The sequence below is a fragment of the Phyllostomus discolor genome, chromosome 7, assembly GCF_004126475.2.
Source record: "Phyllostomus discolor isolate MPI-MPIP mPhyDis1 chromosome 7, mPhyDis1.pri.v3, whole genome shotgun sequence".
Lineage (NCBI taxonomy): Eukaryota > Metazoa > Chordata > Mammalia > Chiroptera > Phyllostomidae > Phyllostomus > Phyllostomus discolor.
Window position 1 is genome coordinate 69,802,651 of NC_040909.2, and position 144,179 is coordinate 69,946,829.

A 144,179-nucleotide genomic window follows, 5' to 3' on the forward strand; every position below is an offset into this window, starting at 1 on the left:
GAGAGTTGCAGCTTCTAGATCAAAGGAGCTCCCATGCCTAGAGCAATTTTTAAATAGAAACCCATGTTTATAGCTTTATATCTTCATTACTTTTTGACCAAAGTCTTTTTTCCTAAGTGGTTTCACATGTAACTAATTGAATCGTGCACTATATTGTCAATACAGCCCTTAACAATTTTATTATCTAAATTTTAACATTCAGGAACCAAAGAGTCTATTTTGCACATAATAATTAAGAGTCAAATCATGTCTTTTCTTCATGATGTGACAAGAACAATATTCTGTTCTAATAGAACACTTTAATTGACTTATTAAAATATTAATATTAAAGATAGGCAATACTAAAAATTTCTAAATATCAATTAAATCTAAAATATGTAAAATGTCCAATACTGGCTATAGTCTACAGTGAGCCTGTATAGTTCTACAAGTCTAATTAATTGAGTTTTTAAAATCTTTGTCTCTACTGAAACATGAAATTACAAGTTTTTGCTTTGGAATAAAAAAATGTTAATATATTTTTCCTGCTAAGGAAAACCTTTGTGTGTGTGTGTGTGTGTGTGTGTGTGTGTGTCTCTATAGGGTACATGCCCTGCTGAGGGAACATAAATTGCTACAGTTCCCCTGAGTGTTCATTTTCAGTAACAACTGAGTCTGCTACAAGTCCCAGCATGTGAAAATGACTCACTCCTAAAACCAATGAATAGCCACACACATTTAAGCTTTTAAAGTATATTTTGCAAGAACATTTTTAACACCTAAATATTTGATACAATTTTCTTTATGCATTACTGTACCAACCAAGACCACTTAAATCTCCATATTTTAAGCAGTTATTGATTAATAACACTTGTAAGAGCTTAGAAAGTTATAGCAATTTAATAAACCCATACATGAAAACAAATTTCCTCTCTTTCGGAAAACAAACAATTTTATCTCAAATCTCTAGAACACTACTTGAATACCAAATATGATTCAACAATTTGTGTTAGCTAGGAAATTGATTTCAACTTTGATCTTTTAAATTTTTGTGATATTGGTTTTCATGCTTTGACACTGAAACATAATATAGCTATATCTTGCTGGAAAAGTTCAAGAAGAGTGGCAACTGATATCAGTGTAATATTAATGAAAACATACACACTTTGGAATCCTGAAAAAGTATTTTCATGTATCATTCTTCTTTGTAAAACAAAAAATACTTTTCTGAAATTAAGGATGCTATAAAAATACCTAAATGACCTTTAATTTCTCTAAATTCTTACTTTTTGTATAGTATCTCCCAAGTTGTTTTAGTAGCAGTTTATCATTATTATTGTCAGTAACTGTTTTTTACTATGATAGTTATAATGAATTAATTGCTCTTGTTAACCTTATACATTCTCCCTTTTACCTATGTTTGCTGACAGAAGAAAATAAAATCTTTACAAACTACTAGATACAATAATTTGTGTGCAAATCCTCCAAGAACACTCACATAATTTTCTAAGTTAATATGTAATGTTATATTTTAAATGCTTTATTACATGCATTAAATTTAAGATGATTTAAGTAGGAGCTATGTACAATTCTTCCTGTATTTAGTCTTTTCCTAGCTGACAGTCTGAAACATAGTACATGCTCCATCAAGGTTAGTTAAAATTAATTAAACTCCTTTTCCACAGAGTGACCATTCCTAGTTTCATTTCATAGTTGCTATTCCATATCTACCTATTTCTCCAGCACTCACCATAGTTCAACATTACAGCATGTCTGCTATTCAAGCTTCTTCTCACATATTTTAACATATCTAGCATCTCATATTTTTGCCTCTTTCTACTACTAACCCAAATAAAGATTCATGCCAAGGCATTGCACATGGTAGAAATTCAATTAATGTGAGCCAGTTTACATCAAATTGCCCTGAATGAAATGCTCTTTACACACTCATGTGCTCAGTAAGAGGCTTTAATATTATTTGACATTTAGCCCTACTTTCATCTCTTTCCAAATGCCTTCTAAATTCCTAATTTATTATTGTTGCCACAGTATAAAGCCTATAGAAGCAGTAGTCAAGGTAATAAATAAGAAACCTGCATCAAGGTGATGAAAGTATAGATTGACTATTAAAATCTGGCTATTTTGGATATTAGTTGACATTGGTTTATATAAGGTGAGGTAGGATAAATAATGGGCCCCCCCCAAATATTTATGTCTTGATCACAGCAATCCGTGATTGTTACCTTACATGTTAAAAGGAACTTTGTAGATAAGATGAACTTAAGGATTTGAAATGAGGAGGTTATTATATTATCTATGTAGGCTCAATATAATCACAAAAGTCTTTAGAAGAAGAAGGTAAAATGGATAGAATCACTAGTAGAAAATGTGACACTAAAAACAAGAGATTCTAGTAAGGCAAGAGCAGTGGGCCAAACAATGTAGGTCGTCTCTAAAAACAAAAAATCAAGGAAAATTCTCCAAAGCCTTAGAAAGAAACACAGCCTTTGAACATGTTGATTTTAGGCAGCTGACTTTCAGAACTGTAAGAAAATAAATGTGTGCTGGATTAAGCCACTAAATGTATGGTAATTTGTTACAGCAACAATAGCAATGTGATATTGGGAAAAAATGGGACAAAGCAAAGAATCAAAGATATCAATCAAACATTACTGAGGTTTCCCCTTCCCACTTACCAATGATGTATTGAAGGCTAGGTGTGAAGACTGGACTTCCACCACTGCCTAGTAGTAATGAAGTTCCCATTGCCATCTGTGTTTGATGATATCAGAGGATACTCACAACTTTCACCATTATTCAGCAGTAATGAGACCAACTCTTTTTTGGTTTCAGTGAAGGCCAGGATCTGGGGAGCAGTAATTAAGTACTCCTCCCTCCCTTAGGCAGTGAAGTATCAGTGAGAGCTGCTGGAACTCCCACTTTTGCCCAACAATAGCAAGGATGTTCCCCACTCATGTGTCAATGTAGGCCAAGTAGAAGCTTGGACTTCTATTTTCACCTGGCAGTAATAAGAAACACCTCTATTTCTCTGTTGGAGCAATATTAGAGGAAAACAACTAAAACAAAAGGTGTAGTTCCAAAGCCTTATAAACCAATGCTAAAAATTTCCAGATTTCACCCTGGTAGTGGCCAAGTTGGTTGGAGCACCATCCCATACAACAAAACATTGGGGGTTCAATTCCTGGTCAGGGTACATACGTAGGTTGTGGGTTTAATTTCCAGCTGAGAAATGTATGGGAGGCAACCAATCGATGTTTCTCTCTCACACTGATGTTTCTCTCTCTCTCCCTTCCTATCTCTAAAATCAATAAATATAGTTTTTTGAATATACAGGTTTTAGTGGAAAATAACTCATACTATAACTAAACAACCAGTGGGGTCCTACCACTCACTGCCACAGACAAAAACTCTGGTGCAGAGCTTGATGGAAAGGAAAATGAATCATTTATTCAAAGGCCATATAGCTTGAAATAATGGCAGACTTCTGCCTCAAAGCCCATTTTCTCTAAAATAACCAAAGAAAACACCCTACTACCCTTTGCTGGCTCAGTCCAAGTCTATACCAGGAACCTCTTCTCCCACCTGAAAGTACTATCCTTTAAGAAACAGGTGGTTTAACTGGTTTCTAGAAACTGCTGCTTCAGGTATCTTTCAAAGTCTTCATGTCCAGTGTCCTACTCATGGCCTAATAACCTCTTCTTCCAGCCATTGCCCTCCAGTTCATCTGTGTGTCCTGCCTGGGCAAGACTGTGCAGTGCACTTCCATTTGCCAGCACCTCCTCAGCTTCTCACGTGGGAGATGGACACAGGGCTTGTTGCCTGGTCCACATGGCTTCCAGGGCCTGCAAGCACAGGCTTCCTCCCCTTCTGCCTTAACAGCCCAGCATCTGCTATGTTGCTAGCTAGGCAAGCCCATGAATTGCTCAGGACAGGGCACTGGGGATGTTGCAGGACCATATGTTCTCCAGAGCCTGCCATCTCAGGATCTCAAAACCCCAGCCTCCAGAAAATAGGGGAGAACAAAAAGGATAGCATTTCCACACTCTGTTTTATATAGTTCAGCCCAAAATTCTTCATGTGGCAGAAGTGTGTAGAAAAGTAGTTCCCTCTATTATGTATGCCACACTGCCAAGTTGCCAAGGCAACTGCTCACCCACAGTCCTCAGTGCTTCCCAACCCCTCCCCCATCTACGGGGGTTATTGCAAACTTTCTCACTGCTCCGGGGGTCGCCACACCCCTCTGCTCAGAAATCTAGCCAGACTCCCCCTTACTACAATACCAGGTACCAGGAGAATTTAAACTTAAGTAAGAAAAGATAATATCTAACTATCAATACCAAGATGAAAGAGATGTTAGAATTACCATTGACTTTCAAGCAGCCATTATTAAAATGTTTCAATGAGAAATTATAAATGAAAAGTCTCAGCAAAGAAAGAGTAGAACAAAATACAAATTTATGAAACTAAAATCACAATTGCTAAAGTAAAAGCCTCAATATATGTATACAGCAGCTGGGATTGTGGGGGAAAATAAGAAGGCTTGAACTGGAAGATAGAACATTCAAAATTACACAGTTTAAAAAACAGAGAAAATAGACTAAAAAAAGTGAATAGAAATTTTAAAAAATGAGGTCATAATACAGCTTCTGACATTCATATCAGATTACTGCAAGGAAAGGAGAAAAATGCATGGACCAATGCAACAGAATAGAGAGCCCAGAAATAAACCCAAGTCTCTACGGTCAATTAATATTTGACAAAGGGGACAGCAGACCAAAATGGAGCAAAGATAGCCTCTTCAACAAATGGTGTTGGGAGAGGTGGACAGCTACATGCAAAAAAAAAAATGAGATTCGACCACCAACTTACACCATACACAAAAATAAATTCAAAGTGGATGAAAGATTTAAATATAAGTTATGACACCATTAAAGTTCTAGAGGAGAACATAGGCAGGAGAATTTCAGATATTCCATGCAGCAATATTTTCACTGATATGTCCCCTAGAGCAAGGGATATAAAGGAAAGAATAAACAAATGAGATCTCATAAAAATAAAAAACTTCTGCACAGTTAAAGAAAACAATATTAAAATAAAAAGAGAACAAACTGTATGGGAAAATGTATTTGCAAATGATACCTCAGAAAAGGGTTTTATCTCCAAAATATATAAGAACTCACAACTCCACTCTAAGACAAGCAACCCAATTAAAAAATGGTCAAAGGACTTGAACAGACACTTCCCCAAGGAGGACATATGGGACATCCAGAGACACATGAAAAGATACTCAATATCTCTAGCTATCAGAGAGATGCAAATTAAAACCACAATGAGATACCACCTTACACTTGTCAGAATGGCCGTCATAAACAAAGCAACAAACAACAAATGTTGGAGAGGGTGTGGAGGAAAGGGAACCTTAGTGCACTGTTGGTGGGAATGCAGATTGGTGCAGCCACTATGGAAAACAGTATGGAATTTCCTCAGAAAACTAAAAATGGAAATTTCTTTTCACCTGGCAATTCCACTGCTAGGATTATATCCTGAGAACTCTGAAACACCAATCCAAAAGAATATGCACCCCAATCTTCATAGCAGCACAAATTACAATAGCCAAGTGCTGGAAGCAACCCAAGTGGCCGTCAGTAAATGAATGGACCAAAAAACTATGGTACAGCTACACAGTGGAGTTCTATGCATCAGAAAGAAAGAAGGAGCCCCTGCCCTTTGCAACAGCATGGATGGAGCTGGAAAGCATTATGCTACTTGAAATAAGCCAGGCAAGGAAAGACAAATACCATATGATCTCACCATTAACAGGAACCTAATCAACAAAACAAACTAGCAAGCAAAGTATAGCCAAAGACATTGAAATTGAGAACAGGCTGACAGTAATCAGAAGGGAGAGGGGAGGGGATAAAGGGGGAAAAGGGTGAAGGGTTTACAGGGACAACTATAAAGGACATATGGACAACAACCAGGGGTGTGGAAATGGGGGAGGAAGGCTGGAAGGCCTGGGGTGGTGGGGAGGGGTGGGGGAAAAGGCAGAAAACTGTATTTGAAAAACAATAAAAAAATTAAAAATAAAATATTGAAGCAGGAAAAAAAGCAAGTACTATAAGAAATAATGATTGAGAATGTCACAAATTTTCCAAGATATATATACCTACAGATCCAAGAATCTGAGTGAACACTTAACATATTAAAGACCAAGACATATCATATTAAAATTACTAAAAACAAAGACAAAGGAAAACTCTTGAATGCAGTGATATAAAAAAAGTTATTTTAAGTAAAAACAATAAAATGGGAAGATTTTTCTTCAAAGCCCCTGAGATCAGAAGGAAGTAATACAACATTTTTCATGTATGTAAAGAAATGTACTATAAACCTAAAATTTGGTTCCAGTAAAAATATTCTTCAGGAGTAAATTAGAAGTCAAGACTTTTCAGAACATGGAAAGTAATAGAATTTGCCACCAACAGACAAATCCTAAAAGAATGACTACAAGAAATTCCCTAAACAGAATAATTGAGGCAAGTTCTCTAAACAGGATAATCAATGTTCTTTGAAAATACACATACACACAGAGATGTTATATTGGACTTTGTTTCAATTTTTCAAAATTTGTTTGCCCTACTCTGTGTGGCTCAGTTGGTTTGGTGTCATCTCACAAAGCAAAAGGTTATTTGTTCCATTCTGGGTCAGGGCACATGCCTGTGTTGTAGGTTTGGTGCCCAGTCAGGGTACATAGAAGAGGCAACTGATTGATGTTTCTCTCTTACATCGATGTTTTCTCCCTCTCTTTCTCCCTCCCTTCACCTCTTTCTAAAAATAAATAACTTTAAAAATTTGTTTCTGTAGAAGGCTTTTAAGAAAATAGAGGACAAACTACAGGCTAGAAAGTAATATTTGTAAACCACCTCTCTGACAAAGGACTAAAATCTAGAATATATAAAATTTTATCAACACTAAACAAATTTTAAAAATTCAGTTACAAATTTGGCAAAGGACATGAAGAAATATTTCATTGAATAGGGTATATGAATGTAAGGTAAGCACATGAAATGATGCTCAATAACAGTAGCCATCAGCAAAATGCTAATTAAAACTACAATGTGATAAGTGTCCTGTAGAATCCAGTGGCACAATCTCCCCTATCACCCAGGCTGGGTAACAGAGGTACACCCTTCATGTGAGCTGAGTACACCCTCCTCTTTAGTTGAGCCTAGATTGCTGTTGGCAGGTCAATGCGAGAGATTTACCCAGGCCAGTCAGCTAGGTGTTGAGGCTTTCATATTTCCTGGGTAGTATAGGCCAAAGTCAGCTCTCACCTAGATTTTTTCCAGAGCCACCCTGCCAGGTCTATAAAGCAATCTGAGATGGGTGCTACTTATGCTGGACTTGGAGATTCCCTGGAGAAGCCATGCTACATTACGCCACACTACCAAGACAGAGAGTCATGGAGGCTCTACCTAATAGATAGAAACAAACAGGGAGGCTGAAAAAATAAAGACACAAATAAACATGGCCCAAATGAACAAACAGGTCAAAACTCCAGAAAAAGAACTAAGCACAATGGAGATAAGTGATCTATCAGATGCGGAGTTCAAAACATTAGTTATAAGAATGCTCAAGGAACTTAGCAAGGACCTCAACAGAATAAAAAAGGATCTAGTCAGAAATGAATGATACACTAATTGAAATAAAGAATAATTTACAGGGAAACAACAGTAGAGTGGATGAAGCCAAGAATCAAATCAATGACTTGGAACATAAGAAAGCAAAAAACAACCAATGACAACAACAAAAAGAAAAGGAAATAAAAAAAAATGAGAATAGTGTAAGCAGCCTGTGGGACAACTTTAAGCATTCCAACATTCACATTATACAGGTACTGAAAGGAGAAGAGAAAGAACAAGAAATTGAAAATTTATTTGAAAAAATAATGAAGGAAAACTTCCTTATTTTGGTGAAGGAAATAAGCATGCAAGTCCAGGAAGCACAGAGTCCCAAACAAGATGGATGCAAAGAGACCCACTCCAAGACACATCATAATTAAAATGACAAACGTTAAAGATAAAGAATCTTAAAAGTGATAAGAAAAAAGCAGTTCATTACTTATAGGAAAAATCCCACAAGCCTGTTAGCAAATTTAAAAAAATAATCACTTTGCATGCTAGGAGGGATTGGCTAGAAATATTCAAAGTCATGAATGGCAGGGATCTACAGCCAAGATTGCTCTACCCAACAAAGGTATCATTTAGAAAACTTAGAGGGTGTAAGAGGGCATAAGTGTCCTGCCAAATGTAACAGAGCCAGGAAGACTGCAGTCGATCCCCTAGTCTTTGTTAAACCCATGACTTCTTTTAGCAAGAGGCATAATGGAGTCATATATGAAACTTGGAAGTTGGTCCAACTCCATGTTTCACCTTTTAAACTTGATCCTTTTAATCCAAGAATTTTCTAATAAAGTATTAGGAGCTTTGTGGAAAAGTACTTGTTTTAAAATAATATATTTTTGTACCAGTTTTGATTAGTAATTCTTCTTGTAATTGTAACTTTTCTATCACATAAAGCTTTTACTATTCAAAGTGATTTACAGGAGATACCATTGAGATTTTTTTTTTGCTTTCTTCATTTTGTTTTTATATGTCAGTTATTTCTGTAACATTTAAGGATTTTAAACATTTGCTAAGAGAACCTGACCTTAGCGGAAACTTTTTTAAAGACATTAAGTTATCTAGAAGGTGAAAGTGAAGTTGCTACACTGCCATACTTTCACTAGGTTCAAGAAGAAATGGCTTTAACATCTTAAAGAAATGAATGTCCATAAAATAAGGAAAATTTCAAGTTAAGTGTTTATAAGTTACCTATGAAATATTCTTCTATAACTTCAAACTGAATTTTTAATAAACTGTAACATACATATAGAAAATTGCATAATTATAAATTAATATCTACAAAATAAACACCCTTATATCCATTGTGGATACTGAGGACACATTGCCAGCACACCAGAAGACTCCAAGAGAGTTCCAGTCAAGATGAAGACATTGATAGAAATGTTTCACTTCCTCGCACAGCCAAAAGAAAGATAACAGCCAATTTAAAAACAACCAGAACTGCCAGAAGACCAAACTGCATGGAAGTGTGACAACCAAAGAGTTAACAAAGAAATATTCATCCAGATTGGTAGGAGGGGTGGAAATGGAGAGCCAGGGCAGACAGGATGTGTGGTAAGGCAGCAACAGTCTGGGGTGGGTGAGGCAGAGGCTGGTGGACTGGAATATCCCACATTCACTTGCAGATAAGCCTGGGGGAAACAACTGGGGAGCAAGACAAGCTGTGAAACCCAGAGTTCCAGCACAGGGAAATAGCCTCAAAATCTTTGGCTATAAAAACCAGTGGGGAGCCCTGGCTGGTGTAGCTCAGTGGATTGAGTGTGGGCTGTGAACCAAAGCATCTCAGGTTTGATTCTCAGTCAGGGCACATGCCTGGGTTGCAGGCCATGGCCCCCAGCAACCGCACATTTGATGTGTCTCTCTCTCTTTCTCCCTCCCTTCCCTTTCTAAAAATAAATAAATAAAATCTCAAAAAAGTATTAAAATAAAAACAGTGGGGGTTGAAGCAGTAGGAGAAACTCCCAGCCTCATAGAGAGTTAGCTGGAGTGTCCCATGTAGCCCTAGAACATACAAGCCCACACTTGTATGGGAATCCGCACCTGAAAGGATACAATCCACTTCTGGGAACCAAGGGAAGTGACAGAAAGTGGGGTGAGAGCCAAGCAAGTGGCATTGTTCCCTCTCAGAACTCTCCCACACATACAGCACAAAAAATGGATTGCACACTAAGGCTTTGCCTCTTACAATGTAACAGGTGTGCTGAGACAAAGAAATATGGCCCAAATGAAAGACAAGGTCAAAACTAGAAAAACAACTAAGCGACGAGGAGATAGCCAACCTATCAGATGCAGAGTTAAAAATACTGGTAATCAGGATGCTCACAGAAATGGTTGAGTATGGTTGCAAAATAGAGGAAGAAATGAGGGCTATACAAAGTGAAATAAAGGAAAATATACAGGGAACCAACAGTGAGTGGAAGGAAACTGGGACTCAAATCAATGATTTGGAACAGATGGAAGAAAGAAACATCCAATTAGAACAGAATGAAGAAGCAAGAATTTAAAAAAAAAATGAAGAGAGACTGAGGAACCTCTGGGACAACTTTAAACATTCCAACATCCAAATCATACAGGTGCCAAAACAAGAGGAAGAGCAAGGAATTGAAAACATATTTGAACAAATAATGAAGAAAAACTTCCCCAATCTGGCAAAGGAATTCAACATGCAAGTCCAGGATGCTCAGAGAGTCCCAAAGAAGTTGGACCCTAGGAGGAACACACTAAGGCACAACATGATTAAGTTAGCCAATATTAAAGATAAAGAGAGAATCTTAAGAGCAGCAAGAGAAAAGGAGACAGTTACCTACAAAGGAGTTACCATTAGACTATCAGCTGATTTCTCAAAAGAAATCTTACAGGTAAGCAGGGGCTGGAAAGAAGTATCCAAAGTCATGAAAGGCAAGGACCTACATCCAAGATTACTCTATCCAACAAAGCTATCATTTAGAATGGAAGTGCAGATAAAGTGCTTCCCAGATAAAATCAAGCCAAAGGAGTTCATCATCACCAAGCCCTTATTCTATGAAATGTTAAAGGTACTTAGAAAAAAAAAGAAGATAAAAAACTATGAACAGTAAAATAACAATAAACCTGCAACAATCAACAACTGAACCTAAAAAAACAAAAATGAAAACTAAGCAAACAACTAGAACAGGAACAGAATCACAGAAATGGAGATCACATGAAAGGTACAGGTATAGGAACCATAAGTGGTAGGCACAAAATAGACAGACAGGGGGTTAAGAATAGTATATGAAGTGGAGAAGCCAAGGAAGTTATATAAAGAACCCATGGACATGAACGTTGGACAGTGTGGGTAGTGAAGGGCAGGGGGGAATAAGAGGGATGAAAAAAATGAGACAACTGTAATAGCATAATCAATAAAATATACAAGAAAGAAAGAAAGAAAGAAAGAAAGAAAGAAAGAAAGAAAGAAAGAAAGAAAGAAAGAAGAAAGAAAGAAACGCACGCTCCAAGAGCCTCTTCCAAGTCGCTATTATCACCAAACACAACCACTATCCAGACTTGCAGGCCACAAATTAATCAGGTCCTTGTATTGGCTTTATACAAGTAGATTACCTTGTATAAGTAGATTAACACAAATTTACATTTTGTTTTTGGCTTTTGTCTCTCAACACTATATTTGAGAGTTTTTTTTTTAAGTTTCATGTAATTGTCCTTTGTTCATTCTTGTTGATATACCATATTTTATTTTTATTTATAGCTTATTCTTTATTCATTTCATTGTTGAAGATTTGGTGTGTGGGTTTTTAAAAATATTTTGAGGCTTTTATTAAAAGTCATGCTCTGACATTCTTTGGCATGTCTTTCAGTGAATACATGTTTCTATTTTAGCTTACATAGAAGTGTGGAATTGTAGAGCTACAAAGCATACCTGTGTTTGAAAATAATAGATTGGCAAACAGTTTTCTGATATGGTAGTACTAATTTACAGTTTCACTAGCAATATATCAATGTTTTACTTGTTCCACATCATTTACACTTGAATTGTCATCTTCCTTTTAACATTACTGTAAAAGCTAAATGTTTTGTGGCTTTGCAATGTGGTTTTAATGTGCATTTTTCAGATGGTAAATAAAGATAAAAAGCATTTCATGTGTTTATTGAACATTTGGACATTCTTTTATTTGAAGTGTCTATTTAAGACTTTTTGTTCATTTTATGTCAAATTGTATTGCTTCATTATTGATTTGTTAGTGTTCTTTATATATTCTGGATATGAGTGTGTCATCACACGTATATTTTATGGTTATCTTCTATGTCCCTCATATGTCTTCTATGCCCTTCTATTTTTAACTCAGTTCATGATGCCTTGAGGATATGCAGATACCATTTATAAATCAAGGCAGTTCAGCAATTTGTTTTGTGACTAGGGCTTTTTGTTCCTTCTTTAAAAACTGTTGCCTACCTTAATATCATAAAAATATTTTTCTTGTATGTCTAAAGATTTTATTGTTCCATTCTTCACATTCATATACATAATTAATCTAAGATTGATTTTTGTATATGGCATAAGGTAGCATCAAGAGTTAGCTTTATATATTCTATTATATTCACAGCCATTTATTTAAGATCACCTTTTCATCACAAAATAACAGTGTTACTTTTCTTTATTAGCAGGTTAATTGCCTCTATTTCAGGATCCAATTCTTGATTCATTTCCACACTACCTTATCTACTAATTTATATTATAGTGTATAAGCTTATTATATTTTAATTATTCAAATTATAGATAATGGTTAAAGAAAATATAATTAATGGAATAGCTATAGGTGCTAATTTAATATGATTTATGATAGTAATGATCAAAAGCATGTATTCTGAGTTTAGATTGTCTCATTATATATACCTCAGTTTTCCAACTGGTAAAATTTAGTATAATATTAGGACCTGCATCAGGGATAGTATAAGATTTAAATAAATGAACAAATATCAATCATCTTGGAAAATATATAGCACACGGTGCAAACTTTATGTCTGTTAATAATTATCAACATACATGCATACATAAAGAAAGTTCAATGAGGTAATTATAGAAGGCTTGTTTTTATTTAGGACTTAATCATATAACAACATAATTTCTTTTGAGTGCAATGAACACACATTGTTTGCAAATCAAACAATGGCTTTGGCATGTAAATTTGGATGCATTTACTCGTTTGGCCAGAGCACAATCTTATGAATTTTTTCCAGAAAATTGGAGCACATTATTCTAAATATTCACATGATCATTTTACATCAAAGTCCTTATTCAGTAATTTAAATTCCATGAATATTTCTCCAGTAAAAGGATTGTGGTATAAAATATGCTATACCAAAAATATATGCTTCCCAATGTCCAGAAAGCTGTACACAGAAGTATATTTGGTGATTGATTAAATTAATTATAGATTATATTTCTCTTGGTACAAGTGCTGCAAACATGTAAAATGTTGAAAATCAACATGACTTCCTCTAGAAACAACTAATCAGCTTACCAACCTTTTATAAGAGAACATTGAAGAGTTTGAATAAATGGTTATTTATATTATCTATTGAAGAAAAAATCCATCTTTATTCTTTCAATTTTTAAAATGATATTGTTCGTGTAACTCTTAACAGTTAAAATTTATTGGTAACAAATGAAATTCCCCATGTGATTTGTTTTATTTGTTAATATATGATAGCTGAACAACTCTAATTATAACACCGTTTATAAATAAACTTACATTTTAAATATAAATTAAACTATTCATTTCTGCATATGTATACATGCATATCCAAGTATATCCAAGTATTTGTGCAAGTAAGGCCCATACTATTCTATAAATATCAAAATTTTGGTGAAGTTTATACTGTTTAATAAACTTTTATAAGTTTTTAATAACCTTTAAATCCTAATTCTAAAAAAATTAAGAATATATAAAACACATTTTTAATTTTTCCCTACACTCTACCTAGAAGGTTCTACCTCAGTCATGTGACTAATTACTGATCACCTTGGGTGATTTATGACTTCAAGACTATCTATGAGATTTACTATCAAGGATTCTTGTTCTAGACATAGATACATTTTTTGTCTACTAATTTGGTGTAGGTGATTGACAACAATTTGTAAGAAGCTAAGAGCTGAATCAGTGTAAAAATATGAATCAGCCATGGATATAGATATAAAACCATAAATAAGTAATATATGGAGTTGTTGAGAGTATCTCCTTATCTCTACAGCACAGCTATGTTGGATTCTTATTGTAGGCTACCAATGATAGAAGGAAAAAGTTGATGAATAGAGCCACAACATTCACAAATAGAATTAGATATTTTCCCTTCTTTACTTTCAACAAGTCTATTAACCTCTAAGAAGTCTTTCTATATTTTGTAAGATAAGAATCTTCTCCTTCAGTACTATATTAAACTGCTAAGATATTATGTGTGCTATACAAGTACCTAACATAAATTTTATAATTTTTGATGGTGAAGATTTTGCCTAAAATTTTATTTGATTGACTTTAATATAACTCCAAAGGTATTATTTATGTTTTTATGAAAGGGCCAATTTTTAACTAAGATAGTATTAAATAAAATGGCATGCAGAAATAAGGAAAAGCAAACAAAACTTTTACTAAAGTCTTGATATGCAGGAGTGAAGAAAAGCACCCAAAAGCCAATTCAGAACCAAAAGCCACTATAAGTAGCTAAGTAATCACTAGAGAATATCCAGCTATTAAAATAATTCCATATTGCCAGGAAAATACCTTCAATGATAAGTTTTAGACAGCACTACAGAAAAAGAAATAACTAATTACTTTTTTTTCAGCAGCACTGTACAGATGACCTGCTTTTTTACATGAGTGAGATTGAGACCAGGAGAACCAACCAGTTAAACCACAGACTTGTGAATTGAACACAATCTATTAAATAGAGTCTATTTGAAGCCACTGGGTTTTCTGTTTAATATATAGCATTATTGTGATAAGAGATGAGTGACATACCCTATTCTAACCTCCAAAATCAAAGTTTTGCATATTCAAACACTCTTTTAAGAAGCTCAACTAATAGCCAAACTTTAATTCTCAGCTAGAGTATCCTGCTTTCCTTTCAAAAAATGGTGAGAGGGATACTGCAGTAAGATGTAGATATTTTCATGGAGTAGATGTCCAGGAGCCCTGTGGAAAATCTAGTCAGCCTGCTAGGAGAGACACACCTGAAGAGTAAGTGTGCAAGTGTTAGCAGTGAACAGCACCAGATGTTAGAGCTTATTCCTTGAGTTTCAGCTAAGAAAGAATTCAGAATCAGACTCAAAATCCGTCAACAGTTATTTAGAAAGTCACAGGGATAGAAGTGAGCTGAGGAACAACTGACCCAGCTGGGCTCCGTGGGCTAAGGAAACAAGTTACAGAGGCAAAAAAAGAGCCCTTGCAGCTTAGGAGAAAGAAAGGCAAAGGAAACACAACTAGGAGAAAGAGGAAAAAAGACTCCAGTGTGCTCCAGGGAGAGTGTGCCTAAGGAAAGAAGGTGGTGGGGAAAGGAGTGGGGGAGAGAGAGAGAGGGAGAAAGGGAGAGGGAGAGAGAGGGAGAGATGGGACCTTCCTCTTAAGAGTTTTAAAGATGGGGATTTTCAGGAGAACTCTCAAGGGAAACTCTCAATAGAATACTCATCAGCTTTCCAGGTGTGCCTTTTCAGGGTCCTGGTCTCTACTTATTGGTTTGCACCAGAGATGGGGGTCATTAGTCATCAAAGCTGGTCCTGACATCAGCCATAGTATCTCACTGCCTGACCTTTCCACTTTTCTGTACCTAGAGCTGAAATATAACTGAGACCTAGATGTTATCTCTCAGGCTTAATGCGTAAATGAGTAGTCATGCAAGAATGTATATGGGCATTGTATGAGGCTATCCTCTAGCCCTCTTGTTCCTCCTTTAAGGAGGTCAACCACATGATTAGGGACATGCCAGATAAGAAAAGGTTCTGGGGATAGCCCACACCCCATGATTAGCAATATGAAAGGTCATAGGGGTCTAAAGCGCATGATCAGTGAAATGCTAGGGGAGGAAAGGTCACCCTAGGAACAAGGTCCAAGAACAGTTTTGCCTATTGCTGAGCACCTGGGGCTTTCCACCCTGGGGACTTTTTGTACCTGGCTTATTGTTCCTACTCTACTCATGTCTGTCTGACTGCCTACTATATCATTCTCTCCTCAAGCATTCTTGGCTCTGAATTCTCTAACAGAAAGGGATGTAGGATCTCTTCTGCAGCTAATTCCTGCTGAAGAGGGAAGAGGATTTCCTTCAGAGCCAAGTGATCCTGGCTGTCTGTCAGAGGGATGATGAGGCCTGGGCACACAGGAGGTTGTGATGAGGTCTAGAGCCGGTAAGGGGCAGCGATACCAGAGTATGAGTAAGGCCTGAAACCTGGTGGAGACAAGCTGTGTTACAAACTCATTCTTAATATCTGAGTGACAGAAATGTCAGGCCTTTCCTAAGGTGTTAACTTTTTACATGGGTGTAGACAGAAGAGTAAATGTTATGTACCAAGGACAAGGAGCCTAATTTTCTTATAATTATTTACAAAAGTTTTAGATTTTTCTGCAATTGCATCAATCCTTTCATATTAATATGTAGTAAGTTTACAACTGTTGTTGAATTAGCAATATAATTCAAAGAGTTTGATTCATTTCAAAACCAAAGCAATCCTACTCACCTCAATTAATATACAATCTAGTTTTTCATACAACAATTATTTTACTCTGAGGCAATGAACATTTCTAGTTTTCTTTGGAGTACCATTTATGTCTAAGCTGCGATTACAAATATAAAAACAATTCTTAATATCTCTAAGTTGTTTGTCTTATACACTACTTATTGATAAAACAAACATATTGTAAACTCTCTTTTCAGGGGCCACTTCCATTACAGAGAGTGAAAAAATAACGTTTGACTCATATTGTCACTAGACACATGAAAGAAATTGAGGTCAAACCATAATATAAATCCACAAATAAAGAGCTGAAACAAATGTAATTTTGTAGATAATAGTAAAAGATGTAATGATTACACATTATTTTTTCTGTTTTTTTTTTTTTTCAGTTTTTCTTCACCAGTTTAAACAAAGATGTTCTCCCCCTGGCTGGTGCAGCTCAGTGGATTGGGTACCAGTCTGTGAACCAAAGGGTCATCAGTTCAATTCCCTATCAGGACATATGCCTGGGTTGCAGGCCTAGTCTCCAGTTGGGGGCATGTGAGAGGCAACCACACATTGACGTTTCTCTTCCTCCCTCCCTTCCCCCTCTCTAAAAATAAATAAAATATTTTAAAAATAAAAAAAATAAACAGAGATTTGAATTAGTAATTTTTAAATTTCTCACCAAGAAAAACCTAGGATCAGATGGTTCCATTGATGAATTCTACCAAATATTTTGTGAAAAATTAATATTAGTCCTTCATATTGTTATAGAACAGACCCAGGGGAGGGTGAACAATATACTATTACTGAACGGACCCCCCACTTCTGCTCCAAGGGTCCCACCCCCATACTAGAATCACCTTACCTTCTGCTAGGGAAAGACGTCTCTCAATGACAGAGATTGGTGGAAAGGAAAGGAATTACTTATTCAAAAAGTTATACAGACTTAGAGTAATGACTTAATGTCTTCATTAAAATACTAAAGTCTTTTAGAATACCCACAAACACACATAGTCCTTCCTTCTCCCTCTGCACAGTCTAGGGTACAGTATCTCAGGAAAAGAAATAGAAGTCTGTGGCTCAGGTAGCTGTTAGGAACTGCCCTGCCTGGTATCAGAGGCTGTAACCCCTGCCAAGGCTAAAGCTGAGGGAACAATCTTGGACTGTAAGCCAGCAAGGAGACAAAAGCTTATCTCCATGGCAGGACCACTGCTTCTGCTACTTCATCCATAACTGGCCCCCAATGCTTGGTCGGTTAGCCAATGATGGGTAAGATTCCCCAAGGGGGGAACAACCTAAGACAGGCATGATCACATGGGAGGCCCCCAAGGAAGGACTTTGGGGGGTACAGCAAAAGAAGGTGATGGACCCTGGCCCCTCAGCTTTGACATAGCCTGAGTTCTCATTGTCTGTGAGAAAATCTCCTTATCTCTTGGTTTCCTTAGTTCCCTTGCTCCACCTAAGCCTGAAACAATGGCAGAGGGTGGTGCAGCCCTGTGCTGGAAAGGGTGGGTTCCCTGGGTGATCAGGCCTAAGAAAGAATCTGTAAAATCCTGTGAAACCTGCTTTGTTTAGAATGCTCTCAATTAAATAAGTATCCAAGCAAGAAGTAAGTTTGTTCCTCAAAGTTTTACAGCTCTTTAGCTATCTGACCCTGACTCAAAATAGTTCTCAGAGTTCAGAGTTCTTTGTTATCTATTATTTGATCCTTACTTCCTGGCAATGAGTAATGAGCTTTACCTGAATTCTTATGCAAACAAACCCAATAAAAGCCTGCTTGGGTGGGAGAATGAGGCGCTGTCCCCTAGGGGAGGTTGGCCATGATGTTCCCCACTAGACAGAGTGGCCATTCCATCCCTATTTCCCCACAGGACCTGGTTGTCTCTGTGTATGTTTTTCTCATGTTTCGACAAGCCATCTGCAGCATTCTGCAGTCGCTGCCGGTCGGTGGCTGTGACAGGTAGCCCCTCAATTCCCAGCACTACCAGCTGCATTGTGACTGCAATCTCCAGTTATTCAAAACCATGTGGCACCTTCTCAAGGCCCACCAGCAAAAGTCCTTTCACCACTTTTCTTCTCAGCAAGGTCTCTTCTGCTTCTTAAGCCATGTGGCAAAAGGAAGCACCCCAAAGCTGATTCTGACCAAAGCCACATGGTCCCCAACTACTCCAAAGTCATATGAGCCCCAAGCTTCCTTCTTTTCTCTCTCATGCAGGTGCTGTAACCAGAGGGAGTTATCTCCCATTTACATCCTGGGTTGAAGGCATTCCCATCTCCCTAGCTCAAAGCATGACCACAGCTTTTTAACATATCCATAAAACCAGCTAAAAGTTATAGATATATTAAATAACTACACCAGAGGTTAGCTGCAAAACTTGCTATGCAAAACAGCTCTCAATGGCCCTGCTCCATGTGTTCCATTCCCCAATTCAGACTTGTGAGGGTGAGGACATCCTATATTTTAATATTTCCTGAACACCTTGAGTTTTGGACCCCATTAAAAATCCCTATTTGTGGGCCCCCTGGCCTGTACCCTGTTTCAAAAGGACCAAAGACAGATCTAGAAAGAGATCAGAAGGCTAACACCCAACAGCTGAGACAAATTTCTCTTTGATATCTTATAGAATTTATATTTTATTTTTTATTTTTATTATCTGTTTCTGCTATTTTTATTTTTTATTTTATTTTTTTATTTCTCCTTTTTCTGTTTAGTTTTTTTGTTTTGTTTGTTGATTTGATTTCATCATTTGACTGGTTCTCTTTGTTCTCCCTTACATAGTGCATTTTAATATTTCTTCTTTCACTTCACTCATATTCTAATAATACACTACTCCTGGCCTTTTACCTTTTATTCTTTTTATTCAAATCATATATTTCTTGTCATATTATTGTTCCAAATCCCACACAGCATCCACCCTGGCCTTGGTCCATTTCACTATCATCCCGAACTTTAACTACTGTTGTAGGTTAACTTCATTCTCTTACACACTATGCCAAGTTTCACTTACTCCCACTATATCTCACCATCTAACCTTGCATGAACACTCTGCTTTCTGGAGTCAGTTCACATTCTTTTTCCCCTATAATAAGAGTCTTATCTCTTTTCCACCTTTTATAAAAAGTGGCTGGTTAGGTGAAATATCACAGTTATTGTTGTACTTCTCCAAAGGATCTCCTATCTGTTCTCTACTCATTGGTACTTTAAATCCTATAGAATACTCTCCTGCTATCAAAATCCATTTCACCTTCACCCTGCCCCTGATCACCTACAAGATATGTTGGGAGATGTGAATACCAGTAAACACACTGGAGGAAAGAACCAACCCTCAGTGGAGCCAACAATAGGTTAAACCCAAGTACAGCAAGAGAGCTCACATGAACAGAAGAAATGGCAACCCTAGAGCGTCCAGACAAGAAGATCAAGGTACTACACCACTGAGTCTCACAGAACTCCTACCACAGAAGTTCAATCTACAAAGAAAGCTAGCAAAGCATGGTACTGGGATTCGCAGAAACAAACAAATAGAGTCACCTAAATGGGAAGACAATGAAAGAAAACCTGGAATCAAAAAGAATGGAAGCCTCCCCATTAAAAGAGTTAAATGAAATGGAGGTAAGTAAACTATTAGATATAGAATTCTAAAGAATGGTTATAAGGATGCTGAAGGAACTCACAGACAACTACAAGCAACTGAGTGAGAACTACGATAGATGGAAAAGGAAATAGAAACTATAAATGAGAGCCAGGAAGAAATAAAGAATAAAATTTCTGAAATAAAAAACACACTAGAAGGGTTTACAAGCAGGCTGTATGAAGCAGAGGACTACATTAGTGAGATGGAATACAAAGTAGAAATAAATACCCAGGTAAAGCAGCTGCATGAAAAAAAAGACTCAAAAAATATCAAAATAGCTTAAGGGAATGGCAAGACAAAATGAAAGACAATATTTGGATCATAGGGATACCAGAATGTGAAGAAAAGGAGCTAGGGACAGAAACCCTGTTTGAAAAAATAATGACAGGAAACTTTCTGAACCTGGAAAGGGGAAAAACCAGCAAGTTCAGAAAGCACAGAGGGTCTCAATCAAGATGAACCCAAAGACACCTACTTAAGACACATCAGAATTAAAAAGCCAAGTTCTAATGACAAAGAAAGAATCTTAAAAGCAGCAAAGGGGAAACAAGAGAAAACATACAAGGGAGCTTCAATAAGGCTATCCACAGATTTCTCAACAGAAATACTACAAACCAGAAGAGAATTGTGAGAAATATTCCATGTAATGAAAAGCAAAAGCTTGCAACCAAGACTACTCTACTCAGCAAGGCTCTCAATTAAAATGGAAGACAAATAAGGAAATTCTCAGACAAAAGAAGGGTGAAAGAATACAGCTCCACTAAACCAACTACTTAAGATATGCTAAAGGGGCTGCTATAAGAAGAGGAAGATAAAGAGCAAGAGAGGAACACAGGTACAAAGTGGGTAAAATGAATAAGTATCTATCAATAATAAGTTTAAATATTAATGGATAAAATGCTCAATCAAAAGACATAGGGTAACTGAATGAATAAAACATGACCTGCATATATGCTGTCTATAAGAGACCCACCTCAGAACAAAAGACCTACACAGACTGAAAGTGAAGGGTTAGACAAAATTATTCTAAGTAAATGCGCAGGAAAAAAAAAAAGCTGGGGTAGCAATACTTATATCAGACATAATAGACTTCAAAACAAAAGCATAAAAGGAGACACTGAAGGACACTTCATAATACTCAAGGGAAGAATCCATCAAGAAGATATAAACATTGTAAAAACATATGGACCCAACATAGGAGCATCCAAATATATAAGGAAAATCTTGGAAGACTTCAGGAAAAATACAGACAGCAACACATTTACACTAGGGGATTTTAATACCCCACTGACAAAAATGTATAGGTCTCCAAAACAAAATATCAACAAGGATATTGTGCCACTCAACAACACTCTACATCAATTGGACTTCACTGATATATATAACCTTTCATCCCAAAGAATCAAAATACACATTCTTTTCAAACGCATATGGAACATTTTCAGACAGACCACATGATAGGATACAAAACAAGCCTTAACAAATTCAAGAAAATTGAAATCACATCAAGCATTTTTTTGACCACAAGGGCTTGAAAGGAGAAACCAATCATAAGGAAAAAAACTCAAAACACTCAAATTCATAGAGATTAAATAACATGTTGTTAAACATTGAATAGGTAAATAATAAGATAAAGGAAGAAGTCAAAGTTTCTAGAAGCAAATGAAAATGAACACACTATAGTCCAAAACTTATGGGAGAAAGCAAAGGCAGTCAGTTCCTGAGAGGGAAATTTATAACAATACAGTCCTACCTAAAAAAGAAAGAATTCAAATAAACAACCTAAACCTACATCTATAAGAACTGAAGGAACAACAACAAACAAAGGACAGAGCAAGTAGAAGGAAGGAAATAACCAAGATCAGATAAGAATTAAATTACATAAAGACTAAAAGAATAATCCAAAGGATCAATAAATCCAGCTATGTCTTTGAAAAGACAAAAATCAATAAGCCTTCAAGCAGGCTCATGAAGGCAAAAAAGGAGAAGACCCAAATAAACACTATCAGAAATAAAAGAGGAGAGATTACAACTCATACCACAGAAGTGCAAAGGATTGTAAGAAATTACTACAAAAAACTATATGCAAAGGAATTTGAAAATCTGGATGAAATGGACAAATTTCTGGAAATATATCTCCTAAAACTGAATGAGAAGAAGCAGAAAGCAGTGAACAAATGGATAACAGCTGATGAAATCAAAGAAGTAATCAAAAAACTCCCAGCCCACAAAAGCCCTGGACTAGATGGTTTCACAGGAGAATTTTACAAAACATTTAAGGAAGAACTAACCCCTATCCTTCTCAGACTATTCCAAGAAATCCAAGAAGAGGAAAGACTCCTAAACTCTTTTTATGAAGCCAGCATCATCCTAATCCCAAAACCACATAAAGACACAACACAGAAAGAAAACTATAGGCCAATATCACTGATTAACATAAATTCTAAAATCCTCAACAAAGTATTGGCAAACCACATCCAGCAATACATTAAAAAGATCATACACCATGATCAAGTGGGATTCATCCCATGGATGAAAGAGGTGGTACAATATTCTCAAATCAATAAACATAATGCATCACATAAACAAAACAAAAGACAAAAGTCACATGATTATATCAATAGATGCAGACAAAGCATTTGATAAGGTACAACACCCATTTATGAAAAAAAACACTCAGCAAAGTAGGAGTAGAGGAATTATAACTCAACATAATAAAGGCCATATAAGAGAAACCTAAAGCCATCATTATACCCAATGGGCAAAAACTAAAAGCATTTCCACTAAGATCAAGAATAAGATAAGGATGTCCACTTTCACCACTTCTATTCAATATAGTATTGGAAATCCTAGCCACACTGATCAGAAAAGAAATAGAAATAAAAGGCATTCCAATTGGAAAGGAGGAAGTAAAACTCTTACTGTTTGCAGATGATATGATAGTGTACATAGAAATCTCTATAGACTCCACCAGAAAACTATTTGACCTACTAAATTAATTTGGCAAAACAGCAGGATTCAAAGTCAATATTCAGAAATCAAAGGCATTTTTTTATATCAGCAATGAAGTATCAGAATCAGAAACCAGGGGAAAAAAATCCATTTTCTATAATAACAAGAAAAGTAAAGTACCTAGGAATAAACCTTACAAAGAAGTTAAAAGGCATGTACTCAAAAAATTATACAACACTGAGAAAAGAAATTAAGGAAGACACAAATAAATGGAAGCATATACCATGTTCATGGACTGGAAGCATTAACATCATTAAAATGTCCATACTACCCAAGGCAATTTATAGATTCAATGCACTCTGTATTAAATACCAATAACATATTTCACAGATATAAAACAAACATTTTAAAAATCTATATGGAACCATAAATAACTCCAAATAGCTTCAGCAATTTTGAGAAAGCAGAACAAAGTAGGAGGGATCACAATACCTGATATAAAACTATATTACAAAGCCACTGTAATCAGAACAGTCTGGTACTGCCATAAGAACAGACACATAGACCAATGGAACAGAACAGAGAGCCCGGAAATAAACCCATGTCTCTATGGTCAATTAATATTTGCCAAAGGGAACAGAAGCATAAAATGGGGTAAAAATAACCTCTTTAACAAATGGCATAAGGAAATCTGGACAGGTACATGCAAAAAAAATATGAAACTTAACCACCAATTTACACAACACACAAAAATAAATTCAAGATAGATACAAGATTTAAATAAAGTTAAATATCGTCATGACACTATAAAGTCCTAGAGGAGAACATAGGCAGGAAAATCTCAGATATTGCATACTGTAATATTTACACTGATATATCCCCTAGAGTAAGGAACATGAAGGAAAGAATAAACAAATGGGACTTCATCAAAATAAAAAATTTCTGCAAGGCTAAAGAAAATATCAACAAAATGAAGAAGAAACCAACTGTGCATGAAAAAATATTTGCCAATGATACCTCAGACAAGGGTTTGATCTCCAAAATATATAAAGAACTCACATGACTCCACTCCAGGAAGACAAACAACCCAATTAAAATCTGGGCAATAGACCTAAATAGACACTTTTCCTAGGAGGACATGCAGAGGACCTGGAGTCATATGAAAGGATGCTCAGCATCTTTAGCCATCAAAGAGTTGCAAATTAAAACTGCAGTGAGAATACACTTCACACTGGTCAGAATGGCCATCATAAACAAATCAACAAACAAGTTCTGGCAGTGCTGTGAAGAAAAGGGAACTCTAGTGCATTGTTGATGGGAATGCTAACTGGTGCATGGATGGAACTGGAGAGCATTATGCTAAGTGAAATAAGCCAGGCAATGAAAGACAAATACCATATGATCTCACCATTAACAGGAACCTAATCAACAAAACCAACAAGCAGGCGAAGTATAGCCAAAGACATTGAAATTGAGAACAGGCTGACACTGATCAGAAAGGAGAGAGGAGGGGATAAAGGAGGAAAAGAGTGAAAGGTTTACAGGAACAATTATAAAGAACATATGGACAACAAGGTGGGGTGGAAATGGGGCAGGGAGGCGGAGAGGGGTTGGGGAAAAGGCAGAAAACTGTACTTGAAAAACAATAATAAAAAAAAACAGTATGGAATTTCCTCAGACAACTAAAAATAGAAATGCCTTTGACCTGGCAATTCCACTGCTGGGACTATATTCCAAGAATCCTGAAACACCACTTCAAAAGAACCTATGCATCCCAATATTCACAGCAGCACAACTTACAATAGCTAAATGCTGGAAGCAACCTAAGTGCCCATTAGTAAGTGAATGGATCAAAAAAGTGTGGTACATCTGGACAATGGAATACTATGCAGCAGAAAGAAAGGAGCTTCTACCCTTTACAACAGCATGGATGGACCTATAGAGCATTATGCTCAATGAAATACCATCTGATTTTACCTATAAGTGGAACCTAATCAACAAAACAAATAAGCAAGCAAAATTAACCAGAGATATTGAAATAAAGAACAAACTGACAGTAAACAGAGTGGAGGGGGAAGAGGGTAATGGGGGAAAATATGAGAAAGGCCATCAAGGAAGGACACATGAACAAAGCCAAAAGGGGTAGGTTCCAGAGGGCAGAAGTGAGGATGGTTGAGGCAGGAGACTATGGTTAGGGGAAAACGGAGACAACTGTACTTGAAGAACAATTTTAAAAATGGAAAAAATATTGATAAAATAAGAAAAAGAAACAAAGACAAATATATGCCCTAAAGCAGAATCTTAAAAATCTTCTTATCTATTGCTTGATTGATTAAATAATTAATTGGTTAGTTAATATGAGCAATGTATTCAGATAGCAGGTGATCTTAAAAATGATGGGTTTGTACCTTAACAAACCTTAAGTTCCATTTTTAACTGATCCTTTTTATAAGGAGAAGAAAAGTGTAGGTAAGGGAAAAAGTTAATCAGATAACTGTAGCATTCTTTCATCTGTGTCCTGAGCGGTGATCTTTATCTGTGCCTTGGGCAGTGGGCATCTCACCCTGGAGCACAATGGCTCAGATACTGTCGTGACTGCTTGCAGTCTTCCTGAGACAAGGCAGAAAGGTGAAACTGCTTATGGTCTCCTGGAATCAAGGTGGGTCATGCATTTAAATCCTGAAACAAGAGCTTTTTAACATACATTAATCACTAAGCTTATTAGCTATTATCTGAAACTAAAATTTTTCTAACATTTGAGTCCCCCATCATTCCCCTACTGTTTAAGCTGTCTTATTTCTATGAGATCAGTTTCATATGGAAGTACTCATTTTGTTGTTGAGCACATATCTTAATATTAGACCATTTGGTAGGGGGCTTAGGAATACATGTAACTGCAGATCCACATAAAGAGGCATATTGTATGCAACAACAAGCTATGATTAAGCACAAACCAGTTTTTATCACAGTTGACAAAAATTTCTCTCTCCAGCTGGGGCTACGTTAGTGACTTTTAAGGAAAACATTTCCCTGTCCTTTAGAGTAACCACAGATGCCTAATTATAGATATCAGAATAGGTTATTTTCTTATTGATGTGCTGAAACAAAGTATAATTTTTAAGGCTTTTCAGGGGAGTACAGCATCTATAAGACATGTAGAGAAACTTTTTTCAATGTAAGTTCCTCCTCCAAGACAAAATTCAGAAATGTTTTATAATATTTTTTACTAAATATATCCAAATATTTTTATCTCATTTGAAAGGCACAAGTTCTCCAAAACATGGGGTTAAGCAAGAAGTAAGGAAAAGAATATGTCATTGTTTGAGAAAGATGACTTTCAAGTCTTCTTCAGGTTTGGCAGTCCATTTTTCTTCTGGTGATTTCTTTAGTCTGGTGTGATGAATCCAAAGTTTTATTTCTGCCAACTTTACCACAGTGGGGATTGGTGAGGAGTATGCCCCAAGGTTCAGTCCACCTTTCTTATAGTTGGATTTCTGAAGATGCTATCATCCAAGTCTTGAGTAGCACCTTATCTCCAGGCTCAAAGGAAGGTAGCAAACCTGTAGGGGAGAGGTTTCTAATAGAAGCAAGGGCATTAATTATACCTAAGGATCTCACTTAAATATTGTACATTTTCTTTACCTCCACTTCTTTATCTATATACATATCTCCAACCCCAATCACAGCCTGAAATGGTCTCCTGTACACAATTTATAAGGACTCAGTTGACTCCCACTTTGAGGAGTCACCCTTATCCTGAGCAAGGCAATAGGATAAAACATGATCCCAATGGAGATGAGTTTCTTGGCACTGCTTGGCTATAATTTTCTTCAAGGATGTAATTCATATTCTCTACCTTCCCAGAAACCTGAGGTCTCCATGCTGTGGGGAGACTCCACTTCATTCCTAAAAATTTACTAAGCTTCTGTGTAATTTCTGATACAAAAGCAGGTCCATTATCACTTTGGATGCTACTAGGTAGACCAAAGTGAGGAATTATTTCCTTAAGTAAGTCTTTCATTTCCTCAAGGATTTCTCTGTTTTCATAGAATAGATTATCCATCCTGAAAAGGTGTCAGCAAAGACTAGTAATGGATACCATGGACCCTTGGCATCTGGGTAAAGTCTCTTGCTAGTCCTCAAGTGGGCCCTGTCCTTGGTAATCTTTCCCTTCTTTCTTTTGATGGGGATCTGTCTTAGGGTTGTTCTTTTGACACACAGCACATCTAGTAATTACTTTTCATGTGGCTTTAGAAATTCCAGGACTTGTGAGCCACAGTTTAATATATGTGGCTAATGAGTCCCTTACATAGTGATTGGCCTCATGCAAATGCTTCATGACTGGCTCTACTAAATGTTCAGGAAGCAACAAAACTCTTTTGTTATTCTTTCTCCAACCACTGTCAGCTTCTTCATCAAAACCCCAGCTCCAAGCTTTCTCCAAGTCTATAGTCAAATACTCAGGGTCAGATTGTGACAAGTCTAGAACAGGTACCAAAGTTATACTGCTTCCTGAACATTTAGTAGAGCCAGTCATGAAGCATTTGCATGAGGCCACTTACCATGTAAGGGACTCATTATAAATATTCCTTTAGCAACTTCTTTTACTGTTCAATCATCCAGATTGTTTCTTCTAGCCACTTTAGTTACCTCTTTCTGATTCCCCAGGCAGTATATAACTGTCACCTATAAAAATACCTGAACAACCTCTAATAATTTTAAAATTTCTACTGCATGCTTAATCTCCATTTTATTGGAAGTTAACAGTTTTCCTTCCAGATGGAAACATGTACACGCACAATTAGGAAAGTGTACCTTGAGTCAGTATATGCATTCACCCTCTTTTCGTGAGACAATTCCAGTGCCCTAGTCAATGCAGTCAGTTCAGCTTTCTGAGCGGAGGTTCTCAGCATTAAGGCCTTGACCTCTACTATTCCTTCAATAGTCACAATTGCATACCCAGCTTTTCTGTTTCCTTTGTCCATATAACTGCTTCCATCCACATATAGGGTCCAGCCTGCCTCTTTTAGAGGATGGTCCTATAAATCAATTTTGCTAGGATAAACGTCTTCAATTATCTCAATGCAGTCATGTATTAGCACATCCAAGTCAGGCTCTGGGAGAAAAGAGGCAGGATTTAACTTACAGTTTTAAGAGAGACTCTGGGATCATTGAGAAGAATTGTTTCATACCTGTCCACTCCTGCATCAGTGAGCCACAAATTTCCCTTTTGTTCTAGTAGGCTCAAAACTTGGCACGGTGCATATACAGTCTGTCCAAAGGAAAGTTTTCAGCTTACTGTAAGAGCTCACAAATGGCTGCCACAACTCTCAAGCAGGCTGATCAGCCTGGACAGTTCGATCTAGTTTCCTTGGCAAGTATGTGATGGGTTGTAAAATGTCACTAAGCATTTGAGTGAGGACTCCTAGGGCAATTCTCTGAATTTCATGAATGTAAAACTGAGAGGGCTTTAGCAGGTTTGGAAGCCCCAAGTCTGGTGTAGAAGTCAGGTACATCTTCAGAGACTCAAAAGCCTGGGTACACTCTTTAGTCCATTATGAAGGGATATACTGTGGCCCTTGCAGAGTTTTTCCAGTTTAACAGATCTGATGTAGAAAATGGCATATGTGCCCATAGTATACAGCAGGCTGGCCTTCTGGCCTACTCCCACTGGAAGTTTTCACAAAGGGTATTATTGCCCTGCCCTAGTAGGGGCTTATCCTCCACTAAATTTGGTTCCCTGATGGGTTCGAGATGGGGAGACCAGTTCAGGCTCACTTCTCCCAGTTCCCTCAGCTGATTATAGAGGGAAATCTCCCAGGGCTGGAGGGTCCTTGGGAACCCTGACTATGCTCACAGAAGCCATAATATCTAGATCTCCATGGGCCCTCTCCTCTGAGCTCCTGCTGTCTTTCACAGGCAAATTCCCTTTTCAATGGATCATTAATCTATTGCCTTTTAACCCTGCATCCTGATTATGTAGACGCCTCAAAGTTTCTAGAAAAGGCATTTTGTCCTACTTCCTCAATCTTTGACAAAATTTTAGTTACATTATAATACAGTAATTTAAAGACCCATTCAGTGGCCAGCACTCTCCTGAGTCTATATAATAGAATGCATAAGCCAAACAGTGTTACAATAAAATCCACTTTAATTTTAGTCACACATTTATAAGCATAGGTCAACTAATTGGCCAAAACTTGGCCCAAAGGGCTGTTTTCCAGAAGGGAGGCTTCTCCCACTATTCTACCAGACAGAGATCCATAATGTCACAAAAACAGAAAGTACCTTTTTACCAGACAGAGCCCTTTATACCAGAAGGCACCTTAATTAAACCAGAAGATACCTTTTTACTAGACAGAGATCTGTACACCAGAAGGCACCTTAATTTCTAACTATGGAAGTCGTGACCCAGATTGTAACCTGAACCAGAAAACACAGTGATTCAATCAAATGTGAATATGATGGGAGGTGCCGAGAATCAGAGGAGAGTTCCCAAGTGAAATCATTTAGCAGCTACTAGTGAGTTTCCAAATCCACACTCCATGGCCTCCCAGTCCAAGCAGCCAATGAAACTCCCCACCAAATACTCAAACTTACCAGAGAGTCCTAAAGCTGTCCTGGCAGAGTAGCCAGACTATGAAACCATAAAAGCTGGAGTTCATTCTGCCTGTCACCTACGACACCCAATAAGCAGAGACAAGGATTGAACCTTTATGGGTGCTTTATTCAGGTGGTCAGAGATCTGAGAAGACAGCAGGTTATATATGTTACAGAACAACAAGGTGGGGCCAAGGGCAGCCGAGGCAATGTACTATTACCAAGAGGAACCCCCCAGGTTCGTTATATCCACCGCCAGAGGAAAGACATCTCTTAATGTCAGAGACCCATGAAAAGGAAAGGAAATGTTTATTTAATGCTATACAAACTTAAAGTAGTGACCTAATGTCTTCATCAAAATCCCAAAGTCCCTTGAAACACCCACAAACACACACAGTCCTTCCTTCCCTCTTTGCTCACTCGGGGGAACCGTATCTCAGGAAAAGAAGTGAAAGTCCGTGGCTCAGGCAGCCCCCATTTCTGCCTAGTAATCCGTCTCGGCTGGTAGGCCTCCCTCAGTTCCCGGCACCATCAGCTGTGTCACCAGGATCTCTGCTAAAGCCGGGTAGTGGTTCCCCCTTCTAAAGCTGTGGGGGTTCCCACCCTGGCAAAGCCGTGTGGTTCTTCCTCCCAGGGCTGAGGGAGTCCCCACCCTGGCAAAACTTTGTGGTTCTCTCTTCCAAGGCCACGGGAGTCTCCACTCTGCCAAAGCCACATGATTCTCTCTCTCAGGGCTGCGGGAGTCCCCACTCTGCTAAAGACCAAGTGGTTCTCCCCCTGTAATGGCTGCAAGGAGGCGGGGCACCACTCTGCCAAAGCCAAGTGGCAGTTCTCTGCTAAAGACGCATGGTGATTTTCTCTAGAAGAGCTGCAGGAGTCCCCACTCTGCTAAAGACCAAGTGGTTCTCTCTCCCAGGACCACGGGAGTCTTCACTCTACTAAAGACCGAGTGGCTCTCCCCTGCACTGGCTGTGGTCCTCTCTGCACTGCCACAGCCGCATAGTTCTCCCCTACTCAGTTACACCTGCCAGTACTCTCAAAGCCTTCCAGCTTTACTGGGCTGCCATTGTGAGTCTGGGCAGGTGTGGCCCCCATGTCATGGAGTCAATCTTCTCCAAGCTCCCATGCAGGTGTTGTAACTTGGGCGACCTGCCCCCCAGCTACTTCTTGGGGGGATGTTCCTTCCATTCCCCTGGCCCAGAGCAGGGCCACAGCTATTTAACATATCTGTGCAACCAGTTAAAGGTTATAGATACGTTAAATGACCATACCAGATGTTAGTTGCAAAGCTGTTGCTATACAAAACAACTCTCAAAGGCCCTGCTCCGCTTGTCCCTTCCCCCAACCCACACCTGTGGGCGGGGCGGGGGGTGAGGACATCCTAATATTTCCTGGACACCTTGAGTTCTGGACCCCATTTCAAATCCCTATTTGGGGCACCCCTCTTGGCTGCACCCTGTTACATGTACCCTAACAGGCTGTCTTAAATTCCATTTTAAACTGACCCATTTATTTTATTTTATTTTGTTGTTCAATTACATTTTCCTCTCATGACTCTGCCCTACCCAATCCCACCTCCCACATTGAATCCTCCCCCTTGAACTTTGTCCATGGGACCCTTACATGTGTTCCTTGACAACCATTCTCCTTCTTTCCCCCATTATCCCCTCCCCCTCACCCCCCTCCTGGAGAAGAAAAGTATAGGTAAGGGGTTTGGAATTCAGAGAAAGAGTTAATCAGATAAAAGTTGCAGCATTCTTTCATCTGTTAATACCCTAACAGACTATCCTAGCTTCATATTTATTATAAACACATAATCAGCTAAATTATTAAGCCAACACTTTAAAGCTTTATGATTTACATAATGGAATAATAACAAGAGATTATGCTATTCAAAGGGGTTTAGAGCAACTTCCAGTTTCTAGTCTGGTACCTAAGGCATTTGAAAGTCATTACTACTATTCCCACAATAAGAAATAAACCTCAATCAAGTGAAAGTCAACAACTTTCCTTAGAGACATCAGATAATTGAGATCAGAAGACAAACCACTGGCCCCAAAACTAGAGATAGAGACAGGTAGAATCAGAGATTCAAAACCTACCCTTCTAGAAGTACCAGGAGAAGATTACACTGCAGAATCATTAACAGGGTAGGAAAATCCAACTGTTACTGACACATTGTTAGAAGCTCAATGTGTACAAGCCAAAATTAATACCTAGGCCCTACTCTGACAAGATGTGATAGGACACAGCACCTTGACTGTCTTTTATTACTGGAACCATTTTTATGATTACCTATAAATTGGTACATGAAGTGAAGAAATGGTCCACTCTAATGTATATTTAGGAAGTTTAATGGTAACAATTTGATTTCACATGTTAAGGTATAAATGTTGCCATTTGTGAATATAGAGTACCTTCCATGAATATGAATAAGTTTAAACATGGCCTAGGGACCACCAAATTGGGAAAAATAAAAGAAAAATTTTGTGAGGGGAAAAAGTATAAATGTATATAATTGCATTCTTTCTTCCTCCCTTCATTCCCATTTCTTAGTCCAATATAGATGAAGTACACTCTTTACTTCCCTTCATATTTGTTATAAACACATAATCTGCTAAGTTATTAAGGTAGCATTTTGAACTGTATTCATACTACTGTTTAACTAACAAGTGTTTTAGTTGCTCATTCTTCAATATAACAAACGTTCTGAGGGTGTTACAGTTTTCCCAATTTTTCTCCTTGTATTACTCCTCTGACCTGTAACCCCCAATACTCTGTCATCTCCCCCTTAGTTCATGTCCATGGGTTGTACATATAAGTTCTTTGAGTTCTCTGTTTCCTATACCATTTTTTACCTCTCCCCATCTATTTCATGCCTACCAATTGAGCTTCTTATTCCCTGTGCCTTTTCTTCACTATTCCTCCTTTCCCCTCCCCACTGAAATCCCCATGTGATGTCCATTTCTCTGATTCTGTTCCTGTTCTAGTTGTTTTTCTTTTTTCTTTTTTTTTAGGTTCATTTGTTGATAGTTGTGAGTTTGTTGTCATTTTACTGTTCATATTTTTTATCTTCTTTTTCTTAAATAAGTCCCTTTAACACTTCATGTAATAATGGTTTGGTGTTAGATATTCAACATTGATAAAACTAAATTGAATATTGATTGTTGAATTAGTTTAAATCAGTTTATCTCTGCTTTTTGAGGTGTATTTGTCTTAGCAGTTGAGAAGACCCCCAAACTTAAGACACAATAATTAGGCATTTTAAACATTCTAATGAGTCTTTAATTTCTGCTTGAGATTCTCAGAAAAGATCAAACTCTTATAAATCAATAGGTAGTGGAATACCCTATATGAAAGTCTAAATTTTGTATATGAAAGGTAATTGATGAATTAGTATGTAGCATGTTTGGCTGAAAGTAACTGAGCATTTGACACAGCTTGAACATATGGTGTATGCTTATTTCATTTGCTCCCATGTCACAGGAACAGTATAGCTCTGGGACAGCTGTACAGAACTGCTTCATGAGCACATTGCTCCAAAGATATCTTTCTTTCTGTTCAATCCTTTGCATATAGGCCTCTTTTTTCTTCTCATATTGTCACTGCTTAGTCACAAGGTGGCTCCTGTTGCCCAAACTTATGTCTGAATGCCAGGCAGCAAACAGAAGTAATAGCACTGATTGGCTGCACTTTGTCCTTTTATTTGGGGAGTATACTTGTCACAGTGAAATGTGCCTACATCCCTTAGTAGGTCTGTGTGACATGGATACTTTTAACTGCAACAGGACTCTGAAAGGGAATATTTTTCAATGGGAACATTTGAATATTTACCCTGTAAAATAAAAAATAGATAGATGTTATTAGTGTATATGCTATATCATGATATCAAGACCAGCAGTCTTTAAAAAAAATTATGTATTTATATCAAATCCAGATTTAATTTATTTTAGATTTAATTACTTGAAAACAATGTGTTTACATAACATTTTCGTATAAAGGCATTTTGAAAATAACAATAATCTTAAAACCACAATGTAAAATTAATAAACCTTCTTAATTGTTTCTAGTACTTAACTGCTATATTTTTCTTCCTCTTTGCCTTAACCAAGCCTAGTTTTATAACTCAGCCCCAGGACACAGGGGTTTTAATTGGTACAAGCACAACTTTAAAATGTATGGCCACAAGCTACCTACACACCCATGTTCCTTGGACCTGGGGCAGTGGAGAGGCTTTGGGTAAACCAGGCACCTGGCTACTTGTGGAGGCATGTACTTGCAGAACATTACACTGCAGGATCATAGTCCATTTACCAGTCATGCCAAAAATAATCATGACTCTGCTGCAGCTGCAGCAAACATAATTGTGTAAGGTATAGAGCAGAAGGCCATGATTGAAATGCACTTGGCGCCACTCAGAAAATTGTTTTTCAACTTAAAAAATAATGTCATATAAATCAGTGGAGAGATATTTTTATTTGTTGTTTATTTTTTGAAAAATAGCATTTTTGTCCTGGCTGGTGTAGCTCAGTGGATTGAGCTCGGGCTGCGAACCAAATCATCGCAAGTTCGATTCCCAGTCAGGGCACATGCTTGGGTTGCAGGCCACGGCCCCCAGCAACCACACATTGATGTGTCTCTCTCTCTCTCTCTCTCTTTCTCTCTCCCTTCCCTCTCTCTAAAAAAAAAAAAATAAATAAAATCTTAAAAAAAGAAAAATAGCATTTTCAAAACTAATCTGTTTCATGTTAAAACCTGATATTTTTTTCACTTCAGTCTCCATTAAAATGCCATCATCAACCACTAGCAATAAAAGAGATGAAGTCATTAATGTAGTAGCAAATTGTCAAAAGGTATCTGTGCTTCAGGATACTTTACAGACACAGGAAAGACACTCCAGATAGGAAAGTAGAAAGGCTGGGCCCTACATTCACAGTCATTTGCCAAGATGTCTACTTCACATAGCTTAAAAATATGCTGACCGCACTTACAAGTAGCCTGGACTGTGTAACAAAAACAATGATAAAAGTATTCTAAGCACAATAAATAATTTACATGCTTATATTTTTCTGCTATTTTTTGTTCTTAACCAAGGGCTGCCCCACTGTTTCTGTTGTGGTTGTTGTGTATGTGGGTATAGCATTGTGTGTGTGTCTGTGTAAGCATGCATGTGCACAACACTCCTTGTGAACTTACAGGTTCAGTAAACTGAAGAACATGTGTTGTTGGAGTGATGGCAATAGGTTTTCATCAGCTGACAAAGGGTATGGTGATTTACAATCATTCATTTTAAGAGTTTCCTGGAGTCATAGACATTATCATTTAGTTAAAAAACTTTACTATTTTACTTAAGATATTTGCACAATATCTTATCTATCAAAAAATCAGACCCTCATAAGCACAGAAAAAAATAGCTTAGAAATCTGAAACTGACCAGCATAGTTCAGTACTAGAGTCGGGGCAAATTTAGGGCAGTGAGTGATGGAGGCTGCAAGCTTTGTACCTGACTCACCAAAAGGCACAGTACTTCAATCCATCCTAGGTTTCCTCCATTAGGTAAATGTTTCTGCATTGAATTGTTTAGGATCAACTCCTTAAATAGCAACAGATTATTAATTTCTTGTTTCTATTGATATATCTGAGGAAAAATTGTTTTCCCCTAGAAATGCTAATACTATGAAAAACATCTGTTGTGCTCTCAAAAGAAGGTGTAGAAATTAATTTTTTTCTTGAAGTCTTTGGTAGTTCCTGGGGGACGTTACTACCAAAAAATAACCAAAAATTATTTTTTTGTATTTTTAATGTGCTGGGATTAAAAAAATACTGTCAAACGAATAATGTTTGGTTTTTGTTTCGCTTGTGTTATTTTATATTCAATGTCTATTTTTTAAGCATAGTGCCTAATTAAACAATTGCCCTCTAATAGTTTTTATTTAACAATTTTATATCATGCTAGTCTTGTTTTTCAGCTTCTTGCATTTAGGTTCTATTTGTTCATTTCCACAAGTTGATGTTTAACTAAACTCTAATAACATTTATGATCTTATTTATTTCTCAAACTACAATACTCTAATGATTTCTTTTTGCTTGTCAGTTTGCACTGAAATCACAATTTGTTTATCCTTTGTTCCTTGCAAGTGTGTACTTGTATATCTTGTGTACTTGCAGGTCTGTGTGTCAAGATTTCTAATTAGTCTTTTTTTCACAGTTTTTTATTGTTAAAGTACGTTGTCTCCAATTTTCTCCACTACACCTCCCCACCCCAGCCATCCCCACTTCCCACCTTTGATCATACCCCACTATGGCTTTGTCCATGTGTCCTTTATACATGCTCCTGACAACCCTTTCCCCTTTTTCCCCCATTATCCCCTCCTACTTCCCCTCTGGTTACTGTCAGTTTGCTCTTAATTTCAATGTCTTTGGTTATATTTGGCTTATTTGTTTGTTTTGTTGATTAGGTTCACTTATAGGTGAGATCATATGGTATTCGTCTTTCACTACTTGGTTCATTTCACTTAGCATAATGCTCTACAAGTCCATCCATGCTGTTGTAAAGGGTAGGAGCTCCTTCTTTCTTTCTGCTGTGTAGGATCCCTTTGTGTAAATGTACCATGGTTTTTAGATCCATTCATTTACTGATGGGCACTTAGATTGCTTCCAGCACGTGGCTGTTGTCAATTGTGCTACTATGAACATTAGGGTACTTAGGTTCTTTTGAATTGGTGTTTCAGGATTCTTAGGGTATAATCCCAACAGTGTAATTACCAGGTAAAATGGAAGTTTCATTTTTAGTTTTCTGAGGAATTCACACTGTTTTCCACAGTGGCTGTACCAGTCTGCATCCCCACCAAGAGTGCACTAGGGTTCCCTTTTCTCCACAGCCTCTACAGCACTTGTTGTTTGTTGATTTGGTTATGATGGACATTCTGATGAGTATGAGGTGGTATCTCATTGTGGTTTTAATTTGCATCTCTCTGATAGCTAGAAATACTGAGTATATTTTCATGTGTATATGGACCCTTTGTATGCCCTCCCTGGAGAAGGGTCTGTTCAGGTTTTTTGCCCATCTTTTAATTATATTGTTTGTCTTCCTGGAGTGGAGTTCTGTGAGTTCTTTTTATATTTCGGAGATCAAACCCTTGGTTCATTAATCAATGCACTTATAAAAGAGGCTATTTTATTTGACTATGCATAAAATAAATAAATTTAAGATTTACCCTTTTTGTTTTATTTAACATATTTTCTTTTAGTTCTTTTTAGTTGCTTCAATATCCATTTCATCCTAAATCACAATTACCTATAGATAATTTCCTTCCCTAGACTGGCTGGACAAATGATAAGGAAAATGAAAAAAAAAACCCTTCAATTCAAAGGTTTGAATCACAATGTGGGGCACCCAGATGAAAAGACCTGTAGTTATCAACAATGTAAATAAACATGCCTTTGTTGTGTGAGGCATTATGGTCATGAACTTTGTAAAGCCCATTATGAGGGTAAGGCTTAATAAAACAGCAAAGCGCTTTGCCTGAGCACATGCTGCTTCAGCATTGGACGTGGGACCCTGATGGCCACCATTGTAAGTGGAAGACCCAGAAATGTACCATCATTCAGGCCTGTTTTCTCCAGCCTCCACTTCCTGCCTTTGTCATGTTCTGATCTTTGGGTTTTATCACCTCTGGACCAAAATTTCTTCATTGATCTAGCAAGTCAGTCATTTTAGTGTTAGAAATACATGTAAAATGACCATTTACTTATTTTTTTTAATTTTTGGTAGAAGGTGGACTCTTAGAGAATTTTTAAAAATTATGAGGACACATTAAATAAACAAATGCCTTTCACCCACACTTGCCTAATTATGAGTTTTAGTTTAATTGAGTAGTTGAAATCAAATTTCCCAACATTGGTGTCCTGACTAAGTGATTTGTCTTAACTATTGCCTACTTTTGCTATGTAGCCCTTTTAGTGTGTCATGAACCCATTTTTTAATGTAGAAATATTCTTGTTAATTTCAATTAATTCTCAGTAACATTAAGAATTAGTGTAATGTTCTGAAAAGCTGGGGTTGAGTGACCTAGATTTTCAAACTGCCACTGACACTTATTTCCTCTGACAGAGAGTAATGCAATTCAACCTCCCCAGCCTGAATTTCTTCATTTGTGGAACATGTAGCCTAGGATGGTAAATTGTTTTCCAAGTCAAGTGTCCTATAGGACTCTATTAAAAATGTCTTGCAGGCATTTCTGAGGGCTTTCATGAATACAAGTGACCTTTTAATTTATCTTCTACTATAGTTATTTAACCTAGCACCTTATTTAGAACTGAAAACTTTTAAAAATCTTTATTAGTAGCATTCAGTACAAAACTTGAAACAAATACACTTTTCTAAATACTATTTATTTTATCATGTTTCTTATATTTCCAGAGGGTGGGTGGAACAAAAAAGAGCAAGAATTATGCAAAGATTTAATGACAAAGAGAGGTAATTTGTCAGGCCATTTCAGAAAATTGTTTTGAATATGTTATCACTTATTAATGGAGATCATCATGCCTTCTTTCAATGGATTTATTTATTCATACTAATAAAAGAATCATCAATAGGTTCTATAACTGTGTATTCATTATGAAACCTGAATCAACTGTAAAGATCTGGATATTGGAAATCTTAGGATTTTGACTTAAATGTGACTTTTCAAAGGTGTCATTTCATGTGTGGCAGAAATATATCATTTCTTTCTGAAATTTATAGAGAAAACTTTTTAAAATATTAATCTGTGTGTGAAAATATAGAGAAAATGATTTGGTTAATAAAATATGGCTTATTTTAAATATTTCTATCATTGCTAATAAATAACAACTACAAGGATTTTATCATATGAAACAGATCCCATAAGATTTAGAAATAACTTCTTATTGTCTACTAAGTTTTTGCTTTACAAACCGGGTTTGTATATTTCTTGTTTCTTTGTAGCAAGGCACAAATATATGCAAATATCTACACAGTCTTAATATCCTCCTTCATAAAAATAATTGAAAGTAAATTCTAATTATATGACCTATTTGAACATATTTTTCTTGTTATTAAAATTTTACAAAATACTTTTCAATTCTGTTGTGATTTTTCATTGTCCTTTGCTTCTCCACGATTTATAATAAGCCACAAGGATCAAGTGGTGCTAAAAGGGTATACTGTAGAGTGTTTTTGTGAAACTGAAGGACACATACCTCCAGTCATTGCCTGGAGAAAAGGAGATATTACTGTATTTACAAGTGATTATTTGAAAAAACACATATCTTATTTCTAGAGGAGTACACAAATAGTTTAAACTAATTATCATAGGAGTATCATGGGCTTGAAAATATTACAATGAAAGTTATTTTTTAATCGTCACCCAAGGATACTTTTACTAATTTTAGAAAGAGAGGAAGGGAGAGGGACAGAAAAAGAGAAACATCAATTAGTTGCCTCCCACACAGGCCTGGGGATCAAACTCACATCTTGAGTATGTGCCCTAATCAGGAATCGAACCTGAAACCTTCTTGGTGCACAAGACAACACTCCAACCAACTGAGCCACCTGGCCAGGGCTCAATGTAAATAATTTTTTTAATCCTCACCTAAGGACACACTTATGATCTTAGAGAAAGGTTAAGAGAGGGAGAGAGAGAAGGAGAGAAACATAGATGTGAGAGAGAAACATCAGTTGGTTGCCTCTGGTACATGCCTCAACCAGGGACCACACTCGCACCTAGGCACGTGCCCTGAACAAGAATCAAACACATGACCTTGTGGTTTACAAGACGATGCTCCACCCAACTGAGTCACACCAGCCAAGGCTCAATTAAAGTAATTTTTTAATTTAAATGGGCTATTAGAATTTCTTTTGAGGTTTATGTTTCAGTATTTGAATATGTGGCCTTCCTTAGATTTTTCTTTATGGGACTCAGTTTCCTAATTTGTAAAACAAAATTACTGGAAAGTTGAGCAGTTTTAAATGATTTATTTTTTAAGTAGCAGAATCCTTTTATAACCTAAAATGAAACAGTAAATAAAATGAAATCATAAGTGAAGCTAATGTACTAAGAGGATGAAAGAGAACTGCTGTCATTGGCAGAGTATAAGGCTGGGAGACAGGGGCCCCCTTTCCCACAGATGGGGTCTGGCACTTCCAGGGAGCCCTGGGGACATTACAGAACAAAGGTGACAATCTGTGTGATGAGATCTTGCCTATGATTTCTCTGGGCTTGGAATTCCTAACTTCCACAACAGTTCAGGTATTAGGTTAAATTATAAACATATCAACATTCGTGAATTTCTTTGGACTAAAATTTTTGCTCTAGTCTTTATTAGAGTGAATAGGAGATGGATATTGGAGCCAGAAATCTGAGATTCAGATCTACACTTCATTTACTAGTAGTATGAACTAGGGCAAATAAGTTAACTGCTATTAACAGAGTCCCTTCATCTATATACTGGGGATAATTATATTTACTACAGCTAGGGTGGCTGTGGGGATTAATTTCAATTATTTGTATTTTAAACATGTAGAACAGTAACTAGGGCATCTATGTACAAATCCAATAAAGTTTAGCTATTATTTTTTCTTTCATACATGAATTAGACATTTAATAAGACAAATACTCACTGAAATAGTTGAGAATGACAACACATTTACTTGTCAGTAAGGTCAGCCCAAGCTCAAAAGTAAATTGTACAGTTATGCTTGGGGGCATGGATGTTGGGATTATTAGCATTGGTGTCACAAAAATCACCATTCTTGATCTACTACCTCAGCACTTTAAATGTTATAATTCAATGTTTTTATATTCCAAATATTGTATACATGTAATAAACAAATAGTATGAAGGTGAATATTGTATTTAGTAACCATTTTGTGCATAATTTAAGAATAGAAACTGCTATCAGTATAAACAAATGCAAAAACAGCTTCTCTCTTAGCCAAATTTTGCCTTTTTTTTGTATTTCATTAAGTAAGGGGTAAGGAAATAAAGCTGCAGAAGAAGGTATGTGCAAGCCTGTGCAAAACCTCACACACCCTGTTAAGACTTTCAGTTTTTATTCTAAGAGTAATAGGAACCACTGAAAACGAGAGTGATGCTGTGATCAGTTTGGTTTTGAAATTTGCACTGTAATTGTGATAAGTAAAACTGAAGGGGCAAATAAGAAGTTGGGGGAATTCCTTAGGTTGACCTGTTCTTTGGTGGGATTGGAGGACAACCAAGAGTGCTGCCACATTTTCTAGATACCATAGTAGGGAGTAAGTCATCACACTATTCCATGACATCAAGGGTTTCCCAAAAGACAGATTCCAACTTTTACCCAGGACAATTGTGTATTGTGGGAATAGCTTTCAGCTCATTGAACTGTACAAATGCAATACAAACTACTCCTCCACCCCCTTTTTAGGAGGGCAGCTCCTTCAGGATGGTCAGCATAAAGTTCTCTCTTCTGGCACTTTGAGAATTGACCATGAAACACATCATCATCAAGGTCAATATAAATGTCAAATTGTCAGTCCATTGCAAGTAAAAAAAAGTGTCTTGCTGACTGTAAAACTCAAAGATAAATCATGTTGTGATTGCATTTACATATCCTGGAGGAATGCCTCTTTTGTTTTCAATATTATTGCAAATTAAAATACATCAACATGTAAATATAAGATGTACAGAATGATGGTTTGATTTATTTACATATTGTGAAATGATTACCAAAATATGGTTAGTTAACATCCATTATCTCACATACATACAATAAAAAGAAGCAAGCAACAAATTCTCCTTGTGATGAGAACTCTTAGGACTTCCCCTCTTTATAACTTCCCTTTATATATTACGACAGTACTAACTATAATCATCATGTAGTACATCGAATTCCTGTAACCAGTCTCTCATGGTAGTTACTGCTTGAGTGTTCTATTCAAGAATGACATGTGGTTGTCATTAAGTAGTTTTATTTTCTTGCAACAAGTAAATGAGACGGATTGAGATCCAAAGTTCTGTCTCTTGCAGGGAGGCTTAGTCATTGATTATATACAATATTTTGTTATGTAATTACATGTTGCTTCAGATTTGCACATTAATGATGCATGCTATTACATATGTCACATGTTCATAAATGGCAGACATTTCTTTCTCTGGGTGGGAATTTTACTATTATAATTAAGGTAGATCATGATGAGGACACTGGAAAGACTATACTGCATAGACTCAGCCTTTTAATTCTTCTGTTTGTATTTCTTCTTTGCAGTTGACTACAAGGTCACCTGACTGCAGCTGCATCTAAAAAAATACTGTGCTCCATTTTAGCATTTAGCAAGAATAGCATTTAGAAAGAACTGCCCAGACCTTGAGACTCTTGTCCTACCTAACTAATATCCCCAGTATTTATTTATTTTACCACTGGAAGTTCTTACCCCTTGACCACCTACTTCCTATCTCCCTTCCCACCCCTGCTTCTGGTAATGACAAATCTGATCCTCTTTTCTAGAAATTTGTTGGCTTTTTAAAAGATTTCATATATAAGTGAGATCACATAGTATTTGTCTTTATCTGTATGGCTTATTTCACTTAGCATAATGTCTTCAAGTTCTATCTGTGTTATTGCAAATGGTAGGATTTCCTTTCTTTTTAATGGCTGAATAATACACCATTGTATGTATTCCAGAACCTCTTTACCCATTCATCTATTGATGAATGCTTAAGTCACAAGATGTTGGAATCAAGGCACTGAGTGTTTTAAGAAATATAGCTGTACATCTAGTATTATATAATCATATAATTTTCAAGGATTAGTGTTGGGAACTGCCCTGCCTGGTTTCAGGAGCTGTAACCACCACGCCCAACCCCACCATGGCTAAGGCTGAGTGAGTGATCTTCGGACCATAAGCCACTAAGAAGACAAAACTTATCTCCCTGGCAGGGATGCCACCTCTGCTACTTTTACTTTACCCTTCCTGGCCCCCAATGCTTGAGCAGTTAGCCAATGATGGGTAAGATTCCTCAAGGGAGGGATGACCTAAGACAAGCATGATCATGGGGGTGGGGGGCCCAGGGAAGGACTTGGGGGCTACAGAAAAGGGGTGATGGACCCTCACCCCTTGGCTTTGACATAGCCTGAGTCCTCATTCTGTCTGCAAGAAGTCTCCTAATCTTGTGGCTGCCTTACTTCCCCTGTCTGACTTAAGCCTGAAACAATTCCTTAAGCCTGCAACAATGCCTTAAGCCTGAAACAATGCCTTAAGCCTGAAACAATGCCTTAAGCCTGAAACAATGCCGGAGGTGGGTGCAGCCGTATGCTCGAAAGAGAAGGTTCCCTAGGGTTATCAGGCCTAAGAAAGAATATGCAATATCCTGTGAAACCTGCTTTGTTTAGAATACTCTCAATTAAATGATAAGGGTCCAAGCAAGAAGTGAGTTTGCTCCCCCAAAAGTTTTATGGCCATTTAACTATCTGACCCTGACTCAAATTAGGCCCTCATAGTTCTTTGTATATTATGTATTGTTTGATCCTTACTGCCTGATGATGATTAATGAGCTTTACATATTCACCCTGCATTCCTATGTAAATTGAGTCCAGTGAAAGCTTCCTAAGGCAAGGATGGGGCACTCTCCTTTTGAGAGGGTGGCAGAGGCACTGTGAGGCTTGCTCTCTCTTTGAGAGAGAAGTTGAGTCATCCATTTTCCTCCACAGGACTCAGTAGTCCATGTGAATTTATTTTATCTCATCCATAACATTGCGGACACTGGGGGCCAGTGTCTGAATCAGATGAGAGCTAAATAAAGACATTTTAGGTAAACTGAGAGTGCTTGTGAGTTATAACTTACTTTAAAGAAATTTCTAAAGTTTATACTTCTTAAAAAAGGAAAAGATCTTCAAAGAATGGCTGAGATCTGAAAAAGAATACAAAATAGAATTTTAGAAACCTGGTGAATATGTAGGGTATGTCCTTCATTCATAAGATATGAAGGACATAGGAGCAGTGACTGGTTTTATTCAGGTATTTTTTTTTCATGAAGGGAAGCAGTAAACAAATTTAAGAACAGAATTTGTTTATCTTAGTAATGCATTTTTGACATTAGCGTATACTTTTATTTCATGAAGGGAAGCAGTAAAAGATAACAGTGAAGATGGATCAGATACATGGAAGAATGTGGTGAAATGTCTGCTTTTCTGAAGGAAAGAAGTCAGAAAGATGAAATAGAAAAGTAATGAATGGTTCAGTCTCACTTAGGTGACAAGTATGAATGGGATTTGAAAATGCAGTGAAGCAATTTGCCTTTAAAATAAGAGAAGCAGTATTTCTTTAGTTTACATGAGGAGAGGTGGTGAGCTATAAATGGTTATAGAGAGAGAGACATCCATGATAGGAATCTCAAGAATTCATAGTCTGACAACTTGTCTTTGTAAAGTAGAAGATGCATGATTTTGTAGGAGGAGGGCATGCTGAAAAATGAAGTAGGTGACTTGAAAAGAGTAGTAAATGCTCAGGGTTTGTTTGTTTGTTTGTTTGTCTTTTCTGTTATTGCTAAATGGGATCTGAAGTGACAAGGGCAATTTGTCCCCAAGAAATCAAGACACAACCACTCCAGACATTTGGAGGGGGAGAGGTGAGAAGAAAACAGTGCAGGTATATTGAACAGAAGAACAATGGTGTAAAGAAGCTAAGAATTCTGGAGGGAAAGTGGTAGAGGTAATGAAACTTGGGATCTTGCCCATAAAGGGAAAAGAGTGAAACTAGAAGGATGTTGATCAATAGGGAAGAAGAGGCGGCTCCCTGGAGTGTAGCTGAAGTCAAAATGAGAAGATGAGAAAGCAGTAGAGAGAGGAATATTTTGCTTTAGAGTGTGGTACAAGACATTTCTAATAAATTGTAAGTAATGACACAATTTTTGCTAATGAGTAGCTACTGTGACAAGAGGAGAAAGTAGGTTGGAAATACAGAAAATCAGGTAATCACGGTCATGATGTTAAATATTAGATGTTAAAAATCACTTGGTTGAATCAGAAGAATCACTTCCTGATAGATTCACTGGGCTTCATGAAATGCCCCCCATGATTGTCAGGGATTTATAAGCTTTGGTTTCAGCAAACCCAAAGTTATATTTAATTTAGCACATAATAAGTATTTTAACAAAACAAATAAAATCCTCAATTTAAGAATAGAATTTGTTTATCTTAGTAATTCATTTTTTATGTTAGCATATATTTTATTGCAGTACAAAAAAGATATCAGGAGAGACGTGATGAAAGCACTTATACCCAGTACTCAGAGAAATAAACATTACAAATATGCTTAAAGACTGTTCATTCCTCTTGTTTTCTATCAATCTACAACTCCAACCTAGTTGTCACTAAGCTGAGTTTGATGTTTGTGATTCCCTGGCATGTTCACATAGTTAACTTATTTTAATGAAACCTTTTATTTTGAGATAATTGTTGATTCACATTTGGTTGTTAGAAACAACACAGAGATCCAGTGTACCATTTATACAATTTTCCCCAGTGGTAACATATTTCAAAATTATAGTACAATATCATAATTAGAATATTGACATGTAAAGGTCAAGAAAATTTTCATTGCTACAGGAATCCTCATGTTGCTCTTTTCAGAGGCATGCTTAATTTCCTCCCACTCTCACTCCCTCCAGATTCAGCACTCACTAAAAACTAGGTAACTACTAATTCTTTCTTTATTTCTATAAATTTGTCACTTCAAGAACATCATATACATAGATTTATATAGTATGTAGCTTTGGGGATTGGTTTTTTAATTCAGCATAATTATCTGGAGATTCTTATAGATGCTGTGTATTGACATGTTAAAGATCACTTTGTTAAATCAGAAGACTCAGTAACCCTTTGTTTTTCTATGTGGTTTGCAACTATTTCTCTTAGTCCTGTAACTTGTCTCTTCACTTTCTGAACATGGTCTTTCATAACAAAATAGTTTTCAATTTTTATGTAGTCCGGTTTATCATTTTTTTCTTTGATGGATTGTGCTTTTGATACAGTCTAAGAATACTCTTTTGGCCCTAGATTCCAAGGATGATCTCCTATATTTTTTTTCTAAAAGCTTGATAGTTTTACATTTTATGTTTAAGTGTGTTGTTCCTTTTGAGTTAATTTTTTTTTGTATAAGGATTGAGACTTATGTAGGTTAAAGGTCATCTTTTGTTTGTATATTTGTCTGGGAGTATCCAATTGCTCCGGCACTATTTATAAGTAGGCCTTTATAAAAGGCCTCCATATAATTATTTTGCACCTTTCTCAAAATCAATTGGGAGTGTTTGTGTGGTTTTATTACTGAATTGTTTACTCTGTTCCATTTATATGTGTGTCTGCGCTCACAATTTGTCAATAGCACACAGTCTTTATTGCTGCAGCTATGTATTCAGTCTTTTGTAGGTTGACTCCTCTCACTTCGTTCTTCTTTGTCAAAATTGTTTAGCCATTCAGTTCATTTGCATACCCATATAAACTTTAGAAAACTCTTGTCTATATCTCCAAAGAACAAATCTTGCTGGAATTGTGATATAAATACCAAATTTTTGAAGAAATGTTATCTTTGTGTTACAGAACACAGGGGGGCCAAAAGGCAATATACTATTACTGAAAAAATCCCCTACCAGGCTCAATTGTCTGCCACCAGAGGAAAGACATCTCTTAAAGCCAGAGACTCATGAAAAGGAAAGGAAATGTTTATTTAATGCTATTCAAACTTAAAGTAGTGACCTAATGTCTTCATCAAAATCCCAAAGTCCCTTAAAACACCCACAAACACACAGTCCTTCCTTCCCTGTTTCACCCTCTCTGGGGTACCATATTTCAGGAAAAGAAATAGAAGTCTGAGGCTCAGGCACCCCTAGTTCTTCCCAGTAATCCGTTTTGGCTGGTAGGCCTCCCTTGGTTCCCAGCACCATCAGCTGTGTCGCTGGGATCTCTGGTAAAGCCGGGTAGTGGTTCCCCCTTCTAAAGCTGCAGGGGTTCCCACTCTGGCAAAGCCTCATGATTATCCCTGCCCAATAGCTGCAGGAATCTCCACTCTGCCAAAACTGCGTGGTTCTTCCTTCCAGGGGTGAGGGAATCCCCACTCTGGCAAAGCTGCGTGATTCTCTCCCCCTGCACTGGCTGTGGTCCTCTCTCCAATGGCTGCCGAGTCTCTCTCTCTCTGCCAGAAGCACGTGGCTCTCTCCTTTCTATTGTCACAGCCGCATAGTTCTCTCTCCTCAATGGCTGTGAGGACCCTGCCAAAGCCAAGTGGCGGTTCTCTGCTAAAGCCGCATGGTGATTCTCCCTCCCAGGGCCTCAGGAGTCCCCACTCTACCAAAACCACATGGTTCTCCCTTCAATGGCTGCTATGTCTCCACTTAAATCCCCAAGCCAAATTCCTCTGCAGCCCCATTTCCAACTCCTCCCAAAACTGGCCACACTTGCCAGCACTCTCATATCCTTCCAGCTTTATTGGGCTGCCATTGTGAGTCTGTGCAGGCGTGGCCCCATGGCATGGAGACAATCATCTCCAAGCCCTCACACAGGTGCTGTAACTCAGGAGAGTTGCCTCCCAGTTACATGTTGCAGGGGAAGTTACTTCCATCCCCCTGGCTCAGAGCAGGGCCACAGCTATTTAACACATCTGTGCAACCAATTAAAGGTTATAGACATGTTAAATGAGCATGTCAGAGGTTAGCTGCAAGGCTGTAGCTATGCAAAACAGCTCTAAATGGCCCTGCTCCACTTGTCCCTTCCCCAAATCTACACCTGTGCAGGGGAGGGGTGAGGACATCCTAATATTTCCTGAACACCTTGAGTTCTGTACCCCATTCCAAATCCATATTTGGGGCCCCCTCTTGGCTGCACCCTGTAACATTTGCTCTCTTGAGATTTTCAATCTGTTAGTGTCTCTTCATTTATTCACATTTTATTTGACTTCTCACATCAGCATTTTGTAGATTTCAGCACACAGGTGCTGTATACATTTTATTAAATTATACCTAAGTATTTTAATGTTTTTGAATACTTATAAATTGTTTTTAAAATTTCTGTGTCCATATGTTCATCACTTGAATACACAAATTAATTTTTAAAATATTTTCTTGTATCTTTCACTCCTGCTGAGCTTACTTTGAAATATTTTGGTAGATTTTTTAGAATTTTCTACATAGAAAATAATATAATCTGCAAATAGGGAGTTTTGCACTTTTTTCCTGATTAATATGCTTTCTATGCCCTTTCTTACCATATTACAGTGGCTAGAAATTCCAGCAATATGTTGAATGAGAGTGCAGGTACCCTTCCTTGCCTTGTTTGCTGTCTGAGAGAAAAAGCATTTATTCTTTCACCATTAAGTAGAAAGTTGTATGCATTTTTTCTGTTTGTTTTCAAATGTGTAAATTGCATTCTATTTCTATTTTTCTGATAGTTTTTATTTAATTATAAATGAGTGTTGAGTTTAGTCCAATACTTTTACATTAATTGGTATTATCAGGTGACTTTTGTCCTTTAGATGTTAGTATGGTAGATTTGATTAACTGATTTTCAAATACTGAACCAATCTTGCATCTGTATAAACTCTAGCATTGTCATGGACTTATAAGCATTTTATGTTGATGAATTTTACTTTCTAATGCTTTGTTAATTATTTTTTTTGTCTATGTTTATGAGAGGTACTGATCTGTAGTTTTCTTTTGGGACTCTCTCTGATTCTTATGTTAGGGTAAGCCTCCACAAAAAAGTCAAGAAACATACACTCTTATTTTTTATATGAAATTGTATAGAATTGGTATTAATTTATTCACTAGTATTTTAAATTTTTTCTTGAAGATTTATTTTTGGGAAGTTTAAACAGTTATGAATTTAATTTCCTTAATAATTTTTGGGCTATTCCAATGATCTATTTTGTATTAAGTGAGTCATATAGTTTGAGCTTTTTAGAAAAAAAAATTAAGATTGACTTTTTTATCTTAGCTGGCATTACATTTTTTTATTTTACCATATATTTTTATTTCAGACTTACAAAAAGATGCTGAGAAAGGATAATGAAAATTCTTGTAACCACTACTCAGATGAAGAAATAAATATAAATATGGTAAGACTGTGTTTATTCCTCTTCTTTTTTTACTGCTTTCACCTGTACCTTAATTACCACTACACTTGGTGTGATGTTTATTATTTTCTCAGATGTCCAAGTAATTGATTTTTTAAAAATGAGTGTTGCTAACCAATATGGTATCCAGATTTATACAGTTTGACTTGGCTGGCATATATTGACAAAAAATGATATTGACATGACATTATTTTGTTTCCACAGTTCTCCCAGTGTTTACTCAACTACCTCAGGTTACAAGCATGGAGGTTGGAAAAAATATAGACATTTCATGTCATGCTCAAGGAGAACTACAGCCCATAATTACTTGGAATAAGGTAAGATCTCAGCTAAAAGTACAGTAATATTAAAAACACTGACAGATGTATTGACCTACTGAAACAGAGGTAATGATTCTCATATTGATTTATTGCTGCTGAGATTTTTGCTAGCAAGTAACACTTTTTACACTGAAATGGGTTTGTTTCCTACTTTTTTTTTAAAGTGACTATATCTGATTTTGGCTGAGGGCTTTTATAAAGTTTATCCTTTTTCATTTGCTTGGTAATAATAGCTTTATAAGCACAACTGAAGTCCTCTAAGGAAAAATTGCCCCTGTCATATATAAATTAAGAGTTTTAGTGGGTAGCAAGAAACAACTTTGAATTAATAACTCAGTGTATTAAAAGTAGGTCATTAGCTGATACAAGAAAAAAATGAAAGCTTGGTACTAAAACAAAGTGATGTGGAAAAAGTAATTCTGTAAATCAAAACTTAAGTGACTGTAAATAGTAACTCTTTATTTATATATCTCACTTCCTTTGGTTCTTTGAGCCATATTCATTCAACATAATTGCTTCTCTAATTTTAAGTTTTACATGAAAATAAAATAATAAATCTCAGATTCCAGTACTCTTACAAATAAATAAAACTACATACACCTGAATGCCACTTTTATGGTAAAATTTAACAAAGTATAAAATTTTTGAAAGTTGTTCTTCAAAACCACTTGGCTTATTTTTGTTGTTACATTATAGTAACCATGTTTTATAGCTTTGGTGGCTCACTCCTTTTTTGCTGTAGCTAAGGATCAGATGCAGTTCTCTACAAAGAGTGAGTTTAATGATCTCAAATGTACAACTTTAGGACCATGTTCTCTCAAATAGTCTAAATAATTATTTTATTTTTAAATTTACTATTATATAATTCAAATAGTTTTACACTGAAACTAGAATGTATGAAAAATATACATTTTGGTCCATATCTAAAACCTTACTTTACATTGTACTAAATGCGCTATTATACAGGATGGGTCAAAAGTATGTTTACAGATGTGAGTACATGAAACAGAATATTCTTGTATTATTGTTTGTTGATTATTGTATTATTTTCCATACAAACAACTGTAAACCTACTTTTGCCCAGTCCTGTATAATCATATCAGCAAAATATCTCAGAGCCTAATTTCTAAAAGGTAGCTTCTAATCACAAATTGATTGAGGAACGGCTATATGTCAGACATTTTACATACATTACTATATTCAATCTTTATAAGAATATGCTTTAAGTGACAAGTTTGAAAGGATTTGAGCTAGGATGTTTTTTCTGGAGGAAAGAAACTGCCAGAAATAGGCAGGTAAGGAGTTTATTCAAAAGCTATCTGCTAGCTCAGAGATTTTAAACAAAAACTGTAGAACTGTATATTTAACTTGAGAGTTCTAGCAGTAACAAGAGAGGCAAGGGTAACAACTTTGAGAGGAAGATGAAGCCATAGTCCATCAAAGGAAAGTGGCAAGAAAGATCAGAAAAGCACAAGGTTGCCTCACACCCTTCCATGTAGCATCTGATCCCTTTCAGTATGCCCTTCAGCCTGGTAGGTCCTGACTACTTTTTTTTGTTCCCTAACCTGAGTTACCAGGTAGCTATCTTTTATCTTTGACTTGTTTCTTAGCACTGGCCAAAGACAGCTGTGAGAATCTGAATACCTATGAAACATTTTTTTTTTTCTCTCTAAACCACTATGGTTACATTCTGGCCTCTTGGCCATCACTGGAATAAAAGGTTTTCTTTTTATTTTTTTCTTTATTTTTATTAACATTATTACAGATGCCCCCATACCCCTGCACACATACTTAGTTCACCTCCCCAACATCTCACCCTCCTTTCCTCTGGCTATCATCACACTGTTGCCTGTGGGTTATGTGCCTATGTTCTTTGGCTAATCCCATCACCTTCTTTCTTCCAGTTCTCCCCATTCCTGTCCAAAAGCTTTTTTGAAATAGTATCTCCCATCCTCATTTTCCTGTGTTTAGAGAGGGGAAGGATGAGACCATCTACATCCCTATTCCACTGCAATTGCAGTCTCATTCCTTTCACTTTTTAAATTAATAACAAAATAATGAAGAGTATATAAATCCATATTGATTATAAATGAATGCATATTAATAATCTTTCATAGAAAGTATAGTTATTTTTAATCTTAAGTTATAATCTTAATTGAGAAATACAGATATAAAAACTTTTCAGCTACACAAAATTTCTGAGTATCTATGAAGAAGAAATAGATGGGAAATCAGAAATATGAAATTACTTTGATGTTTTACATGATAGATTTGTAAGTATTTGTCTCCTTTTCACATTTTATTTTTATTGTTGTCAGAATTCTTTTAGAAATGAGTGGGATATGAATAAACTGTACATATTCATGCTTTGGAATGATGATTTTAAAATAAAATAATCATGGTATTCAACAATTACATGATTGAACAAACCCCACTTCCTAGAAACCTCTCTCTCTTTCTTCCTCTCCATTAGATTTGTATACTATTTCATCTAGTGTTTGACAATTAGTATGCTCTCAATAGACAATTAGTATGCTCTCAGTAGATACTGAGCAAATAAAACTATATCAAACAAAATGTAAAGATGTTATTTTTGAAGGAATCACACTTTCTTCCCATAGCAATTCTTTCTCACACCCTAGGCAGGCATTCAGATTACTGATGGTGGTTAAGTTGCACATCAGTACTGGAGGCATGCTAACCATCTAGGATGCAAGGCAAGCTGACCGAAGAAGATATGAACGTGTGGCTCAGAATTCACTGGCTTTGTTGTGGCTAACAGTTTCTCACAGTCATTGGTAAGTATTTATAGCTCCTCATACAATACCCAAATAAAAGCATTTCAACAGCTTATAATTTTAAACCTGATTCACCTCACTACCCAAGTTCCCTATACATCCTTTATAATTTAATAGGCTAATATTAAGTCAGAGCTATTTTAATACTTTTTAAATTCTAAGACCTTGTTTAGTAATGGGTATCAAATACCAATTATGGTACCAAATACCATTAATGGGTACCAATACCAGCAACCACACATTGATGTTTCTCTCTCTCTCTTTCTCCCTTCCTTCTCTAAAAAAAATAAATAAAATCTTTAAAAAAATAAATAAAAATAACAATAATTTTCAAATGTATGTAATGTTTTATTGAATTGAAAATTATAAAATGTAAGATCAATTCATACAAATAAATGTGAATAAATAAAATTTACCATATAGTAGTCACTCTGGTCTCATATATTTAATCCTATGTCAAAATTAAAAATCAATCAGTCAGGTTTCTATTTAAGACTTGCCACTATGAAGACAAATATCTTTTTTTTAAGATTTTATTTATTTCTTTTTTAGAGAGGGAAGGGAGGGAGATAGAGAGAAACATCAATGTGCTGGGGATCATGGCCTGCAACCCAGGCATGTACCCTGACTGGGAATCAAACCTGCTGACACTTTGGTTCACAGCCTGCGCTCAATCCACTGAGCTACACCAGCCAGGGCGACAAATTTCTTAATATTTGAAAGCATTTACATTTGGCTAAAATTGACATTTTTTTACATTTAATTATTATCAATCTGGTTGTATAGTTATAGCCCTCTGCTAGTTGATTATAAATAATAACAGATTCCAAAATTTGATTTTCATAGTTTTATAAAGAATAAAGTCCTGTTTTTAAATTAATCAGTTCATAAGAGATAAGAGTCCATTTGTAGGTGGCTCAAATAGACTGAACTAAATCTTGGCTGTGGTGATATAAATGGAGACAGGCTATTATGATTGACTGATAACGTTCTCTACATGGGGAAAGGGTACAGAGAAAAGCATGGCATGTCTGCACATGTGAATTAATATCAGATTTGCTTTTTTGCAAATTGTTTTACAAGTTTTTGCATTTTGATCATCAGAAGTGGAAATAGATGAGCTCAGGTACAAGCATATGGAATGCTGTGATGGGTTTTGCCTGTTTTTTGGTTTCCTTAGAAAGGGGCAGATTTCATAAGTAGGGTTTTGCTGATTTATTTTTCCTTTTAGTTTTTCCAGCTTGTATGGGTCTATGAAAGATATTGATTATCTTTTTATTATAAATACAAGCTTGGTTAAAAATAAGTTTATTTAAACAAATTACATTTTTAAGAAGTCACCATTTTCCTATCATGCAGTGTAATAACTTCATATTCTTCCACTCCCAAATTATTTTGAGATAAAAAACTTCTGAAATTCCATTTGGATATTTTATATAAAGTGTATATTTTCATCAACAGCACATCAAACTTCATGTATTTATTATATATATTATATGGCAAAAACTAATTCTCTCTAGTTTATTATTCTTTTTAATTATACTTTACTGATTACATTTTATAGTTTTCCTCATTTTTCTCCCCTTATCTTCCTGCTGCCTTATAGTCTCCAACTCTCTAGCATTCCCCCCACTTAGTTCATGTCCATGGGTTGTACATATAAGTTTTTTGACTTCTCTGTTTCCTATATTATTCTCAACTTCTCCCCATCTATTTATGTCTACCAATTGTGTTTCTTATTCTCTGTACCTATGCTCCCATTCTTGCTCTCCCCTTCCCCACTGAAAACCCTCCATGTGCTGTCCATTTCTATGACTCTGTTCCTGTTATAATTGCTTGCTTAGTTTTGTTTGTTTTTGTGTTTAGGTTCAGTTGTTAATAGCTGTGAGTTTGTTGTTATTTTACTGTTCATAGTGTTTGGTCTTCTTCTATTTCTTAGATAAGTCCCTTTAACATTTTATATTATAAAGGATTAGTGATTATGAACTTCTTTAGTTTGCCCTTATCTGGGAAGCACTTTATCTGCCCTTTCATTCTAAATGATAGCTTTGCTGGATACAGTAGTCTTGGATGTAGGCCTTTGCCTTTCATGGCTTGTAATACTTGTTTCCAGCCCCTTCTTGCCTGAAAGGTCTCTTTTAAGAAAACAGCTGGTAGTCTTATGGGAACTCCTTTGCACATAACTCTCTCCTTTCTTCTTGATGCTTTTATTTTGATTAAAAATTGTTTTCACTTCAGTTCTACTTAGTTTTTATAATCTCCATAAATCACAAGAGGGATAGTGCCAAAGTGTCTTTTCTTTAGTCAGTGTACATGCACCCACCTCTAAACTGCTCATCATTGTCAGTTCAGCCTCAAAGAAAAGGGAATTTATTGACATAGAATCCAAATGGCATTGATTTCTGTCATGGGTTCACTCTGTATGGCCCACAGTAGGTATTAGTCATTAGACCCTGTTATGCCAGTGTCCACCAGTGTCAGACACAGTAATCCTGCCAATCCATGAATTGAGAATGATTATCAAGTTAAACACACCTGATCATAAACTTCACTTCTGGTCATGCAGAGGTGAAAATTTTCTTAGAATATGTAGCACTTAGGTTTATTAAAATTTGAATTAACATCTTTAGACTAGTAATGACTTCCAGTTGTATAAACTTCCCAATTGTCCTGATGGAACCACCTTGGAATGTTTTGCAACACCTGAATGCTTTAAAGAAAACATGTGTGCTGTTTTCATAGTCATCAAATAAAGTATGTACCCAATCTTCATAGTTGTTGGTCAAAAAGGAACATCTTAAAATCACATGAGCAACTATAGCCCTGAACCCTGTTCACCCACAAACAATATGGCGTGGTAGTCATAGATTCCTGTTCTACAGCCATTGATCTTATTTCTTTTTTAAAAAATATTTTTAAAAATATTTTTACTTATTTAATTTTAGAGAGAGAGAAAAGGAGGTAGAGAGGGAAAGTAACATCAGCTGGTTGCCTCTCACATGCACCCCAATGAGGGACCAGGCCTACAACCCACACATGTGCCATGACCAGGAATCCAATCAGTGACCTTTCCTTTTGTGTGTTGAAGCCCAACATACCAAGCCACATCCATCAGGGACATACAGCTTACTTCTACCCTTATTGTAATTCCTCACTTTATCACTATCTAGGTGACCTTGGGAAGGCGACTAAACATTTTTGGACCTCAGACTTCTTGCCTGTATAATTGAGATTATGACAGGATATACTTGCTAGAAAGATTGATTAAATTAATACAGATAAAGTGTTTCAAATGTCCCTGGAACATAGAAAGGGCTTAATTAAAGTGGAATATTAATATCATTACCATTATTCTATTATCTAAAGTTATTTTGATTCCAGACATAGATGACTAGATATGCCTCAGTTGGCCAAAATCTCTAAAGTTGTTTCACATTTTCAGTGACTTTAATATTTTTTAACTTCATCCAGTTTTTCAAATGTGTATAAGCCAATATTGTGTGCTTGTCAGTGGGCTTGGTCCTTACAATGCAAAGATGAGTAAGGCACCATCTCATCCTTAACACAGTCTCTCTTTAGTAGAAGAGACAACATGTCAGCAATTTAAGTACATCCTGTGCATGTAATAGATGCATATAATGAAACAGAAGTAACGAAAGATGCTAGCTTCTCCAGGCTATCAGGAAAACTTTATAGAGACAGTAAGGCCTGAGCAGGAATATAAAGATAAGGGGGGATTTCCAGGGAGTTACATTTAGGGAAAGAGAAGACATAAAGTGCCAAGACCTACACATTGAGTGGTGTACATTATTTCAGAGGCTTTACTGAGCCCCAGGGCTTATGCAAGGACCCTTCAAGTTTACATTCCCCACCACGGATGTGGCTTTTTATAGAAGACTATTATTTCAATCATTAATTCACTTATTAACAAATTATGAAATGAACCCACAGCTCCCCTTATATTCTGGTGCTGGACTTTAATTCTCAAACATTTGGAAAATATAGTATTCTTAAGTGCATGGAAGATGTAAGATTCATGGATTGTGTAGTCTTGCCTTGAAAACAGTAACTATCTTTTGTCATTTACAAATAAAACCTCACACTTCCAACGATTTTCTCTAAACATCTTTGGACCTCCAAAGATAGCAGTTCCGCTATCTTCATGACCCATTTACTTTGGGGATAGGAAGAGTGGGGGAGATTTTTGAGCACACTCCAACTGGTTCAGAAACATGTGAAGCAGGGGCTCACTGTTGACTTGGAAGGCAGAGGTCAGCCTCTAGAAGCATTCTGTTCCACTGTCTGTAGCAACACTAACTACTTTTAATCTCCAAAGCATCATGTAATTTAAAAATTCATTTATTCACCAGTTTTATCCAATGAATGCCAAAGTGTCTTATAGGAAGTGTAATTCAAAAGTAAGGATTATATACATATATATAATATATAAAATATAAATATATATAGTTAAATGTATATAACTTTAAATATATATTTATATATGAGGGTATATAAATATATATGAGGATTATATATATATATATATCCTTATACATAAATATATATAACTATATATATTTAAACTTGTTAAATTCTGCCCATTATATGCATCAAGTCAATGTGGCAGACTCATTTTATATAATCTTACTTTTGGAATCCAAAAACTATTAGTATTTCTTATAGAATATCACTTATTTCCAGAATAATATTTCCCTACTTATTATTGTAATCCCCTAAGTCACTCAGCGACTCTACCTGACTTCATTCACCACCTATAACATATGCATCCCTTCTCCACTTGTCTGTATCTTTCCTCTTTGTTTTTGTTATATTGAAGTTTTCATGTTTTTCTTCCTGAGTCCAGACATCTATTTAATACATGTCAAATAAAAATGTTATAGAAAGCTCTCAAGTTTTCTATGCATTTCTCTTTAAAATTAAGTAAACAAATGTGATCCCTCACTATACACTATTTATACTATGATTGCAAAAGCAAATTCCTATGATTTACCTTTGTTTACTCCTTTAGAAAATAAACTGAGATGTGATATAGAAGGCAATTTGTGTGCTTGGCTCACCCTGTAGGTGTTCTCAACAATTATACCCCAAAGTACATTTGACAGCCCTTACTGTTCAATTATGTCTTGGGTTTTCAAAGCTTCCTTAACTAGAATATGCAAGTGAAATTTTCCTAATGTGTCCCTATCAGCACTTTAATTAAACCTCCATATATTGAATATTAAATCATACCATGTATGAGCTAATCATGGTCAGAGCTGCAGAAAACCCAGTTCTACATCATGACTCAGCTCCAGGTGACAATTAGACCCATGGGCTTTCTGGACATTTTTTAATTCAAATTTTCAGGAATAACTTACTCTTAATCCATAACTAGAACATTTGAAGTGATCAGTAGCTACAGAGATACTGCTTTGCTAAAATAAGCATCTAGTTTGTGATGGTCATTGCCAAACTGAATATCTTCTCATCTAAACTATTAAAACTTTAATAAATGTCCCCACCTTATTTTCAATTGTTTTTAAAGTTAAAGACCATTTTCACCCCAGAGCAACTTGGTTTTAAAAGTGAACTCATATCCATGTCTTGGTATACAGGAAAATTATTGTATCTGTTCAAGATAAAGATATCCCAGGGTCCAGCCAGAAACAGGTTTACACAGATAAAAGACAATGCTGATACCATTAGCCACTTCTTGATGATTAAGTAGGGATAATAACTCTTCCCAAGCAGAATTTAATGAATAATTATTTGCAGATTTGGGATAGTACTGCAATTTTAAGCTCTTAAAAGAATGCCTTCAAGCCACCTCTGGGTTTGTTTCACATTCCCTGAGGAATAACTGGTAGTTATTTCCCTCATATCAAGTATCATTAGGTTACACACAATTCACACTGGTATATCTTAGACTCTATCTTCTTGAAGCATAATACTTGAAAGAAAAAGTTCTAAAATGGAAAAAAATTCACAAATCTGTGATGAGGACTAATACTTACTGAGATTACATTGGTAAAGTCACAGAACTAAGGTGTAGACAGGACTGGGAACATGTTTCTTCGTCCTTTTAGTTCACCCTAGCAGGTAGTATTGCTCATAAAATAGATACCACCAAGCAATTCCCCTATCTTTTGGAAACTGTTATATAACTATGTATCCCCTTGTTTTCCTAATAATTTTACTTTCAGTTTTTCCCTACTGAAATGTTGTTAAACATAAGGATTTCTGCTGATTCACAGTGGCCCATTCCCCACTGTCCTAGAGTTGGAGGTTCTCCCCTCTCCCCTCAAGAGCATCTCCCTTCATTGCTTTTACTCCCGTGCATTTTAGAACATTGCTGCAATGACTTGGTGTCCCCCGTGCTGCCTCTGCCTCATCTCTAATTTATCTGAATGCACAGCCCACAGGCACATGCCCAACTGCTCTGATATGTGGTTCTACCAGAAGAACTGAGCCCAGGATTGAATGTGCAATGATCTGCAGTGCCCCACAAGGGCCTGGCTCTGGCCTCCTCTGAGCACATCCTAAAACTCATCTATGGGAGTGGCTTCAACTTGCCTTGTGGGGTTGGCCACCATGCAATGCCCAGTGTGTATTCCCTCCCCTTGCTCAGGCTGGTCTCCACAGAGTTGGAGGCCACAACAACTGTCACCCACCACATACTGACCACCTGTCACATACTCATGCAATGGGGCCAGTTTTTAGACTATGATTTGGACTATACGGTGTTTGGTTAAACATAGCTTGCTTTTCTGATGGGCAACTGTGCAGCTCTGCATGTACCAATGACACTCTTTGCTTTCCAAATGTCCTTCTTCACATCGACCCTCAGAGAACCCATGCACCACGCATGTTTTTTGTACGTTCCAGCCTTGTGTGTGGTGGTGCAATGACCTCCTTGGTGATGAACTCATATGCCTCAGAACAGATTAACCAGCTCATGGCATATATCGGTGTTTCTAATATTTACTGGAGCTCAGAGCATGAATCTAAAGTTCTCAGAGAAACACTCAGAGTCTTGAAGACTCTTTCAGAGAAACACTCTGTGGAGACTCCTGAGGATAGGCTTACCTTGGGCCCCTTTGGGAAAGTACTTACTGTCTTTTTCTACAGACCCACCCACCAAGTACATAAGACACGAGCAGGACAGCCACATCCTGTTTTCTGGCCGGGACCACAGGACTCTCATAACCATGCATGTGCTGTGGTTCTGGGAACATTACAGGGTAGCTTCTTGAACCCTCACTGGGATTGAGACCCTTTACCACAAATCCAGGAAAATTAGGTGCTGAGCTGTAGCACATCACCTACAGCTACTGGCTACCCAAGATACTGAGGGAACCCAGCAGGCAGATGCTGAGGGATTATCAGGGTTGCAACTCCAATGTGAATGCAGATATCATTAACTCTTTCACCACCGCAGCCTTCAGATTTAGCCACAATTAACCAATCCTTATTCTTTACCAACTGAATGACATCTTTGGTGAAATCCCAAAGACCATCTTTCACTCCACAAAGCTTTCTTGACACCATCCAGAATAATCAAGGAAAGGGAGATAGATCTACATCTTTGGGAGATCTCTGTTATAGCCACTAAGTAACAGGTGCCTTCTCAACTTCTCAGCCTGGACCTGACTGAGCAGCTGTTCTCCACAGTCCATTCTGTGGCCCTGGATTTGGCTGCCACCAACACTCAAAGGGGACAAGACCGTGGGATCCCTCCATATGTTGACATCAGAGTTTTCTGCAATGCGTCTTCTGTTGAAAATTTTGAAGATCTTCAAAATGAAATAAAAACTCAGAAATTATACAAAAACTGAAAATGTAAGTATGCAAATGTTACCTGGATTTAATAATTTCTTGACAGAGGTAATAGTGTTAAGGGACATTTGCATAGAATGTATTTGGTGTCCTAGTGATGTTATTGCAGAGCTTTGAGTAATTGTTATTGTGAGAGAAGTTAAATATTAAAGAAAAGATTTCCAGAGATAAAAACCCCATTTTTACCTCTTTGTCTACCCATTTCCATACATATATTTACAAAGATGTACTGCTGACACATCTCAACTAGGGGAGGTTGGCATGTCTAGTGCATTCACGTCTGTGGCAGTCCAAGCAAGGCCGTTTGGTTGTTACGGGAAGTCTAAGCTCTAAAGTAAAGCCTTGTAATAAACTGACCCATCACATATGCCTTCTTAAGCAGAGCACAGTAATGGGATGAAATTAAATTATATTTTTAAACAGAATAAATAAGTACACATTTATCTTCAGAATATAAGTCAGGGAATTTTAACTGTACCATTAATACCTGTGAGTAAAGTATAACTTTTTCTATATGTGAGATACAAAAATTTTCTTTGAACTTAAAAGTATAAAAGATTTTCAGAAAAGAGCTTTAACTGTTTCTCATGCTAACAATCCCTAATGCCTTAAAATACACTTAAAAATTATAGAAATGCTTAATCAAGAAGTGTTTTTATATAGTAAACTAAATATAAAAGATGAATGTATTTACCAATAGATTATGGTATATTAATGTGAAATCATTCAGAGAAGTTTAATATTGTTCACAAAGTATGGAGTTAATTATCAATATTATGCCATTTTGTTAATATCAAGGATATTTTTCTCATGCTTATGTAGTATATCAAAGTGTGAAAATGTATAAAATATTAAAAATACAGCGTCTGGCACAAATAATTCCCCTTTTTATTACAAAATCATTTATTACAAAATTATAAGCATGTATTTCTGTAACATAATAACATCACACTCAAACACACCAATGACATTTTAGATGAAATGTTCAAATTAAAGCTGTAAATTATTAGGCCCATATTATTACCCTACCAACCACACTCAAGCAGGCCTTACTTCAGCTGGACCTTGTATACCAGAGTAGCCCTGACTGATATAGGTGAGTACCTTGGGCATTGTCCTACAAACTGAAATATCACCAGTTCGATTCTTAGTGAGGGAACATGCCTGGGTTGCAGACCAGGTCCCCAGTTGGAGGTGCGTGAGAGGCAATTGATCAGTGTCTCTCTTGCACATAGATGTTTCTCTCCTTCTCCCTCTCATCCCCTCTCTCTAAAAATAAATAAAATCTTAAAATATATCAGAGTATCATGCAGATTGAATGTACAAGTTTCTACTTGAAAGAATATTAACTTTGGATTCATAGATTTGGATTCATTTTGTTTAAATTTTTATTTTTATGTAGTTCTAAGAACTTGTGAAAATTATTTGAACAGTTCTGAATCTCAGAATACCTATAAAATGAGACAGTATTGTTTCCTTTTTCAAGTTGTTTAAATATTTAATATTAAAAAATGTATTAAATCCCTAGCCCAGTTCTGGTGCATCAATGGTAATTAATAAACATGAAAATATTTAATGTTATAACATTTACGATCAATTCATATTATAACAAAATCATTGCAGTTATCGATATCATTATTATATTGTACAGCTGCTATGCCCCAACCCTGTGCTGGGTGCTGGGACTTGAGATGAAGGAGTCGCATCCCTCCTTTCACTTCCTTGACAGCATGCAGGGAAGGCAGGAAACTGCTGTAATCAGTATGAAAAGGGCTGTCATAGGGAAGGAATGGCAGACTTTTGTCTCAAATCCCCTTCCCTTCAGGAAGCCCAGAGAAAAACCCAGCCATCTTCAGCCAGACCAAAACCAAAGGTAGTCCAGAGTACTCCTATTTAAAGTACTATCCTCCGGAAGCTGCAGGTGTCCAATTAGCAGCCATCCAATCATCTCAGCTTGCTCCTTCCTGGACACTGTCAGGCCTCAAGATCCTTCCTGGAACCTGTATGTGGTTCTGACACCATCGATGGCCATGTGGCTTTCAGGACCAGAAGGTCCCATGAACACACTGGCCAGCACATTTGCCAGGTGGATAAAATACTGTTCCTTCCTTCCCTTGGGATTGCTTTAGTTTTGGGTATGGGAAGGACCAGGTACTTTCTCAGAATTCCCAAATAACTTCCCAAACTTTCACACACTCTGAGAGGCTCCAGCCTCCATCCAATCCCTTCTTTACTCCACAGTAGACTGGCAGGCTTCTTAAATCCAGCACTTCCCCCTGCCACCATTCTGACCTCTATGGTTCATGTGCCTTCCTTCCCCTGCTCCCACCCCCAATCAGGCACTGGAAGCAGGCTTTCCAGTAGGATGGCTTTCTTCTCCAATAATCTTGATAGCTTTGTGTGTGCTCAGTGCAATAACTTCTTCCTGCCACCTTCTTGCTTGGAGGCAAGGGATCTACTGCCAGAAGCAGGATGCTCTGCCCCCAGGGCAGAGCATTTGTAAGGCAAAAGCGTGGTTACCCGGGCACCATGGCCTTGCTTGCTGCCTCAGGTGGTTTGTGATCTCCTCCATTGGCCCCTCTTGTTCCCCACCCTCTACCTGCTCCCAGTGGCCCAGCCAGGTTATCAATATCAATTCACCCCTTCAAAACTCTAAACCCTGGTATTCTTACAAGGGTATATGGACAAAGGTGTCATTCTCCTGTAATTACTTTCTGCTGACAAAGACCATAGTCTTATCTATTTCTGGGACCAGAGATTCTTACTCTCCAACAATCAAGGCTGGGTCAGGAATGAAAGGAATCCTTTATGTGAGGGATAAGTATCTCACAAAATCCAGGTCAGTTGGCTGTCCCTGGGAAGTGGCATATGTGATGTCCAAAGTATGGCATTGCTGGATAAGCAAAGCTGGGAGACAGCTTCACATTTCAAGAAACAGGGTTGCAGATGGCCTTCCAAAGTAGGACAGATTGTGCAGACAAATAATTGAGTGTTTAGTGAGGGGTTGGAAACCATACAAAAACTAAAGGTTCCATATGATCTCACCCTGAATAGAGCTTTGGGTGGTACCCCCTACCCCAGCCCCAGCAGAATAAATTTGCTAATGTAACCACTGCCTGGGAAATGCAGAAAGAAAGAAAGGAAAATAATTGAAATGAAATGTAACACTGTCAGCTAGCCTTAGAAGCTGCCAGCATTTTCTGAGGGAGAAATTTTACATCTCCTTCAGAAGCTCAGGTGCAGTTTTCCCTTTCTGTATCACCTGCAGCAGCAAGATCCAAGTCCTTCTCAGGCAGTACCCACTTTATCTGTGCGTGGTGGATCCAAGGCTTGATTCCCATGAGTTTTAGGGCAGAGTGTGTTGCCAGCAAGACATCATAGGGACTGGTTCATTGCTCAGCTAACTGCTGTTCAGGGCCTTGAGTATTCTAGGTCTTTAGTAAGATGCTGTCTCCCAGTTGGAATGGGTGTAAGGACTGGCTGGTCAGAGGGTAGATGGACCTGCAGTGAACAGTCTTGTGCAAAAGTGTTAATGTTTGTCCTAAATGTTGTATATATTGTTTGATTTTTTGTTCATGCTCTAGATCTAAAGGGGGTTTTCCTAAAACAGAAACTTGGAAGAGTTTCCCATATACAATTTCAAGGGCTTAATATAAACCTGCTTTGGGGTGCTTCCCTAATTTGGAGTAAGACAAGAGAGAGTGCTTTATCCCATTTCAAATGTGTTCCCTGACATATTTTTGTCAGGGTCATCTTTATTGTGTGATTCATTTTCTAAGTCTTTTGCACAGATTGAAGTCTCCAAGATGCATGTAGTTTCTCTTGAACCTGTGTGCCTGTCCTATCTTTTGGGAGATCTCTAAAGTGAAAGATGTCCATTATCACTTTGGACGCCACGAGGAAGTTCAAACCTTTAAGTAGAAGTTCTGCTACCTCAGTTGCCTTAGTTCTAGTTAGAGTATACCTTTATTCATCCATAAAAAGTATCCACAAAAACTAATAAAAATGTAAAGTTTCCTTTGGGTTTAGGCATCTGTGTAGAGTCAACTTGTCAGTCTTCATATGGGCATATATGTTTGTACTGTACTTCCTTTTCCATTGGGGCACATTCTGTCTTAAGACTGTTTTTGGTGCATATCTGACAAGCTTGCATAATCCTTGGGATGGTCCTTTGCAAATGAGGGCCTCTCCTGCTTCCTGCCCTCCACCATCTCCCAGCAGTCTGGAACCAGTCTGTCAATATCAGAAAGGCAGGAGGACAAAATAAAAAGATGATAAGGATCAGCTTTTAAAGGGCCTTTTATGTCATGCAAAGGAATTTGATCTTCACCCTGTGTTTAATTGTAGAGCAGGAGAGTGACATGAGGGAATACTTTTCCAAAAATGGTAGGTGGCAGGCACTTGGAAGATACACTGGAAGAAGGAGAGCATAGCAACAAGAAATTCTACAGTTACAACAGTAGTCCAGGTTAAGAAAGACCACCACTTAGATTAGATAGTTTGTGGCAGTATATGCAGTACTATCAGTATTTCAATTATTCCTTGGAAATGCATTATCTCCATTGAATAAAGCTGAGCCCACTCTTGTTTTGCAATTCATTTGAGTCCCACTTCTCAATTCACAGCTAACTTATAAATTCACTACAAATTACAGAGAACTAGAAATATTTTCTCTTAAAAATTTCCTGTCACAGGCCCTCCTAAATCCTATGGTTCTAATGTGTGTCTACTTGTTGCCTCAAGCAGCATAGGGCTGGATTATAGATATGGTTCCTCCACTGCAGGCAAGGTGGCTCAAAACAAATGACTGGCTTTTAAGATGGACAGTGGCTAAGACCCTGAACATTGAACATTCACACATACGGCTTGCTCTGTGCTCCTTTAATTAATCGGGAATCTCAACACAGAGCCTTCTGAAACTTAAACGTGGAGTCATTATCCTTCCTTCAGGGAATATTTAAACTAAAGGAACTTCATTCTGCCAGAGGACTGCAGGGTTGACCAGCTGTGAGTGGCTTCAGGGAGGCCTGGAGGTGAAGCTACATTTTTTTCTGCTAAATCTGACTCTTGTCTGACTTTCTCTGTGATCAGTAGCAAATTTATAAAATATCAACCATAGACTCATTCAACTATGAGCACAAAATAAATGCATTGCAGTGATTTTTACAGTCACCTTCACATCTGTAATTCCAGTTTTTCAGGAGCTGATTATGCTAATGAAAGTGGAATGGTTTTAAATATGCTAACTTACATGACATTTTTTAACTCCCTTAACTTCTTTTCCTTTTGTGTTAATTTACATGTGTAGTTTTAGGAATTTGTTTCTAAACCAACTCAGTCAATTTTGGAAAGAACTAGAGTGTATGTCCATGAATCACAATATAAGTCCTGACCTGTAACATTAAAAATCTCATGGCTTATGGTTTATACAATGAGGACAGATTGATTAAGAATTGTACAAAGCACAGAATTACAAAAATAATACATATGCAAATTCTACGTAACTAAAAATGTATTTTTTGTTTTTCAGTTACTGTTAACATTCTATACTATTTATATTAGCATAGTAGTTAGACAATCATATACTTTATATAGTGTTCTCCCCAATAGTTTCAGTAACCACCTGGCATCATATGCAGTTACTGCAATACTATTCACTATAATTCCTATATTGTACTTGATATCCCCATGACTATTATGTACAAGTCTATACTTCTTAATCCCTTTACCTTTTTCATTCTGTCCTGCAAACCTCCTTCCTCTGGCAACCACCAGTCTCTTCTCTGTATCTATGAGTCTGTTTCAGTTTTTTATTTTAATTTTGCCTTCTAGATTCCACATGTAAGTGAAATCATGGTATTTATCTTTCCCTGCCTTACCTTTTTCATTTAGCACAATAACTTCTAAGCATATCCATACTGTTGCAAATGGTAACATTTCATTCTTTTTTATGGATGAGTAATATGCCATTGTATCATCTCTTTTTTGTCTACTCATCTATTGATGGGCATTTGTGTTGTTTCCATATCTTGGCTATTGTAAATAACCCTGCAGTGAACATAGGGGTAAATAAATCTTTCTGAATTCGTGTTTTGGATTTCTTTGGATATATATCCAGACCTGGAATTGCTATATAGCTCTATTTTTAATTTGTTGAGGAATTTTTATACTTTTTTGTAACAGCTAAGCCAATTTGCAATTCCACTAACTGTGCAAGAGGGTCCCCTTTTCTCTACATTCTCATAAAAATTTATTGTTTGTTGATTTTCTGATGATAGTCTTTTTGACAGGGGTGAGGTGATATCTGATTGTGATTTAAATTTGCATTTCTCTGATAATTAGTACTTTATTGTCTAGTATAACTTGTGTAAGAGAATTTAAAGATTTCTTTTTCCTGGCTAGCTATTGTTTTGGTGATAGCTCCAGAATTTCCTTGAAAATTATTAATATTTCTAATTATGTATTTATTTACTATAATACCTACTCAAGAAAAAAGTATTTTTCTAAATCTGGTAACTTCACTGGGTTTGGCATCATCAGCTATTGAATATTCTTGCTTATATGTGTAACCAGTTGTATCTGTGAAGTAGATTTAAAGAGGATACTCAATGTTCAGTTATGTTTTCAAAGGGGAAAGGAAACAATAACTATTATAGTGAGTGTGTGGCTTCTTATTTGTGAGATAAGAAGGACGTAAAGGAAGGAAAAATGATAAATGAAGGTATAGATTATTCAAACCTTTTCCATAATCTTGGGTTAGCTGTCTGCAATAGATATTGTCTGCTTCACTTCCTAATAATTTTTAAATTTCATATCCTCTGTTGGTTGAGCAGTTGAGTTAGGTGCAAGAACTTCCTTTAAATTGGAAATGTGAACCTAAGAGTCAACATCTTTAAATTTTGTCATACATGAATTAGTTAACAGTGCCTCAACTTTGGAGGGATTAAGTAAGAAAGAAAAGATAAATGTTTTAATTTTGTTTACAAATGTATAATTTACCAAATTGCTGTAAGGCTTATGTAGCTAATGGGAAAATTTTTCTTATATCTGGAAAATAAAAATTAAAAACAACTATTTCATGTAAAATGATTTTATATAAAATTTTTAAAAATGTATTACCCTTACTAGTTAATATAGTCCTACTGTTGCAGAAAATGACTCACACGTGGGAGAGATGGTGAAGCACAATCCTCTATTAAGTGCAGGCTCAGAGGAGAATCTCCAAATTCTGAGCAATGAGTTCAAGCTGGAGTTTTCTTTATGTACTTGTTACACAGGCAGAAAGGGAGGGGGGAACAACTGCTAAAAGCAAGCATACAGAAGCAGAAGCTAAGGTTAGTGTTTTGGCCTTGAGATAACGGCCATTGCCTTGGAAACGGCTGCTGGTCAGCTCCTACCTAAAAATAGCTACTGCTCAGCTATGCCCTGTCACATTTCCCCTTTTGATGCTACAAGGTGTTTTATCCCTTTTAGCATCACTATATACCTGGCTATAAGGCTGAGGTCCTTGGGAGGGTTACAACTGCTGATACTGGTGTTGGTACCGCTGGAGGGCCAGCACTTTGGCGGCTGCCCTACGAGTCACTGTGGCCCTAGGTGTTGGACCAAGGTCTGGAGGATGTAGGGTTCCATATGCCTGACACCTCCAGGTCTGGTATCCTATGGTCCTGGATGGTACTCCAGTCTGGTATACTTTCCCTCCCTAAGGGCAAAGGGATTGCTGTGGCTGAACACAACCTGATGGCATGTCAGTGGAGGAGCTGAAAGCTGACCCTGGGAGATAGTAAGAGACCACTCTATCGTTGAGCATAATTTTATGGTAGCCTGTCTATGGGTGGCCTTATTCTGCAGACACAACTGTTCTTGTTTTATGTGCAGATATCTTGGGTGTGTCTCCTTGCTAGATATGTCTAGCATGACTTAGGTAGTTTCCTTCTTAAACCAAAGGGTCATGGCTGACTGGCATTCATATTGGTTGACATGAGTGACTCCATTTTGTTTCATATACTTTGTGCTCTCTTGACTGGACGAATGCTATTTTATTAGTCCTGCTCTCCACAGAGATGCAGGAAGGATTTCTCCTAGAAGGTGATGTCATCCCTAAAAAGGTGTGCCAATTATCTGTGAAAGACTGTCATCTGAGATAGAGCAGACAGAGGTCAATCAAGATTTTAAATATATACTCCCTCACTGATATGTCTCCGTGGATTGAGTGCTGCCCTGTAAACCAGGGGGTCACTGGTTCAATTCCCAGTTGGGGCACATGCTCGGACTAGGCACCACATCCCCAGTGGGGGGCGCATGGGAGGCAGCCTCACATTGTTGTTTCTCTCACTCTCTCTTTCTCTTCCCCTCGCCCTAAAAATAAACAAATAAAATATTTTAAAAAATAGAGAGAGGAAAAACTTGTCACCCAGCCCAGTATGATAAGCTTGAGAAACTAAAAGCCATCTATCATGCTGGCTTATTGAGTGCATGACATGGAGGAGTCAATTCCTAGAATTAGCATTGGACTCATTTTACTCCAAAGTTAGTAAGATTTATGGGGATGTCAAAAGTTCAAAAAATAACAGAAGTTAAATCAATGAATCATCAAAGTAGTGATTAGTAAAAGTTGAAGTGCACACACCAAAAAAAATAAATAAATAAAAATTTAAAAATCAGCCTGTGAACCAGGGACACTCAAATCAAAATAGGGAATGAAGCCCTGGCTGGCATAGCTCAGTGGACTGAGTGCGGGCTGTGACCCAAAGTGTGGTAGGTTCAATTCCCAGTCAGGACACATGCCTGGGTTACAGGCCATGGAACCCAGCAACCGCACATTGATGTTTTTCTCTCTCTCTCTTTCTCCCTCCCTTCCCTCTCTAAAAAATAAATAATAAATAAAATCTTTAAAAAATAAGGAATGGAGCCTAAGGGTATAATACAAATCAGCTTATACAGTGAGAAAGTAATGACTTTACTCTTTGCAATAATTGGTTATAATATTAGAATTTCCAGTGGCTACTTTATATAAACCTTGGGAAACAGTTCTTTTACTTATGATTTCCAGAGGGATAAGCAAGAAAAGATCCAGGCCAAGTTAGTCTTGCAAAATAAGCTAAATTAAGCTTTGCTTGAATGACTAAATTGCTTTTCTGTCTAGAGAATTTTCAAAGTTGGACTCCTTTTTAAAAAAATTATTTAAAAAAACTGTCACTTATCTCCCAAGTGCAGTTTTATATAGGGCCTTGCTAGATAAAAATGATAATAATAGTTTTGGAAGAATAAAGTGGAACAGTGCTGGACTCCTTGGCTTCTACTTTCCTCAGTTTAGTTCCCCTGGACCCAAAGACCCACAGCCTTTGTGAAAAGGATCTGTGAAATGCATAGCCTTCTTACTTCCTCTAGTACCAAGAGCTGTAGGAAACTTTTTGGGGACTATGGAGTTCAAAAGTATTTTATTTTTAGAGTTGTTTTATAGGTCATATGAAAATAAATTCATTGCTTTTTAGAGTATATGATTATATTTGTTCTAAAATTATACTATTTCTTTTTATTCTTTCTAAAACACATAATGAGCAGAATGTGAAGATTAACTATTCATTGAATGGTGAACATAAATTTTCAAAGAAAAGAGAAGACATTTTAAAAGCTATTTTGAATCCTGTTTTGAAAATATAATGCACATATTTTTGTGGATATGGTTAACTTCCATCCTTGAGTAAGTGCCAGTTTATTTGTAACCCATCATCACAGGCTGCCTCAGCTTTTTTAAAGAATAGCTTGCAATTCACCAATTGTGTAATTCCTACTCAGTATATACACCTTTCTTATAGGTGTTTCTTTGATAATATAATTTTAAAATCCCTGGTTTCTCCTTCTTCCACTTCTAGGAACCACAAGGTCATATTCTGCAATGATGCCTTCTCAACAACCTGTACCATCTTTGGAAGGCAGCTCTGTGTGGCATGGGCCCAACTCCCACTGAAAGATGCACAGGACCCACGCCCATGGATAGGTTTTCCCGTGGGGAATCAGGCCTGCAATGTACTTGGATAGCTATGAGTCTTGCTTTTTGGTAAAACTCCCTCACCATGAATTGAGGACATTTAATGCAAAGCAACTTCCTAAAAACCATGCTAAACCTTCCAAGGATGAGTGTAACCAGTCCAACTACTTTTGCTTTTTCATTTGCAAATATCTCTCTTCTGCAGTGTGATTACCAGCATGCTCTCCTTTGTTTTCTGTAAAAGGTAACCACCTAAAGGGAGCCTATGTTTAGTTAATGAGGACCTTCTTGTAATGTGCCCAGTAAGACAATAAAAGCTCATTGGAGCAAGGGCCAAGGCTTTTGCTCCCCTTGAGAGAAAAGCCATGCTGTCCCTTTTCCCCCACAGGACTCAGTAGTCTATGTGAATTTGTCTCATATTTCATCCATAATGATGCAGACCCCATACCATCTTCTATCTTCCTGTCATCTGAGTGAGCTTGGCCACTTTTTCAGAGGTTGGCCTTCCTCACTCAGGATTTATAACTTTCATTCTTCTAAAGGTCTCTCAACTTTCATATTCAAACCTGCCTCAAAGGATGTTAAATCAACATCCTCCTTCACCTTTATTGAATTGTCAGTATGTGCAGAAACCACTCAGTTGCTATGAAACAGTGATTCTTAATCATTTTTACAAGACCATTTTAGAAATCTGATAGAAGCCATAAAACTTCTTTTGCATAAAAGCACAAAAAACTACACACCCATGATTCTGCATGTATTTTCAGAGGACTCATACACACATTCCTGGAAGGCATCCGTGGACATTCCTCTCTCATTGACTTAACAAATATTTATTTTACACACCCTTCTTCACAGGGTTTACCAAGCATAAGAAATAGGTGCTTCTCCACTTTATTTCTCCAAATGGCTGTTCCCTTAACCAAAAAAAAAAGGGCCCCAAGTTTGAAACTACCATTTTTTCTTATGCCTTCAACTATCCTTGTCTTCTATCACTTTTGGAGGGAATAATTTTGTTCTTTTTCTTACAGAAGGAAACTGGACTGTATAAATACAGCCATGCCTCCAGAGGACTAGTATACTCTTTCTACCTCATATCTCTTCTTCTTTCTGTTCCAGATTTATTTTCCTTTCTCCTTGAACTCTCACATCTACTTTTTTATACAAATGGTACACTAAAGTTGCTTTCCCAGAGCCCCCAAGTTCATGTACTTCTTTTACTGAATACAATTTTCCTAAAAAGTAATTTTATAAGTATACCAATTATATAATTATACCAAGTCATATTGTTTCATTCTAAATGCTATTTTTAAACTTCCAGTTAAGTGGCAGCATAAACATTAATCGCTTCCTCACACAACCACATCAAACATAAAACTAAACCATAAAACAAGCATCATTCAGAACCATCATAAATCAAGCTGAATGGAAGTCCTACAACTATAGAATTAAAGAAGAAATCACATGGAAACTGGTAAGAGAGGTGCATAAGTGGAATGGGCTGGCCCCACATCCATCTGTGGTGGGTAAAAATTGGAAGGGATATCTCTGGTGCATGGGGTCCTGGTCCACATACCAGACCCCTAGATAGAGTTCCAGTGCCAAGAAGAAAAGTCTATATAACTTTTGGCTGTAAAAACCAGTGGTGATAGAGGCTGTGGAAGACAGAAAAACTGCTGGAGTCCCAGACAATTCCTCTTAAAAGACTTGTGCACAAACTTAGACTCACTCCCTATGAGCTCCAGTGCAAGAGCAGCAGATTAAAAGGTATCAGAGACATACAGGGGAGATCTGAATTGCTTGCCATAAGGGTGAGAGCTGGGGGGCATCTCTCTCACAGACAGAAGTGCTAGTGGAGGCTATTGTTCCTTTTCTGAGCCTTCCCCACACAGAGCCACGGAACTGGAAGGTGGGCATGCCATCAACCTGCCTCACACTATTTGCCCCACTCTGGTGACACCTGAGCCTCTGCCCCACCCAAATTTTGGGCCCACCCAAGCTGTTTTGAGTGGATTTTCCATATAAGTGGCTCGTCTTTGCCCATGTTTCAAAATTTTCCTAAATTCTCTCAAATAAGCAATATGTGGCTTCAGCGAGCCCTGTACCTCTTGCAAAGTAACCTCAGGCCTGGCACTAATAGTATCTGGACTTGGTTCATAGCTTGGCCTAACATGGGTACCTCCAATATCAGCATAAGTAGTAGCCATCTGCAGATATCTTTGTGGCTTATGCCGTGTAACCTGTGACAGAACACAGGCAGTGGGTGATGTTGGATGTGCTAAGAGCAATGAAGGTTCAACTACAAAAGGAGGATGTATACAGTCCAAATGGGGTGTACACTCTGAGTACTCAGGTTGGGTAAAAAGGAAGGTTGTGCCACTGGACCCTACAGGATACCTACTACATTGACCACTCTATCAAGCCTGGGAGACATAGCAGGTTTCTAATACATAGAAACAAACACAGGGAAGCTGCCATAATGAAACAAAGAAACATAGCCCAAATGAAAGAACAGAAAAAAATTCCAGAAAAAGAAGTAAACAAAATGGAGATTAGCAATTAACTAGATGCAGAGTTCAAACACGGGTTATAAGGATAATCAATGAACTTAGTGAGAACTTCAATAGCATAAAAAAGATCTGTTCAGAAATAAAAAATTACACTAATTGAAATAAAGAACAATTTACAGGGAATCGGCAGTAGAGTGATGAAGCTGAGAATCAAATCAACCATTTGGAATATAAGGAAGCAAAAAATAATCAATCTGAATAGCAAGAAGAAAAAAGAATCCAAAAACTGAGGATAGTTTAAGGAATTTCTGGGACAACTTCAAGCATACAAACATTTGCATCATGGGGATGCTAGAAGGAGAAGGGAGAGAGCAAGAAATTGGAAACCTATTTGAGAAAAATAATGGTAGAGAAATTCTCTAACTTGGTGAAGGAAATAGACATGCAAGTTCAGGAAGCACAAAGAATCCTAACAAGATGAACCTGTAGAGACCCACACAAAAACACATCATAATTAAAATGCCAAAGGTCAAATACAAAGAAAAAATCTTAAAGCAGCAAAAGAAAAGTTAGTTACTTGAAAGGGAGCTCCCATAAGACTGTCAGCTGATTTCTCAAAAGAAACTTTACAGACTAGAAGGGACTGGAAATAAGTATTCAAAGTAATGAAAAGCCAGGTGCTACAACAAAGATTACTCTACCCAGCAAAGCTATCATTTAGAATCAAAGAACAGATAATGAGTTTCTCAGACAAGATAAAGCTAAAGGAGTTCTTCACCACCAAACAGTTCTACATGAAATGCTAAAAGGTCTTCTTTAAGCAGAAGAAGACTGATGCAGACACTGGCCCGCAGTGTCGGCATGATGCTAGATGAAATGAGACATTCACACGGACTACCAAGTCTGGTAGAGGAAAAGGGACAGCATGGCTTTTGTGTCAAGGAGAGCAAAAGTCTTGGCATCCACCATGACCGGCCTTTATTGGGTTTCTCGGCACATTACATGATGGTCTTCATTTACTATGCACAGGTTCACTTTAAGTGGTTACCTTTTACAGAAAACAAAGGAGCTAAAGCCACTAATCACATCATAGAAGAGGGATATTTGCAAATGAAAAGGCAAAAGTGGTTGAACTGGTTACACTCATCCTTGGAAGGGTTAGCATGGATTTTAGGAAGTTACTTTGCAGTAAATGTCCTCAATTCAGGGTGAGGGAGTTTGTTAGCAAGAGCAAGACTCAAAGTGGCCTAGGCACATTGCAGGCCTGATTCCCCATGGGAGAACATATCTGTGCGCATGGCTCCTGTGCATCATCTCCAAGTGGGAGCTAGGCCCATGCCATGCAAAATGGTTTCCCTACAGAAGACCAAAAATATGAACAATGAAAAGGCAATAAATATTGCCTATCATATCAATCAACAATTAAATCTAAAAAACAAAATAAACAAACAAGTATAACAGAAAGAGAATCATAGATACAGAGAAAATTTTGATGGTTGTCAAATGGGAGGGGGTTGGAGAGAAGGGCAAATAAAGATGAATGAATTAAGAAGTACAAATTGGCAGTTACAGAATAGTCACAGGGATGTAAAGTACAGCATATAGAATAAAGTGGCCAAAGAACATATATGCACAACCCATGGACATAGACAACCATGTTGGGATTGTCTGAAGGAATGGGTAAGTGGATGGTTAGGGGTTTTAAAGGGGGAGAAATTGGGACAACTGCAATAGCACAACAATAAAGTATAATTTAAAATAAAAAATAAAAATTGTCATTTTTAGAGACATCCCTCCACTAATCAGTTTTATTCAATCATGTTTCTGCCTTTCTTGAGAAGGTTCCAAGAGTATGCCTTTCTTGGTTGCAGATAAGTTGTCTAATTTATCTTTGAAACCCCAGAGCTAATAGCAGAGCTAAACACAATAGAGCAGCTCAATAGACACCAGGTAGTTCATTAGAGGAAATGTGACCTGCCTGGTGAGGTTCATTTTTGTTTCCCATGGGCCCTGGCTTTGAAAATTAGCCTCAGTTTGAAGCCCTGGCTGGTGTAGCTCAGTGGATTGAGCTCGGGCTGGGAACCAAAGTGTCCCAGGTTCGATTCCCAGCCAGGGTACATGCTTGGGTTGCAGGCCATAACCCCCAGCAACCACACATTGATGTTTCTCTCTCTATCTCCCTCCCTTCCCTCTCTAAAAATAAAATAAATAAAATCTTAAAAAAAAAAGAGAAAATTAGCCTCAGTTTGAAACCCATAATGAGAAATGTTTTCTAAGATGAAAACTAGGTTTTTATACTTATCCATACCAATTTATTTTTTCAACAAAATTTGTTACCTCAATCAACTATAATGTATTTAAATTTTATATATAAAATAATGAAAAGCTACAAAAAAGAAAATCACATATGTATTTGATTATTGCATTACCTTAACCCCAACTTCAAAAAATTAAAAACAATCAAATCTGTAACTCTGCTACAAGGAAAACACATGACTAAGCTAATAAAAAGTGACAAGAGGACAATTAAAAATCAGGTTGTTAATCAGTTATCCTCAAATGTCCCATTCTTAAAAAGCATTCGGTGCCATTCAGTTAGCAAGAACAGGATAAAAATTAATTAATTCAGTACTTTAAAGCATGACATTTAATGACATTTAATTTAAAGTCCATCAGTTTTGTGGACTTTATAGTGGTGAGTCCTAATAACTTTGTTTTATAAAAAAGTGTATCTATCTATCTACCTTTTTTTTGAGAATCTGCTTTTATTTCCATCTTTGAAAATTTATGCTATGTTAAATTATTTTACAATTACAATAACTCAGTTGAAGAAATGTACACTATAACATACTTAACATACTAATATACACTAATATTATACTATAATTTATATTCCTGGTTATATAAATATGAAATAATAATAAATACTTAACAGAAAACTTTAGAATTAACAAAATATATGCTTTATTTTATTTTAAAATTGTATCTTACCAAAAAGTATATATCTGAGTGCAACTTAATGTATTTTATTTAAATCATTACTAAACTAAAATTAATATTTAATCATCATATGATGAAAGAAACATGCAATATAATACACACATTTTGTGTACAATTATATGACTTTGAACAATATTCATACCTGTGTAATCTCACTCCAGTAATGACAAAGAACATTTCATTACCCCAGAAACTTTCCTTGTGTTCTTTGCAGTTAAGTCTCCCTACCCAGCTTCTCCACAGCAACTACAGACCAGATTTCTATCACTACACACCAACATGTCTGTTCTAGGACTTCATATAAATAGAATCATACCATATGTATTCTTTTAAGCTTGGCTTGTTTTACTCACCATGTTTTGAAATTCATGTATATGTATCAATAGATATATTTTGTTCTGTAAATTGTGAGTAGCATTGTTTTATCAATGTACAAGTATCAGTTGATTCATTCATTTGAGATGGCTGTGTAAGTTATTTCCAGTGTTCATCTACATTGAATTACGCTGATATGAATAATCATGTATAAGTCTTGTGGACTTATGTATTAATTTCTTTTGAATAAAAACCTCACAGTGTAATTTCTAGATTACTTGGTAATTCTATGTTTATCTGTTCTTTAGGATGGATAGTTTCTGTTTATCCTTTTTTTGTAATTTTTAAGTTCACTGATTTACTTTCCTGCTGTCTTCAATCTCCTCTTGCACAGATCAAGGAAATTTTCATTTCGGTTATTCTGGTTCTAGAACTCATAATTTTTATGGTTCCTAATTTCTGTTCACATTTGCCTAACTATTAACTCATTAAGAACATATTTGCTTTAAATGTTTGAATACATTTACAATAACTGTTTTATTGTCCTTTCTGATTAATTCAGAAGGACAACATCACAATCACTGGTGATGTGATTACTATGGAGTTTATTTTCTTAAGTATGGGCCACATTTTTATGTTTCTGTCCCTGTATGGTAACTTTTAAACATATACTAATAACTATTATTTCATTTTGGACTTGTGTAGGCTTTGCTTTATATTTTGAGTAAAAAATGTGGAAAACCCAAGTGTTACCTAAGCTCTATTGACTTGGTGAGTCCCAGCCTTCATACTGTGTCTGCCATGCAAATCTTGGCAAGGAACGGTTTTTACTCCCTGTTAGAGTATGTTTTATCCTTATAAGGATAGAACTTTTCCTAAGACTTGGTGTGTTGCTACCTGAGCTGCCTGGGGTGTTATTAAAATGTTAAAGCAGCCTTGCTTTTCTGATTCAGCCCCCAATGGCAGTTTTCTCTAACAGACTTAGATAGTTTTTCCTTCTTAGGTATCAGCCAGCACCCCCCAAAGGCTATGGGGGCCCTCAAATCAGCGTTTGATCCCTTCCCTATTGTGTTCCAGCTGCTCCAGTGGCCCTGAGCTCTAATGGGCCCCCTCAGCACCACCATCATGTCCTGCTTGGATTCTAGCACCCTGCATGGCATTGGGGAAATTTTCCCCAGATAGAAAGCTGTGCTATTGTCACTAGTTTTCCTTTCCTCGGGTTTCTTAGTTTATGCTATTTATTGCCCAGTGTTTGAAAACCATGCACTCATATGTTTTGTCCTTTCTGTGGTGTTTATAAAGGAAGGACTAGTCTCCTTCCAGTTACCATAACATAGCCAGAAATAGAATCTAATACACAATACTTAATTATGGTTTTGTTTCCTTCAATTTTAGTACTAGTGCAATTGTTCAAACAAAGCAAAAGTTTTAAGGAGAAGGTTTTACCTTCCTTAATTAAGTATACATTTTAAGCTTTCCTCTATTTCCACCTGAGTTTTTACAACAGCTCTCTCTGTAGGTATCCCCTTGCACTACACTCTTTTCTTCTTATAGAATCAAATTTATTGCAAAGTACAGTTTTAGAGTACATCATATTTTGCTTGAAAACATAAGATATTCTCTTTCTTATTAGGTTAAAAATTGTGCTTGGGAAGAAATCTCTTCAGACTGTGGTTCTATTCTATATTTTCAGCCATATTTCTTATAATCCCCCAATCCAAACTCAGGCATTCTATGCTTCAACTATATTGATATTCACTTTTCTCTTTTCCCCAGGAATGCCATGATCTTTCCAGCCTTTATGCCTTTGTAGAGGTTATTACTTCTTCCTGGAAAACATTTCTTTCTTTTACTTGCTTGGCTAAGACTTTCTCAGTCTTCCAGACCCAAATTAAAGTTTCCTAATACTGTTATCTCTGCAGAGCTGAATTTTCTTCAGCAACATCTTAGCACCTTGTATTAATTTAAATTAAAATTTTTTATAGTAACTGTTTATGTGCTCAACTTTTTCATTAAACTGTGAACAATTAAATTGTGGATAAAAATAACAACTCTCCTTATACTTTCTGACCTATGTGTCTAAAAATACCTGGTTCTTAGTAAAATAAGTTGAATAGCAAAAGATTAATGAATGGATTTTTTGTGGGTTTTTTGTTATATGTTAATTTTTATTGCTTTAGATTAGGGATTTGAACTATAAAAATCATTGTAATTTTTAATATATCTTAACAGAACAAGAAATTTAACTACAATAATACTTCAAAAGTGGTAGTGCAATTTGTTTGTGATTGTAAAATGAATACAAGCATTGGAAATTATTTGAAACCCATTTCTACTTAAGCAACTAAAATATTAAGTTTTAGCAAGTAAGCTTATTTTTCTTATTTCATAAAGGCTTGCTGGCCATGAACAGTCCCTTATGGATAATCACTTTAAACACAGTTGTAGATCAGTACCTTTATTAACTTCTTATTTATTAACCCAAATTCTTACTGAAATACTTTGGTTTAGCATCAGACCTGATGTGTATGGGTTCATACTTTACACATCTGTGAAGATCACCTTAGAATGGCATGGCAAAATCATTCATTAAAATACTGAAAATAAAGTACAAAGAAGAACTCTATGATCAAATATTTTATGATCAAGTACATGATTTGCCCTTTGTGAGTTAAAAATAGAGAACTGCTTTATTACAAACTCTAGAGTAAAAAGCAGGGCTAATTGGAACTAATATTTTGACTAGTGCACAAATGGCTTTTTTATTTATTGTTTTCTTCCAGATTCATGTTTACATGTATCTAGGCTTCTTATGCCTCAATTATCAGTGAGACATAGAAATACAGGCAGCTTTATGCTCTGGTGAGCAAGGTCTTTGAGGATGGAGGGTCTTCCCAGGTCCCTGCTTCATACTGGGAACACACATCCTGGCACACTGCCAATAAATAGGGCGTCTCTTCACAGAGAATCTGCCTTGACATGTGGAAAGGGAAAAAACTGCAGTTTAGTCACCTTGATAACAAGCCAAACATAAATGAATACAACATTCAGATTCCCTTTCTTCTTGGACTGTGTGTGGTCTGCTGAAGCTTATTTCCCTGAGTGTGGCCCTATTTATTGTCAATGCATAGAACACATTTATTTCTCAGCCAAGAGGGGCTAAGTTTCATTAGTGCCAGTACCTGTAGCAAGAGAGGCATATGGAGCTGTAATTTGCTATAAACTTACATAATTTTCCCTTACAAAAGTAAGAAAGGAGCAGAGGGGTAGCTAAGTAATCGTATTATGAAAGTTCCATTATCCAATGACATTATGCTGGTGATTTAAGGAGTTGAATGGACTATTGGCCCTGAAAGTGAATTAAAGTAAATATGAGTTTCATTAGACATTAGATTTTAAAGCTTTTCAAAGTTATTTTTCTCTGCTACAAAAAGAAAAGAAAGCAATAACATAGATATTTGTTGCCTATTTTTGAATATCTCATCTTAATGTGATTGCTTATGCCAATCAAGTTCCCTAACTCTATGGTATTCTTTTCTTTCCTTAGAAATCAGATTATAGCTGACCAGATCTTCAAACACCATTTGTTGAAGAGACTATTTTTGCTCCATTTTATGTTTCTGCCTCCTTTGTCAAATATTAATTGACCTTGGAGACTTGGGTTTATTTTTGGGCTCTCTACTCAGTTCCTTTGGTCTATATGTCTGCTTTTATGCCAGTACCAGGCTGTTTTGATTATAGTGGTCTTATAATACAGTATGATATCAGGCATTGTGACCCCTCCTACTTTGTTTTTATTCTTAAAATTCCTGTGGCTATTCAGGGTCCTTTATGGTTCCATATAAATTTGCAAAATTTGCCATTTCTATATCTGTGAAATATGCCATTGGTACTTTAATAAGGATTGTGTTGAATCTATAAATTGCTTTGGGTAGTATGGACATTTTGATTATGTTAATTCTCCCAATCCATGAACATGGTACCTGCTTCCATTTGTTTGTGTGTTTCTTAATTTATTTTTTCAGTGTTGTGTAGTTTTCTGAGTACAGGTCTTTTACCTTTTTGGTTGGGTTTATTCCTAGGTACTTTATTTTTCTTGTTGCTATGTCAAATAAGATTTTTATTTTGATTTCTGTTTCTGATATTTCAAAAGAATTGCCTTTCAAAAATGCCTTTGATTTCTAAATATTGACTTTGTATCCCACTGTTTTGCCAAATTCACATATTAGGTCAAGTAGTTTTTTGGTGGAGATCTGGACAGCTACATGCAAAAAAAAAAAATGAAACACAATCACCAATTCACACCATACACAAAAATAAATTCAAGGTGAATAAAAGACTTAAATATAAGTTGTGACACACTAAAAGTCCTGGAGAATAACATAGGCAAGAAAATCTCAAATTCCACACAGCAATATTTTCACCAATATGCCCCCTAGATCAAGGGACATAAAGTAAAGAATAAACAAAATGGGATCTCATTAAAATAACAAGCTTCTGCATGGCTGAAGAAAACAGCATTAAGATGAAAGAAGAACCAACCACATGGGAAAACATATTTGCCAATGATGCCTTGGACAAGAATTTGATCCCCAGGTATATGTAAAGAACTCACATGACTCCATTCCAGGAAGACAAACAACCCAATTAAAAAATGGGGAAAGACTTGAACAGACACTTCTCCAAAGAGGACATACAAAGGGCCCAGAGACACATGAAAAGATGCTCAGCATTACTAGCCATCAGAGAATTGCAAATTAAAACCACAATGCGACACCACTTCTCTATGGTCAGAATGGCTATTATAAACAAATCAACAAAGAAGTGTTGTAGAGGATGTGGAGAAAAGGGAACCCTAGTGCACTGGTGGTGAGAATGCAGACTGGTGCAGCCACTGTGGAAGACAGTATGGACTTTCCTCAGAAAACTAAAAATGGATCTGCCTTTTGACTTGACAATTTCACTGCTGGTATTATACCTTAACAACCCTGAAACACCAATCCAAAGGAACCTGTGCAGTTCCCAATGTTCATAGCGGCACAATTTACAATAGCCAAATGCTAGAAGCAACCTACCATGTTTTTCAGACTATAAGATGCACTTTTTACCACATTTTCTGCTTTAAAAAAATTTCCCCTATTTTCCTCTTCTAAAACCTAGGTGTCTTACCTATGTCTTACCTTACCAGGCACACCTAGGTTTTAGAGGAGGAAAATAGGGGGAAATTTTTGAAGCAAAAAATGTGGTAAAAACATGGTTTTATAGTCCAAAAATACAATAAGTGCCCATTGGTAAATAATGGATAAAAAAAAATCCTGAAACATTTTCACCATGGAATACTAGGTGGCAGAAAAAAAAAAAGAAGGAGGTCCTACACTTTGTGACAGCATGGATGGATCTAGAGAGCATTATGCTAAGTGAAATAAGCCAGGCAGTGAAATAAAAATACCATATGATCTCACCTATAAGTGGAATCTAATCAACAAAACAAACAAGCAAGCAAAATATAACCATAGACATTGAAATTAAGAACAATCAGACAGTAACCAGAAAGGAGGTAAGAGGGTATGAAGGAGGGGAAAGGAGAGGGGTTTTCAAGAACATGTATAAAGGATACATGTACAATAACAAAGAGCATAGGATTGAGGGCCCGAAAGTGGAGATGGTTGGGATGGGGGAGATTGGTGGGGGGAAAATGGAGGCAACTGTACTTAAGCAACAATAAAAAGAATGTAACAAGAAAGAAAAGACACACACACACACACACACACACACACACAAAGAGAAGTTGGATTATATATCTTTTAATCTTCCAACATTCTCTCTTCTGTATTTTCAACTTTTATTTATTTATTTTTTTTTAAAGATTTTTTTAAAGATTTCATTCATCCATTTTTAGGGAGGGAAGGGAGTGGGGGGGAGAGAGAGAGGGAGAGAGAGAGAGAGAGAGAGAGAAACATCAATGTGCGGTTGCCGCGGGTCACAGCCCGCAACTCAGGAATGTACCCTGGCTGGGAATCGAACCTGGGACACTTTAGTTCCCAGCCCGCACTCAATCCACTGAGCTATGCCAGCCAGGGCTTCAACTTTTATTTTTAATCAAACATATCTTTTTTAAAAATTTGTGTTGCTCTTTGTTTTATAATGTTCTTAATTGCCTTTTTTCCTATCTTTTTTTTTTTTCTGTTGGAAAATTTATTTCTTTTTTTTTTCTGTCTTTTTATTGTTGTTCAAGTACACTTGTCTTCATTTATATTTATTAAATCCTTAAAAAAACACTTCTACAATGACCTAGCTCTTCTATTTACATTATTTTTGCTTTGATCCTCTGAATATTGCATCAGTTCTACAAATATTTATTAAGCATTGGATTTATAAAACAGAATTTGGAAATAGCACAGATGAATTAAACACCATTCTTGCATTTAGTAATCTCTAAAGTATAATTTTAAAGAATTTGTTAAACTCCATGACATCATGAGAGCTATTTTGCTCAGCATATGGAATATTGTTTACAAAATCAGCGGATGATCCAGGATTGTAGAACCTGAAACGCATATACACATTTTATCAACACATGTGATTGCATGGACACTTTTTAGTCCCTTTCTAGGACTTTGGAAGAAGCCTTGGTGTTTTGAGCTTGAAGAATTATCTTCATTTGTCCCATTATATTTAATTTATCTCTGAGTAATTACTCAGTAGCTAGATTTAGCCACCACAGGTTTGTTCCCTTGTCCAAGCACATATCTCTTGGGGCTGGTGACTCTACTGTATCTTTGCAACATGTGAGGCAGACATAAAATAGCCATTGTGCTTGCTTGTTTGTCTGGGCTAGTTCTAAGTTACACCAGAGGAATAGAATTGATCTAGTCAGAGAGGCTGAATCCTTTGGGGAGCTCTTTGGGCAGGTTAAGGACTTCCAGGTATATGTGGCCATAAGACTAGTAGCATATAACCCAGGGCACTTTTGGGATAGAAAGATACCACTATGAATATTTAAACTTCAGAGTTAATGTGACTACCAGACTCGAACATAGAGTTTGGCAAACTATAGCCTATGGCTGACCACCTATACTTATAAATACTTTTATTGCTACATAGCCACACCCATTTATTTGTGTATTATCTATTGCTAATTCCCCACTATAGTGACAGATTTGAGTAACTGCAATAAAGATTTTATGTTCTGAACAATAAAAAAATATTTACTATCTGCTCATTAAGAACAAGCTTGCTGATTCATGCTCTAATAACATAAAAGCACAATAGAAGGATGATATTCTTAGGTGAATTATTGCAATTTATCTCAAGACTTGAGAATGATACTATTCTTCAGACTTATAATTTTCTCATATTAAAATGAGATAGCTATCAAAAATTGCTAAATGGAAATCATGTCTTTCTTATTAATTTTTGAAATTTTATGGATTTTAAGACAATTTAATATATGAGATATTGCTTTTTAAAATTAGTTCTTCATGTTCTAAAATGAATAGACTAGCTTAAGGCAGATCTTTTCTATATATGCCATGAAGACATGCACACTTCATAGGTCATTATCTAGTAAACTAGTGTTAACTTTCCTAAAAAACAATATTTGTCAAGTGGAAAATCCAAACTTTAATTTTAATCTATTTCATTCTGAAATCTATGATTTTATCTTTAGTTAAAATTAATATACAACAAAGTCTGTCCAGAAAAAGTCCTGCCATTGTGACTATAAAGAGAATGGCTCGCATGACATGGATATAACCTGGCAGCCAGGGAGAGTGGACTGGAATGTGCATGTGTGAACAATGACAACTTCACTGTAATAGTCAGAGGAGGCAGTAGAAGCTATTGAGTGAGTGTGTGTAGTGTGTGGATGTCTCATTCAAAAATTATTCACCAAATACAATAATGAATCTGGATCAGATTTTGCACTAAGTGTGAACATTCCTCAACAGAAACTATGAGGATGATTCTGAAAGCCACAGCTATGGACAACTGGGGATTGGCAGATTCATCACAAGACAACTTACCTGCTCATGTATCATGTCTTATGTAGAGTTTCTTGGTGAAACCTCAAATCATCCAGGTGACTCTGCCCCCCTATAGCTCAGATTTGATGCCTTGTGACTTCTGGCTTTTCCCAAAACTACAATCACTTTTAAACAAAGAGAGACTTCAGACCATCAATGAGAATTAGGAAAATTGCTGGGAGAGCCACGTGAGGTCCCAAGGTGACTACTTTGAAGACGACTGGGGTATCATTGTCCTATGTACAATGTTTCTTATAACTTGTACCTTCTTGAATAAAGGCCTCTATTTTTCATGGTGCTTGGATGGATACTTTCTGGACAGACTTTGTATAAATATATATTAGTTTTCTGTGACTGCTGCAACAAATTGTCACAAACTTAATGCCTTAAAACAATATGAACTAATTGTTATATACTTCTAGAGGTCAAAAGTCTGAAATATATCTCACTGCACTAAAATCAACATGTTCTTTCTAAGAGCTCCAATCATCACCTTGCCAGCTCCTAGAGGCTACCTAGAGGCTATTCCTTGGCTTGTGGCTACTTCCATTGTTAGAGCCAGCAAGGGTGGTTGAGTTTCTGATATCACATAGTTCTCACACTTTTCTGTAGTCTGATTGGGGTGGGGGATGGGAATGGTGGGAGGAAAATGCATACAACTGTAACTGAATAACAATAAAGTAATTTTTAAAAATAAAATAAACAAAAATATTTTAAACCATGTAAATGTATTATCTATTCAAAAGTTAAATTAAAAAATATTTTTATAAAAAAATCACCCTTATATCCTTCTTTCACTTCCCATCTCTACTTTTATTTTAAATCCTCATCCAAGGACATGCTCATTGATCTTAGAGAGAGGGAAAGAAAAATTGATGCAAGAGAGAAACATCCATTGGCTGCCTCCCACGAACAACCTGGCCATGGACTGAACTTGCAGCCTAGACATGTGCTCTGACCCAGAACTGAACCCACAATCTTACAGTTTATGAGATGATGCTCCAACTAGTCACACTGGCCAGGGTCCCATTTCTACTTTTAAGGACCCATGTGATTACATGGGATCCCACCTACCACAATCTCCTTTTCTAAACAGGCTTAGCTTAATCACATTTGCAAAAGTTTTTATTTGCTGTTAGTAAAGATATTCACAGGTTCCAGAGATTAGAACATGCATATCTGCAGAGTGCAAGGGGTATGTAGCAATTATGTAAATGTCACCATTGCAAATATATTTTCTTCTGTTTTCTTTCTATTTTTTTTTTATTTTCATTATTGTTAACAGCACTTTGCCTTGGCTTTAGAACAGAAAGACATTATGAAAAGCATTCTAATACAATACATAGGATTAATAGCTCTAATACCAAACCAGAAGGGGTTTAGATGTTCTCCCTGATTCTTTTTCAGTTGCATATATTTTTGGCTCTAAAATAAGAATAATAGAAGTAATTTTATTGAGAAGATTAAGTTATTTTACACATGTCAGACAACAAATTTAGAAGAATGTCTGGTACATAAGAAGCTCTCAATGAATGGTAAATCTATGAATACATTAGAATACCATGTTTAAATGAATCTTCTTTAGCTTCCAGTTGTTAATAGTGTTGATTTAAGAAAATTAAAGAAAAATATTCTGGGGAAAGGGAAGATGGCGGCTTTACTCTAGGCAGCGTTTTTCTCGGCTTCTGTGAAGAGAGGGGAAACTCGAGGATTGGTGGAGAAACAGAGCAAGTGAGCTAGGTTACCGAATCACTTTTGAAAGCAAGACATCAAAAATTATTGCACTCACTGGAAAACCAGATGGTAAGGAGTCTGCTACAGGACAAAAGGGGCCCAGGGATCAGCGTGGGGTCTAGGGGTGTGCAGACCCCAGGCCTGCCTGGTGCTCCGGGGTCTGCCCGAGGGCACCCAGGAGAGGGAAGTCGCAGCTCCCTCCCCCTAATACGGGGGGTGAGCAACTCCAAGGGAGAATGTGTTGCTAAAAGGAACAGATTGGCCAGTTGGACTGGGGAAAAATTGCCCAGGGACTATGAACACCTGCCCAGAGACCTGGGAGGAGTGAGGGACTCTAGCCGACAGGACCAGGGGCAGCCTGGAAGGGCACCCACACCCCTAGCCCGGTGGTTAGTGCAGATTGGTGGAGAGTACAGAACCGGGCTGCGCTCTGCTCGAGCCCCATAGGGAGGCCTGAATCGCACGCTGCGATCCCGGGAGGGACGGCACTTGGTGTGTTCCTACAGAGGTAGCTCAGAGATTTCCAGCCCTGCCTGACTGGGGGAGAAGGGAAAGGCACCCAGCACCCGGTCGGGGTGTGGTTCGGCAGGGAACCTGGAGCTGGAAATGGCTTGGCTCGTGCACCATCAGGATGACTGACTCTCTCGCGCTTTGATCCCAGAAGGGTCGCGGCAAGGCGCTTAGGGCAATCCTAGACCCTGAATCTCAAAAGTTTGGGGGAGGGGTGCACCCTTTCACAATCCCCAGGGAGGGCGCAGTGAATCCCAAAACGTTGCGGGTGCCTCCTGAGATCATAGAGCTGGAAACCTGTAGGACCCCAGAGTCCGGAAGAACGTGGAAGTGAGATCCAAAGAGACAGTGTCTTCGGGAGCGCCCAGGCTACCTGACAGACCTGCTGAGGTCTGGCTGGGAGAGAGAGAAGCATTTCAAAGGTCCCTCAGCCAGCTGAAGCCAGCAAGATCAGAAAAACTGGTCTGGCCAGTTAGAAACCAACATGAGGTTTTGTTTTGTTTTGTTTTGTTTTGTTTTGTTTTGTTTTTGTGGGGGTTTTTTTGTTTGGTTTGGTTTCTCTGGCTGTTGTTGGTTGATTGATTTTATCTTGTGTTTTATGTGACATTTTATTTTTCAATTCTTATTATTTTTATCTCGAAATCCTTTATGTTTCTCTTCCATTCATCCTAATATTATTCTTTCCACTCCAAATTTATCACTCCTGCACTACATCTTCTGCTTTTCATTCCTTTTTTTTTAATCTTGCAAGTTACTGTAAATTTGTATTATCTTTTTCTCACTCTTCCAACATTTTTTATTTTAATAATATTTTGGTATTCTTTTTCTTTCTGTATAATCTTCTTTGCTTGGCTGGTTATACTGCCATTTGATAGGTTCCCCCTGGTATCTCAGTCACAAGGTGTTGATAAGTTACTATCCTTCATCTGTGTTCCATTAATATACCTCTCAAGGTTCTATACTCTTTATTCTTGTTATCTAGACCTCATCGATTCTGCCACAAGACTGTCACTTTACTATTAGTGCTAGTAAGACCTAGTCTATACAATTGTAAATGCTTCTCAATACCCCTACCTGATCTCAGCCCACCTTGCAATTTTCTGAACTATACTATTGTGGGGGTTGTCTCTGTTCTTTTACTCACTACTCCTATATACTAATCTTTAGTCCAACCCTACCTTAGAATATGACCTCCCACAGCCTCACAGCTTTCTAGATCCAACTAACAATCCTCTCATCCCCAATAAGAGTCTTACCTTCTTTCCACCCTTTCTAAAACGTGGATAGTGGGGTGGAGGATAACGGTTAACACTATAAGGAGCCAAAGAATAACCCATCTCTTCTCTACTGGCTGCTAAAGTAAATATCATAGTATACTGTCTTGCTGTTTTAAACCATTTTGCCTTACTCCTCCAAATGATCACAAAAAAGAATAGGGGGAAGCTGTGAGCACCAGGATACACGAAGGAGATTGCACCACTGAATCTCACAAATATTCTACCACAGAAGTTCACACCATAATTAAAGGGAATTAGAACAGATCAAATTAACAAACAAGAAGAAAAAAGAAGAAACCCACGAACACTGAGAAAACAAAGAAACAACCCCCAGTTGAAGGGAAACGAGGAAGCCTCAGGAAAAATGCTAAACGAAATAGAGGCAACTCAACTATCAGATAGTGAGTTCAAAACAATGATTACCAGGAAGTTCAATGAACTCACAATGAGCTTTCAGAAATTAGATGGAAACTACATCAATCTCACTGCAAACTATATAAACATGAAAAAGGAAATAGAAACTCTCAACAAAGGTCAAGAGGAAATGAAGAATACAATTTCTGAACTGAAGAACACAGTAGAAGGAATGAAAAGCAGGATTGATGAAGCAGAAGATCGGATTAGCGAGCTGGAGGACAAAGTAGAAAACAGCATCCAGAAAGAGCAAGAAAAGGAAAAGAGGCTCAGAAGGAATGAAGAGGGATTAAGAGAAATGCAAGACAATATGAAACGTAATAATATCAGTATAATAGGGATACCAGAAGGAGAAGAAGAAAAGCAAGGGATAGAAAACCTAGTTGAACAAGTAATGAAGGAGAACTTCCCTAATTTGATGAGAGAAAAAGTCCCACAAATCCAGGAAACACAGAGAGTCCCAATCAAGAGGAACCCAAAAAGACCCACCGCAAGGCCCATCATAATTAAAATGACAAAATTTCAAGACAAAGAGAGAATCTTAAAGGCAACAAGGGAGAAAAAGGAAGTAACATATGAGGGAGCCCCAGTAAGGCTAACAGCTGACTTCTCTATGGAAACACTTCAAACCAGACGAGAATGGCAAGAAATACTCCAGGTAATGAGAACCAGAGGGCTTCAACCAAGTCTACTATATCCAGCAAGGCTGTTGATCAAGATAGAAGGCCAAATAAGAAGCTTCCCAGACAAAAGAAGTCTAAAAGAATATACCTCAACCAAACCAGCTCTGCAACAGATTCTAAAAGGACTGCTTTAAGGAAGGGAGGGAAAAGAGAGAGAGAGAGAGAGAGAGAGAGAGAGAGAGAAAGAGAAACACACGTACATAAAAGGCAATGAATAAGTACCTATCAGTAATAACCTTAAATGTAAATGGATTAAATGCTCCAATCAAAAGACATAGAATAGCTGATTGGATAACAAAAAATGACCCACATATCTGCTGTCTACAAGAGACCCACCTCAGGAAAAAAGACCTACACAGACTGAAAGTAAAGGGCTGGAAACAAATCTTCAAAGCAAATGGACAGGAAAAAAAAGCCGGGGTAGCAATACTCATATCAGACAAAATAGACTTCCAAAAAAGGTCCACAAAGAGAGACCCAGAAGGTCACTTCATAATACTCAAGGGAAGAATACATCAAGAAGACATAAATATTGTAAATATATATGCACCCAACATAGGAGTGCCGAAATACATAAAGAAAATCTTAGAGGACTTCAAGAAAGATATGGACAGCAACACAATTATAGTGGGATATTTTAACACCCCACTATCAAAAATGGACAAATCTTCTAAACAAAATATCAACAAAGATATTGTGGCATTGAACAATACCCTTGATGAAATGGACTTTGCTGATATACACAGAGCCCTCCATCCAAAAGAAGCTAAATATACATTCTTTTCAAATGTACATGGAACATTTTCAAAGATAGACCACATGATAGGACACAAAACAAGCCTCAAGAATTTCAAGAAAATTGAAATCATACCAAGCATTTTCTCAGACCACAAGGGACTGAAGCTAGAAACCAACCCGAAGGAAAAAACCAAAAACACTCAAAATCATGGAGAATAAATAGCATGCTATTAAACAATGAATGGGTCAAGAATGATATTAGGGAAGAAATCAAAATGTTTCTGGAAACAAATGAAAATGAACTCACAACAACCCAAAACTTATGGGACACAGCCAAGGCAGTCCTGAGAGGGAAGTTCATAGTGATACAGGCCCACCTAAAAAGGTTAGAAACATTCCAAACAAATAACCTAACCCTACATCTACAAGAACTCGAGGAACAACAACAAAGACAGCCCAGAGCAAGCAGAAGGAAGGAAATAACCAAGATCAGAGCAGAATTAAATGACATAGAGACTGAAAGCACAATTCTAAGGATCAACGAATCCAAGAGCTGGTTCTTTGAAAAGACAAACAAAATCGACAAGCCTTTAAGCAGACTCATCAAGAAAAAAAGAGAGAAGACCCAAATAAACACAATCAGAAATGAAAGAGGAGAGATTACCACAGATACCACAGAAATACAAAGGATTGTAAGAAATTACTACAAAGAGCTGTATGCCAAGAAATTTGAAAACCTAGGTGAAATGGACAACTTCCTAGAAAAATATAATCTTCCAAAACTTAATGCAAAAGAAGCAGAAAGCCTGAACAGGCCAATAACAACAAAAGAAATTGAAGCAGTAATCAAAAAACTCCCAACATACAAAAGCCCGGGACCAGATGGTTTCACAGGAGAATTCTACAAACCATTTAAGGAAGAGCTAACCCCTATCCTTCACAGACTATTCCAAAAAATCCAAAAAGATGGGAGTCTCTGAAACTCTTTTTATGAGGCCAACATCATCCTAATTCCAAAACCAAATAAAGACACAACAAAGAAAGAAAACTTCAAGCCAATTTCACTGATGAACATTGACGCTAAAATCCTCAACAAAATACTGGCAAACCACATCCAACAATACATTAAAAAGATCATACACCATGACCAAGTGGGATTCATTCCAGGGATGCAAGGATGGTTCAATATTCACAAGTCAGTAAATGTAATACATCACATAAACAAAAGCAAAGACAAAAACCACATGATCATATCAATAGATGCAGAAAAAGCATTTGATAAGGTATAGCACCCATTCATGATAAAAAACACTCGGCAAAGTGGGAATAGAGGGAGCATTCCTCAACATAATAAAAGCCATATATGAGACACCTTCAGCCAACATCATACTCAATGGGCAAAAATTAAAATCTTTTCCACTAAGATCAGGAACAAGACAGGCTGTCCACTTTCACCACTTCTGTTCAATATAGTACTGGAAGTTTTAGCCACCGCAATCAGACAAGAAAAAGAAATAAAAGGCATTCAAATAGGAAAGGAGGAAACAAAACTGTCACTGTTTGCAGATGACATGATAGCATACATAGAAAATCCTATAGACTCTACCAAAAAACTGCTTGACCTAATAAATGAATTTTGCAAAACAGTAGGATACAAAGTCAATATCCAGAAATTAAAGGCATTTCTGTACACCAACAATGAAGCAGCAGAAACAGAGATCGAGGGAAAAAATCCCATTTGAAATAACAAAAAGAAAAATAAAATATCTAGGAATAAACCTAACCAAAGAGGTAAAAGACCTGTATTCCGAAAACTATATAAGACTCAGGAAAGAAATCAAGGAAGACACAAACAAATGGAAACATATACCGTGTTCATGGATTGGAAAAATTAATATCATCAAAATGTCCATACCACCCAGAGCAATTTACACATTCAATGCAATTCCTATTAAAGTACCAATGGCTTATTTCACAGACAGAACAAACACTTCAAAAATTTATATGGAATTATAAATGACCCAGAATAGCTGCTGCAATTTTGAGAAAGAAGAGGAAAGTAGGAGAGATCACAATACCCGTCACTAAACTATACTACAAGGCCACTGTAATCAAAACAGCCTGGTAGTGGCATAAAAACAGGCACATAGACCAATGGAACAGAACAGAGAGCCCAGAAATAACCCAAGTCTCTATGGTCAATTAATATTTGACAAAGGAAGCAGCAACATAAAATGGAATAAAAATAGCCTCTTCAACAAATGGTGTTGGGAGAACTGGACATCCATGTGCAAAAAAATGAAACTTGAGCACCAACTTACATCATATACAAAAATAAATTCAAGGTGGATAAAAGACTTAAATATAAAATGTGACACCATTAAAATCCTAGAGGAGAACATAGGTAGGAAAATCTCAGATATTTCACGCAGAAACTTTTTTACTGACTTGTCCCCTAGAGCAAGGGACATAAAGGAAAGAATAAACAAATGGTACCTCATCAAAATTAAAAGCTTCTGCACAGCTAAAGAAAACAGTATCAGAATTAAAAGAGAACCAACTGTATGGGAAAACATATTTGCCAATGATACCTCAGACAAGGGTTTAATCTCCAAAATATATAAAGAACTTACACGACTGCACTCTAAGAAGACAAGGAATCCAATTAAAAAGTGGGCAAAGGACTTCAACAGACACTTCTCCAAGGAGGACATACAGAAAAACCAAAGACACATGAAACGATGCTCAATATCGCTAGCCATCACAGAGATGCAAATTAAAACCACAATGAGATACCACTTCACACCAGACAGAATGGCCATCATAAACAAAGCAACAAACAACAAGTGTTGGAGAGGTTGTGGAGAAAAGGGGACCCTAGTTCACTGTTGGTGGGACTGCAGACTGGTACAACCACTATGGAAAGCAGTATGGAACTTCCTCAGAAAACTAAAAATGGATCTGCCTTTTGACCTTGCAATTCCACTGCTGGGACTATATCCTAAGAACACTAAAACACCAATTCAAAAGAACCTATGCAACCCAATGTTCATAGCAGCACAATTTACAATAGCTAGATGCTGGAAGCAACCAAGATGCCCATCAGTAAATGAATGGATCAAAAAACTATGGTACATTTACACAATGGAATTCTATGCAGCAGAAAGAAAGAAGGAGCTCCTACCCTTTGCAACAGCGTGGGTGGAGCTGGAAAACATTATGCTTAGCGAAACAAGCCAGTCAGTGAAAGACAAATACCATATGATCTCACCTTTAACAGGAACCTAATCAACAAAACAAAGAAACAAGCAAAATATAACCAAAGACACTGAAATAGAGGATAGGCTGACAGTGACCAGAGGGGAGAGAAGAGGGAATTTAAGGGGGCAGTGGGAAGGGTTCACAGGAACAAACTTAAAGGACACATGGTCATAAACTAAGGGGAGGGTGGTAATGGGAGGGAAGTGGGAAGGGTGGGAGGGGGGACTGGATTGGGAGTAAAAAGGAGAAAACTGTATTTGAACAATCATTAAAATAAAGAAAAAAATATTCTTTTAGTAAAGCTGGAAAGAATCAAGTCTTGCCTTCCCCTTTTTATGGCACCATGACAGTCACATGAAAGGTACATTCCATATTAGAAACAGAGATGATTGTCTTTAAATTATGCAAAACTCACAGTAGGTTGAGTGTAACTAAGTATTTGCTTTTGCTCACAAAATATATATCAATTTGTCTATCAGAGTAATCCCATTTGTATAATCTCTAATCTACTTTTTATATTAAAATTATAGAGGAATTTTGATATTATTAAGTTATATGACTATCAAACAATTTCTCCTAACCTTACAATAGAAACCACACTATTGTCACTCGTGAAAATCTGTGTTTTGTGCTATTTAATTGGGTTGGTTGTTTGCTTCACTAAACAGAGAGAATCCTAGAAGTCCTTGAAACTCCATCTTCATTTTTTGGCCAGAATTGAGGAAAGCAGTTGATGTGGGTTTCTCTCTGCATGAGTAAAACAATAATAACCTATCAGTAAATATACAGAAAATATTCTTAAGTGCTCAATATATTATAGGAAATAAATTTGTGGATTAATATCCATATTTACTTGATCAATAATCTATATGAGGGAACTGGAGAATATTAGGAAAGGCATAGGCCTAGCAATATACCTGGATCTTTTTCTAGGTTTATAGTAATTGACTTCTGTAGTCAATAAATTCATTAACTTATTTTCTGTTTTTTTCCTGAAGTAATATTTTAAAATGTAATTAAGATATGTAAACATATGATTCTGTATTTAATATTAAAATTTTATTGATGTTCTTATCTATTTCATTATTGGAATATATAACGTAAAAGCAATTTTAAAGATTATGGGATGTCTTTCAAGGAACTTCAATAATAGACCCCTCAGTGACAGTTTGATATCAAGACAGTTTCTTGGGAAATAACCAATTTAGTAATTTTTTTAGAGCCAACAGCTATGGAATAAAAAGTAAAAATATAAAGAGTGATTTTAAATATAAGCTCAAAATAAAGAATGATTTCTACATGCCACAAGGACCAGAACACTAAAAGATGAGGAGAAATCTGTAATTAATATTGTCTTGGCCTAGCCACTATTATACATAGATAGTAGTTGTAAGAATCAGAGGTTGGGGTTTCAATACACACACAGGGCAAGGAGACATGAAACTTCTGGGCTGATGTAGGCAGAGGGCTGAGACAAAGATCTCAGGGGAAAGGCTGACTCGTTTATCCATGGGATGAAGAAAACACTTCCCATTATGAATGGAGAAACATCTAGGAAAGCTCTTAATGGCAGCAAGGACTGACACATAAAAAAAAAGAAAGCTTTATGAAATTTTAATCTAAGCCTTTGTAACACAGGAAAGGAATTTGAATTTACCTAGGCACCAGTGGTGCTAGAAATGAAAAGCTGATACATTAGCATAAAAACTGTCCTGGAACACATGAAACCAATACAGTCCTGTCAGAAGCTCATGTGAAATCATCATATAAGCATTCTTCCACAAGCCAATGTGGACAGATTCCCAAGAAGTTTTCTCTTGCTCTCTCACATGCCCACAGATTAAAAACCAATTGAGTAAATAAATAGCCACAATGCAAATGAATGAAATGAAACAAAACAAAACAAAAAAAGAATTGGGATGCAAAATCAAAGGAAGTTAAAACAATATAAAAGAGTATAAAATAAGTATACTTAACAGAACTTATCATGTAAAAATAAATAGAAATCAAATTAAAAGAAAATGAAAATATAAGAAAAACAGATATTTGAAAAATAAATATAATTTCAAGACATGATAGAATTGAAATAACTATCTTAATAGATATGCTAAACAACAGATTAGAAAAAAGAACTAGTGAATTGGAAAATAAATCTAAAGAAATCACTTAGCATGGAGTACTGACAGAGGAAAAGAATAAATCATAAGAGGTATTAAGAGAAAAGATTGATGAGGTCAAATATTTATAGATGTCCCAAAAGATAGAAAGAGCCATGTGGGAGAGACTCGGTTTAAAGAGTTAAGGGTAAAAGAATTACAGAAATGAAGAAAGACTTGAGTTGTCAAATTGAATGTTCAGAATCAGTAGCAATATGCCAATCTACCAGCTACCTAACCTAGGAAATAGAATATGTCTGTGTTTTTGAAGTCTGCATAGCCAAGATAAGGCTAGGTTATCAACAACCACAAATCTCACAGGCTGAACATAGCAGGTATTTATTTCTTCTCACTTATGCTGTGTCCAATTGAAGTTGGAAACTATAAATATAGAAACAAAAATTAATAAAGTGGAAAAACAACCCTATTGAATCTATCCAAGAGCTGGAAATAGTAAAAAACATAAGAGTATAACTTTAAAAATTGTTATTTGTATTTTTATAAAAATAATTGAGCAAATTTTATTAGATGAATAATTTTCTAATTGATCTTAGCATAATTAGAAAACAAATTTCAAATCAGAGTCTATAGAAATTTGAAATAATAAAAAATTGTGTTTAAACACTCTCTGGGTCCTATGTATGCAAACTCAAATTTTAGAGAACACATTTTATTATAGAATTCATAAAGAGATAAATAATGTACTCAATTTATTAGATAAAACTAATATCCCTCTAATAATAAACCTTAAGACAGAATCAATAAAATTATATCTCAATGTTAGTTTTTTGACAAGGAATAAAAAATTTTTAAAGTGTTTGTAATTCAAATCATGAAGAGTAACGACATACATCAACATAATTAAGCAGTGATAATTTAGGAATATAAGTCTGTGTCAGTATCAGTAGAATGATCATGATAAAACATCCAAGTATAAAACATATACAATCATCTCAGAATATGACAACATGACATTCAGTAAAATCAAACACATATTTAAGCAGAGAATAATAACAACCACAATAGCACAAAAATAACAACATAATATTCTTGGAATAGAAACATTTTAACTATTATAGTAAATTTTATTTATTCAATAAGTAATTAAATTAATTAATAAATATTTATAAATTTCTACTTTGTTTCAGCTATTTGCTTACTAAAAGGTACACAGCCAATACTGTAGAGTCAAAATTGTCTGTTTGGGGTTGCATGTCATCACCCAACACTCACTTGTTAATGAACCTTAAAAGCAAAAATCAAGTATTTCTCAGGACCAGAGAACTGTATGTCAGTATTATTTAATAAAAATGTTCTCTTTTTCAGTACTTATACAGATCCTGACTATGAAAAACACCAAAAAGCAAATTTCTCATTTATGACTGTCATTTGGGTAGAAAAAGGGGGGGGGGGGAATTTAATTGGTAACACTTGCCATGTGGTAAATGTTCAAATGTTATTTTCATAAAATATTTTCTCTGAATATTTTTTTCAAATATTCCAGTGTTCCCCACACATAAATTTCTGATGGATGTAAATCTGTCCCTTTTCCTATGTGAAAGTCTGATTCAGTCTCAATGATTACCTGGATAGATTTCTGACTGGTTCCTGATTCTCTAGCCTTAATTTTATGTTTTTTTATTTTTCTGTTCTTCTTGTTCTTTTTTTAAAAACTTTTCTGTCCCCTCTCTTTCCCTTTTTCTGTAACTGATTACAGCTAGATTTTAAATGATTATTTTTATTATTATACATGATTTTAGAGCTCTATATTCTGTATTCTGCTTTTGAAAATTTGATGAGTATTACATTTTTAATTATTTATAAAATATTATGATGTTTAGGTTGTTTTCCTCCAATAAAGTAAGTAGCAGTAGAAAGAAAAGTTCTTCCTGTACAAGCAAAAACAGTAATATATATTTGTTTTATTTATTTGCTTGTTTGTTATTATTTTGAGCACTGTAAATATATACAAATTTTATTTTTAATCACACTTCAAAGCTGGGGGGAAAAGTTGAGGAAAGAAAGATTTAAGATGTAGCAGCTTTTTTTAAGTTTTAAAAATTCTGTCAATTACAGTTTACATTCAATAATACTTTTGTATTAGTTTCAGATGTACAACATAGTGATGAGAAACGAATATACTTGTGCCCCCTTGATATTTCCAGTACACACCAGATTCCATATATAGTTAGCAAAACATTATTAACTATATTTCCTATGTTGTACTTTAAATTTCATGACTATTTTGTAACTATAAATAGTTACTTCTCAGTCCCTTCACCTCTTTCACCTAATTTCCCAAAACTCCTTTCCTCTGGCAACCATCAGTCTGTTCTCTGTATCTATGAATCTGTTTCTCTTTGGTTTGTTCATTTATATTGTTTTTAGATTCCACATATAAATGAAATCATATGGTGTTTCTTTCTCTGACTTATTTATTTCACTTAGCAAAATGCCCTCTAGGTCCGTCAGTGCTATTGCAAATGGTGATCTTTCATTCTTTCTTATGGCCAACCAATAGTCCACGGTATATATGTACCACAACTTTTTTTAACCTACTTGTTGATGGGCACTTGGATTGCTTTCATAGCTTGCTTATTGTAAATAATCCTGCAATGGACATAGGGGTGCATGTATTTTGTCAAATTAGTGTTTTGATTTTCTTGGGATATTTGTAATTTTTTGAAAATGTGACAATTCATTTTTCCCATTTGCTTAATTTCTGTGCCACTTCAGTTACAGAAATAATGTTTCTTAAAGATAGGCATAATAGCTCTCCAAAATGCATAAACTTTTAATTATAGAAGAATATTAAAGAAAAAAGTACGGTCCCATTAAAATTTTTCAGGAGACCTTAAGAGTCCTAAGATAAACTTCTAGTAAAAAGCATACTGAGGGGTTTTTCTTCCAGGTTAAGAAACTAACTTTTCTCTCTGATGTTTTAGTGACTTTAACCATAAGGTTATATGGTACACTGTGTTGGGTCTAATTATGCTAGTGGGATAATATGTTTTCATTGTTTTAATTTCTCTGATATCATGTCAAATTGGAATAGTTACCCTGAGGCAAAAAACAATTTGTTCTGTGTGAGAACACAGCATGGCATTTTGCTACTTTTGAAGGACATGTTTCATATTTTCCCTCTAAATGATTGTATTTATTCTAAAACTTCATGAGTCTCAGAAATGCTTTCCACAAGGACATTTAACATAATACCCTCTTCCTAAGTGTTTGTGGTAAGGATTTTATTTATGTATTCATTCATTCATTTATTTGTTTATTGATTTTTTGTTGATGAGCATAGTCTTTAACATCCATAGCAGGAGCCAAAGCCAAGTAAACCCATGGAAGTCTTACACTTCACATCCCACTGTACTCTTTCATGTTAGACCTCTCAAAATGTATCACCAAATCCGCAGGATTGTTTTAAGGTTATCCACAGTATGTAAGTGAATACATCAAAGATAAGGCCTGAGATATGAAAGGAATTCAGTAATTAGTTGAATTTTGTAACTTTTAAACTAACCAGAACTCAATGATGACCTTAAGAGGTAGAAGACTGTATCAACTGTATATTTTCCCTCAAATTGTAATGCATCTAATTCCTTTAAAATATTTATTTTATCATTCATATTTATTTTTTCCCATTACCACTTAGTCTCATACCCAGCAATCACCACACGGTTGTCCATGTTCATGAGTCCTTTCTCCTTTTTGCTTAATCCCTCTACCTCCTAACCCCTCCCACAAGTATCATCCTGCTCTCCATCTATGAGTTTATCCCCACTTTCCTTCATTTGGTTTGTTCAGTAGATTCCACATGTGAGTAAAATCATGTTATTTGTCTTCCTATAACTGGTTCATTTCATTTAGCATAACGTTCTTCAGGTCAACCTATACTGCCGCTAAGGGTAAAACTTTCCTCTTTTTTATAGCTGAATAGTATTCCATTGTGGAAATGTCCCATAGTTGTCTTATCCACTCATCTACTGATGGGCACTTAAGCTCCTTCCATAATTTTGCAATTGTAAATAATTGGCAATGAACATAGAGGTCTGTACGTTCTTTCAAATTAGTGTTTTGAGTTCCTTAAGATATATTCCCAGAAGTGGGATCATTGGGTCAAAAGGCAGATCATTTTAATTTGTTGAGGTATCTCCATACTGCTTTCCACAGTGGCTGCACCAGTCTGCATTCCCACCAACACTGCAAAAATGTTTCCCTTTTGCCACATCCTTGCCAGCACTTGTTGTTTATTGATTTATTGATGACAGCCAATCTGACAGGTGTGAGATGATATTTCATTGTGGTTTTAATTTGCATTTCTCTGATTATTAGTGAGCCTGAGCATCTTCATATATCTAATGGCCATCTATATGTCCTATTTGTATAAGTGTCTATTCAGGTCCTATGCCCATATTTTAATTGGGTTGTTATTTTGGTGTTGACTTTTATAAGTTCCTTTTTAAACTTTGGGTATTCATCTGCTCATCAAATGTATTAGCAAATATGTTCTCCCATTGTGTGTTTTTTTTAATTTTGTGGATGATTTTTTGCTGTTCAAAAACTTTTGTTTGATGAAGTACCATTTGTTCATTTTTTTGGTGTTTCCTTTGTCTGGGTAGATACATCTAATAAAATATTGCTATGAATATTATCTGAGATTTCATTGCTTATATTTTCTTCTAGGATTTTTATGGTTTTGGGTCTAACATTTCAGTCTTTGATCTGTTTTGAATTTGTTCCTGTGTGTGGTATAAGAAGATGGTCTAGACCCAATGCTAGCATCATACTTAATGGGCAAAAACTACAAGTGCTCCCCTGAAGATCAGGAACAAGACAGCGATGTTCATTTTCACTTCCTTTACTCAACATCCTATCCACTGCAATCAGATGAGAAGAAGAAATAAAAGGCATCCAAATTGGAAAGGAAGAACTAAAACTGTCATTATTTATAGGTGACATGATACTGTAGATAGAGAACCCCAAGATTCCACCAAGAAACTATGAAAACTGAAAAATGAATTCAGCCAAGTAGTAGGATACAAAATTAATATTCAGAAATCAGTTGTATTTTTATATGCCAATAATGAACTCACAGAAGGGGAACTTAAGAAAACAACCCCATTCATAATTGCTTACAGAAAGAATAAATGCATAGGAATAAACCTAACCAAGGAGGTAAGAGTCTTGTACTCAGAAAATTGTAACACACTGAAGAAAGAAATTATAAAACATACAAATAAGTGAAAGTACTTATCATGTTCATGGACAGGATGAATTAACATTATTAAAATGTCTATATTTCCCAAAGCAATCTATAGATTCAATGCTATTCCTATTAGTATTCCTATGACGTATTTCACAAAACTAGAATATTTCAAAAATTTATATAGAACCACAAAAGTCCCTGCATAGCAACATCTATCCCTGAGAATGAAGAACAAGTTGGAGGAATCACACTACCTAATATCAAACTATGCGGTCGTAGTAATCAAAACATCACAATACTGGCATTAAAACAGACACATAGATCCATGGAACAGAATGGAGATCCCAGAAATAAACCCACACCATTATACTCAACTAATATTTGGCAGAGGAAGTAAGCACATACAATGAGCTAAAGATAGTTTATCCAATAAATGGTGTTAGAAAAATTGGACAGATATGTGCAGAAAAATGAAACTAGATCACCTTCTTATATCATTCACATTTAAATCTTTAATTATTCTCAACTTTGTTTTACCAAGACTCCCTTTCCAAGGATAGGTCCCCTCAGTTTTGTATTTACTATATTGTTTTTCTGCAACTTAAATGTGAGGTATTAAAGTTGAATTTTGCTTTTTTACAATTTTCATTCATTTAAACAGTTCAGAGGAAAGTTTATTCATTCATGCTTAAAAAGAGAAAAATACACAAATTATTTTGAAACAATTTTTAAATAAATTTGTTTCCCAAAATACTTAAAGTTCTAAATAGTGCCAATTATTTAGAAACCTGAGACCAAAAGCTGCTTCTTTCCAAAATAACAAAATAATTATCAACAAAAGTATTTTGGAGACCTGCTACCATTGTCCCACTTTGCTCCACTGGTGAAGATATAATAAAAAATAATCACTGAATATTTTCATCAGAAGGATTGACTTAGTCAAAAATAAATAATCCCTGAAAGTATTATTTCATATGTTGGTAGTTTTAGTGTGTCAAGAATTTTTGTAAGATATTTTTGTGTATTTGAAAGTACTTTCATTCATTTTTTAGAATTTGATGATATTAAGATTATTCATATTTGGGTGAGTGAAATTTTATGTGTTTTGTGTTCTTTTGTTTATTTTACATGATTTTTCCTATAATATGTTAGTAGCTTTTGCTTATATTATTATTTTTAATGAAAAATATATATATAATATGTAAAAATTCAAATGGTTCTTAAAAGTTTATAACAAAAAACACTCATGAGTAACATGAGTCCCCCAACCAACTTCTTCCCACCTGGCTTCACTTTTATTCCACATAACCCTCCTAGGTGTTCTTAATTTTCTAAATGATATGCTTAAGCCAATGTTTCTTGTTTTTCAGTTTTAGACATTATTTATTGACTTCCTGTCAAGGTTTTAAGATAGCTGTTTGCCTGGCACCACTTTGCCCTAACCCTTCCCTCTAATAGCATATATGGCATCTGAATCAATCACTGGGGTTTATGTGACCTTGATAACGTAAATATACTGCATTGCTGAATCAAATAAGGGACCATGATCATGCTTTTCTTGACAGTTTCCTGTTTTTCCTGAAGTTAACAAATGCCTTGTTTTTGTACTTTAAAAAAAATTATTTAACTTGAGTTTTGTCCAAATGCTTTACACATACCTACCAAGTGTCCATCAATAACATCTTCCAATGTCCAAACACATTATTTTTAGTGTACTCTCTTATTTTGCTGAAGCACAGGCTCTAGGAGTATATTCAGAGGGGTTCATGGAAGGTACATTTTTAGAGTGCTTGCTGTCAGGAAATTCTCACTCTTGATTGATAATTTGGATAAATTTAAGATCATTTTCTCTAACCAGTTTAAAGACATTGTTTCATTGCCTTTTATTTCTAGTGTTACCATTGAAATGTCTAATCCCTTTCTAGTTCCTATTCCACTGTTACTGGCCAGTTTTTATTTCTAGAAACTGCCCTTTATTTGTTTATTTATTAAGTCTTTTTTCATTGATTGTGCTGGAGACAAAGGGATTCTTTAGATATCATCTGTAAATTTTTTCTTTTACTATTTCTTTGCTAATTTTCTTCTCATTTTCTCTGTGCTCTCTTAATAAAATTTTGTTTGTATGATGTTGACATTTTATATTACTCTCTAGATTTATTGTCCATTTATCCTATTGATCATCTCTGCATCTTTCTTTTCTATTGTCTAAGACAGAGGTTTTCAAGTGGAGGGTGGAGGTGCTGGTTCTCCCCACCTCAGCCATTTAGGAATGTTTGTTGATATTTTCTCCAGTTAGCAGTCCAGAGAGGCTGCTAACCATCGTACAATGCACAGGACAACTTCCCACGACAAAGAATTCCAGTCCCAAATGTCAGTAACATCAAGATTCAGACACACCAAACCAGGAGAATTCCTTAACTTTATCTTCAAACCTACTACTGAATTTCTATTTCAAACATACTTATCTTTGTCTTTGGTTAACTGTTTTGTCATGTGAACTTTTATTTATGGCTTTTATTTGTTCCATTAATATCATACATTGCAACATTATCTTTTACTCTCTGAATCAGATGAGCTCATATAACCTTAAAAAAATCTACAAGAATGTCCACCCTCATGTCTCTCAATGATCCAGTTGAATGAAATTTTTAAATATTATCCATCTTTCTAAAACAGATTTTAAATCAAACTCTCTTTATGAAATTAGATATGGATTGACACTGTAGTCTTTGTGGCATGTAATAGCTCATTTCTTGATCTGCAAATCTTTCAGCTCTTCCTACATCAAAACAGCAATAAAAGTACCATTTTTAAACATAGCTAGATCTTATTTACTCTTATTATTCCATGTTTGTATTTGTTTTGTAGTAATACAAGGGTTCAGAAACTAAATTTAAACACAGTTCTACGTTATATTATCAAAGCCAGGTGACTTTCTTAGGACAGTGTTCACACTTGTTCTGGGCAGTGCTCTCTAGTGCTGTACATATTTAGAGCAGAGTTATATTGAAAAGTACTGGGAGCCTTGAAGTTTGCTCCTGCACTCAACAGCAAAGAGGTTGATGTGCACTGTCATTGTTATTCTCTGGAGCAGTGCCCTTAAGAGGCCATCCCAGGTTACATAACTTTATGGTCAGAACCATAGCACCTCTACATTGGATTACTATTTTTAATCATGGAACAAGTGTTGCTTAGTATTAGATTTGGGGAGGAAATATGACAAGTGAAATGATATACCAAAAGTATTACTACAGAAGTTGCTTTACATACCTACTAAGGACTAATTATACCCAAAGAAAAAGAAATATAATGTCTGTAATAAAAACTTAAAAAACAATAGAGCTGAAATCTTCCTGAGTAATACAGATAAATCAATAAGGAATGCTTTGAAAATGTATTGATCTCACACTTCCCTGTAAGAAAACTGTAGCTTATTAATGTTATGATTTCAAATTTAAATCACATTATTTCAAACATAAGCTATATCCAATTAAAATATATTCAACAATGATAATTGTACTAAGTAAGATTTAAAAAGTTCTCACATTTTTGGAGCTATGTGGTAAGTCATAGTAAAAACAATAAGTAACAGTAGGGATAGTAATGGTTAATGTTTAATTGAATTGGTTAAGAGATGAGAAACAGATTATTATCAAAAAATTAAAATTGACAAAACCAAGATTGCACTGTCTAGGAAGGTTCAATGTTCTAATCTCTAACCTTAAACTACTACTTCTTTTCTGTGAATGCTTACAATTCATAGAAAATAATTTCACTTTATTTAACTTTCTGATTACCATTAACCATTACTTCTCAAATTATTTCTGTATAATTTAATTTTAACCATTTAGAATGAAAACTATCTTTAGTGCTTATTTTAAGAAATTAATTTAATTATACCTTCAAAATTGCAATCAAAATTACATTACATTACAAATCAGCAGATGAGACAGGATAATGGTAACATCATGGCAAGAAAATTGCCAAATTTGACAAATGCAGCAATACATATTTGCGACAGCTCCCCCAAAATGATATATTTGTTGTAATTTCAGTTAAGATCTTAATAATGATTTGTTATGGCTCCAAGAAACAGGTTTCAAAATTAACTTGGTAGAGAGAATGGCCAAGAAGAATCTAGTGGAGTGAAGTGTTGTTCCAGTTAGCAAGACCTAGTATAAAGTTTTTAGTGATTAAGACACAGCGCAATATTGATTCAAGAACAGACAAACAGGGTATTAAAAAAGAGTAGAGAAGCACAAAAATGTGCTCAAATATGGAAGCTTTATATTCAAAAGAACACAAGAAAATTAATGAGAAATAAGAACATATTCAGTAAGTGATGCAGTTACCATTGACTATTCATGGATAAAGTGAGTATGGATTTTTATCTCACATCATATTTAACATAAATTCCGAAATAGATGAAGGACTTACATTTAAGAGGCAGAATTTTAAAAATTTATAAAACATAAAGGGAAGTATATTTATTATATTTGATGAAAATGTTTTTAATAAAGATTAAAAAATGCTAACTATAAAGTTGATAAAACTGACTTTAAAATTAAGAAAATATCTTCATCAAAGTCAAAAATAATACAAGTGGTAATGAGTCACACACTTGAAGGAACACATTTGAACATAGGTAACTAAACATTAGCATCCAGAATATATATAGCAGTCCTAAAGCAAAGAAAAAAAACTTAACCCTATGGGAAAACAAGTGAAAGATATAAATAGGCATCTTATATATGAAAAAAAACTAAGTGTTCAATCCATACATAGAAGATGCTCAACCATGTAATTAATCAGGAAAATCCAAAACCATAGTGTAACAACATTTTACACCCATCAGATTAACATACTTTTAAAAAAGAGTTTATTTATTTATTTTTAGAAGGGGACAGGAGGGAGAAAGAAAGACAGAGAAACATCAATATGAGAGAGAAACATCAATCAGGGGCCTCTAGAACACCACCAACCAGGGACCTGGCCCACAACAAAGGCATGTGCCCTTACCAGGAATTGAACTAGTGACCTTTTAGTTTGTGGAACAATGCCTCGCCCACTGAGCTACATCAGTCAGAGCAACACAAAATTTTAAAAGCAGACATATTTTCAAGTTAGCCCTAGGAAACCAATGTTCACAGTGATTCTAAATCTCTCAACACTGCCTCTTACAAACTGTAAGAGGACAACAGAGGATACATCAAATAACAAATGACTCATATATTCAGAATTAGTAGGATACAGATAATGTCATTAGCTCAAAATATTGTAAATTTGAAAATAATCAACAAACTCCAACAGAGTTGCTATTTGAAATTCTACTTCCACTGAAAGTCTGTGGGTGTGGAGAGAAGGATAAGGAATTAAAAATTCTCAGCAAAAGAAAATGGAGTAGGACACAGAAGAGCTACAAGACAAACAAAAATCTCTCTAGAAAGAAAAAGTTCAACACAAAGTACTAAATTTACAAATGTACATGTGGAACCCAGGAGTTAAGAACAGAAGTTTTGTTAACTTTCTCAGTAATAGCATTGTTTTAAGGAATGAAGGAAATAAGGACATAAGAGATAGTTCCCCCCTTCAGACTTGACAGTGAAGTGAAAGTGCAATAAAGTGAAGTTAAAATGCTGTAAAAATGAAAGAGAAATAAAACAAATCGATGTCTTTCTTTTTTAAATAGTTTTCTTAAAAATATTTTATTTATTTTTATTTTTTAGAGGGGGAAGGGAGGGAGAAAGAGAGAGAGAGAAACATCAATAATATGCGGTTGCTGAGGGCCATGGCCTGCAACCCAGGTATGTGGCCTGACTGGGAATCGAACCTGTTACACTTTGGTTCACAGCCTGTGCTCACGCCATGAGCTACGCCAGCCAGGGTAAATTGATGTCTTTCTTTTCCCATCACCACCAACATGGCAATCAAAGCTGCTGTGCTTCACTAGCATGACAGAAGAGTATGCTACTGAACTAGGAACTCATTTCATGAAATGCCTAGAAATAAAGGAAAGGGAAAGGAAGGGTACTTATTTCCAATAAAACTATATGACAAGGAAACATAAATGCAAATCAACAACAATTCAGGAAAAAAATTCTCCCGGAGAAAACAAAATTTGAAGCAGAGGGAAACTATAATAACACCACTCAAATCTGAAATAAACAAGCACTCAGACACCCAGACAAGTACTTAGAGATATAAAAAGCCCTGCTATCATCAGATATTAAGAAAAGAAATGTAGTAAGAGAAGCAGGAGGGTAAGGGGAGAGCAGAAGGAGGGAAAAAAAGGAGAAGAATGAAGGCAGCAGCAATAAGAATTGACTAAACTAAAAAAAGAAAGAAAGAAGAAACTGAAGAATAAGAAGTTACGATGTGTCAAGGGATGAGAAATTACTAGCTAGGAACTACATTATAGAGAATTTCTGTATACTTATTATGAGAATTTTAAATGTACACATATTTCAACAGCATTTAGGCATTCATTATCTATTAAAATTAAAAGATGTCATGCTCTGCATTCAGCATTTGTAGCTCTATAGCATTGGTCTGTTCTGAGCAAGGATCTATAAATCAGCAGCCTATTGGTCAAATCAGATTCACTGCCTGATTTTATAAATAACATTTTATTGGAACCCAAATGTGTTTATTAATTGATGCATTTCCCATGACTGCTTTGTTCAAAATGAAAGATGTGAGTATGCAATATGTGGTTTAAATCTGGTTTTGCATAATAAAAACATGCTGATACTTAGCCTAGAGAGACATTTGTACATATCAAGAATCATGTATGAAAATGCTCATTTATTATATATAATAAAAGCTAAAAACATCACAGATATTCATCAACACTAAAATATGAAACTAAATTAAGAATCCATTACCCAACAATGGACTACTATATAGCTGAGAAAATGAACTAGGTACAGATGTGTGCAACAACATGATTGAATCTCTAAATAAACTGTTGAGTAAAATGTGAAAAGTATGATCACTCCATTTCCATCTGTGTCAGGTTTAATACATACAAAGCCAAACTATATATATTCTATAGTACCATATACATGAAATGACATGATATATTATAGTAAAAGACATGTTAAATTTTCTCATGTGTATTTTTAGGGGTAGAGGGAAAAAAACAATTAAATCAGGTCCCACAAGTACTGGTTATATTTTCTTTCTTGATATAGGTGGTATGTCCAAAGCTGTTTAGCTAAGTAGTCATTTGAATTATATTTTTTAACTTTAAAAAACTGCTATAAATTCCAGATCAAATGATCATGTTTTTTTATATTATTGCCATAAATTACATTTTCACTTTTTTTTAAAAGATTTTACTTATTTATTTTTTAGAGAGGGAAGGGAGGGAGATAGAGAGAGAGAGAGAGAGAAGAAACATCAATGTGTGGTTGCTGGGGGTTATGGCCTGCAACCCAGGAATGTACCCTGGCTGGGAATCAAACCTGAGACACTTTGGTTCCTAGCCCGTGCTCAATCCACTGAGCTATGCCAGCCAGGGCATACATTTTCACTTTTTTTAAAATGCCGATCATGTACAATGTCACAGAAATTTTTAATGTTTAATTAGTTTATTTTCTACATGCTTCTGAAAGATTTATTTGTAGATTTTATTTATATATGTATATACATATACATATACATATTATTATACAAGTATATTTAGGTATATTACATAACTTATAAAGAATAACACAGTGTCCATCATATGTTTTTTGATATCAAATGTTGGTTAGGTCACTGATCTGCTCCCTGCCAGCTAAGTGACATCAAATGCTTCCACCATCTCAGTATTTTCACCTGCAAAATGAAATGAATAATAATACCTACCTTTCCTTTCTGTGTGTACAAAATAAATATTGCTTAGTATTCATCTGTATCAGTAATGTCATATCTGCCTATCTTTATGTGAGGCTGTGTGGAGTTCCAGGCAACGTTGACTTCTGCCTGGCACTCATGGTTGAAGACCTGGTCCCTGGTATGAGAGTGGCTCCAACACATGTGCTTGTTTGTGACCTAGTTTCCATGACTAAGAGAAGAAAATAGGTAAATGATTATCTGTTATACTTATCAATTGTTTTATTTTCCCCAAAATACACTCACACACACACACACACACACATAATTATATTATACACTAAAGCATATTGAATACAAGAAATAACAAATAGCATCTGGTCACAGAATTTTGGTGATCATCGATAATATCAGATAGCATTTATTTCTGTGAGTTCTTGTAATTCCTTGTAAGGAAAAGAGAAATTGACTAGGAAGGCAGTAGAAGGAAGTAGAATTCAGTGGTTGAGAGGATGCAGTAGACTTATTACCATGTATTTGAATCTGGCCACCACTACTGACAGCTGTTAACTTTGGGAAGCATATCACTCTAAACCTGTTTCCTCATCTGTAAAGTCTATATAACAAAAGTGCATAGATTTCATAGACTGTGGCCACTGTAAATGATATTAGGAGTGCAGGAGCTGACAGCAAGCCTGAGACTCCTTCCCTATTTCCTCACTGAAGACTTGTTGACCCGAGACCAAACCTCCTTGAAAAACCATGTGCTGCGAGCATTTACTTAGTAGTGGAAAGATAACCAGGAATTCTAAAAAAGTCTCTTGGTTTATCCAAAGTGCTTGTTGTAAATAACCTTGATTTTATGGAATTATGGCAGACAGCTGGTAGGATAATATATGTTAGTCATGTAACCTCTTTTTATTGAAAGACTAACCAAGTATAAAATACAAGACAACTAAAAACTAAGCAGCCTCTTTCATCCCCCAAGATGGTCATCCCCCACTGTTAGTTCTCTTCTATCACTTGGTCCAAATGGGTTCTGGGGTCTTTTATCTTCCAAATCATTAGAAATGTATAGTCTTGAGTAACAGCTAGTATTCTTGTGAACCTGTTTGGCAATTCAAACTTCTGTAATATCAAAGAGATGATATATAGAGAATTAAAAACACTGTCTAGAATATAGTTTTTAATTAGTTATGTTAAAAGTTATTCTTTACTCATTTTTTTCTCCCAAATCTCTTCCATTATGGAATTTCTTCTTTATGAATTATAAAATAGTAAAAGATTTAATTTGTTTGACTGCACATTTGCAAACATTAAAAATAGATTTCATGATATAAATTTTTATAAATTACTTTAACACTTGGATTTATTGAATACACAATTGGGTTCATATATTTAAATGTTAATGTCTTAAGAATATATGTAGTTCAAAACTAATTTAGGAAAGCATTGTTTTTCTGAGTAAGTTGCCTCCCCATGTGTATTAGTTTCTAAGGTTGCCATAACAAGGTTTCACAGACTTGTAGCAAAAATTTATTGTTTCACAGTTTAGTCTAGAAATTTGAGATTAATGTGTTGGGAGGATTGGTTCCTATCTTCTCCTTGGCTTGCAGATGTCCATCTTCACTCTACATCTTAGCTTGTACCCTCTGTACCTATCTGTGTCCACACTTCCTTTTCTCATAAAGACACTGGTCATATTGGATCAAGAGCTTCTCATGACCTCATTTGTATTTAATTGTCTCTTTAAAAGCCTTATCTCCAAATATAGTCACATTTTGAGGTACTGGAGGTTAAGATTTCAACATATAACTTTGGGAGACAAAAAATGAACCCATAATGCCATGAGTGGCAACAATTCTTTGCTTCCTATCTTAATTTATTGTTGTATACCCAGCATAAGGAAAGTGCTTAGCATATGGTAGTAAATGTTTCTTGAAGGAAAGAACACAAGTTCTCACTGTAACAATGTTTTTAAATTTTATCTTTTCATTTAAATTTGTATGTGTTTATTCAAATTAGTAGATAAAATCACTTGGTATATATTAATAATTTAAAAAATATTTCTTTTTAAGCATGTTGATATTAAGTTGCTCAGTGTCTAACACCATGGAGATTTAGGTTAGATATGCTTAAAATTTAAAGAACTTTATTTTGAATTGTTTTTTTTTAAACCTGAATAGTCAGTGACAGTTGAAAAGAATGGGGATGCTATAATTTGATAAATATTGAACCCATTTCAAAGTATCCTTAGTGGGAGAGCAAACACAGCCCTTTCTGTCTGCTTTTCTTCTGCTTTTCTGTGCTCGTTATAATTTCTTGTCATATGTGGTCAGTGCTTAGACCTCAGACTCATCATACTGCTACTTTCTTTGTTGACCACCAGATTTGGGTATGAAAAGCCCTGGAGTGTTTACCCCATCACAACTTAGCTGAAACAGGCATCACTAGGCCATGTGCTTTGTGACAATGGTCACAACATTCAGCAAGCCCATACGGATGTCTTCATGAAGGCAGAATACCTGCAGTATTATGTAAGTTGTAGTGAGATACCAAAAGTTTATTTGTGAGTGTGGCAAGACTGCTATGAAGGTCATTGATAACATCACTAGCTCCATTTGGATTGTATGTGCTTGTGTGTGGGTGCTTGTTAATTTTCCACTATCAAAGATTATGCCACTTAAAGATACACAAAGGAAAACTCTTTCTAAGGGCTTGATGGTTCTGAGAACAAAGTAAAGCAAAGACAAAGTAAGGCTTGATGCTTCTGGGCAGAACTTTCTGGTGCTTAATTATGTGAGCACATATTATATGACAATCATAATTGCATTTCCTCGTTGCTACTGCCAACACATTGCTTTGTGCATGTTACATATAGAGATTGTAGACCTGAACAGCTGGTTTTCTTTAAAAAATGATACACAGAAGTTATTTCCAGAGGCAGGGAGTGAGTGGGAGCTATGTAGCAGATGTGTGCCTACTGAAATACAGGGGTGGCCCACAGTCTCCAATCAGCTCTTCCAGACATGTGGGCACAATTTCTAGCATCAGGATACAAGCTGAAGGCTATGGCATCTCCAGGCCTTCTGGTGGCAGGTCCTGTGGCCACCCCTCCTCTCAACTGACCCTGATACTGTAAATAGTCAGGGAGCACCACAGAGGGTACAGCAGGAGGTTTTTACACTAAACCTTCCAAAAGCTAGAAAGATAAAGGACAAGACCCAAACATGCAAAATTATTGTTCTCCAGGTAGTGACATCTAAGTTTGTTCTTGCTGGAGTGTGGAGACTCAGACCAAACCCTCCCAGGGATGAGCACTCCCTGTTGTCAGAGTACCAGCTTGGGAAGTTCATGGCCTGGACTCCAACTGCTGATAAGGCCATGCTGCCATAATCAGGTCCTGACATAAGGCTACTCTATTTTCTGGGGAAGCTTATGGTAGAGACCCAGACAGTGACTAAACTGTGCAATCTGGAATAGATGACTAGCATCCCCCATCTTCCATGGACAGGCAGTGCCCCTTCCCCCAACTTTTTTGTTCAGCCACTTGGCTTGCCCCATCCTACTTATTTCTGTGGTACAGGGTAGCTATGAAGGAATGAGATTTTCAAACTGTGTCTTCTGAGGAGGTTTCTTTCCAGGAGCCAGATAGGTAAGTTCTTGACTGAGTGCCTACATTGAGGGGAGGAAAATCCAAGCTCCCTTGCAAGCTTATCCCATGCTATCCTGAGGAGGAAAAGAAGTGATCACTTCCTTCTTACAGGCTTGCAGGCACCACCTCTAATGGGAGACTGTTTGGATCAGCCTTGTCAGGTCCAAGATCCCCTCACTGGGTGCATTCCATGGGAGAAAGGGAAAGTGGCTCAGACCAGGGACATTGACATTCAAAGTGTGAAATTCTTGGGGGCTATTTTCTGGTACTGGGACAAAGTGCTTAGCTTCCTCCTGAGGGGTAGGCCAGCACCACCACCAACAGGAGACTCTTTTGATCTATCTCCCCAAGCATAGAGCAGCTGAGTTTTGTTATGCAGAAGGAACTACTGGTTGTACCCAAGCTAAATCTGCAGAGAGCCCCTCTAGGGGGAACTAGAGTTGGAAAATCTGGCATAGACTGAGGAGTCTGACTTTGCTGTAGGGGTTACTTTTCCCTTTTTGAGTTCCTGACTGTGTGATCCCCCCATAGGGGTTCTACTAGCCATATATCAGCTTGCCTGAGCTCATCCTAGAGTCTCTCCTTGGAAATTTCTGGAAAAAGACCAGGCAACTTCATAGGGAGGAAGAGTAGCTGGCAGATGGACTTGGACCTCACAGAGCTTCAGTATTCTTACAGATCTGCCCCTAGCTCTAAGTGGAGAGAAGCCAACTCTTTAACACAGATTAGTTGCTCACATGCGCATGCAGGTCCAATAGACACAAACATAAATGGTGAACAGTGGAGCAGTTACAGACAGGTAGCCCAAGGCCAGTTATGTGCACTATGCAGTGACCTGTACCTGAGCCTCACCCAGATGGAAGCAGAACTAACACTAATAATAGCAGGCTTCAGGTGACACACAAACTTGACCCAACTAGCCATACAAGTGACACACCCAAATGGGGACTCCAGCAGGCACCAAATATTGTTGAGAACAATCCCACCTTAGGGAGCAGCTCCTGCACAGTGTCTCATACATGAAAATTATGATTTATACTTGTAGTCATCCCACCTACAAAATAGCCAACAGCATTCAAGCCTCAACTATAACAGGGGGTGCACATAACCCACAGGTAACCTTCTTAGACTACAGAGCTTGGGTGATCTGGAAGACTGTGCCATTGAGTTCAAAAGGACACCTTTATCATAAAACTATCAAAACAAGTTTGTGAATCATAGCAGATACACCTAATACAAAGAGAAAAAAACATAGGAAGACAAAAAAAATGCCATAAACAAAAGAACAGGACAGATCCCCAGGGGCGGGGGGAAACATTTAAAGGAAATGAATGAAATGGAAGCAACCAAGATACAAGATTCTGGGTTTGAAACAATGGTTATAAGGATGCTCAAGTGTAACAGGGTGCAGTCAAGGTTGGAGCCCAAAATAGGGATTTGTAATAGGGTCCAGAAGAGCTTGGAGATAATTGGCTCCACACTATAGGGCCATACCTGCCCAGAATGCTGGCAGCTTTGGCCAATTGTGAGAGGAGCCAGAAATGGAGCTGCAGAGGAAGATTGTGCTGGGATTTAAACGGAGGCATGGCAACAATTGGCCATCTCTCTTTTTGGACCAGGCATCTGTTTAGGACCACGAAACTTGGGTGTCTTGGTTGGGACCACATAGCTTAGGGTGAGTCAGAATCACAAGGCTTTGGAAGTGCTGCCTCTTGCCACGTGGAGGGTGCCAGGAGGACTGTGTGCATTTGTGGGGGATTTTAGTTTGTATTATTTCAAATAAATAATAAATTCATTTCCTTTTCACTGGTCTCTGATATTAAGAGACATCTTTCCTCAGGCAGTGGGCAAAATGAACCCAGTAGGTGGGGAGGAACCCCAGAGAAAAAAGGAGGTCTTTTATATCATTCAACCCCCTCCCATCTGCTCTGTAACACAAGGATCTCAAGGGAAGAATGGATAATCTCAGTGAGAACTTAGACGAAGAGATAGAAATCATTAAAAAGGACATAAGAACCATGAAAAGGAAACAGTCAGAAGTGAAGGAAAAAAATACCCAAAATTAAGAATACATTAGAATGAATAAACAGCAGGTTAGATGAAGAAGAGGATTGAGCCCTGGCTGGCATAGCTCAGTGGATTGAGCATGGGCTGTGAACCAAAGCATTGCAGGTTCGATTCCCAGTCAGGGCATATGCCTGGGTTGCAGGCCATGGTCCCTCAGCAACCTCACATTGATGTTTCTCTCTCCTTCTCTTTCTCCCTCCCTTCCCTCTCTAAAAATAAAATAAATAAAATCTTTAAAAAAAGAAGGGGATTGAATAAGAAAATTTGAGGACAAGATAACCAAGCCAACCAAGAAGAGCATGAAAAAGAAAAAGAATTAAAGAGAAATGAGGAAAATACAAGCATCTCTGGGGCAATATGAAACATAACAACATTCACATCATAAGAGTACCAGAAGGATAAGAGAGTGAACAACGAATAAGGAACCTGTTTGAAGAAATAATTTGAGAAAATTTCCCTGAACTTATGAATGAAAAAGTCACACAAGTTCAGGAAGCACAGAGAGTCCAGTCAAGATGAACCCCAAGAGACCCACACAAAGACATATTGTAATTAAAATGGCAAGTTTTAAAGAGAAAGTAAGAATCTTAAAGGCAGCAATAGAGACAGTTACCTATACTAGAGTTCCCATAAGGCTGTCAGCTGGTTTCTCAATAGAAACACTTCAGGCCAGAAGGGATTGGCATGAAATATTCAAAATGATGAAAAACAAGTTACATGCAACCAGAACTACTATCCCAGAAAGACTATCATTTAAAATTGAAGGGACAATAAATAACTTCCAAGACAAAAAAAAAGCGGAGGACTTTATTACAAAAAAAAAATAATATTAAAGAAATGTTAAAGCACCTGCTTTAAAAAGAAGAAGAAAAAAAGCTATATAGAGAGAGCAAGGAATGTCAGCATAAAGGATAAAATGGCAGTAAATAAGTACCTATCAATAATAACCTTAAAAGTAAATGGATTAAATTATCTAATTAAAGGGTAGCTGAAATTGTAAGAAAACATGATATATATACTGTTTACAGTACCCACTTCTAAACAAAAGGTTTGAATTGGCTGAAAGTGAAGGGAAGGGAAAAAATATTACATGTAAATGGAAACAAATAAAAAGTTTGAGTAACAATATTTATGTCTGACAAAATAGACTTTAAAATATGTCCATAGTAAGAGAAAAAGGACAGTATAAAATGATAAAGGGAAAACAATCCAACAAGAAGATATAAATAACTCTTGTAAAAATATATGCACCCAAAATAGGAATACACATACACACACACACACACACACACACACACCCCTTGTTCACCTTGGTGAACTTTAAGGGACAGAAACACAATCATAGGAGGTGATTTTAACCCTTCACTGTCATCAACTGACAGATCTTCCAGACAAAAACATCAAGGACACAGTGACCTAAATGACACAACAGATCAGATGGATTTAATTGATATTTGCAGAACATTTCATCCCAAAGCAGCAGAATATACACTCTGCTCAAGTGCATATGAGACATTCTCAAAGATAGACCAGATTTTAAGGCACAAAATAAGTGTTAACAAATTCAAGAAGATTGAAATCATATCAAGCATCTTTTCAAGTCACAATGGCACGAAAATAAAAATCAACTGCAATTAAAGAAAACTCAAGAACATTCAAACCTATGGAGGTTAAGTAGAATGTTATTAAGCAATGAAGGGATTATCAATGATATCAAGAAAGAAATTAAAAATTACCCCAGAAAATGAAAATAAACACACCTAAACAAAAATTCATGGGACACAGAGAAAATCCCGAGAGGGAAGTTCACAGCATTATAGGCCAACCTCAAGAAGCAAGAAACATCTCAAAAAAACCCCAGTCTCAGCCTACACCTAAAAGAAATAGAAAAAGAACAAAAATAAAGTCCAGGTTAGGTAGAAGCAAATAATGACACAGAAACTAAAAGAGTAATACAAAAATCAATAAAACCAAGAGCCAGTTTTTTTTAAAACATAGACAAGATTTACAAACCTTTAACAGACTCATCAAGAAAAATGAGAGAGGACAAAAAATAAAATCAGGAATAAAAAAGAAGTAACAGCCCTAGCTGGTGTAGCTCAGTGTATTGAGTGCAGGCTGCAAATCAAAGTAGTCGCAGGTTTGATTCCCAGTCAGGGTACATACCTGGGTTGCAGGCCATGACTCCCAGCAACCACACATTGATGTTTCTCTCTCTCTCTCTCCTCTCTCTCTCTCTCTCTCTCTCTCTCTCTCTCTCTTTCCCTCCCTTCCCTCTCTAAAAATAAATAAAACCTTTAAAACAATTTAAAAAGATAAATAAAAATCTTTAAAAAATAAAATAAATTTTAAAAAAGAGAAGTAACAACTGCTTCCACAGAAATACAAAATTACAAGAAAATACTATATGCCCCAAAAATTGGACAACTGGGGAGAAATGGATAAAGCTTAGAAACATGCAGTCTTCCAAAACTGAATCAGTAATAATCAGAAAACCTGAATAGACTGATTACAACTAATAAAATTGGACCAGTTATAAAAAACTCCCAGCCTTGCCTGGGTACCTCAGTTAGTTAGAGTATAGACCTGATATGCCAAGGTTGTGGGTTTGTACCCTGTTCAGGGCACATACAAGAAGTAACCAATGAATCTATACATAAGAGAAAAAAATTCATCTCTCTCTCTCTCAATCCATCTCCTCTCCCAGTTCTCCCTCTCTATAATCAATAAATATATTTTTTAAAAAAACTCCCAGAAAACAAAAGCCTTGGAGCAAATGGCTTTATAGGCAAATTTTACCAAACATTCAAAGAAAAACACCTATTTCTCTCAAACTATTAAAAAAAATTCAAGACAAAGGAAGACTTCCAAGGTCATCAATATCCCTGATGAACATGGATGCTAAATTTCTCAACAAAATATAGGAAACTGGATTCATCAAAACATTTAGTAGATGATACACCATGATCAAGCAGGTTTTATCCCAGGGATTCAAGGTTGGAATGTTTACAAATCAATAAATGTGATATATCACATAAACTAAAAGAAAAAAACAATATAATCATATCAATAGATGCAGAAAATAATTCAATGAAATCCACCAACTTTTATGATAAAAACTCTCAGTAAAAGTGAGAAAAGAGAGATCATACCTCAGCATAATAAAAGCCACATATGTAAAACCTACAGCCATCATCATACTCAATGGCCAGAAACTAAAAGTATCTCACATAAGATCAGGAACAAGACAAGAATGTCTATGTTCACCACTCTTATTCAACATAGTAGTAGAAGTCCTATACACAGCAACCAGACAAAAAGTGGGAAAAAAAAGCATCCAAATTGGAAATGGAAGAATTAAAACTATCATTATTTGCATATGACAGAATATCATACATAGAAAATTGTAAAGTTTCCTCGAAAGTCTATGAGAGCTAATAAATGCAAAGTGTCAGGGTATAAAATTAATATTCAGAAATCAGTTGCATTGTTATATATCAACAATGAACTCTGAAAGAACAAGTAAAACAATCCCATTTACTTTTGTAACAAAAATTGAAAGCTAAGGCACTTAGGAATAAAAGGGGAAAAAAACTCTATATGAAAACTATGGGACATTGAAGAAAGAAATTGAGGAAGATAATGAATAAGTGGAAGTATACACCATGTTCATGGATTGAGAGAAATAAAATAAACAATTGTCCATACCACCCAAAGCAATCTTATAGTTCAGTGCGATTGCTATCAACATGCCAATGGCATATTTCACAGGTCTATCTTATAGATCTAAAACAAATATTCCAAAAATGTATATGGAAACAAAAAAGATGCTCAGCAGCCTCAGGAACCTTGAGAAAGAAGGATAATGTTGGAGTTATTACAATACCTAGTATCAATCTGTACTACATGGCTATTGTAATTAAAACTTCCTGGCACTGAAATAAAACAGACCTATATAGATCAATGGAACAAAGCAGAGAGCCAAGAAATAAACTCATGTTTTTATGGTCAATTAACATTTTACAAAGGAGACAATGACATACAATGGCAGTAAAGGCAGTCTCTTCAATAAATGGTGTTGGGAAAACTGGTCTGTTACATGCAAAAAATTGAAACAAGACCACCAACTTATACTATACACTCAAATAAGCTCAAAATGGATAAAATACATAAATGTAAGTTGCAAAATAATAAAAGTTTTAAAAGAAAACAGGCAGTAAAATCACAGACATCTCTTATAACAATATTTTTGCCAATAGATCTCCTAGGACAAGGGAAATAAAGGAACAACTAAACAAATGGGACTGCATAAAAATTAAGCTTCTACACAGCAAAAACAAACATACAAAAAATCAACAAAATGAAAAGGGAACCTACTATATGGGACAATATACTTTACCAATGATACATCTCATAAGGGGTTAATTTCCAAAATACGTGCATACATATAAACCTTTATGTTCATAGCAGTGTTATTTATAATAGCCAAGATCTGGAAACAACCCAGGTGCCCATCGCCAGAGAGGGGGTAAAAATGTTGTGGTACATTATAAAATGAAATAATATGAGGCCATAAAAAAGAAGGAACTCTTACTTTTTCTGAGAGCATGGATGGACCTGTAGATTTTGTGCTAAGTGAAATAAGCCAGTCAGTGAAAGAAAAATACCATATCTCACTTACACGTGGAATCACAAAATAAACTGACAAACAAAATTAAAACAGAGGAATATATGCATGAAACAGACTGATAGCTATCAGAGTCATTGGGAGAGTAATTTGATAAAAGAAGTTGAAAGAATTAACCAAACAACATATGGAGACTTCTGGCAAAGATGGAGGAGTAGGTAGACACTCTGTGCCTCCTCACACAACCAAAAGAAGGACAACAACAATTTAAAAGTAAAAAACAATCAGAACTGACAGAAAATCAAACTGTATGGAAGTCTGACAACCAAAGAGTTAAATATTCATCCAGACTGGTAGGAGGGGTGGAGATAGGCAGCTGGGTATAGAGGACTCTCGGCTAGGCAGCAGCTGGTGGACCCAGTGAGGCAGTGGATTGTAAAGCAGGTGGTCCCACATTCACAGGCAGATAAACTGGGAGGAACAACTGGGGAGCTAAACAGACAGAGCAACATAGGGCTCCAGCTCAGAGAAATAAAGCCTCAAACCTCTGATTGAAAACACCAGTGGAGGTTGAGGCAGCAGTGGGAGAAACTCTCATCATTGGAGAGACCCACAGGATCCTAAAATGTACACAAACCACCCACCTGGGAATCAGCACCAGAAGGGCCAAATTTGCTTGTGGGTAGCAGGGGAAGTGACTAAAAGCCCATCAAGGGCTGAGCAAGTGTCATTGTTCCCTCTCAGACCCCTCCCCCATCTACAGCATCACAATGAGAGTTGTCCCACCCTGGTGAACACCTAAGGCTCTACCCTGTACTACATAATAGGTGGACTGAGGTAAAAACAAAAATGGCCCAGATGAAAGAACAGATCAAAGCACCAGAAAAACCACAACTAAGTGATGAATCGATAGCCAACCTATCAGATGCACAGTTCAAAACACTGGTAATCAGGTTGCTCAGAGAATTGGTTGAATATGGTCACAAATTAGACGATAAAATGAATGCTAAGCTAAGTGAAGTAAAGGGAAATGTACAGGGAACCAACAGTGATGGGAAGGGAACCAGGACTCAAATCAACAGTGTGGACCAGAAGGAAGAAAGAAACATTGAACCAGAAGAGAATGAAGAAATAAAAATTCAGAAAAATGAGGAAAGAGTTAAAAACCTTCAAGACAACTTTAAAACTTCCAACATCCAAATCATAAGGGTGCCAGAAGGAGAAGAGGAAGAGCAAGAAATTGAAAACTTATTTGAAAAAATAATGAAGGAGAACTTCCCCAATCTGGCAAAGAAAATAGACTTCCAGAAGGCCAGGAAGCTCAGAGAGTCCCAAAGAAGTTGGACCCATGGAGGAACACAGCAATGCACATCATAATTACATTACACAAGATTAAAGATAGAGAATCTTAGAAGCAGCAAAAGAAAAGGAGGCAGTTATCTACAAAGGAGTTCCCATCAGACTGTCAGCTGATTTCTCAAAAGAGACCTTGCAGGCAAGAAGGGGCTGGAAAGAAGTATTCCAAGTCATGAAGGGCAAGGACCTACATCCAAGATTACTCTATCCAGCAAAGCTTTCATTTAGAATGGAAGGGCAGATAAAGTGCTTCCCAGATAAGGTCAAGTTGAAGGAGTTCATCATCACCAAGCCCTTGTTATACAAAATGTTAAATGAATTTATCTAAGAGAATGAAGATAAAAATATGAACAGTAAAATGACAGCAAACTCAGTCATTAACAACCACACCTAAAACCAAAACAAAAACAAACAAAGCAAACAACTAGATCAGGAAGAGAATCACAGAAATGGAGATCACAGGGAGGGTTATCAGCAGGGCAGTGGGAAGGGGATAGAGGAGGAAAAGGTACAGAGAATAAGTGGCATAAATGGTAGGTAGAAAATAGGGGGAGCTTAAAAATAGTATAAGAAATGTAGAAACCAAAGTACCTATATGTACCACACATGGACATGAACTAAAGGGAGGGAATGTGGATGGGAGGGGTATGCAGGACAGAGGGGAATAAAGGGGGAAAAGTGGGACAACTGTAATAGCATAATCAATAAAATATATTAAAAAAATAAACATATGGGGTCTGTCCAGAAAAAGCCCAGCCATTGTTAATATAAAGAGAGCAGTTTGTGCAACATTGATGTAACCTGGCAGCCAAGGAGAGTAGACTGGAATGTGAATGTATGAACAATGATAACTTCATTGTACTAGTCAATGAGGGCAGTAGATGCCATTGAGCCAGCATGTGAACTGTGTGGCCATTACATTCAAAATAGAGCAAGTAGAGCAATAAATCTACATCAAATTTTGTGTTAAGCTTGAGCATTCCTCCATAAAAACTATTTGGGTAATTCAGAAGACCAAAACTATGGGCAACTGAGAATTGGTAGCTTCACCACAACAATGTGCCCGCTCATACATCACATCTCATGCAGAGATTTTTTGTCAAAACACCAAATCACCTAGGTGACTCAGCCCCCCTATAGTCCAGATTCAGTGCTCTGCAACTCCTTGCTTTTCCCAAAACTAAAATCACCTTTGAAAGGAAAGATATTTTAGATCAATTATGAGATTCAGGAAAATATGATGGAGCAGCTGATGGTAATTGGAAAAACTGTGATGTCTCAAGGTGCCTACATTAAGGGGACTGAGGCCTCATTGTCCTACATGCAATGTTTCTTGTATCTTGTATCTTCTTCAATAAATGTCTCTATTTTTAATATTGCATTTCTGGATACCTTCTGGACAGCCGTCATATATGCATAACCTATAGACTCAGACAACAATGTGGTGATGGCCAAAAGGAAGTGGGGGTGAATGCATTGGGAGGTGGGCAAAGGGGGCAAAATGGGGACATCCACAAAGGTGTGAATAATAACCTGTCCAAAACAGTAATAATATAATGTAATAGACTTCAGATAACTAGACAACTATGTTATTCTTTGTAGGTAGAAGGCCTGAGACCTAAAATATGGACGTAAATGTGTTTCACTTACACAGCTGTGGTGCTGTGGGTTTGTGCGGGTAATGTAGCTATGAATTATTTTAGGATGTTAAGAAATAGGACTTTGTTTCATTTCACATGCCCTTAATCACATTTCATGATGAACTTTTTTCTACCTTTCTATCCAGAAATTTAAAATTTATTTTCACCAAATTTGGAGAAAATTCTATTTCCTCCAAGTTATTGTCTTCATTTTTATTTTATGTCATCCACTTATGTTTTCTAGATACATTGTATAAATTTCCTCAAGTCATTCATTCAATCTATGTATATATATTTAATTCCTTTTAATTACTTAATAGGGTTTTTTGGACATATTTGCATACACCAAAATTTATGTAGCCATATTTTATATACCATTGTTTGTATTCCAGGGACTGGATTATTATAGAATTCTAAAAGTAGAGTTGCTTTCTTAAAGGTATATATTTCTAATACAAAATGTATATGATTCATTTCTAAAAAGGCAAACTTTATGAATTATGAACAATTACAAGGATACTCATTTCTTCACCAATGCTTTTTGATAGTCCAGTAAATAAAAATTTAATTATCTCCTGCTTATTTTTATTTTTCAAAGATTTTATTTATTTATTTTTAGAGAGAGTGGAGGGGAAGGAGAAAGAGAGGGAGAGAAACATCAGTGTATGGTTGCCTCTTGCGTGCCCCACCCCTGGGGACTTGGCCTGCAACCCAGGCATATGCCCTGACAGGGTATCAAACTGGTGACCCTTTGGTTTGTAGGCCAGTACTCAGTCCATTGAGCCACACCATACAGGGATCTCCTGTTTAGTTTTAATTTGAATTTCTCTATAAGTATGTTAAAGTAACATTTTTACATGGCTATTGATTGGGGTGGGGGCATTGCCTCCTCTGTGCATTGTATATTTGTTCTCTTATCAATCTGTATGAGCCCTGCAGATTCTATATTATAACAATGGTGGGAATGATCATTCCAGCTTATTACTGAATTAAAATAATTTTACCCTGTAACTACATATTTGGTTTTCTTGTCTACATATTTCTTTATGGTTACCCAAGTTTCCTATATTGCTGTACTTATATTTAACAGAGACAGATTCTACATTTTATCAGTACTGTTCCTTATCCTTGTGCACTGACTGACCCACACTCAATCCTAGTGTACAGGAAGAATTAACATGAGAATTGACATGAGAATTTTTGCACTTATTTTCTGCACTTACTGTCATTTAGGCTCTCCTTAACAGTTTAACCTTATTCACTTATGCCACTATGTGCATACATGTTATGCACATAAACACACAAACTATACCATGAATGTCTGTACTATGGCAGATAGAAGATGCACAGTTCTTCATAATCTTCTCTTTTGCCCCTTGTCTTGAGTGGTCTGTTTTGTTTCATTATTTAGTTCTTTTTTGTCATTTTTATTGTTATTTTATTACAGTTGTCCCAATATGTCCCCCTTTTTTCCCCTTCACCCATCTCATCCCCCACTCCTGCAGTCATTTCCCACCCTGTTGTCCATGTCTGTGGGTCATTCATACATGTTCTTTGGTCCCTTCCCCTTCTTTCCACCATTAGCCCCCTCCTCCCTTCCTTCTGGTCACTGTTGGTCTGTTGCATGTTTTCATGCCTGTGGTTCTATTTTGTTTGCTTATTTTGTTCAATCCCCTTATAGGTGAGATCATATGGTATTTGTCTTTCACCAACCAGATTACTTCACTTAGCATAATATTTTCCAATTCCATCCACGCTGTTGCAAAAGTGGGAAATCCCTTCTTTCTGCTGTATAGTATTCCATTGTGTAGCTGTACCACAGGTTTTTGATCCACTCATTTACTGATGGGCACTTAGGCTGTTTCCAGCAACTGGCTGCTATGAATATAGGGCTGCATAAGTTCTTTAGAACTGGTGATCTGGGACTCTTAGTGTGTATTCCCAGCAGCAGAGCCAGAGTTCTTTTCTCAGGCAATGCTCGCATTTGGGGCACTTGTGTAAAATATTCTGTGTTGTTTTATTTTCAAACTTCTTTTTCTCCCTGAAAAGCAAAGGCCATCTTATTTTCTATATTATTCCTGATTGTGGTCTTTAAAGATTGTTTATAGATGCATTAGAGCTTTTTTTAACCTTCTGATACTGCAGTTGGAAGGTTAGATACCATATTTTCCTGTTCATGTAGGTATTTGTAATTCTTTATTACTGTGATTTTATTAGATTTTTGTGCTTTTCTTCTAAGAGTTTCGGAATTATATAATAATTTACTTACATGTAACTTTTATTATCAACACATTCTCAAATCTAATGAGCAATTTCAATTCACAAGTTTATATTTTTCTTCAATACAAGGATATGTGAATCTCATATTTTACACATTATGTATTCCTTAAATATTGTATACTACTATTTTTCTATTTTGATATATACTTGATATTAGGCCTGCTGGATCTACCTTTCATATTTCCCTTCTTTTGTTTCATGTTTCTACTATTTCTATATTTTTGTTAAATGTTCTCATTTATTTTTTACACATGACCATTAATGTCAAATTTACTAGTGTCCATCTCAACAGGCACCATTCTCCATTTTAATTTACTTAATTTCATAGTTCCTATAGAAGACTGTTCTGCATGGCATGGGCCCAGCTCTCACTCAGAGATGCACTGGCCCCACACCCATGGATAAGTTTTCCTGTGGGGAAACAGGCCTGCATTGTACTGAGGTTGCTTTGAGACTTGCTTTTGCTAAAACTCCCTCACCCTGAATTGAGGCAGCAAACATTTACTGTATATCTTTAAAGTAACTTCCTGAAATCTGTGCTAAACCTTCCAAGGATGAGTGTAACTTGTTCAACCACTTTTGCCTTTTCCTTTGCAAATGTCCCTCTTCTGTTATGTGATTAGTGGCATCCTCTCCTTTATTTTCTATAAAAGGTGACCACCTAAAGCGAACCTCTGCATAGTAAATGAGAACCATCATGTAATGTGCCCAGAAAAGCAATAAAAACTTGTCAAGGCAAGGGTCTGGGTGCTCTCCCCTTGAGAGAGTGGCCATGCCATCCCTTTTCTTCCACAGGACGCAGTAGTCCATGTGAATTTGGCTTATCTCATCTGTAATGGTTGCAGGTTTTGACTGTGCCACCTCCTTTTCTGTCTCTGGCTATTGGACTCCTGGGATACAGTTATTTTTCCCCTCTTGAATATTTTGTGTTCAAATAATGTCACTACAGTTACTTTCATAGCAGAGACCTTGCAGAAGATGAAGGCTCATTGGGCTGTGTTGTGACATAAGCCCCACCCAGGCTTGGAGTGCATCAGAGGCTAAACTGTTAACTTCTGACTGGAGTATTCACAAAGTTTGCATAGTCTGTTGAACTTTTCTTTAATTACCATGGAAATATTTAAAATTATTTTTTCCAATTTATAATCTTCAAAGTTGGGGAATAAGACCCTTGATGCTGAAAAATAAGTTGGAATTGTGATACACAAGTGGATTTTCTATGATTTTTCTACTGGCATGTTTATGTAGCACAACTTTGTTAACAAAGGAACTCAAATTTGTGATTTGGCTGTCATTAAGGTGCAATATTTAGTGACAGAAGGAGGCAAGTATCTGAGTCCATATCATCTTGACCGTTTAGGTTGGAACCCTTTAAATTATTTATTGCCACATAAACTAAAAAGACTAGTGTGGTTTAGAGACAAGGTTAAAGCAGAATCTATAATTCCAAGGATCTGAAATATTTCATGATTTACATACTGTCAATCAGTGAGAGTGGAAGAGATTGTGAAGTATCTTACAGTCTGGCTTTCACTGATAAAAAGTTTGGTTCTATTGCCTGGCCAAGTGAGTCCAGACTTTTGGTTCATCCATATGTAGTTTTTGGTATTGGGCAGCTTAATCAGGGAAGCATCTGCACTATCCCAAGCTGTGAAAAGGTGGCTTGTGAGCCATCCAAACATTTAGTGGTTTGGCAGATATTTGTGCCAAAAAAATTAAATTTAAGTCATTTACAATCTCTTTGGAAGGTCTAAAAATTTCACCAGTGGAATCAAGCAACAGAGTTTAATTTCAATACTGTCCTGGTATGTCTCTCCAGAGAAGTCTAGTATCATATTTGCTTTTAATGTAAAGGGAAAGTTCTTCATTTATTGTCTTTATCTTGGTAAGGGACAATGCTTTTGCAGATTAAAGAAAATTAAGTTTTAGATTCATATAAGTACACTATTGATATTAAAGTTTAAGATTCTTATAACAATTTCCTTCAGACTTATCCAGTTTGATTACACTTAAATTTCCTTTCTCATAAAATTTTGATAATTCTTTGTGTCCATTTTAATGTGTCCCTTATTCTTTTACCCATTCAGAAGTAACCAGTTTTATTTTGGACAAAATCACTTTCATTTTCCTTGATAAAATTCATTTCCATATTTCATATATTTTCTTAGCCTAAAAGACATCTTATACTACAAATTTGCTTTCTTTCTTATTTCAGTTGTTTTAGTTGCCTAAATTAGAGTTTTTAAGCCTTAGAAACCTTCAGTTTCTAGTGAAACCTAAGAGGTAAGTAATTATAAACAGTATTTCACTGACAAATTTATGAATACGTTTCATAATTTTTATTTTTTTAATCCTCACTCAAGAACATCTTTTCATTGCTTTTACAGAGAGAATAAAAAAAAGGATGGAGGAAAGAGAGAGAGAAAGAGAGAGAGAGAAACATTGATGTGAGAGGGAAACATCTGTTGGCTGCCTTTTCTGCTGGTATGTGCCCTGACCAGGAATCAAATCCATGATCTTTTGGTCTACAGGATGACACTACAACCAACTGAGTCACACCAGCCAGGGTATTTCACAATTTTAGAAACTAATATTTCTTTGTAGTATAATTTTTCAGTAAGGTGCAAGATGTTTACAGATTCCAATATCTTTTGTTCCTTGGAAATAGGAAGCCAAAATTACTCTTTACTAATTAATATTTTATTATTTTATCTTGCCTTGAAGTGATCTAGATATTCAATAAACTTTCATCATTTATTTATTTTTGAAAAACTCTAAAATTTCATTACCAAAAAGTTTTTGAAAAACTTATTTATTTTTGAAAAACTCTAAAATTTCATTACCAAAAAGTTTCTTGGAAGTTATTTTTAAGTTTTTATGTTTTAAAACATAATTATCACTAACAAGTTTCACCTGAAATCTTTCTTTTTTTTTTCATCCATTTTATTTGTATTTTTAACAACCATATTTAAATTACTTATAAAATTTTTATGAGATCACTAAAAAAGTCTATTATTATTCCAAGCTATTTTTCCTAATGAAAAACAAATTTGACTTTTAGTACACCAGGTAGAATAAAAGTATTATGTTAAATGTGGATAACTCTAAAGATATGCCTTATTAAAATTAACAACTTAGCTTTAATATCAAATATGTTCTTAGATCACCTGATATAGAAAAATATTAGGTTAAATTTTTATTATTTGTTAATTTATATGTAAGATTAATTCATTTAAGTTGATTAAATGGAGTTCTTTACAAACCAACTTGAGTACTATCCTATGGTGGTAGAAAAACACCATAGTTTTATAGACACACATACTAATATAGACAGATGCAATGAAACATGATAGTTTTGTTTTAAAATTCCAGCCATGAGACAAACATAATAATGTAAAACTTACTAATTTATAAATAAAAATTGGAATAAATTTATCCACTCAGGTGATTAAGGCTTTTATTATTTGTAGGACTGTTAATATTCATATATGACATTGACAAATAATTTTATAAAGACATTGGGCTAGATTGTGAGTGATGGAAATATTCTAGCAGTTTGTAGTTGTATTTTAATTATTAATTAACTAATTAATTAATTGTGTATGCTATTATATTGTCCTAATTTTCCCCCCATCACCTCTCTCTGCCCAGACTGCCATTTATTCCATAGTTAATCCCCACACTGTTGTCTATGTTCATGGGTCCTTCATATACATTCTCTGACTAATTCCTTCATCTTTCAAACAGTCAGTGTCCCTCCTCCCCTCTTACTACTGTCAGTCTATTCTGTGATTCTATGCCTCTGGTTCTGTTTTGCTCATTAGTTTATTTTGTTCACTAGATTCCCCTTATAAATGAGATCATGGTATTTGTTACTCACTGCCTGGCTTATTTCACTTAGCAGGATAATCCCCAGTTCCATCCATGCTGTTGCTAAAGGTAGGAGTTCCTTCTTTTTTTCTATTGTATAGTGTTCCATTGTGTAAATGTACCACAGTTTTTTAATACATTCATATACTGATGAACACTTATGCTATTTTCAGCACTTGACTATAGTATATAGTGCTGCCAGGAACACAGGGGTACATTAAGTTCTTTTGAATTGGTGTTTTGGGATTCTTAGGGTATATTACTGACAGTGCAATTGACAGGTCAAAAAGTACTTCCATTTTTAATTTTTTGAGGAAATTCCACACTGTTTTCCCACAGTATGGTGCAGTGGCTGTATCAGTCTGCATTCCCACCAACGTTACACTAGGGCTCCCTTTTCTCCACATCCTCTCAAACCACTTGTTGTTGGTTGATTTATTAACCATAGTCATTTTAGCAGGTGTGAGGTGATATCTATTGTGGTTTTAATTTGCATCTTTGTGATGGCTGAGCATCTTTTCAAATGCCTATGAGCCATCAGTATGTCCTCCTTCAAAGAGTGTGTATTCAGGTCTTTGCTCCTTTTTAAAATATTGGATTGTTTGGCTCCCTAGAGTTGAGTTGTATGAGTTCTGTATATATTTTGGAATACATAAGTGTATAGTTTGATGTATCATTGGCAAATATGTTCTCCCATATAGTCAGTTCCCTTTGTATTTTGATGATGATTTCTTTAGCCACATGGAAGTTTTTTAATTTGTTTTTGTTTGTTTGTTTTCTTTTAAATATATTTTATCAATTACACTATTACAGTTGTCTCATTTTCCCCCATGTATTCCCCTCCATCATGCATCACCCACTCACTCACACTCCTCCCCCACTTTGTTCATGTTGTTGGATCATACATATAAGTTTTTTAGTTTCTCCATTTCCTATACTATACTTAACCTCCCTCTGTCTATTTTGAACCTACCATTCATATTTCTTATTCCCTGTACCTTTTCCTCCATTCTCCCCCCTCCCCATCTCCATGATAACCCTCCATGTGATCTCCTTTTCTGTAATTCTGTTCCTGGTCTAGTTGTTTGCTTAGTTTGCTTTTGTTTTCATTTTAGGTTAGGTTGTTGATAGTTGTGAGATTTTTGTCATTTTACTGTTCATATTTTTGACCACCTTCTTTTTCTTATATAAGTCCCTTTAACATTTCATATAATAAAGGTTTGGTGATGCTGAAGTTCTTTAGCTTGACCTTATCTGGGAAGCACTTTATCTGCCCTTCCATTCTAAATGATAGCTTTGCTGGATACAGTAATCTTGGATGTAGGCCTTTGCCTTTCATGACTTGTAATACTTGTTTCCAGCCCCTTCTTGCCTGAAAGGTCTCTTTTAAGAAATCAGCTGATAGTCCTTCAGGAAAACTTCTTTGTAGGTCATTGTCTCCTTTTTTCTTGCTGCTTCTAAGATTCTCTCATTATCTTTAATTTCGGGTAATGTAATTATGATGTGCCTTGGCGTGTGCTTCCTTGCGTCCAACTTCTTTTGGGCTCTCTGAGTTTCCTGAACTTCCTGGAAGTCTATTTTCTTTTCCAGAATAGGGAAGTTCTCCATTATTTTTTCAAATAAGTTTTCAATTTGTTGTTCTTCCTCTTCTCCTTCTGACATGCCTATGATTTTGATGTTGGAAAGTTTAAAGTTGTCCTGAAGGTTTCTAAGCTTCTCCTCATTTTTGTTTTTGAATTCTTGTTTTTTCATTCTGTTCTGGTTCAATGTTTATTTCTTCCTTCTGGTCCAAATCATTGATTTGAATCTGGGTTTCTTTCATATCACCTTTGATTCCCTGACCATTTTCCTTTATTTCAGTTTTCATAACCTTCACTTTTTCCTCCATTTTATGACCTTACTCAACTATTTCTGTGAGCATCCTGATTACCAGTGTTTTGAACTCTGCATCTGATAAGTTGGCTATTTCTTCATTACTTAGTTGTATTTTTTTCCTGGAGCTTAGATCTGTTCTTTCATTTTGGGTCAATTTTTGTCTTTGTGGGCCTGTTATGTAGTAAGTGGGGGGGCCATAGGTATTACCAGGGTGTGGCAACCCTTGTTGCTTTATTGTGGCACTGTATGTGGGGGAGGGATCTGAAAGGGAACAGTGCCACTTGCTGAGCTCTCAGGTGACTTTCAGTTACTTCCTTCACTACCCACTAGCAAATGTGGCCTTTGTAGTGCTGATTCCTGGGTGGGTGGGTTTGTGTACATTCTAGGACTCTGTGGGTCTCTCCAGTGAACTTGCCTGGGAGTCTGGGAGTTTCTCCCACTACCTCAACACCCACAGGTTTTTTCATTCAGAGGTTCTGAGACTTTATTTACCTATTCTAAAGCCCTAGGTTGTGCAGTCTGTCTCGCTCCCCAGTTGTTCCTCATGGTTTATCTGCATGCAAATGTGGGAGTACCTGGTCCACCAGCTGCCACCTTGCCATGAGTCCTCTTCACTCCAGCTGCCTGTCTTGACCCCTTCTACTAGTCTAGATGAATATTTCTTCTTTAACTCCTTGGTTGTCGGACTTCCATAAGTTCAATTATCTGTCAGTTCTGGTTGTTTTTTTGTTTGTTTGTTTTTTAATTTGTTGTTGTCCTTCTTTTGGTTGTGCAAAGAGGCACAGTGTATATACATACACCTCCATCTTGGCCAGAAGTCTGAAGCTTTTTAAGTTGATGTAGTAAATTTGTTTGTGTTTCCTTTATTTCTTTTGCCTGAAGAGATATATTGGCCAAAATATTGCTATATGAGATATATGAAATTTTACTGCCTGTGTTTCCTACTAAGGTTTTTATAGTATTACAACATATTGAAGTCTTTTTATACATTTGGAGTTTATTCTTGCGTATGTTGTAATTTTGTGGAATAGTTTTTTTTTTTTTCACATTTATCAGTACAGTTCTCCCAACGCCATTTGTTGAAGAGGCTATCTTTACTCCATTTTGCGTTCCTTCCTTTTATGTGAGATACTAATTGACCATAGAGTCATGGCTTTGTTTCTGGGCCCTCTATTCCATTCCATTGATCTATGTGGCTGTTCTTATGCCAGTACCAAACTGTTTTTATTACAGTGGCCTTGTAGTATAGTTTGATATCTGGTATTGTGATCCCTCCTACTTTGTTGTTCTTCTTTTCATGATTATTGTGGCTATTCAGGGTTATTTTCTATCCCATATAAATTTTTGGAGTATTTTTCTAGCTGTTTAAAATATGCTATTGGTATATTAATAGAAATTGCTTTGAATCTATAAATTGCCTTGGGTAGTATGGACATTTTAATGATGTTAATTCTTCCAATCCATGAATTAAGTATACACTGCCATTTATTTGTATTTCCTTCAATGTCTTTCTTAAGTGTTCTATAGTTTTCTAAGTACAGGTGTTCTACCTCCTTGATTAAATGTATCCTTGGTACTGTTTTTTTTTTCTGCTATAGTAAATGGGATATTTTTCTTAGTTTCTTTTTCTGATAGTTCATTGTTGGTGTGCAAAAATGCCATCAGTTTCTGAATATTGGTTTTGTATCCTGCTATTTTTCCGAATGCACTTATTAGGTTGAGTAGTTTCTTGGTGGAGCCCATAGGGTTTCCTATGCTATCATGTTACCTACAAATAACAAGAGTTTTATTTACTCCTTTCCAATGTGGATGCCTTTTATTTCTTCTTGTATGATCACTGTGGTTATGACTTTCAGTACAAAGTTGAATAAGAGTGGTGAATGTGGACATCCCTGTCTTGACTTGACCTTAAGGGAAATATTTTAGTTTTTGCCCTGCGACTATGATGTTGGCTATAGGTTTCTTGTGTATGACTTTATTATGTTGAGGTATGTTCTCTCTGTTGGTACTTTGTTGAGTGCTTTTATCATAAAAGAGTGCTGGATCTTATCAAATGCTTTTTCTGCATCCATTGATATGATCATGTAATTTTTGTCTTTCCTTTTTTTATGTGATATATTGTTTATTGATTGGTGATATTGTTCCATCATTATATCCCTGGGATGAATCCCACTTGATCATGCTGTATGACCTTCTTAATGTATTGCTGGATCTTGTTTGTAAGTATTTTCTTTAGGATTTTAGCATCTATGCTCATCAGAGATAGTGGTCTGTAATTTTCTGTCTTTGTTGTCTCTGTATGTGGTTTTCAAATTAGGATAACAGTAGTCTCATAAAAAGAGTCTAGGAATCTTCCCTCTCCTTGGATTCTTTGGAATAGTTTGATAAGAATAGATGTTAGTTCTTCTTTGAATGTTTGATAAAATTTACCTGTGAAGACAGCCCAGGGCTTTTGTGTGCTAGGAATTTTTTTTATTACTGCTTTGATTTCACTAATTGTTATTGATCTATTCAGATTTTCTGCTTCTTCCTGGTTCAGTTTTGGGAGATTGTATGTTTCTAGAAATTTATCCATTTACCCAGGTTGTCTAGTTTCTTAGCATATAGTTATACATAGTAATTTCTTATACTCATTTATATTTCTGTGGTATCAATTGTGGACTTCTCTTTCATTTATGATTTTATTTATTTGGGTCCTCTCTCTTTTTCTTTTGGATGAGTCTGGTTAAAAGTTGGTCAGCTTTGTTTTTCTTTTCAAAAAATTGGATCCTGGATTTATTGACCCTTTGAATTGTTTTTTAGCCTCTATGTCATTTAATTCTGCTCTGACATCAATAATTTCCTACCTTCTGCTCTCTCTGGACTTTGTTGTTGTTCCTCTAGTTCTTTTAGATGTAGGGTTAGGTCATTTATCTGAGATTTTTTTTATCTTCTTTAGATAGGCCTGTATTGCTATGAACTTCCCTCTCAGGATTGCCTTTGCTGTGTCCCATGGGCTCTAGGCTGTTGTGTGTTCATTTTCATTTGTTTTCAGATTTTTTAAATTTCTTCCTTGATCACATTATTAACTCATTCATTATTTAATAGCATGTTATTCAGTCTCCATGTATTTGAATGTTTTTGTGGGGTTTTTTTCCCCTTTGAAGTTGGTTTCTAGTTTCAAGCCATTGTGATCTGAGAAGATGCTTGGTATGATTTCAATGTTCTTGGATATGTTGAGGCTTCTTTTGTGTCCTACCATGTAGTCTATCTTTGAAAATCTTCCATGTGTGTTTGATAAGAATGTATATTTTGCTCCTTTGTGATGAAATATTTTATAAAAATCCATTAAGTCCATTTGATCTAATGATGTTCAGTGTTACAGTATCTTTGTTCATTTTTTGCTTAAAAGACGTATCTATTGTTGATAGTGGGGTGTTAAAATACTGCATAGTGATGGTAATGCTGCCATCCCTTTGCCTGAGCCAAAGGTAAAAGTGGCTGGGAACACAAGCCCTGCATGTTGGCCCTTTGGAAGAAAAGAAAGGATAAAAGAAAATGGAAATGTTGCTTTATTTCCAGTGGGCTCAGACTCTCTCTGGCAGGCAAAAGAACCTCATGCTGCATGGGTGGGTGATCCCAACACTAATGCTCTGTGCTTGGCAGCCCAATCTGAGGTCCAGGCTTCACTCCTTTCTGGAGGGAAGCTGCTACAGCCATGCTGCTGCCTTAGCTACCACCAGTGAAAGTGGTGCTGGCTCCTTTCATGTCCCAGCCCTTTCTCCTCATCACAAGGTGGTTTCTGTCCATCCTTGGTTAAGTATCTCATCTTCATGTAGTGTTCAGTTATCTCTTTCTGGTGAATATTCACCTCCTTGTTTTTATTTTCAGTTTCATCCTGGAAAGTTGTAAGAGATAAATTCTCCTACCCTGCCACCATCTTTATGTCCATTGCAGTTTGTAGTTTTAAAAAGACCATGCTTGCCCCACCCATGGTTTGAGGTTCTATCAGTTGAATTATTTGGGTTCCATCTCAGGTGATTATGGGATGTTACACATTTTAAACACATGGTAAAAATTATAAATTCAAGAGATAAAGAGTCATGTGAGTTTTCTTATACAAGTTTTGAGGTAATTTCTGTTTATTTTTAAATTATATTTAATATCTTGATCATTTGTAATGTCTGCAATCATTTTGAGAGAAATAATAGAGGTTTTGGCTTGGTAAAAAACAGTGGACTTTGATTTGTTTCTAGAGTTGTCTCATTTTGTAAAGACTTGTTAAGGCAAAGACAGTTACTTTTATTAACCCTTAACTGTTGTCCTCAATCTGACTCTTTTTCTGATTTTTTTTATAAGAAGACTTGGGGGTTGCTAAAGGGACAGGGTGTTTATTTTTTAAGAAGTTTATGTTGGATTATGTTTTAAGTCTAATTTCTTTTATTTTGTTAGGAAGTCTTTAAATGTAAAATGTTATATATTTTATCCATTTTTCTTCTTAGGTGCTGGACAACTGAACTTCAATGTTTTCATTTTCAAAACTATCTACCAATATCTGAAGGCAAATAGGAAGGTGTCTGAGTAAATTTTGAGTTTTGTTTTAACTTTTGTCCTGCCATTTTACTAAGGGAGTCTTATTGGCTAATCATTATAGCAATATGAGAAATATCTAATTTTTTTTCAGTTTAGAAGTTCATTCAGTTAGGGACTTCCAGCCAAGATGGAGTCATAGGTAGACACACTGTGCTTCCTTGCACAACCAAAATAAGGACAACAACAATTTAGAAACAAAAAACAAACAGTACTGACAGAAAATTGAACTGTATGGAAATCCGACAACCAAGGAGTTAAAGCAGACATGTTCATCCAGACTGGTAGTGGGGCAGAGTCAGGCAGAGAGGTGTTGTGGCAAATCGGTGGCTGGAAGACCCAGCAAGGCTGCAGATTGTGGAGGGGTGCAGTACATAAGGCATCTGGCAGACTGGGTGTTCCCACATTTGTGCGCAGATAAACCAGGCAAAACTAGGGAGAGATACAGACTGCACAACCCAGGGTCTCAGTGCATGGAAATAAAGCCTCAAATCACTGATTGAAAACACCTGTGGGGGTTGAGGTACTAGGAGAGACTTCCAACCTCACAGGAGAGTCTGTTGGAGAGACCCACAGGGTCCTAGAACATATCCAAGCCCACCCACACAGGAATCAGCACCAGAAGGGTCCAATTGCTTGGGGGAAGTGGGGGACGTGACTGAAACCTGGCAGAGAGCAGAGCAAGCACCATTGTTCCCTCTTGGACCCCTGCCCCACATACAACATCACAACCCAGCAACTGGGTTGACCCGCCCTGGTGAAACCTAAGGCTCCACCCCTCACTACAGAACAGGCATGTCAACACCAAAACAACAACAACAACAACAACAACAAAGGCCTAAATGAAAGAACAAATCAAAGCACCAAAAAATACGGCTAAGTGACAAATTGATAGCCAACCTATCAGATGCACAGTTCAAAACACTGGTAATCAGGATGCTCATAGAATTGGTTGAATTAGATCACAAATTAGATGAAAAAGTGAAGACTATGCTAAGTGAAATAAAGAAAAAATATACAGGGAACTACACAGTGAAGGGAAGGAAACTGGGACTAAATCAATGGAGTAGATGAGAAGGAAAAAAGAATCATCCAATCAGAAAAGAATGAAGAAGCAAGAATTCAAAAAAATGAGGAGAGGCTGAGGAACCTCCAGGACATCATTAAACATTCCAACATCTGAATTATAGGGGTACCAGAAGGGAAAGAAGAAGAGCAACAAGTGGACAACTTATTTGAACAAATAATAAAGGAAAACTTCCCGAATTTCGCAAAGGAAATAGACTTCCAAGAAGTCTGGGAAGCTCAGAGAGTCCCAAAGAAGTTGGACCCAAGGAGGAACACACCAAGGTACATCATAATTACATTAACCAAAATTAAAATGAAGGAGAGAATCCTAGAAGCAGCAAGAGACAAGGAGGCAGTTATCTACAAAGGAGTTCCCATCAGACTGTCAGCTGATTTCTCAAAAGAGACCTTACAGGCAAGAAGGGGCTGGAAAGAAGTATTCCAAGTCATGAAAGGCAAGGACCTACATCCCAGATTACTCTATCCAGCAAAGCTATTATTTGGAATGGAAGGGCAGATAAAGTGCTTCTCAGATAAGGTCAAGTCAAAGGAGTTCATCATCACCAAGCCTTTGTTGTATGAAATTTTAAAGGGAATTATTTAAGAAAAAGAAGATAAAAAAACATGTATAGTAAAATGACAGCAAACTCACAATAATTAACAACCATACCTAAAACAAAAACAAAAACAAACTAAGGAAATACCTGAAACAGGAACAGACTCACAGAAATGGAGATCACATGGAGGATTAGCAACAGGGAAGTGGGAGGAGGAGAGGGGGGGAAAGGTACAGAGAATAAGTAGCATAGACAGTAGGTAGGAAATAGACAGGGGGAGAATAGTATGGGAAATGTAGAAGCTAAAGAACTTGTAAGTATGAAACGTGGACATGAACTAAAGGCGGAGAATGTGGGTGGGAGGGGGTTTGCAGGGTGGAGGGGAGTGAAGGGAAAAATGGGACAACTATAATAGCATAATCAATAAAATATATTTTAAAAAAGAAGTTCATTCAATTAATACCAATAGGAATTCAACCCAAAAAAACTTTTATGGCTTAACCTACCATGCAAGAAGTACCAGCCCACACAAAATCCAGAAAATGTACTCAGAGTTTGCCTAAGAAAAACTGTTTCTTTAAAACAGCTGTTCCATAACACATGGAGTCACGTGTTTCCCTACCACTGAACAAAATTGAGTTTTAGACTCCCTAAGCTTGAATCCACAGACTATCAGTTGCTAGCCAGATGTAAATGCATCTTCCAGATTTCAAAGAATGTAGACAAAAGAAAATAATGGCCATCTCTCAAAGGAAATGAATCACTAGAAAAAAGAATTCTTAAACCAAGATTTTATTAAAGTTGCCATGCTCAAGGGACTAGTTTTGTAAATATTGTCTCTTGCTAGTCTAAATTTAGAAAAAGAGAATAAAATTTGACCCTTTTTTCCCATTGCATTCTGCATACAGAGATTCTGGGAGGTTGAAAAACTTATTTAAAAAATTACTTGTTTTCTGGCTTAGTTGTCAGAGACCCCAGCATCTCTAGTTCTAGTCATCTCAGGAAAAACTTTTTCCTAGCTGTAAAGTTCTGGCTTGCTTACCAGAAATGTTAGGGAAGGGAAGAATTTCTCTGCTCCTACCAACCCTGCTTTAGTTCTTTTGACTGAACTAATAACAAAACAGAAATATTTACACAAGACTAGACTACCATGGGGAAAATAAATCAATGCATGTGCATAATGGAATCGCACTATAATGCTGAGATCCTAAAATTAGGACAAAAATAATCACACCAGGCACCTTTAAAATACCTGTTAGACAAAGAAACAGTAATTTGTGATGAATTGACAGGGCAAATAAAAATGTTAATATTCATTAGAAAATAATGTAAGTGCAATTGGATATTCATTAATGAAGAATTTAAACAAAGTAATACATTAGAAAAGAAGCAGTAAGATTTATTTATGAAGAGTTTTTGGCTTTGAGGTTTTTACATTAGTGATAGGAAGTCCTCCAGGTGCAGGTATGACACCTTTCACAGGGGAGATTTATTTCCAGCAGTCAAGGAGACAAGAGAGGGTCAAGGTACCCTTCTGGAACCAGCTGCTTGTCAAGCAACTTTAATTCAAAGTAATCAATATGCCATTGTAGGATATTTTTGGTCAGCCTGTCCTGGGCCCTGAAAAATCTGTGTGAGCTTTATACCCATGTCCTACAGGTTCTGTGATGATGAGCCATCTTCTTCTTGCCTTTTTTGACCTTTATTCTGATCAAGGTCTTAAATGTTTGGGAAAAAACATGGGTACATGAGATTTCCTGTGTGACAGCATTAGCGAGAAGCTGTGGTTGTTGAAAGTCACGGAGGTTCCTGTTTAATCATTTTATGCACACTATTGTGTGGGATAAAAATATACAAGGCAAGCTGTGAGAAAACCAGTTTTTATCCTGAAGCTAAATTAGGACCAGGAATTCAATTATAGAACACTTGTTTCTTTGAAGATTAAAAGCACCTTCATATAGAACGTCAGAAGTTACCACAAGAAAAAAGCAAAACATGTATTAACAGTTTATTATTTTGTTCAACCTCCCTCCTGTCCCATGGGTTCTGAATCCATGGTTTCTAAGAGTTCATTTTATTTAAAGATTATTAGGACTTATTTTTAATATTGCTCTAAGACTAAATTTATTATGACAGGTTTCTCTTTAGTTATTTTGATCCTTTGTGGAGAAATATGGAATATGATATCTATCCTTTAAAGATGAAAATTTTTTCTCCAATCTCTCTTCATGTTCATCCTAAATAGACATCCTCCTAACTCCCCATTTTCTTCATATTGTATCATTTAAAGTTGCTTCACTATTCTAATTTTGCATTTTTTCTCTGAGAATACTATAGTTTATTAAAGTAGGATATCCAGAAGTGAGTACAGTTTTTAAGGTATGTTGTAGATTTTGGACTGCTTGTCCAATTTGATATATTTCCTTCTTAATGAAACAGAAATTGACAGTCCTTCTGTTTAAAAACAAAAATTACACAGCTAACCTCCAAAAATTTAGGGAGTCCCTCTCCCCTAGACATTTCATTTATTCTATTTTGACATTGCCCATTCTTCCAACTAGTCTCCTTATTTTGACACATGAATTTAAACTGTCTACTGTCTCAACTCTGATTTTGTCTATGAGCAAACTGCATCTAAAAAGTGTGAGCTAATACATTTAAATGTATCTAAAGACAAGCTGCATGCCATCTACTAGAATACTTCCTTCAGGAACCAATTCTAGATAGTTCCTGTTTAATTCCTTTGTTGCACCACCCAGCAGTGCTCCAGAAGTCACTCTGAGAAGCCTGTAATTTTCACAGCTTCGAGTACCACCGCTACCAGAGAACATGGGAAAATGGCAGAGGCAAGCTGGAAGCTGTGTGCTGACTCTGGATATTAATTTGAATAAGGTGCATACATGCTTTAGGTACCAGTTACATTGAAGAAACTTTGGATACTTATGAGTTGGTCTTTTAGTATAGCTCTCTGGAAAGACTAATACTATTAAAGATACACAAAAAATCAATGTTATAGTTAAAATTATGGAGATTCTGGCCAAAGAGTATTTTACATGTTGTTCATGAGGTTTTTATTTATTTATCTGAGTACCTGAGAAAATGTTATCCAATCAACGTGTCTTTATTATGTCAAAACACCTTACAGGTTGACTCTCTATATATAAACATTAGGTTAGTTTGTGGAGATAATTTTCAGATGAATCAATTGCTTGATTTGGTGTCATTCTTCTTTCAACCAGAAGAAAAATAATGACTCAATATCATAGGTAAGTGCTAAGAAAGAGTAAGTTCTCATTTAAGACATGGAGAAAAGCCTGTGGAACAAAGAGAGGCCCAGAACAGAGCCTTAGATGTTGAACTTATTTTATGAGTAGCAACTATTCAAAGTATTTATTGACCTGATTTGATTTTAAGGAAAGGGGAACATGGAAAACTCTCAAGGGAAGTGCTAAACCTGTAACTATCAAAAGATTACAGTAATCAAGATTAGCAAAGAATGTAATAAATACAATAAGAAAGTTAGGAATCTTATTTTACCAGAATAAATGAATGGAAATTTCTCAAATTTTCATTTAGATTTAATATCATTAAGTGATATTTTATATCACTTAGCATAATTATAAAATGTAAAACATTTCACATTACATTTCTAGGTTATTTTCATTCCTTAGTTATCTTAGTTATAGGTTCTCAGAGGCTAGAGATGACCTGAGAGAGCATTTGATTTTAAGAAATCATTTTAGGATTAGGATGCAAAAGTAGAAAAGGTCTAAGTAACTTGCCCTCAGTTAATTATTGACAGAGCTAAGGATGTAACTCAGATGTCCCACACAATTCCAAGTCCAACTTTTTTCTTTATCCTACCAAATAATTTCATATCTAGTTTTTTTCTTTCTACCATCTATAATGTCTTCCAATCGCTTTTATGCATAGTAAATATGGAAACCTTTTATAGTTAGCTGCCCTTCCTTTTAGAATTTTATGCTCACAAATTATAAATGCAACACTGACATTTTGCCATTAATTTAATCTAATTTTCATTACAGTGTAATCAATAAATCAAGATTCTTTGCATAATATTGTAGGCATTACAGACTCAATTAAACAATATGCACAGTCCTTATTATTAATCACCTTATTTTAGCAAACTTTATAATTGGCACATTTGTTTGTGCCATAAATCAAATCAAATTCTAATGATAAAATTATTTTATATAGACCAAAAATACTATCTTGAAAATCAATCAGAAAATGATTTCCTCTCCATTCATTTTAGAAATGAAAAATAACACCTAATATAAGTGGTACATTTCCTAAGACAAGATAAGTAGTATGTTAAGATGCCATTGCCACTTGATTAAATAACACAGTTCACAAAGAGCTAACAGATTTATATTTTCTCTGACATTTGTGGAACCATCCAGTTTTGCAGTTTCTAGCTGCATAGTTCACATTAAGATCTGTCTTTAAGGTATCAGGTAATTTTAGGCCCTGACCAGGTAGCCAGTTGGTTAGAGCATCATACAGATATGCCACGTTTCTGGGTTCAATCCCTGGTCAGGGCACATACTAGAGTCAACCAATGAATATATAAATAAGTGGAACAACAAATTGATGCTTCTCTCTCATAAATAAATAAAAAATATTGAAGTGTCAACTAATTTTAAATATGATATATTTTATATACTAACATAAATATATTTGTTTACTTATGCCTTTATTTTCAACACATTGTGCTTATGTTTTAAACCTAATGAATGTTCAATTTCTTCCATAAGAGATTAATTTTACTACCATAACATTTCATGATGCTTCATGCTTAACTTATAAAATGCCTTCAAAGTATTATTAAAGAAGATTTCAGCAACTCCTGCTAAGTTTTAATGAACTAATTAAACTGCAACAGTGTTTTCACATTTGTCTTTGAAAGTTGTTAATATTGTAATAGAACACTATAAGAACATCTTCCACCCTCATTGGTTTGGCTAGTATATATTATCTTACATGAAAAGCTTATTAAAATCAAGGTGAGAACAAACCTCACAGCAGGAGAAAGGACACTAAATAGCCCTGAAATAATACAAAGTATGATGTGTTCAAAAGGTGATACAGTTAATGAATCAAACTCTACAGAAAATATCGACTTTACATATAGCATAAAAGGTTGTTTCACTTAAAAACAACCTTTTAAAAGTTCTGAGGATTTTAACTTACTTATCTTTCAAATATAGCATTATACATTTATTTACAATCTATGACACCCCAGGGGGTCAATATCTTCCTATATCAAAACTAGTTTATTAATAAATAAAGTTTCATTAAGTTACTAAGAGGTATTTTAATACCAAAATTTCATTTTTTCCATTAGATATGTCCCTTTTATGTTCTACTGACATTGATCATTACTGAAATTTTTCTTAAAACATGTTCCCATGAAATACAAAGTTGTTGACCAATGAAAACAAAATGTATGCCCTGCAGATCACTAGAAAAATAAAATCAATAATGTAGAAACTAAAGGAAACATTAGTAAAACAAAATTAAAATTAAAAGCTAATAAGGTCTAGATATTGCTGAAGTTTCAATGCACTAAGAGAATTATTAAAAGTAGAAAATTCTTAAAAGTATCCAAAAGCAAATTTAAACTATATACCATCAAAAGAGATATAAGTAAGCAATATTGAGAATGATAAAACAATTAAAACATAAGTAGAAGTCAGGCACACAGATAGAAACCTGAGTGCCAAGTTAAGGAAGAAAAAGCATTATGTGAGACAGAAAAGTCTACCTTCATTTAATAGTGTGTACAAGTCACAGAAACTCTCATATTTGAAATAGCTTAGCATCCCTTCATCACACTTTAGTGGAAGGGTTTTCAAATATTATTGAGATCAGTTTGTGACAGATGCATCCATCTGTGTACCCTATAAACTAAAATTAACTTTATCTTCAAGTAGTTTTGGAGAATTTTAAAAAGTTGATTACTGTATTTTTGGACTAAAAGATGCATTTCCCTTCTCTTCAAATTTGGGAGGAAAATGCAGCAGTGATCCTGCTCCTGACTCCTGTGACCTCACTCCAAAGCTGCCCCCCACACAACGAGCCAAGTAAGCTGCATTCGGGCTAGATGCACACCCATTTTTCTCCCAAATTTGAAGGGTTAGGGGTTTTTCACATGATTGTGACAAAATACAGTATATGTTATAGTATAAAAAACTAAAATTATCAAGAACAAACTTCACATGGACAATATTCTTCAATTCAACTAATTTAAAGTTAAATGATTAAACTTAAAATGGTGATTTAGAAATTTTTAAATCATTTAAGCAAGTGAATATTTTGTTAAATAGGAAATTTAAGTGGTATATTTAAAAATAATGACAGCATTATTTACCAAAATGTATGTTTTAAAATTTCTCAATTAACTCATTCATAGCAATTATGTTTCTGAGGTTATGAGGGTTACAAATGCTCTTTAGTTGTTTTTCTTTGTATTTTATTTTCTAAGTTTAGTACAAAGTTAGTACTAAGTTTAGTACTTTATCATTTTAATACTCCATATTAAATTAGTACTAATAATTTTACTTTGTAATTTTTAATATGCTATAATTACAAAAAGAATAAAATTTATGATGTTATATATTAGTAGTCCATTACTTTTTGTTGAGAGAACTACCCATTTGATTGATAAAAGAAAGTCAAGTGCAATCCACAAGATGAGTGACTGTTCAGGTGAATTTACCCTTAGATAATTCTCAATGAATCACAAACTCTATATCCCCTTCTCTTTAGGGTAGACAGAATCTGTTACTTTCTTTTAATAAGTAGGACATGGCAAGGGCGATAGCATGTTGCCCACATGATTGTTTTAAATTTTATAAAACTATGTTTGGACAGACTGTATAAGAGACATTCTCTCACTGATCTTGAAGAAGCAAGCAGCCACAATGTGGATAGCATACAAAGGATACCACAAGATGGGGACCTGTATGTAAGTGGCCCCTAGGGTCTGGATGTGGAAGTCAGAACCAGGAATTATATCTTGTTCTTATATTATATATATATAATATAAAACCACACAATTAATAAACTTGTTCTCAAACTCCACCTGTCATTTTTATATTACTTGTACTTTTCAATTTTTGCTTCTTGCGAAAAAAATGTGAGAGGTGCAGAATGTGTTAGAAACAAATGTTGAAGATAAAATCAGAAAATATCAATTATATTCCATTTTAAAGCTTATACAATTGATATCTATTTTAAATTTTATTTTTAATTATAGTTAACATACACTGTTATAATTGTTTCAGATGAACAAAATAGTGAATCAACATTTATATACTTTCAAAGTAATCACAGTAACTTCAGTAACCATCTGTCACTGTACATAGTTATTACAATGTTATTGACTATATTCACTCTGTTTACATTGCATCCCTGATACTTATTTTATAACTGGAAATTTACACTCCTTAATACCCTTGCCCTTTTCCACCCATCTCTGCATCTCAATTCCCTGTTGCAATCATCAATTTGTTCTCTTCAATTATTTATATTTTTTCACTATGTGGAAGGCAGCATTGAGTCACCAATGTCCCAAAGTTGCAGTTTTGATTGATAGCTGGAAAATGTATGATTGCCTGAACTGCTGCAACCTATCTTCCTTACATGAACTTATTTACCCATTAAGTAACATCAGTTTACCCCTACAAGTTGGAATATCTAGGCATATTCCTAAAGCAACTTATTCTTTTTAATCTTCTGACTGAGCTAAATTCATCATTAATACCTGTAACTTTTGTTTTTAATTACATCCTTATCATGTGTCCACCTCTTGGACAAATCACATGTGATCTGAGTTTGAATGTGACTCTGAGGGGCATGATTGAATTCTACATAAATATTAAAATAAATTTTCCTTAGTTCCGGCCAAGATGGAGGCTTAGATAGGTATACTGTGCCTTCTCACACAACCAGAAGAAGGACAGCAACAAATTTAAAAACAAAAAATAACCAGAACTAACAAAACCGAACTGTATGGAATTCAGACAACCAAGGAGCTAAAGAAGAAACATTCATCCAGGACTGGTAGTGTGATAGGACATAACTGAGCAGTAGCCATTCTTAGACAGGAGCTGGACAGCAGTCATTCTCAGACAGCAGCCATTCCCAGGTAAGCAGTTATCTCAAGGTCATACACTAGTCTCCGCTTTCAGCAGCTGCACTCCTTCCCCTCCTCCTTCTGCCTGTGTAACAAGCATGTAAGGAAGCCCCAGCCTAAGCTGGGTGCCCAGAATTTGGAATTTATCTCCTCTGAGTCCTCATGCGTGAATAAACTCCACTTTGTAAACTCCCAGGCCGTCTGAGTAGTCTTTTCCATAACATTTTGGTTCCCTGACAGGGAAATAACTCACACCAGTGGGCTGTTGCCCCTGGAGAAGGCTGGCCACAGGTCGGCTAGTGGGGACCAATGGTGATAAGGAGGTGCGTGCCATGGTGATTTCGGGTCCTGAACATTCCGGGCTCCGAAGGCTCAGTCCCCAGACCGCTCTTTGACCCGGGCCGGTGGGGTGCGAACTGGTGGAATCTGGGAAGGCACCAATCTGGTAAGTGTCCCAGGGATCAGGAGCCTGAAACCAGGCCCACTCTTATAGTGGAAGGAGGGACTGATCACCCCTCAGGTGGGAAGGCCCAGGCAGGGTTCCCACAGTTTGGGCAGGTGGGAACGTAATGAACTTAGTGTGTTTGTGTGAATGACTGTGTTTGTTGCTCCATGGGTGGAAGTCTATGGACCGTGAGTGAGCCCTAACCTGTGGTTTCTCAGTCTGTCATACAGCATACTGCTGGGAGTTTAACCCTAATTCTACATGGGCAGCCTTAGCTAAAATGGACCTAAGTACCCTGAGAGGGGAGAGGCCAAGCGGGCAAACTGAGAATCCTTCCCTTGTTTGTCAGCGCCGATGGGGAGAATTCACTATGGCAGCAGGGGGGGGGGGGGGGGGGGGGGGGGCGTGTTCTGCCACAGTACTAGGTTGCATGTATGTTGGAGATCCGACCGCAAGTCCTGTGGGTGCATAGCCATTTTGGGTAAAATGGAGGACGAGCCACCTGAGTGCCCCCGTAGTGGAGGGTGGAGGGTGGAGCGTGCATGGTCGTTGCCATCTTGGATGATGGGTCACGTGAGAGCCCCTCCATCTTGGAAATGGGCAAGGTGCCAGACTAAGGGTTCTTTCCAGATTATAGGCTGTATGCTGCTGCTGTGTGGGCACTGCAGCAGTCAGGTTCTCTGTGTAACTGGTTCTGATAGGAATGGCTCTGGTTCTAAAGGACATGAACTGAGGTC

At 36.3% G+C, this 144,179-nt stretch overlaps 1 protein-coding gene across 1 annotated transcript; it reads left to right on the forward strand.

Annotated features, from left to right (window-relative positions):
* The first annotated feature begins 28,269 nt into the window (after nt 1-28,269).
* On the forward strand, nt 28,270-109,875 carry PXDNL (peroxidasin like). The gene is given in 14 exon segments (XM_028517874.1): nt 28,270-28,333; nt 55,980-56,007; nt 56,009-56,064; nt 58,139-58,164; nt 58,166-58,298; nt 58,301-58,534; nt 58,537-58,824; nt 58,859-59,090; nt 59,092-59,297; nt 59,300-59,602; nt 59,605-59,632; nt 107,389-107,472; nt 107,474-107,521; nt 109,662-109,875. Coding segments are annotated over 14 exon segments (1,944 nt in total).
* Nucleotides 109,876-144,179: the final 34,304 nt, after the last annotated feature.